Raw genomic sequence first — 144,179 nt, 5'->3', positions numbered from 1 at the left:
TGCTCAGAAACGCGGCGAGCACTCGAGCATCGGAGAAGGAGCGCAGTAGTTTAAACGAGAACGCTATAAAACATCATTTACACTAACATGTCATCTAGAAAGCAGGACCTATAAACCTCAAGCGATCTTGGCGAGTTTGAGATCGGGAGCGAAAACGCCTAGCCCGCACAACAGCGAACGCTTAAAGGGACACTAAAGGTTACCAGAAATTCAAGTTAAAGTGGTAGAGCAATGTTCTAGAACGTCTAAGGCGTCAATATAATCGCGAACAGAGCTTTAGTAACCGAGAAATTGAGGTAAATGCATGACACGATTTGAGACCCCCCAGCGACATTCCGGTACTAGCCCGATGACGAAAGGACTCCTCATAATTTGTGTTACTAATACTCAACTACTCGTATTAAAAATATCATTTCATTCGATTATAAGACGGAAAAAATGCTACTTGTCTACGTCTATTCGATTCTAAGAAAAAATAACATTTTGACGTTACCCTTCAGTAATATGGGTGTTCGAAAGGTTTCGTTTTCGCTCGACTCTGCGCGCTCGACTCTGCGCCGCGCACGCTTTGGAGTTTCAGTAGTTTCGTTATCGCGTCGTGCTGTGAGGGTTCTGCTGGCTCGCGAAACTTTCATTTGGAACAAGCAGCGAGAATGCCACGTCCATGTGGTGTCGTGGGAAGCCCTCGTTGCTTTCCCGCTCCGGAGAACCGGTGTCGAGGCCGCCGTCGTAGTACGCAACGACGCCGGCAGTGCGAGCCCTCAGCAGCAGGTCGCGCTCGTCGGTGCTCAAATCGCTGAAGTTGAGCCCACCATCGCGAGCCAATCTGTCGGTGTCCGGGTCCATTGCGACAAGCGTCGAAGTTAGCGTCATAGAATGAAGTACCAGCTTATGGGCGTCTTGCGCTGGAGATTGAGGTATAGTAGCGGCGCCTGGTGGCGGTGCGGGAAACGACATCTGGGTCGTGCCAGCTTGGGTCGTATTGAGCCCTGGCTGTGGCGAAGCACGTTTCTAGGCCGAGTTTTGCGTCGATTCGCACATTTTAACGCGATAGCGTTAAGGAGCTCGTGTCGCAGAAAAGCCGGTGTCGTCGGCGTCGGTGTCGGTGTCGGCGTCCGCGGCGTTGGCCGTGAGCGATAAATCACTGCTGGCACTTCATAAATAAAAAGCAACTTCCAAGATGGGCTGGGTGGGAATCGAACCAGGGTCTCCGGAGTGTGAGACGGAGACGTTACCACTGAGCCACGAGTTCGATGCTTCAAAGCGGTACAAAAGCGCCTCTAGTGAACGCGGTGTTGCCTTAGAAACGAGCTGTTTCTAAGGCTCAGGCGTGCGTCGCTTGCTCAGGCGCACATTTCGTTGTCGCGCCGAACGCTGCGTTGCTCGACGCTCACCGCGTCCGATGCGGGGCGCGTAGTCGCTGCGCCGTAGCCCATTGTCTTACACCCCTTGGCGGGTCGACGGGAACGCTGTCGCGTTCCACTCTTGAAGGCGAAGCTTAAGCGTCCTCCAATTTTTTATGCCCTGTTGCGAGTGCGAAAAGGCTCGTCGCTTCTCATAGACCACGCCGACCACGCTGCGAGCTCGCCGCAGCCTATAGTTTAACGAAAACGGACTCTCCGTGTGCCGTGGGACGTAATGTGGGACGTAATTCGTTTCTCCTTCCGCTAGCCACCATACTCCCGCTTTCGCTCTGCTGTCGGCTCTGTCTTGGCTCTGTTTCTGGCCGCGCGTTCGCGTTTTGCGCAGAAAAGCCGTAGCGCCGTCTGCGGACGCCGTTCTACTCACCTATGGCGCAACGTCACTATGAGACCATGATGTCAGTCACGGTGTAGGAATAATTTTTCTTACACCGTGATGTCAGTACTCCTCGATCAGAGGGCGGGCGATTTGAACTGCGCTAGAGGTACGCGGACGCTTCAGAACGCATTTTCTCTTAAAATAAGTCTCTCCTTGGCACGAAACAAGCGTTTCGAGGTTTCTGTGATGGTATTTCAACAGTCCACGTTGACTTAATAGTAACCTTTAGTGTCCCTTTAAACATTCGCAAAACACGTCCGTAACCGCGCTGCCTTTTTCTCCCTCCGACGTTCTAGGGCTCGTCCGCTTTCTAAGCATGCAATGGCGCAGCCGAAGTCTCTATGAAATCAGCACAAACAATAGAGGGGTGTTTGTTCTTTATAAGCCTACCCCAATGTCTTCAACGACACGGACATTGGGTTTGTTGTGTGAAGCAAGCAATTATTGCTGCATCATATGATAAAGCACGCAGTTATGATTTGTTTTGTAGAGTAGAGCACATATTTGTTTCATCGCAAGAACAAATTTAGCGGCAAAATATGCTTTTATAGGCTTAACTGTTTCTTATCAGCATTATTGTGATGACTATATGTCAGGAAATGAAAATGCTAGCAGTGCTTGCGATAAACATAGCACTGTACCAATCCTGCTCCAAGAGTTATTGGCAACGGAGCAACAAAAAATACGCGGAAGAAAAGGAAGAAGTCATTTTTTGGCTTGTGTCAGTCACCGAAAGACAAAAAGTATTGTAAAAGAAATCGCTCTAAAGGTTCCCGCCTAGATATTTAGGCAATTGGCCAATAAAGGATAACGTCATCAAATTTTACAGGAACTTGCACTTAATTGCGAGGAATACATCTTTTAAGCATCTCTTTTAAGCTCCATCTTTTAAGCAGAGTTTCAAGGTATTCCAGTTGCTGAGGTACTTATTGCAGGTCTTCTGCAAATATACTCGTAACTGCATGGTTAATGTGTCTCATTAGAAACTTGTTTCTATTAGGTGATATCTAACGTTGTTTATTTTTAAGGGGCTATAAAAGGAAGTCCTCGAAGTGTAGTACGGCCGGTGCGACCTCAGAAGCCACGGCCATGCGTATCGTAAATAAATAAAACGATCGGACACGACGTACATCGGCATTGCGAAAATCTACGACCGTCCCAAATAGTAAGAGATATATCTGCCGCTGGACGCCGAAGTATGCAAACTGAGGCACGCAAACGCGCAGTTATGTCAGCAGCTTTTCTCTTTCGTACTTCGTTGGCTTTTTTTCAGTGCCCGAAAGAAAAAACTATGTAAACGATAACGTCAGACCACGTTTTTCAAAGAACTACGACACACGCCCTAAAACGGATGGTTAAGAAAACCTCGACTAAATGTCTATATAATCGCACTTCAATATATTCTGAGCAACTCAAGACGATTACGGACGATATACCGATGACCTCATTCGTCGAAGGTGTACCGCTCTGTATTTAAAGTTTGCTTCTATAGTTACGTGAAACACGCGGTATGGTACGCGACGACTTATGCTGATAAAATCGCCACTATGCATTTCTTTAGAAAAATTGAGATTTACTTGGGCATTTCCGGCCTACACAAAGACCTGCCTAATTTTCTCACGAGAAGATAAAAATTCGTGCCGTATAAGGGGGTTAATCCTCTGAAGCGCGTACGCAATCCCCAAAAGCACGCAAGGCTGGCTTCTCCGCAATACGACGCTTTGATGGGAGAAGCTTGTTTCTGCAGGCGTTTTGGGGTCACGGGATTTGAGATCATTCTCGTAAAAAATAACCTTAAATTCAAAGTTTCAGGGCGTAGTAGCCTTTGCCACCGACGCAGTGATCAAATAACTTAAAAGAGTGATGACTTCGCAGAGCAGAAATTTAGATTTGTCGCGGAGCCCGCGTCTCAAACTTTTGCCGCCGACTGTACGTACTTTGTGTGTTTGCAATACCTATGAGTCAGTTTAACTGGAAACACGCACTTTTTTTTATATGCGTTTCCTGTTGCAATAAATCATCCGCTCGTGCAGTGGATGTTTTCTCTTAGCGCAATGGTGATTGTCGAATAGATGTTCCAATTAAAAAAGATACTTAGCATATCTTTGCAGCTTTCAATAATTTACAGCGATAAGTCGTCATCACTCGCTCCACTTCACTAACTGCTCGTGCGCTGTGTCGTTCGCGTCGCGTGAGCTTTGGCTTCACCCGACCACCAATTATTCCGTCTCTGGCACTCCGCCATTTAGGATTGCCTCCTGTTGAAAATTTTCACATGTTTAGATTGATTGACTCCCTTTTATTCAAATATTATCTTCTATCTTTTAGACCATACAAACACTCGAGTAGACGAAATGATGGTCATATTAGGTTCCGTGCATCACATACAGCCAAACCCAGATTCTTAGTACTTGCACGCCTGTTGAAGTAAAAGCTCCAGTGCAGCCTCAGCCACAGTTATAGAAGAAAGCCGGCGAGAGCTTGGAAATGTTCCTTCAATAACCACGACGCACCCGTGCGGTGCCGCCGGCCACGTGTACACATCGAGCCTCACACACGCGCACGTTCCGTCGCTTTTTACACAGACAGCTGTCGTACTGTTGTTGTTGTTTTTTTCGGCTAGTGGAACCTACAAACCCTCTCCGGTTGTATACCATAAGCTGCGAGGTGGGGACGGGTACACATGGACGAAGCTTCAAATATGCATGGACACTGTGGCAGGCTGGTGTATGGTCAGTCTCGTGCCGCTCTTGTGACGTGAATCTTTTGCTCCGCAGAATTGACTGGCAATCAAGAGGAAGAGCGACCGCAAAACGCGACAGGTAAGCTGACGCCGAAAAGCATAGCGCGGTAATAATGTGCAGACACACGGCACCGTGCCTCTCCTATACACACTGTCGTCCTCTCTGAGGCAGTAATTAGAGCGATACACTGCAGTAAACAAGAATAAAATGTTTCATTGCGATAGCAATTACATGGACACTCCAAGCGCGTGTTTGCCGTCACCGTGACGTTCCGTGTAAAGTACAAATGCGATAACACCCTCGTCGCGCGCCGTACGCTGTATGTGCGAGTGAAAGCCCGCGAGGGAAGCCGACGATCGCGGCGATCTGGCGCACGCGAAGGAAGCGGGGACCAAACGCGCCGTGTCGCGCGAAAGGCAGTGGGAGAACGGGGGGGGGGGGGGGGGGGGGGGGGGGTACGATGAGCTGTGGAAGCAACATTTCGCGACCGGGCGCGAGAGGAACTGACGATCGCGGCTCAATCTCGCGCGCCATATGTGCAGGAAAGCGGGTAGGCCGCACAGGAGGGAGGGGGGGCCGGCTTCGACTCCGCCGAGTGCGTATACCTTGGACGACCGCGCGCTCCGCATATTGAATCTGCAGGCGGATCATAACTTTGTGCGCGCAGTGGCCGCTCTTGCGTTGAGCGATAGACCGCACGAAGGTCACTTCGCTCGCTGGATGGATGGAAACAACTTTATTTTGAATCCGGCGAATTTGACGACCCGGGCTCAGGTCTCCCATGAGGGGACTTCGAGGCCTTGCCTCGTCGCCGCCTCTCGGGCTTGCTGGACAGCCCACTCTTGTGTCTCGAGGTTGGAGCTGCGCAGAGCGGCGGCCCACTTCGACGCAAGAGCCTCCGGAGCTACTGCCATTGTAGCTGATGTAACCCGACACTCCCACATGTGTGACAGCGTCGCTCTAGTTTCCTGACATAATTTGTAAAGAGCAGTCGGGAATTGCGCGGGGAAAATGTGCTGCAATCGCACCGGACTGGGGAATGTTTGTGTTTGCAATTGTCGCCAGATGACTGCCTGGCGACGTTTCAGCATGGGGTGAGGTGGGGGCAGCAACCGCCTGCCTAGCTGGTAGTGCTTGGTGATGTCATTGTACCTGACCAGGCGTTCTCGCGTGTTTTGAGCCAGGAGTTCCGAACTAGAAGTGGCGGTATCCGATTCTGCGCGGCGGGTCAGTTCTCGCGCAGAGCGGTGTGCTACCTCGTTCAATGAGGCCCTCATCGGTGGGGGTGGCAACGTGCGCTGGAAACCATATGATCGCGGTGTTATCGAAGTGCTGTCGACCAGCTTTCCTTAGAATCTGGAGAGCTTCGGAGGAAATGCGCCGCCGCGCGTAGTTGCGAACTGCGGATTGTGAGTCGCTAAATACTACCTCGCAGAGGGGGTCGGTAAGCGCAAGCGCAACCGCTACCTCTTCTGCTGTTTCGGGGTATTCCGTTGCGACACTACACGCGTGCGTAAGCCGGGAGCTAACGTCTACGACTATATACCGCCGTGAACCGGTGTTCTCGTGTGTATTCTGCGGCGTCTACAAAGCGCGTAGTCCTCTTTCCACCCAAGGAGCGCAGCTGTGTCTTGGCACGGGCCTGGCGTCGGCCCCGATTAAATTCGGGGTGCATGTTTCGAGGTATAGGGGCGACAATCAGCGTGTCGCTGAGGTCAGGTGGAATGACCTGTTTGTGACCGTGTTAGACGTGGTAGTTGATGCCGAGTTTCTGCAGGATGTACCAGCCCGTGGATGTCAGAGACATGCGTTCGAGTTGAGAGGTTCTTTGCGCATCCACGATTTCCTCAAGCGTGTTGTATACCCCCAGCTGTAGCAGACGAGCAGTGCTTGTGGACTCCGGTAGGCCAAGGGCGATCTTGTAAGTCTTGCGTATAAGGGTGTTGATTTTCTCCCTTTCAGTGACATTCCACTTGTGGAAGGCAGCCACATAAGTGATGTGACTGATTGCGAAAGAGTGTATGAGGCGCATGACACTGTCCTCCTTCATGCCCGTGTGCTTGTTTGTAATGCGTTTGATCAGGCGGGTAGCCGCTGTAACCTTGCCTTCGATTTTGCGAATAGGTTCTATGTTTGACCCGTTGGCTGTTATATGCATGCCTAGGATGCGTATCTTCGGGACTCGGGGAATGCAGGAGCCGTCTTGCGTATAGAGGATTATGTCGTCACATTGGCGCGATTCGGCTGTAGGCTTGGGCCGGCGGCGCGAGCGGTAGACGAGCAGCTCCGATTTCAGTGGAGATAGTCGGAGACCTGTGTCTTGGAGGTAGGTTTCGACTGCAGAGACCGCTGCTTGTAAGGTGCATTCTATCTGACCGTCACTGCCCTTGTTGACCCACAGGGTGATGTCATCTGCATACAAGGCGCAATGGAGGCCATCGATCTCGTCGAGGTAGGCCGGGAGACCCAGCATCACGAGGTTGAAAAGGAGCGGGGATATGACCGATCCTTGAGGAGTGCCGGTGCTTCCTAGTGTATGTTCATCGGATGTCATGCTGCCGACCGCGAGGGTGACTGTGCGGCACGACAGGAAGTCTCTGACGAAGTTGTAGCTTCGCTCACCCAAGTTGAGCTTGTTTATGCGGCTCAGGATTGCTGCATGTGCTACATTGTCAAATGCCTTTTCCAGATCTAGGCCGAGGATGGCCCGGTTGCCACTAGTTGGGTCATTGATAATCTGGTGGTGGAGCTGGAGCATGACGTCTTGAGTGGAGAGGCGTGAACGGAAGCCCACCATAGTGGGTGGGTAGGCTCCAGTGTCCTCGAGGTGGTGGTTGATGCGGGAGAGGAACGCGTGCTCCATCACCTTGCCAACGCAGGATGTGAGGGAAATGGGCCGCAAATGATCGAGGCTGGACGGCTTGCCTGGCTTCGGTATAAGGACTGCTTTAGAGCGTTTCCACGCCTCTGGGATGCGACCTGCTCGCCAGCATTTGTTGATGTATGCCGTAAGAGCGGTTATCGAGGCATCATCGAGGTTTCTTAGAGTCTTGTTCGTAACCTTGTCGGGACCAGGTGCTGATTTGCCATTAACGTCGTGGAGAGCTGCGCGGATCTCTGACTCGTGAAATTCTTCATCGAGTGTCACATTTGTCTCTCCAGTGTAATCTCCGTGTTGAACATCGGGCCGTTGTGGGAAGTACTTGGCTAGCAGGCGTGTCACGAGCTGGTGATCACTCGTGGTAGCCTGTTCCTTGTGCAAAAGGCGTTGCAGGTTTGCTTGCTGAGCAGACTTGCTCTGCGTTTCCCCCAAGAGGTGACGAAGGAGACGCCACGTGCTGCCATTGTGGAGCTGCCCATCGACTGCGTTGCAGATGTCATACCACTGTTGGCGGCTTAAGGTCCGGCAATGTTCTTCCAGCTGGCGATTGATATGTGCGATCTTCTTACGAAGCTTTCGGTTGTGCCTTTGCTTTTTCCGTCTTGCGTTTAGTGACGTCTTGGCTTCCCAGAGGTGGGCTAGTCGGCTGTCGATCTTGTCAACCTAGACTTCGGGTGCGAGCGTCTGCGTCGCCTTGTTCATGTCGTCGTTGAGCGTCTCCATCCATGCCTCGATGTCATCGATGTTCTCCTCACCTCTCTGTTCAACTCTCTGCTTTCGGAATTTGTCCCAGTCCGTCCATTTGAATAGCTTAGGAAAAGGGGGTGTACCCGCCTGAGGAATTCGTGTTTATATGATCATGTGGTCACTACCGAGATCTTCAAAGGTATTGCTTGAGGGATGTTGCGGACCGCCGTCAGGTCTGGTGTCGTGTCCCATGCCGTAGAGGTGCCCGTGCGGGTCGGCGCCGTGGGATCTGTAATAAGAGTTAATTCGGCATCATGAAGGTCCTGCCACAGGCGTCGACCTTTGGCGGTAGTGTAGCCATAGCCCCAGGCCTCGTTCGGGGCGTTAAAATCTCCCCCCACCAGAAACGGGTTTGCGCCCGCCAAGGCAAGCGCCCCTCGGAACAGAGAGAGGAAACGAGCCCGTGAGTGAGCCGGATTACTATATACGTTGAGGAGAAATACACTGTGGTTACGTGTTCTATTGGGAAGGAGCTCTACAAGCATGCTTTCCGCATGTGTGGTGCTTACGCTGTGTTCTTGCAGTACTGTCCCTTTCCGAAATAAAATTGCAAGTCCGCGATCAACGGGAATCGGCGAGGCATGCGCAGTGTAACCTGGAAGCTTTGGTACGGTACCTACTGTTTCTTGTATCATTATGATGTCGGGTTTGGGTTGCGCGTGTCGGACGTATTGTTGCAGCAGTGGTTGCTTCTTAGTGAAGCCCCGACAGTTCCACTGCCACACAACGAGCTCGTTAGTGGTGCTCCATGGCCATCGTGGTGCTGTATTTTATTTATTATTTATTTATTTATTTAACAATACTGTTGGCCGAAGGCCGTTACAGGGTGGTTTCAAGACAAACAATGCAAGATAGCAGCACTGCCGCAGTGTAGAGCAAACAAGATAAGGCATACACACAGGCAAATGCACAATGCAAATCAAGAAGCAGCAAAAACAAATTGCAGTAGGGTGGTATTAATTGTAACACTGCGCTGGAATTATTGTGTGTATTACAACCAGGAACATACGACAAAGTACCATTATTAAAGCAGTAGTTATGTACTTCTAACCGAAGTAAAGAATTTTGTTAGTGTGGTTTCAAATTTATTTACATTGTCTAGTGTTAGTAATTCAGGTGGTAGCGCGTTCCATTCCTCTATTGTTCTTGGGAAAAACGAGTACTTATGTGTATCTATTCGTGCTGGAATGGGTTGAATTTGCTCTAGGTTGCTGCTTCGTACTGTTCGAGACAGACGCTGTTTTATGTACTGCTGTGTATTAAGGTTAAACCTGTTATGGCGAATCAGGTAAAGAAATTTCAGTCTAGCTATCCTTCTGCGTTCGAAAAGTGGCGGTAGGTTGAGCTTCCTGAGCATTTCAGTTGCGGAGTCCGTTGAACGATATTTTGACAAGATGAATCTTGCCGCTCTTCTTTGAAGTTTTTCAATTTTATCTACCAGGTTTTTTTTAAACGGATCCCACACGACGCTTGCGTACTCTAATGTAGGACGAACAAGCGTTATATATGCAGCTAGTTTAGTTTGCTGAGGAGCAAGTTTTAACTTTCGCCTCAAGTACCAGAGCTTTTTTTCAGCTGATGAGCATATGTTCTTTATGTGTGCTTTCCAGTTGAGGTCACTGGATATGGTAATTCCGAGGTACTTAATGTGATTTTCGCGGCTTATGACCTTACCATCTATCTCATAATCGAAGGAGTGTATATTTTTTATCTTCTTGGTTACCCTTATATACTTAGTCTTGCTGTAGTTTATTTTCATTTTCCACTTATTACACCAGTCACTAATTCTTTTTAATGCGGAATTTAAGACGGTCTGGTCATTGCGGCTGGATATTGCGGTATACATTAAGCAGTCATCTGCAAAAAGTCGAACTTTGATAACGGGGTTAATCTGGTCTGCAATGTCATTTATATAACTGAGAAAAAGGACAGGGCCCAGCACCGATCCCTGAGGGACTCCTGACGTTACAGGCAACACTCTGGATGTCGCACCATTCACTTCCACAAACTGTGTTCTTACTAAATATGATTGAATCCATTTGACAATGTTTATGTTAACGCCGAGACTAAGCAGTTTATCAAGAAGTTGTGGGTGTGGAACGCGGTCGAACGCTTTTGAAAAATCGAGGCAAACAGCATCTAACTGACCTTTCTCGTTAAGTACGCTTGAAAAATCGTGTATGGTTTCGGTGAGTTGGGTAACCGTTGACAATTTTTGCCTAAAACCATGTTGGTTAGGAAGAAGGATATTAGCATTTTCCAAATATTTGAACAAGCTTTTTGATATTACATGCTCCATGATCTTGCAGCATGTGGAGGTAATTGAAATGGGCCTATAATTTTCGATGCTGTGTCTGTTGCCGGATTTATAGATGGGGACAACTCTAGCTGTCAGCCAGTCAGACGGTAATTTGTGCTGCTCCAGGGACGCCTTAAAAATTATACAGAGATACTTAGATATCCATTCCGCGTATCGTTTTAGAAATTCATTTGGGATACCATCAGGACCGGCTGATTTTTTTGTGTCTATGTTAAGGAGTAGTGCATATATCCCCTCTTCAGAGAAAACGATGTCTGGCATAGGCAACCTACCCTCGGTGCGATTCTCATCAAGGTCAGTGGAAGATGGCTCCGGTGGAGCGAACACAGAATGGAAATATTCATTATATTTTTCAGCAATTTGAGCACAGTTGTTAATTATGTTGCCATCAATGCAGACATATTGTATTTGTTCGTGCGACGGGGCAAGATGACGCCAAAAACGCTGTGGTGAATCTCTCATGAAATTGGGTAGCGTCTGCGAGTAAAAGTGTTCTTTTGCCGTTACGAGCATGTGCTTAAGGGTCTGGGAAAGCTGCGAAATCTCCATTTTGTTCCTCTCTTTATTCCTACTTCTGCGTCTTATTCTTCGTTTAAGCTGTATTATATTGCGGTTAATCCAAGGATTGCGCTTCTTTACTACCTTCATTCGTTTTGGCACGAACTTTTCCAGACAGTAGATCACCGTATTCTTAAACTTATTCCACAAGATGTTGACGTCAGTCGCCCCATCGAACGAGTACAGTGACATTTCAAGACAGTCCAAGATGCTAACATCGTCGGCGTTGCTATAATCTCTTATACAGATAGTTGGCCTCTTTGAATGCTTCGTCGGGACGGCCTCCTTTACACAAAGCAAAACCATTTTATGATCAGAAATTCCGTCTTTGACGGAAACACTACAATCTGGTACATTGCTTGAAATAAGCACAAGATCAAGTAAGGATTCCGAGGTCTGTGTAACCCTAGTACTTTCAGGAACTATTTGCTTGAGGTCGTAACAAAGTCAGGTTTAATAAACCTTCACAATGAGCAACATCGGTAGTACCCACTGCAAGATCAACCCAATCTATTCCCGGTAAATTGAAATCTCCTGCAATAATGACACGTGTGTTAAGAGGAACATTGTTGCACATATAATCTTGAAGGCATTGTAAAAATGAAAGAGGAGCATCCGGAGGTCGATAGACAGCTGCAATAATAAAAGGAACGCCTAGAAACTCTGTTCTGCACCAAATGCTTTCAGTATTAGGGCAGTCATCCAGAACGATCAGCTCAATTTCTTCTTTACAAACAACAGCCACGCCTCCACCACGCGTTCCGCGGTCCTTGCGGATCATGATATAACCCGGAGGGATTAATTCACTGTCTTTTATTTCGGGGCGTAGCCACGTTTCTGTGACAACAACGACATCTGGCTTGTACTGTAAAAGAAGGTGTTCAAATTCGACTGTCTTGTTTGCCAGGCTACGAACGTTGACATTAATCAAGTTCAAATCTCTGGGTTTGCTTTCTCTTTGTCACTTTGTTATACGCGAGCTTGACCCTCCCTTAACCACCTTCTTTCGACACTTTTTTTCTTCGTCCCAGATAAACGTGTCGTTGTCGATCAAGATCTTATCACGCACGAGGCGAACGTTCATTCCTCTGGCCTTTTCAGCTTTTGCACTTTCCCAAAGGTTTTTACGCTTTCGTAGCGTCACCTCGGAAAAATCATCTGCAACTGAGATACTGCTGCCCTTTAGCTTTTTGCAGTTCTGGAATATTTTCGCCTTCTCGTTGTAGTCAAAGAATCTTACAATAACTGGTCGATATTTATTCGTCCGTTGTCTCCCAATTCTGTGAATTCTTTCAACTGTGCTGACTTTCACTCCAAGTTTCTCCTCAAATACATCTTGCAGAACTCGCGTTTTTAATTCATCATTCGTTTCAGTAGTACTCTCCGTTATTCCGAAGACAATTAAATTGTTTCTACGACTTTGATCTTCTAAATCAGCCATTCTTTCTTGGCTGTACTGCAGAGCACTACCTATGTTGTTAATTTCTGTTTGAAGGCGCTCTATTTTTCCTTCATTTTCCTTTACAGCTCTCATGGTCAATTCCATCTCCGATATCTTCTTGTTTATGACTTCTAACTGGTTGGAAAAGGTAGCCTGTGTTGTTCTTACTTGTTTTATATCCTCACTCATTAGTTTTTGCCCTTCCAAAATTTCCGCGAGCATTCCTTCAACTGTTTTGGGACCAGGATTAAGCTCAACATCACCAGACAGTATCAGCAAAATGGAAATACATTCCAGGGCACAAGAAGCACATAGTTCGGGGCATGGCAGAACAATAATAAACCGGTTGTCACTTCTGAAGCACTTCTCAAATTTACTAACCTGTAAAAACAGAATGGCCGGTTCAGTCTTCATGACAGCACTTTCGCCATGCCCACGGGATTGCTGCGTGCCGACTGCACTTATATAGCTGCTGCGCTGGGATGTCACTGTCGTTATCGGTGCTGTTCCGTGCGCATGCTCCAGTCCGGAAGTAGCAAGCTGCCACGATGTTCCTTGGATGCGATGTACCTCGCAGCTGGCGATGGCTGTTTCCTTGCTTGAAGTGTATGCCGAAATGGGTGCATTGCACAGGAAAACCTGTAAAAACAGAATGGCCGGTTCAGTCTTCATGACAGCACTTTCGCCATGCCCACGGGATTGCTGCGTGCCGACTGCACTTATATAGCTGCTGCGCTGGGATGTCACTGTCGTTATCGGTGCTGTTCCGTGCGCATGCTCCAGTCCGGAAGTAGCAAGCTGCCACGATGTTCCTTGGATGCGATGTACCTCGCAGCTGGCGATGGCTGTTTCCTTGCTTGAAGTGTATGCCGAAATGGGTGCATTGCACAGGAAAACCTGTAAAAACAGAATGGCCGGTTCAGTCTTCATGACAGCACTTTCGCCATGCCCACAAGTGCTAAGGCACTTGTGCGTTACCTGAAATAGGGCTAGGGTGAATGACTGTAGGGCCCATGGTGGGCATCATTTCCATGCTTGGGCGAAGGCCTATGTGAGTCTCGATTTTGTCTATATGGGTTTTCAACCCTGTCTGTTCGAGCAGTGAGGTTATTGACCGCAACGCCGATGTTGCGGATCCCGGTTTGAATTTCTGAAAGCAGCTTCCTCATTGCTTCTTGTTCTTTCGGCCAGTCATTTATCGTGACATGTGCTTTGCGCCAATCACTTACTGTTGATTCGAGGTTCTCGAGCTGTTGAGACTCGGAACTGGCCGCCGCGCGTTTCTCTGTGGGCGGCGCCGCACTGTCGTTACCGTTCGTGACGGGAGTCGGGACTAAAGCAGGTTTAGGTATAGATTCTGCGCCATCGACTGTTTAATCTCTCGAATTTCTTGGGTTAATTGTAGCACGACCGTGCGTAATCGTGCGTTTTCGCGCTGCATTTCTTCTAATGCCACATCCCTGGGGTCCCTCTTATTATTGGGTTCTGAGGCAGTAGCTCCCTGAGCCTTGCGTCTCAGCGAGCCCTTAACCGCATCTGCCCAGCTCACCTTGCCAGGTAGGTCCGAATCTTGCTGGCCGGCTTGCTTCGGACGCCGAGAGCTCGAACGGCCACGGCTCGGCCCGGGGGCTTTGCTGCGCGCCCGGCTCCGAGACCTGCTCTGCCGGCGGGATGGAGGCCCCGCAGCCGAGCGAGACCGGGCCCGGCCTCGAGAGCGGGAGCGGGAGGCAGGTGGGAAACGTTCGTCGTAGTTCTGTTGCTGTAGCTCGAGGGCGGCCTCTGCCGCTGCCCTCTATCGGTCTCCGCGTCGTTTCTTAACAAGATAGGGGGTCTTGAATCGAGGCTTGCAGGTCTTGTCTACAGTGGGATGCGCTCCCCCACAAAGGTGACACCTTGGCGTGCATGTGTGATTGGGGTCTGGGTTCGAGGCTCCGCAGCCTCTACACGCACGGTCTTGGGGGTTTGGGCAGACGTCCATGCGATGGCCGACGCGTCCGCACTGGTGGCACACGTCAATCTGCTTTCTGTACAAGGTACATCTGAGCATAGCACCCCCGTAGTACACCTACGTTGGTACTCGGCCACCATCGAAGGCGATGATGACCGACGTGGTCTTGTTGAGTCTTTTGGCCGCTAAGGCATTCGGGTTTCTCTTGTTGGCGATATTGAGGTGAATGTCCTTCGCGTCTTCTTCGAGAGGTATGCCTCGGACGACTCCCTTGACAGTATAGTCGGGCGCAGTTTCATATGCCTGTATCTCGAACTAGTGTCCGTCGACCTCAAAGCTGTCGAGTCGGCGGTACCGTTCTGCATTAGGAGAGTGAGGGGTACTCACAACGATGATGTTTTGCTGAATATTTGGGCAGACAAAATGTCTTCCGTGGCGTCTTGTGGAGATAAGTTTGCTGCCCTATATAGGGCCGAAGCGAGGCGGACGACCCCGACTGTTGCAACGTTCAAGCCGCCCCGTGGCCTGATAACTACTTTGTGGTGATCACGTGGAAGAGTGGGCATCTTCCCTGCCTTCAGAACTTGCTGCTTGTGAGCGCGCGGGCCTCGCTGCGCCTTGTTCGTGCCTCCAACGCCGGTTTGGGAGGCTGATGCAATGTTAGGGTTAGCGCGCTTGCCCCAAGGAGAAAGTCGTTCGCGCGGGCCAATGGTGCACCATGGATCCTCCTTCTTCGGAAATCTCGGTGGGTGAGATATCAGTTCCTGCAACTTGTATTTCCATGGCGGCTTGAAGAAATTTGACGCGCAGCCGTAACTGCGGCTCACGTAGCGGCCGGAGCACTAAGCTTAGCAGTAAGCTTAGCTCGGCGGCGCAGCGGCTCGGCAGAAATGGTCCAATAAAGCGGTGAAAAAGCAGTTCCCACCTTGAAGACGAATATCGGTAGAGTCAGGATAACTTGCGGGAGATGATGGTGCAAAATTAGAGATATTTTGCAAAAACACTGCGAAATCATTTACGAAAGACGGAGCCGGCGCGAAGTGCATCCGCTCCCTTCGGCTTCTTCCTTCGCTCGCTGCTGCTGCCGCGCTTGCTCACACCAGCGTTTTGACAGCGAGTGTCCGCGCTCATCGAGTGTAATGTGTTCGCGTGTGCTTGTGCGCGCTGACACCATGCTTGTTAATTCAGCTATCAAGCGAATGTTCCCGAGTTTATACGGCCGATAAAACTACTACCCTTACTTCGTATAGCTGTCTACAAACTTGCTATCGCAATCGATGCTTCGGCAATTGGGCGAAACTGCGTATTTTTTTAAAGGGAGCACTCGAATATATTCTTTATACTATAATGGAACAATTAAACAGCTGCGCTTAAAAGGGCCCCTCACCAGGCCCCAGAGCAAATTTTGGTTATGCGCTTGTAAGTTGTTACGTGTCCTCTAGGGAGCATTCTGCCGCAAAAATTTTTCAAATCGGCTCCCCCCATTAACAGCCGAGATAGAAATATTTCAGTGACGCGAACCCATGATTTCAGCAGGCGGGCTGCACTGCCAAGCAAGACACTCTCTACTCACCCCGTCTAGCCTTCGCAAGCGAAATTCCTTCCCTGCGTTCTTCCATACCAGACCTCAAGGATCACGTAACGCATACGTTACAGGCCCCGCCTTCACTTTTTTTCTCCTCGCTTTTTTTTTCGGCGCTACGCATTTCCGCTGACGGCGTCGCGCGCAAGCTGTTGTCTCGTTCGCGCAGCACACGATTTTGCGCGCTTTGCGCAAGGGAACGTGACCAGCGGTATAATTCAGTGCTACACGAATACTGAGGCATAACAAGCGGATCGCAGAGCATGATCACGTGCCGGAACACGGTAGAAAATGGAATAGTTTCGGTACCTGCGCACGTGACCACACGACCGTGGGAACAAGCGGACGAAGCGGAAGTATATCTCTCTTGCTTCGGTGCGAAGTAAAACAAAAAAATATGCAGACATTCCGTTTGTGTGTTTTATTATTTCTCTAAACTTCAGTTCAATTCAAGCAACATGTCACACAAATAACAGCTGGTGCCTTGAATAATTCTCGAAGTCACGTGTCACCACGAGCGACGTCACACTGCGGACGACTACGTAGGCGCAGGGGCACGACTACGTCACCGTCCGGCTTGGAGCGCGACGGCCGCGAGAAGGAAAAAGCTGCGTTCGGCTTGAAATTTCAGGCCTTTCTGCGGCGCGTAGCGTTGTAATACTTTGCAGACACGATCATTATCGGTCAACGTATGCTCCGCGCTTGTCAGCTCAAAATGGCCAGACCTGGTGAGGGGCCCTTAACTCCTGCGGTATCACCTCTAGTCAGAACCTATCTTATCACATTTTTTTGCCTCAATTTCCTCTCATGAGCTCTTTATTACATTCTTTTTTTTTCAGTATTTTAAAATTACAATCTTTACTCGAATTGAATAATTCGCTTAATCATGCGAATACCTTTCTAGAAGTGCTCCACTATTTGCTAGCATTGACAATCAAGGCCGATGATTTATGCTCAATTTTTTTTTACGCCTAACCGGAGATTATTTGACGTAAATCGGGTTCTTTTCACATTGTTATTTTTATTGCTTGTTTTTCCACACTACAAAGCCCTCTCTCTTGCGCCCGTTTTCTGAGAAAAGCCTGCCGGATTGACTATACGCATGCTTACAGGCTGCAGTTTTATCCAATCCGTCACTATGTTGTGTACGCAGTGCCTATAGTTAGTAGATCTATGAGCAGGCCGATTTTGCGACCATGCTGGCTCGTGCAAATGCTCCAAATGCGCTCGGCTGTAGTTCCCGGTGGTTAATTGCTTCAGGCTGGCACAGTTCACATACTTAAATAATTATTAGGACGTGATCGAAGTTTCTACGTTGGAAATCATTCTCTGGTGACTTAACTCGACATAACCGGAGGCAAACGGAGCACCCAGTACGACATGTGCACGCATGCTGTGCCCATAGCCTTTAAGCCGGAGCACACGGCGGCTCACAACAGGGCCTTTTTTTAAACCTACACTTAGTGCAGGCTCCTGCAGACGAGTGTAGTGCACTGCACTTGGCTAACTGGGCTGTAGCCAATCAGAGCAAACTGCAAGTCTTCTGCATAAGCAGGTGAAAAGCGGATGACTTCGCACTTGCTGGCCATGCATATGCCCTTGCCTGAAATTAAACAATGTACGAGTTTCCATTCAGCAACAAATCTAGACAAACTGCAGCTAAATACATCGCGAATGCGCAGCGCACAATGCAACTTCTATATGCATATAATGCCGCACGGCGCCTCAAACAGCCTGCACCATCTACGAGTAAGATAATTTTGCCTTCTTTGAGGATTAGCTAACCTTCCTCTGTGACCATCTGTGACACACGATTATGCCAGCACTTCGTTTTTGCGTCCCTGCAGCGAACTTTCGCTATCGTCGGCATATAAAGTCGGACAAAATGGCACCTCATGTTTGCAACGCCCGCTGTTTGTTTGTCGTCTGCTACCTACACTCGTTGAAACTGCAGTGTCGAAAGTGTAGTTTGCATGTTTCACTATTGCTATAAAAAATGTCGTGTATATAGGCGAATATAGGTGCATATAGCTGTATATATATATATATATATATATATATATATATATATATATATATATATATATATATATATATATATATATATATATATATATATATATATATGAAAAAAAAAGGCAACTTTCTACACTACCTACACGTCTAGACAGCGTAGGAAAAAGAAGAAAAGGGCTCCAATCCACACTGTGAAGGTGGTCGGCCAGCAAAGCTGTGGTATCCCCCGATTCGATAAAACAATGTGACGTAACCTTGAACTGGGTCCTGCCGAGCCCGAGCACAACGCCGTTGTGCATATTGACATTGCTGTTCCTTTCGTCGATCATCATATTAGCGCTGCTCTGCAGGCGTCCCAAGTGAGCGTGGCTTGCTTTGGGCAAGAACCGCTGCGTGCTTCCTAGCCAGAGCACGACAGCGTTGTGTATACGATATTGACATTACTGCTCCTGTCGCCGCTTATTATGTTCACGCTGCTCTTCGAGAGTCCGAACTATGCGTCACCTTTCTATAGCGCTATCGCAACACAAATGAAATAAGTTCTAGGCGGGTCCTTTTTTACATATGAAAGTGTAGTGACGTCACTCTCCCTGCTTCGTATGTTAGTTGCCGCTTACCAGAAACTGCAGCTTATGGGAACGTTGCAAGTGCTAGGCGGCGCCCTGTGGATGGATGGATGGATGTTATGAGCGTCCCCTTTGGAACGGGGCGATGGGTTGCGCCACCAAGCTCTTGCTACTATGCTGCCTAATATCCTACCTAGATTAACCAAAAAGAAAAATAAAACACTATGAACTACCACGTCCAAATTTTCTGATCCCCTATTGCGAACTATGCTTTTGTACGTCTCCGTCTTTTGTCGTTTCCCTACTTTTCTTCCACCAATCCTCCAAACGCCTCTTACTAATGTCTATTGCGGACCTGTTTGCTTTACCACTGCTCCCGCTGAACCCAAGGGCTTCAAAGAGGCCAGTGGTGCCTAAATCGACCGCTGGGTAGGCCTCTTCACATCCTAATAAAATATGCTCCGTCGTTTCCCTAGCTTCACCGCGGCAAGCACATGCTTCTTCTTCCTTCTTATATCTCGCTTTATGGGTGCGTGTTCTAAGGCATCCCGATCTCGCTTCGAAAAGTAATGAGCTTCCCTTTGAGTTATCATAAATGGTTTCTTTCCGGATTTCGTTTTTTCCTCTCAAGTAGTTACTCATGGCTGGTTTCTTTTCCATTGTCGCCACCCATGAGATTAATTCAGCCTCTCTGACTTTCCGCTTGACCTTCTTTGTTGCTGTGTTGCCCACCATACAGGCCGCATCCTTGCTGGTAAGCTTCCTAGTTCTTTTCCTTCACTGTGAATCAATGTTTTTCCTGTACAGATACCTGAACACCCTCCCAACCCATTTACTTTCTTCCATATTCCTCAGCCTTTCTTCATACTCAATTTTACTGCGAGCTTCCCTCACTTCAAAACTAGTCCAGCCCATATCACCCTGCACAGCTTCATTTGTAATCTTCCCGTGAGCGCGCAATGCGAGGCGACCCACTGACCTTTGGTTCCCGTCAAGTCCAGATTGTACCCCTGATTTAAAGCAAACAACTGCATTTCCAAAAGCAAGTCCTGGAACCATTACACCTTTCCACATACCTCGGAGGACCTCGTACCTATGGTATCCCCATAGCGCTCTGTGCTACCATTATGGCTGCATTTCTCTTCCCCTTTACTGTTATGGGTTTTTCCTGTGATTCCATATATATATATTGCCTTCGTTTATCTATATATCAAGGTATTTATATTCTGTTACCAGAGGTATTTCTCGGCCCTGTATCTCCACTGTCTGTTCACTGTTTTCATTGAATACCATAACATCTGGTTTTCTAACACTAAATTTCAAACCTAAATTGTTGCCTTCCTGTCCACAGATATTAGCCAGACGTTGCAAATCACTTTGCTTGTTAACGAGCAACACAATGTCGTCCGCATAAAATAAACCTGGGAGTTGCTGCTCTATTACTGTACCTGCCTGTTTGTATGAGAGATTAAACCCGATATTACTTCCTTCTAGCGCCGTCTCCATCCTCACCATGTACATCATAAACAGCAGCGGGGATAAAGGGTATCTGCCTCAGTCCCTTGTTGATATGAATTTTCTCCTCGCTCCTCATCCCTTCCCATTCAACGCAAACGGTATTTTCTAGGTAAATATCTCTCAAACGCTGTAGACAATCGTTACCTAAGCCTTCCCCTTCCAGAATATCCCACAATATGTGGCGGTCTACGTTGTCGTAGGCTCCTGTAATGTCTAAAAAGGCCACATACAACGGTTTGCTTTCTGCCTTTGATATCTCAATACACTGAGTAGGAACAAACCAGTTATCATCCAAACGCCTACCTATTCTGAAGCCATTCTGAAGCTCTCCCAAAATGCCATTATTCTCTGCCCATGCTTGAACTTTAATTTGATTGCCTGCATTGCTACTCGGTATATTACCGATGGAATGGTCAACGGTCTATACGAGTGAATTCTATCTTTCTCCCCCTTACCTTTATGGACGTCAGACTCTGGAGTTTTGTAAGACGCGTAGCGCCACCTGCCGGTGCGAAGAGGCAGTAATTGAGTAGTGCGAAGCCTGACTCCCTTGCTAAGTTGCCTATGCAGCTAGCGACGGCGAAACAACAATTCAACTAGATTTTGGTCCATATTGCGAGCGTTTTGCGCATTTACCACCCAGACAGAGAGCTATGAATTTCTACGCTATTCGGACGCGCCGCCGAACTGCCATAAAGCGCTTGCTGGCTCACTTTTCAGACTGATGGCGGAAACGACGGCAACCGCATTAGCTCCGCGCGCTACGAAGAAACGCCGCAATCGACGCTACTGTTGTGTTGTGAATTGCCATGAACGTGAAGGACGGAATAACAACGTTCAGTTTTACCGATTTCCATCGCGATCGTATGAAGGGGAAAGGCGAGAGCGCTGGATACGGGCCGTTCAACCTGTTAGGTAATCGGATTACTTGCATTCCCCACAACACAGCGGCTCGCATGAGAAAGTGCGACAATTTTGTTCTTCTGTAATTGTGTTTTTTCCACTGCTTTCACCAGAGCTTCCTTACTTTTCGGTCCCAGTTCATTTATCAGCCTAACGGGTACCTCGTCTAGCCCTGTGGCTGTTCGCTTAGGAATTTTCTCTTCCGCTTTCTTCCAGTTGAAATTTGTCAGCACCAGCTCCTCTTCTACTTGGGTCTCTTTCATGCTCTTTTTTTCTCTAAATACAACCTCGTCCTTGCCTTGGAAAGATTCGGCTGTTACTTTTTGGATGTAATTTATTGCCGCTTCTCCTTCCAGTCTGTTTTCATCTTCGTCTAGGATATGTTGTTGTATTGTTCTTGACTTCCTGCCTAATAATTTTATGTGATTCCAAAATATTCTAGGTGCGGCCTTCTTTTTCTCACGTATTTCTGACAACCAACGTTCACTTCCACCTTATAATTTTGCTTGCACCAGTATTTGAACCATAGACTTTTTCTCCCGGTATATTTCCCATTTACTAGTTACTTCATCCTGTGGCAACTGCGCCTTCTTTGCCTGCCTGTGCTCTCGAGATGCTTTCTGTCGTTCGGCGATCGCTTCTCGTATCTCCCTGTTCCACCAGCTTCCAACGAACATGCTGTTTCTTTTTCCATATTTCTGTTGTTATTACATTTAGAAGCTCACTATATTCCCACTCTTTACTTGGCCATTTGCCAAGTTCTTCCTCGACTCTAGTGACTATATTTGCTATTTGTACAGCATTCAAATTTGGACTGGCCATTTTGCGCTCCTTGCTCTGTTTCCCAACTACATATCCCATTTTCAAAATGATGTGTTTATGGTCACTCCCCATGCTGCTATGCCCTTCCTCATCAATGACCATTTCTCTCAACTTATCATGAATTCCTTCTGTCATCAGACAGTAATCAATGGTGCATTTCCGGTTTCCCACTTCCCACGTGATCTGTTCTTCACACGTAGGCCCTGTGTTCACAATAACGAGGTTATGTTGCTCACAAAGGTCTAGCATTGACTTCCCGTTGTTGTCGGTATAGCCATCTAAATCCTGTATGTGGGCATTCATGTTGCCTAATAGGACAATTTCAGCATCATTCCTGAAACCCTTAATATCAGCGCTTATGCATTCCACTAACTCTTTATTCTTCACTGTGCAATTTTTTCCGGTCCACAAATACGTAACTCCCAGCCAAGTTTCTTTCCCACTCATTGTACCTGATAACCAAACTTGCTCTTGACATTGTGAATTTACTCTTTTCCATTTGGCTCCCTGATGGATGAGCATTCCGACTCCCCCTCCCTTTCTTTCCGACTTAGTTCTGTTGCACCCTTCCCATACATAATTCTCAATAACTGGCGGCTCCTCTGAGTCTCTAAGGTGCGTTTCTGTAACCGCATACACTCCTATTTGTTCTCTAGGTAACTGCTCCTCAATCTCTGCCCACTTTTCCTTTCTTCTGCCGCCCTGCATGTTTATGTAGCCTATTGCATGGCGAGCTCTTGTTCTTGCTTTCCTCCTTTTTCTGTTATCGACGGCGATGCTCTTCTGATGTTCCCCAACGGGACCTTCTTCATTACTACCTACTCTGACCTCCTGAGCGCCCGCGGGCCCCCTAAAAAAGCAACAGCGCGACCCCCAAGTCGCCAGCCCACTTCTCGTGCTAGCCTGTAATTGAAGTGGATCCTATCTCGTTTAAAACCACCACAACTTCTCACTTCCCTGTTTACTTCGACAACCTCGAAGCCCTTCTCTCGGCTCATTTTCCATATTTCCTCATTGGCAGCCATTACGGCTCTTTGTATGTGACTGTCACACACAGGCACCTCCGGCAGCGTGCACACCACAATCTGCACCCGAGGGGATAGCTCACGCAAGTCGTCGACCCCCTTCGCCAAGCGCTGGGCTAGTCCTGGCCCTTTCCTGTTTAGGACGTCATTTAGCCCACCTGCTACTACGACAAGGTTGCGCACGTGGGCATTTTCCGTGAGCTTTTCTTTTGCTCGCTCCATGACAGAACTCAGTGTCCGCCCTGGAAATGTCCCTACCGCCACTCTTTTGTCGCCTTTCACCCTCTCAATTGCTTTTGGGCACCCAGCCATGTTTGAGTCGCCAGCGATAATCACCCTTTCACTCTCTCCTACCTCTCCCTGCTTTCCTGTGTCCTTTTCCGCGTGATTCGGACTCGACAAGGGCCATTGTCCCCTGGGCTCCTGCTTTTTCCACTTGGCGGCCTCAAGGTAGGTGCCACTCTTTCCAGCTTCCTGTGGCTGCAGCGTCGCCTCACTCGGGGCTGTTGCGCTGCTTCACTATAGCTACGCCGATTCACCGGCGGCGAGCTGGCGACCGCTTGCTTTGGCTCCCTGCCTCCCACTTCGCCTGTAGGGTCTACCCTACTTTCTGAGTCTTTGCCACCGCTTTGGTGTCCTGACCCGACATTCTCCGCTGCCCGCGTCTCAAGCGCGTCGAGCCGCTTTTTCAGTTCGGCGCTCCTTTCTTTCTCTCCCTCAAGCTCGGCCACGGTCCTAAATGCGCGGCCTGGGCTGCCTCCACCTTGACGAAATTTTCAACTTTCGCCTGCAGTGCTACCCGCTTCTCCTGCTCCTCCCTCAGGTTTGCCTTAAGCTCTTCGAACTTAGACGCCCAATTCCCTTCCAGTTTTTGGACAGCTTCCCTGACGCCCTCGCATGACCTGCACGTGACGCTAGACCCCTCCGCGTCTGCTAAATTCTGGAATTTTGTCTCGTCGAGGAAGCACCATCGCAGGTACTCGTCGCACTGCACTTGCTCCCCGTCCCCCGCGGCCTTCACGTTCTTAGACTTCATCGCTAGGCCTACGTCCTTAGGCCCAACGAGCAAGTTCGCCAAATCACTCACGCAAAGCCGACCTCGACCGCTATCCCAAAAAAAAATTGAATGGGATAGGAATGCGAAGGAGTTCCACGGCTTTACTGCGGTAGTGAGGAAACAAACTACTTTGTTTGCTGCATATCCTGGTACGCACTGCAGGTGTCCCGTTGCTGCCATCATTGCTGTAAAAGCAACGAATTCAGCGTTAACGCACTTGGCATAACGCCGGAACATAAAACAGCTTATGCCGTCGGACGAGCGCGATCCAGTGTTGACGCCGTTCTGCTTCATACGGTCGGCTTGGAAACCTGTAAAAATGTGTTCCTCGTGAGTTGGTGTACGTGCTGTTGCAGCCTACTACGCAACAGCTCGGGTCGCACTTCGGCATTGCTCAGAAAAGGCAACAGCTACGCGCGAAACAGTGCACAGACACGCTTTCCATACGCAAGCGGGCCGGTCGTATCCTGCCGGGTCCGCGCTCGCCGCCGCGAGGGTGCCCTAGTAGGCGCGGGAACAACGTTCGCAACCTGCCTATGCAACTGTAATCTTCACCGGGAAACGCTTGCACCAAACGCAATACGCGAATGCGAGCTTTCTTGTTCTCTTTTCTGTCCCCCGCATGGCCGGCGCCGCCGCGACTGCCATCTGGTGGTGCTGCAAGGAACCCAGCAGCGCAGGCCTTCTGCTGCGATTGGTAGAGTTTTTGGCTAGGGAGACGAAGAAATCCCGGCATTTTAGTTATATACAGCCTTGCTGTAAGAAATTGCCCTGATAACACTCGAAGGAGCATTATGGCGATGCCCGCGGGGAGCTTTCTTTGGAGAGGCTTACCGGATACAGTTGGTGATTTTCCTACTACAAAAGCTACCAGCATATTTGGGCTCTACAGTGGAGAATCTGCTTAACCAACGTCTCTAATTCAGACCTTTTACTATTTCCAGCCGAAGACAGCGAAGAGCCGTATACAGTTATGCGCAATGAATCGACGTCGCAGCCATAGAGGACGCACCAGGTTCGGCAGCAAAGACCCTCACGACGCCGTGGACGACACTGATTTTGGTTGATTTTTGACAATTACAGTTGCACCATTCAGGTATACAGTGCCTGTACGTTCCTGTGTTAAATGAATGCTGACTGACATATCATTTCCGACTTCATTTTCTTCCTGTGAATAGAGGTTCTGGACCTTGAAACCTTAAAAGAAGAACTTCCTGGCATTTCTTAGCTCACCCTAGCTTTTATACGGGCAAGTTTTGCTTTTGTTTCCCAGGATGTGTATGTCTTGTGATAGAGATACAGAAGGTGATCACACAGGAGCAGAACATGGGGACAATGTGGGCTGAACAGCAGTGAGAAACATTGAGTAACGCAATAAGTAGCAGCATAGCAAACCACCGCTACAAAGCAAAAGCGGCTATGGAAAGAGGCCTCTACTGCAGGAGATACAGCTTTTGTAGAGTCTTACGTCAGTCTGGATTTTGTTAGAGCATACCACGTGAAAAACAGGGAACCAAATCAAGAAGCGCGGCATGCTGCAATACCTTGTGTACCCGTGTAGCAATACCGCATGATAATCTACATGGATGAAGTGGCATCGCACACGCCACCTCACTAGTGTAGTATTTGGCCACATCCCTGGGTCAGCTTGCAGCAGGCGGTGCTGCCCGGCATATCATCTATGGCTCAAGAAAAGTGACTGCTGTCACCTCCAAGGTGTAAGGGAAATGACACAGCTCCTTACCATGGTGCCCTGTAGCATATTAGTGTGAAATACACTGTACACATTCGTTTATATGTACCGTGTGACTAGTAAATCAAAGATGCTACACTTAACTGTTACGGTTAGTGTGAAATACAAACAAATAGTTCGCACGGCCACACATCTGCCGAACTCACAGGTGAAATCAGCGTATTATATGTCGTACTGAATTATGCACAGTTATACCTTACAGCAGGAACTGCACACGTAGACCAAGTGCTAGCATAGGTCTGCAAGCACTTGGTTTGCAAGCACTGCCACAATAGTACAGCAGAGGAAGGAAGGGTAATTAAAGGGCAGAGGAAATGATATTAAATAGCCCTTTGTTCCTGACCTTTTACTTTCCTGCAAACAGGAAAGTGAGAATGTTGAATAAACAAGCAAACAAAACAAAATATAAAGACACAGATGGATAGTACAGCAGAGGAAGGAAGGGTAATTAAAGGGCAGAGGAAATGATATTAAATAGCCCTTTGTTCCTGACCTTTTACTTTCCTGCAAACAGGAAAGTGAGAATGTTGAATAAACAAGCAAACAAAACAAAATATAAAGACACAGATGGTGCTGTCAAATGGGCACTAAATATAAAGGCAATATCAGTTAGAACTGACAAAGCGTTCTTTTAAAACTTCACAACAATAGTTTCACAGTAATAGGTTAATTTTTAGAAGACAAAATGAAGATGAAAGCTTCATTTTTGAATTTAAAGCCAAAGCCCTGGTGCCAGTATGTCAGTGTATGTCACAGAATACAAAGCATTTTCTTGTAATATCCGACTTAGTGAAAGTTCTTGAAACTTCCCAAGTCCAGTCCTTGGCACATTTAGAACACAATGTAGTCCATTTTCTTCTATAAACGCTTACCCGACATGCGCAGACAGTGTCAAAATTCGTGACATCACAGTAAGCTGGTGCAGGAACTTCCAAGGCGGCGGCACCTGTCTCTTGTCTTTGCATGTTTTCTGGCTCAGCAGGTTTCATTACATGCTAAGAGTGCCCTTTTGGTATTCTAGAAGTGCAATTTTGCCAATGCAGCTCAAATAATTTTGCTCGTTAGTGTACCTTTAAGCACTTATGCATAAAACATGCTTTCATTCCTGTTGACATTTCAATTAGGTAGATTGCACATAGTAGTGAACTTCTAAACAAACCCAGCAGTCATTCCGAACACTAAGGTGCAAGATTGATGTGGGGCTAAGACTTTCACTTTATTCTCCAGTAAGATTCACAGGACAAAATGGATACTCTTGTTTTATGCACAGATGTAGCCAAATTCTAGAATTTTGGTCTTTTGTATTCTGGTGTGGCACTGTAAAAATAAAGAAAACAGCAGTTACAACGAGCAGTGGGGACAGTCATGAGAACAAATTAATGACCAAATGGGCCAGCAACAGAATTTGCATCTAATACAAAAAGATGCAGGATGTATGCTTCGTCATTTTACAATCAAGAAACCAGCAGTACTCACTTTTATTTAAAAAATTCAATCTGTCTACACCTTACCAGGTTACAAGAAATGTGTGTTCTGTGACATAGTAGCAACCCACAGTCCTGTGGCAACTGCAGTCAGTGCCCTGTTCCAGAGTGTGCCACAATTGTGCATACAGGAACAGATAAGGAAGAGTGCGTAATGAGCTATAGTACATCAAATATGAGACTGTTGTTTGATATCGCCATGCTCACACAGTAATTTTGTCAATTTGGAGCTTCAGGCACATGATTACTGGAGTGTACCTTAGAGGGGACGCTCGACTTGCATGCACCCCCCGATATTGCTTTCCCCACGTGGCTTGCATCTCCTGTAAACCGGCTTCACCACGTGACTTTGCGCTGCCGGCGTCAGTGTGATTGCAGACTAGCACGAGAGATGACGCACATGTTGCACTGCTAATGCCACCTAACGGCAAGGTTACTCGGGTAGCCTGTTCCTTTTTGCTGTGTCGGCTAGCTGCGCGGACTTGTTGCACGCTCGCCAGCCATTCGCGGGACCGTCCTGCGAAAGGCTTAGGAGCAGGACACCGGAATGGATAAACACACTCATATGAACACGCCACCGTTTGCGTGACCGTACACATGAACGATTAGGCATTGGTGTCCAGCATGGGGGCCAACATATTCGCTTGCTATTCCGTCGCGGTGAGTTGGAGTTCATCGATTTGTCGTGCACCCATCGGCATGTTCGATTGGCAGTAATTTGGCTGACTAGATTGGTCTAAAAAAGAACAATAAATGCCCTTGTGATTGTCTACACTACCGTGTTGTCGTTCCTCAGTCCCGAGAGCACATTTGAGACTTTACAACCTATGTACACTCGGCATAACCTCTCGGGCATGCCTACTTAAAGCAAGTAGACGAAAGATTTTATTTATAATACATAAAATCTATGTGAAGATACCTAGGGCGTTGTTGCACAACAAAAACCGTTGGCCAACACTGTCAAGTCACATCCACATGGATTGTGAGGAAACATATCCTGATACCCAAGTGACATGCATTGATGGCAAGGGCACTGGCAGCCTTACTGCTGCGAATTGTTTTATCGCTGCTAGTGGCACTTTTATGAGGCCTAAACTCACCCTTACATTTCTGCTAACAAGAGGCCACAAAAGTGCACCTAACGACCGCTAGTGGCTTAAGTTACATAGTGGGTAAAATACTACCTTAACAAATCAAAAACACTAAGAAAATATTCTGCAAGTGCACTTTCCCTTGAAATTCCCAATTTTTCACATAGCTCAAAACAAAATTTAAGAGGCTGGCTACACCACAGCCACATAAGTGAACTCGAGTGAAAAGCATTGAGTCAAGCTAATGCAATTGATGAAGTGCCTCCGTACTGTTAAAAAACAAGGCAGGATGAGAACATAAAACCAGCCCCCAGTGATGCCTACCTTATTTACAGTACACTTGAAAAATGGCAGTCGACCGCTGTGAATAGAAAGCTAATTGCACTGCATGTGGATATGAGACAAGATGCAGACTGGACAACTTTATTCAATCTTCTTACAGATGCCATCTCCTAGTACGGCCCATGTGACCCTACCCTGGACAAGGGCACATGGCTGAGCAGAACTGCCAAGCCAGAGCAATGCATGCACTGCACAAAAGATCCATCAATTGATCTCAGCTACCTCGATCAGATTTTTCATGTCCTGTGTTATCTACAAGAAGTGTGTCTTCTTGAATAGCAATTTTCTCAGCAATCAGAATGTATCTCAGTGCAGAACAAATGCTCGAAGATTTTGATAAGTACACGCTATCACTATAGCTAGACTCAATGCTTTTAAACACAGTGTAACAGCAACAGATTCAATCGGATTTCATTTTTAACTTACTTGGTACATAATTAGGAACACAGACAAAAAAGTACTTTGCGTCATTCATGACAACTATAAACAATAAATAGCTCATTTCATTTTGTACAACTTTTCCTCAAACCATGGGTCAGTTTATGTACAATATCCAGGGATGATGATGTACGGAGTTTTGTCACGCAAGGGCTAATGATGACCAAAGAGCACCAAGAAATTGTGCGATGTAGTCAATCATGCAATCAATCATAAACAGTATTTGTGACATGGGTGTATAGTAGCCTAAAATTTTCACTGTAAATAAGGTAAAATATGCTATATCTGTAAAAAATATGCCAACATATGAAGTGCAGCTATGAAAGGTGATAACAGTAGAGTGTTCTGTTTTGTTGTACATTCCTCTAAAATTTGATGGTCATTCCATCAAATTTTTCTGCTTATGAGTGGTAAAAAAATGCAAGCATGCACTTCATATGGAATTTAACTGTGCATTCTTCTTTCAGTAATGCCTAAGGGTGAAGAACAGGAGCCTTTAGCACCTCAACCTCGGCTTGACTTAAGCCTTGCACAAACAACAAAATCCAGTAGAAAACTGAGGTACATACAGGCCCACAAAGCTGTCTCCTTCAGCCTTTCGACGAGCAATAATCTGCAAAAAAAAAATAAAAATAAAAGCCATTTATTATACCAAGTAATTAAGAGCACCATCTGCGGTATGAAGCAAGGGTAGTGCTAGAAATTTCTGATGGGAGGAGAGGGAGGCACCCCTCTTTAGATCTCCAATTCGGGTATGAAGAATACAACCAACTAAATTATAGGTTTTAATGTACTGAAGTTGCACAGTCAGCTATGAGGGATCCCTTAGTGGAAGGCTTCAACCAACTGGGGTTCTTTAACTTGTACCAGAAGCACAACACACAAGTTTTTGTATCCTACACCCATTAAACTGTGGCTGCTGCGGCCAAGAATTAAACCTGCAATGTTGTGCTGTTATGTATTTGGCAGCAGAACGTTTGCCGGCTGTTGAGAAACGGATGACCAGCACTGAGGCTGGGAAGACAATCCTACTTTATTCTTGTGGACCATGGTTTTTGTGCAGTTTTTGACAAGCCACAGATGGGCAAAAATTTTTGAAGAGAGGCAAGTCCTGGCGAGCGTGGCAATCTTGTCTGAAGGAACCATAAACAGAAAGCAAGTACCGCAGATGGATAAGCGCACAGCAGCAGAATGCCACAGCCACCGAGATGAACAACATGAACACACCTGATTAATCTTCTGCAGCTCTCGGTCGAGCTTGGCCTTGTCATCCTTTTTACCAGCAGCACGACGCGTCTTACGGCCATCTGCCATCTTGACACCATACTGAAAGGCCGCCCTAAAGAAAAAAACCCAGTGCCAGCATGTATGCTTCAAGAGTAAACAGTATGATGGTGTGCCCCGCATCAGCAGCTTCACTGGACCGTTACATAAAATTTGGTTATCATGTTTACCAATTTCTTTAGTCACAGTGTCCGCTGGTGGAGCACACAGTTGAGAGCAGGCAAAAAATCAATGTTAGGCTGTATTGTGAGCAACGCTGCCATGTGGAGGGGCCTAATTCAGTGCTCTGGTATCATTCTTTAATGTGAAAACGGACGTCTTTGCAGCACAGAAATGATCAAAGTATTCAGATTGTTCTGTTATACATGAATTGGTTCAGTCGTTATACATTGGTGCAAGTGTCCTCCACATACTGGATGGTAGGTCTAAACAAACATGTCCATTCAAGTTCTGTTCACACGTGGTGTTTAAGAGATCCACCATTCAGTGGATGTTTGGACCACCACCTGTTTCAGCCTCTGCTGAATGCATTCTGTGGCAGAACCTTCAACAATAATCAGGAGCTTTGGAACTGCTTTGTTGTCTTTTTTCGAATAAATACAGCAAATATTTTTTCAAGCGCAGTATCAAATACCTTGCCAAATTTTAAGTGCACACTCTGAAGAATTTGGCAGAATACACAGGTAAACATATTCATGGGTATTTCTCATGGAATAAATATTTCTGCCACAAGAAAGAAAACGGCATGTACTTATGCACCAACTCAATACATTGCAGAGAGCACGTCAGTTTCAGTCCACAGGCAGCGCGCTACCGTACTGATTATGCTGAGCCATTCTTATGGCACCAGCCAGCTGGGTCGTTTCAGAGCCCTCCAGTGTGTAACATAGACACTAAGCTGTACTGTAAATGTACTTCAAAAGTGAAAGTGAAGGCACAATATCACTATGGACTACAATTATATTTCACAAAATAAAGCTTGAGTTCTGTGTTACGCTATTTCTGCAGTGTTCCAAGAGCCCTGAAACAACCCACTGAAGATGTTATTAAAAGAACTATCTTGCTTTCTTTTTTATGCATTAGTGCCACATACCACACAGGGTTCGATGATGAATTAATCTACCTAGATGTTTTTCCACAGTACATTTACCGCTTCTTGAAAAGCAAGCACATTTTACAGCCCTTCTGTAGCAGCACGAGGCAGTGCTCACTTGGGCAAGGCCTCCTTGTGGCTCATGTACTCGCTGTACTCCTCCTGTGTGTCGAAGTCCCATCGCCCAATGGGACCCTTCTTGTTACCCTGCACAATGTACGCACCCACACGGTCAGTGGCCAGTTGCTCAACTTATGCCCATTTCACCAATAAAGCATGCCAAGAGCAAAAGTGAACGCCCGAATGTCAAAGCTATTTATTAGTATTGTCACGCTGTAGTGACGATGAAAAAAACAGTAATAAAACTGTGAATGACCAAACTGACTTTCTATTGGGCGAACCTGTGCCCACAAAAGCAAGTTACACTCAGAGCACAAGAATAATGGAGAACACAGTCGGCCATCGCCGAAATCTGATCTGCAAGTCAAGCGCATTGGCTTTTATACACGAGTCATTGATGGTTCCAGAATAGTCACTGCTGCCAGCGTGTCTTCCAGAAAGTACTACACAATTTGCACCGTGCATACAACCAGATTACATGAGGTTCGATAACAATAGACAATGGATCAATAACATTCGAGAAACTTCCAATACATGCAGGTGCATCCTGTGCCGAGCAATAATGTTTAAATTTTGTTAGCTGGTGATAAAGTGGTCACCCGAGAAAGGTAAACAACTACACGTGTCAGTATGAACAATTGCTCACACCTTGGCAACCACTTGTCTGTCTGCTGGGCTCATTTTATTTGATGCTTCAGGGACAAATTATGCATGGATTACACAGGGTGTTGCCACTATTTTAGCACTTTAGCCACTCTTCTTTCCAAAGTTCAGCAGTTAGAAGCTGCTAAATACAAGAACGCACATGCTTCAGAGGAGTATGTCCGTTTGTTCTGCCTACATAAAGCAGGGCTCTACACTCTGTGACATATGCATTCAGCACAGCATGTAGAACCTTTACCGATTTTTGCAATAAGTGTTTTACCAAGCATGACTACTACTGCTATTTAGAAGTTTTGTCTCTGCTTATCATTTCTTTTCCCCATTCATGTCCTATGCCCGTTCGCCACTACTTTAACTACAGACAAAAATGAGGTATCTATACTCAATAGTGCAATTAGCTGGTGTGCAATTCCAAATAAATATTCTCCTGAATCCTGTAGCACACACATTGATACCATCTAGTCCTTGTAAGCTCTTCTAGACCACAGCGTCTTCAAACTAGAGCAAGCACATACGAAGAACACGCAATCAATCAACCAACTCACAAGGTCCATTTTTGTGTAGTCCACTTCATCATCACTGTCTGCGACAGCATCTTCATTTTCAGGGGCACTGTGCAGGGAAAAAGGATGCACAAGTTATACAGAGCAAGGTGAAGGGGGTGACAGGCCGCACAACCTTCGAGAAAACATCATCATAAGCCTGCGAAGTAAACGAGTGGATGTTTGCTATTATGCCTAAGGGCAACGTTCCAAATACTAAAAAAAAGTAGATGTTTCCATTTTACGCTACTGGCAAATAATCTACAAGTAGCTGCATGCCTCTGAGAGTAAAATAACAATGTGAAATTTGAGTGCAGAAACTTGGAAGCAGCATAAAAAGTAGAAGACAATGGGTACCCCCAGAAGCACAGAGCATTCAAAGAATTTCCGCTAGAAAGCAAGCTCAAGCTAAAAAAAAAAAAAATACATTCACCAGCGATCACAATACCCCTAATATGAAATCTGAGGGCAGCACTATACATTTTTCATTTAGCAATATATTGGCTGGCATAGACGATCTGTCTCGTGCGGCACGTTGCAAACGGAGTGAAGTGTGGCACAACTGTCCACTAGTCTGGAGACTGTGATGGGCAGCGCGTGGGTAACGCATGAGTGCGATTCACAGCAGCCGCCACAGACAGACCTCCGCTCATGCAGCACTTTGTTTCCATATATGGTATCAGTGGATGAGCTCGCCGCGTGCCTTATCAATGGCATCATCGGTGAACAGACGAAATGTGCTACTCGGGCGCCACTACGCTTTTCTTCTCATGCTTTTGCTGTACCCTCCTCCTCCGCTTTCCTCCTTACGCCCTCTTCGCTATCACCGTCTTTCATCCGCCACTGCGCTACACATTCCCTGCTTCATCCTTCGTTGTGCTTGTTCACTCAGTTACGCTGAAGGACACCAATGTTCGCCAATGCTCAATGCAGGATCAGATGCCCCAGAGCTGCGCCCTAAAGATGTTGCCCAAGTCACAGAACTAATGCCCCCTTCAGCCCTGTAGTGGTGGTGCAGTTAATGTGCTACCAGCACAATGAACAAAGAAACAGTCTGCACTTTTATATAAGTGCACGAACAATGAAGGTAATATGTATCAAGAAGAGAAATACAGTTAGAAATCATGACTCTCCCCTTCACAGAAAGAAAAAAATGGTGGAGAGGTAGGACAAAGACTAAGGTAAGACAACAACTAGAACATAACATTCAATTGCACATGAGATACATTAAAGGGCCTCTCACCAAGTCTGGCCATTTTGAGCTGACAAGCACAGTGCATACAATGCTGACTAACGATCGCATCTGCTAAGTAGTACATTGCTTCGCGTCGCAGAAAGAGCTGAAATTTCAAACCAAATGCTGTTTGCCCTTCTCCTCGCGGGCACCTTACCCCCAGCCGAATAGGTGACGTATATGCACAAGTTCGCCTACAAACATTTTGGGGATGCGCGACTCACGCGCGTCCCCAGATATCTTGTTTTCCCCCCATCTCCTGCAATCTCGCTTCGCCGCGTGGCCTGCGTGACGCCCGCGGCGGTCGATGTGGTTGGGGTGCAGTGCGAGAGGTGGCGCGAGTGTTTCGCTGCTAACGCCGCCTCACGGCAGGGTTACTTGGGGGCGCAGGGGAGAACAGGCTGTCTCTTTCCCGGCGGGTCGGCGAACAGCGTGGACGACCCGCGCACCGCCGACCCATGCTACTGCGAGATCGCCTCGCGTGGCCGCCTTGGAACGCGCCACCGTCCGCGTGACCGTACACGCGAATGACCAGGCGTTGGGATCCAGCATGGGGCGAACATATTCGCTCGCTATCCGGTCACGGTGAGTCGGACTTCTAGATTTGTCGCGCGCCCATCGGCATGTTTTGTGGATGGCAACTCAGCTAGCAGGCATTGATCTATGAAAGGTGCAATAAATGCCCTTGTGATTGTTTGCACTACTGTGTTGTCGTTCCTTTGTCCCAAGAGCACGGAGGAGAACCCCACATCTGGCTGCCCAACGTGGGACTCTTGGGGCATCGGACGATAGTTTTAACAGTTTTGCTTCGTTCGAGACCTCTGTTTGAAGCGAAGCGTAGGGCTAGCGCGGATTTTGATAGCTAGCGTTGGCCGCGTGCTTTCTTGAGCGAGGCGACGGCGGCTGTAGTGTGTATGAACATGTCAACATGCTAAGCCTTTTCACAAGTGTTTTTTTAATGACATTCGTCGGTACGAGAGCCACATGGTCTGCATCCTGGGTGAGCGAGGCATAGCACCCGCGGAGCATATTGGCAAGCCTGAAGCGAGTGAGTACGGAAGCCTCGTGGGTGGTCCGAATTCCTTATGTAAATAGCTTCTTCTATCTCTTTGACTCTGATGAAGTCGCGGCTCTGGGAGCCAGGTGGCCGCGGGCCAATAGTGTCACTACGCATTGATTGGTATTGCGGCCTGGCACCGGGCGCTCCGACACCGTCTAGGACGGTGGGCGCCGTCAACTCGGATGCTGTGTGCACCGAGCGGAGTAGGATCACCTCACAGAGCTGACGCCTCCTCGCGGCTGCCTGTTTTGCGCTCATTTTGGGTGTTGTTTTTGGATGCTGGTTGTTGTCAGGGTAGCGACGCTTTAGGCCTAAAGCTTTACGAAGCTGCCTGTCGCACGTGGAGGGACACAACCTGGTCGACCGTGGTGTTGAGGTGTTGCAATTTGCTTCCCTCATTCTATTTAGCCTCGCACGAATTGAAATTACTCGTTCGACTCAAGGAAGCGAGCTTCGTTCACATGAACTTAGCATCTGAGTAGCTGCCCGATATTTTGCTAGCCGAGTTGAACATCGTACCACATGGGCGATGCGCATGCATAATTCCTCTCCCTTGCACTACTTTAGTGTTTGCCGAGTGTGTTGAATGTCCGCAGCGTGATTGGAGTCACCCCTGGCTTGCTGTCACCTGCACATCGTCTGCGATGCTGCCCCGGACTACGATCGAGCCACCCCGGGCGATGGTGATGCTGTGGCCAGTTCGGCGCAGCGACTTCGGCGGCCTCCTGTATCCAGCTCACAACTCTCGGCGGCAGACAAAAGAGCCGGCGGTCACCGACAGCTACTGCGGCTCTCGCCAGCAGGGCGCGTCGGCGCGAGCAACGCTTGCTCATTCCGACTACTGCGTCGTCGTTTCCGGAGTCCTGGCCTGGAATCGTGCCGCCGAGTCTGCAAAGCTGTCGGTGTGACCGGCGGACGCCAGCAGTGCACCCAAGGACAATGTCGGCTCGCATGCTATGGACAGCGTGGACATTTCCTCGGCGCGGCCACTGTTTAATGTTCTACCTTGTTCGCGAAGCACAGTTTGATGTTAGACCGTGTCACATGTCTCGCCGGAATATGTAGTGATTTAAGGTTGGGGGGATGTGGGGATGCGCGACTCACGCGCGTCCCCAGATATCTTGTTTTCCCCCCCATCTCCTGCAATCCCGCTTCGCCACGTGGCCTGCGTGACGCCCGCGGCGGTCGATGTGGTTGGGGCACAGTGCGAGAGATGGCGCGAGTGTTGCACTGCTAACGCCGCCTCACGGCAGGGTTACTTGGGGGCACAGGGGAGAACAGGCTGTCTCTTTCCCGGCGGGTCGGCGAACAGCGTGGACGACCCGCGTGCCGCCGACCCATGCTTCTGCGAGACCGCCTCGCGTGGCCGCCTTGGAATGCGCCACCGTCCTCGTGACCGTACATGCGAACGACCAGGCGTTGGGATCCAGCATGGGGCGAACATATTTGCTCGCTATCCGGTCGCGGTGAGTCGGACTTCTAGATTTGTCGGGCGCCCATCGGCATGTTTTGTGGATAGGAACTCGGCTAGCAGGCATTGATCTATGAAAGGTGCAATAAATTCCCTTGTGATTGTTTGCACTACTGTGTTGTCGTTCCTTCATCCCAAGAGCACGGAGGAGAACCCCACAACATGTACATATATGCTGTGATGTTGCTCATAGTGACGTGTGACTTAGAAAATTATTCAAGGCAACATCTGTTACCTGTGTAATCTGTTGCTTCAATAGATGAATTAAAGCTAAAGAAAGGTGGTGGTCCCGGTTTCGAGTCCCGGACCAGGACGAATTTTTCTTCAACTGCGAGGCTTTTCTTTTGAGAAACCCGTACGGGTTTCCTTCGCAGCAATTGATATGATTGGGAGGATGTCTCATTTACTCTTAATTAATTACTTTTCTCCACCTTGCGGGTTTCCGCAGAACTATTACATGCGACAAGAGTGTACGACGAACATAAATGATAGGTCATGTTAGCAATGTCGTGACATGCGTCAAGTAGGTCTTGAAACAGCTATCAACATCTTGATACTCTCATGGTTATTTCGTTAACTTTGTATGTACCAAAACTGGCATAGTATGACAAGAATGTATGACGAACATAACTGACAGGTGGTGACATGAATGTCATGATATCTGTGTCAAGTAGGTCATGAAACAGCCGCCGACATCTTGGTGCTCTCATGGCCGTTTCGTTAATTTGTTAGGCTCCCCGTATACTGTTTTGCATAACATTCGTTCGATTTCCACAGGGCGTGGGATCTGCTGGCTTTCTTATATGTTGGTTCCTTCACACATTACAGTGGATTATGAGATGGGAAAACGTTCACCGCAATGCATTAAGATTAATTTTCAGCTAGTCATCACGATTTACCCACAGAACTCATGAACAGTGGTATATCAACTGTCAACACAAGAGCAAAGTTCCTACAGGAGTTTTAAGTTTATATTTATTATAATCAATAATTATTTACTTATTGACTCATTAACGTGTCTCACACTTTCGACATTTAGAAACACAAAAACCAAACACAACAAGCATCTTACAGAATATAGACTTCATAGTACGTAATCTTTTCCCATCTTAATTTTTTCCTAGAGGTGTAGGGAGTGGAATTTACCAACAATTGTCCTTGTTAATACTAGTGCCTTTTAAATTGTTTCTTTTGGGTCTTGTGAATTCCATTTCTATTAATCACAACATTGCTTCGCGATGTTGTGTGTTTTTTTTATTTGTATGGCAATTTACTATTGTAAGTGGCTGAGCATATTCGCAACACAATTTCAACATATGAAATCCCTGTAATATCTATATAATATGCCTCACATTATTCCTTGTAATATGTTCAAGCCATATTTCTTTCATTCTATTCTTCTTTGCAATTTATTATCAAACCTCTACACTACTTTGTCACTATGTATTATGTGCATCTCATTTTTGTTTCTTTCATGTAATAGTAACCTGAATTTTAAGTGTTGTTGAACCCTGCAAGCAGAAATTATGCATGTGACCTCATACAATGTCTCTATTCCTGCCACAGCGACCCCTGGCAGCCTAGCCCCGGGCACCAACAGCAATACCCGTTGGACAAATAAAGTTTGTTCCTATCCTATCCTACATAAAAGCTAGAGCAGTATGTTTAAATAATAATAATAATAATAATAATAATAATAATAATAATAATAATAATAATAATAATGTGTGTGTAAGGACGCTTACACACACACTGTGAGGACCAGGGATCCTTACAGTTAAACACTCATTTTAATAAAAATATGATGCTAGCTACACAATATCTGCTTGAACAGGCGGTTTATGCACATTGGCAGGCGGTTTATGCACATTGGCAGACTATTTTTGTGAATAATTTTGACCATAGCATAATTAACAAAAACTTCAATTTTTTTTTTTCGTAACACAATTATGATTGACAATTTTATTTATAGACAACCTCATTTTGTTCGATTCCTGTTGGAGTGCTTCTGTTCCGAGATATTGCTAATCAAATTTGACGCTCACTCAGCTAATTTTTCATTCAGGAGCATGGATCTCGACACATTGTCAAGCAGTGAGGAAACGTTAACATTAGGAGAAGGGAGAAAGTCAGTCACTGCTTGTTTTCACCAGCCAAAAGCATGAGCACAGTTGCTATCAGCTTCACCCAGCTTGCAAACATGTGCCACACATAGTAAGCTATGTCCCAATAAGGGCTCGACATGGACATAACAGAAGGCCATTCTGAATACAATTTATTTGTTCCAAGGTACTACAGTAAGCAGCACGAAATGTGTTTTTTCTTCAGGTTGCCAATGTGGCCAGCTCACCACCCCTCACGTGTTTGCCGTGAGCCACTGATGCATGCTGAAATGTTTCAAGCACTTACAGCTAGGACACAATGCACGTGCACTCCACTTATTCAAAAAGTGAATGAACAGCTCACAGATATCCATTTCAACATGTTACTACCTTATGAAAAGCACTTTGAGATTACACATGCAAAACCAGTTCACGCCACCTGCTACCTCTGGGTGAAATTTGTGGGCTTGTTACAAGACAGCGAAACAATGTTTCTACCAAATGCTAACCATGCTCAGCATTTGGTGAGCAGCTCCTGCAATCAGAGCTGCCAACTATTCTCCTTTCGTTTTTCAATTTCCCTCCTTCCATACTGCACACTGGCGATGTGTTAGACAGCAACAGTGCAGTCAGCAAGCTGTTTGCTTTCTTCTCAATGACTTTCTCCAGAATTGTTCTCTTCAGTGAGAAGCAGTGTGTTTATTGCATCTTTCCTCGCTCTATCTCTTCTGGAGTAAACAGTCTTGCAATGGGAAACATGTAAAACAGTTACTATTGCAGAGAGGACGACTTCAATTTAGGCATCTGAATGGATGCAGGCACATGAGTTTTTTGTAGTGTTCAGCATCACTGGAAACTCCATGTGCAGAGCGCTGTTTCCAAGTCAAGAGATGGAGACATGCTGATGTGTTCTAGTAGGACTATGAATGCTATCAGGAGCCTGCTTTCTTAAGTGTGCCGTTTTGATTTAGCAACGAAATGCTCCGAAATCGATAGTCTCTAACTTCCATTCTTAATTTTATATTTTTAACAATTATGACTAGTGCAAAACATGGTCAACACTCACCCAGGGTAGCACTCTGCATAGCTCTCAGGCAAGTCTCGTTCCAGCTTGCTGGTCAACTTAGCCTTGAGGCGGCCACTGTCCTCGCGCTGCTGAGCTACTGCAGCTGCATCAGAAGCACTGGACCAACGTGTGTCGTGACTGCGATGTCCGCTGCCGCTACCTCCACTGCTGCGTGTCGCAGCCCGCTCATCCTCCAGGCTGGGCTTCTCAAAGTAGGATGACCGCTTGCGGTCTCGGTCACGCTCACCCTCCCGTCTGCTGCCATGCTTGCCCTCTGTGCTGGCCTCAGGGACATAATCACCTGCATCCTCAAAGATGCTGCAGTACAAAGACAGTGTAGTCATCTATGCAAGAGATCCCTCAACAGAAGAGACTTTTTCATCATGCCCAAGTAGTGGTGGTTTTAGATTTCTCTGTGCCTTCTAGCACACTTTAAGGCTCCCTGACATAGTTTTTGTCGTACACCTAGACAGAGAGAGCGATTCTCAAGTAATGCTTACTCACACGAATTTCGTGTCGGCACATGATAATAACACGTATAATACGTAACTATAGTAACGCAGGTACGAGTGGTTAAACATTAACTTCCCCTCAAGCCACGGCATTCCCCTCAACTTCTATGCTGTGCGGCCATCGCTATGTCTGGCCTCCTTCAACTGGTGATGCAAGTGTTGTCTACTTCCGGTTGATGTGAACCGAGCGGGTGCCCATGTCCCTTCCCTAAGCAGTTTTTATCGTTAGGCGTGGGCAAAATTTAAAAAGAAAGTGCGCACAGTAGATGCTGCTGACGCAGCGGCACTACAAACAATGCTCACTGGCTCTTTTTTATTATTTATTCCTACATGAAGCGAAAAGAGACGAATGCCGCCGCGGGCATTCACCACATTGCTATGAACGATATGCGATGTACAAACTACAAAATAGTTAATAATCACCTGATAACATGAAAATATCTAATACATTTACGGTTGTTCCTATATTACACTCATAAGATATCTTTGTGGTTGTGAGCAGAAAAGAAAGTGCTGCCGCTCACTTGTGAATGTGGTGAAATGGGCTATTTATAACATCTTCGCCACTGTATAATCTAAAAAAGGAATTACACAGAAAAAGAATGTGCATCCATTGGAAATCGAATCCATACTTTCCGAGCGGGAGATGGAGACAGAACTACTACGCCAAAGTCCAACTCAAGATTGCGGCTTCCTGACGGACGTCATGACACGTTATGAAGCACATCCATTTTCCTTCGAAGTGCTTTTTTTCCAGATCTCGGCTTGTCAGGATATTTCTCTGCTACCATTCTGGGCAAATGTACAAAACTTAGCTCGCTGATAAACGCGGAATCTGCAGTTACTGCTGAAAGCGCCGTTCTTTTCAAAACTGCAGGTGACCGCTGTGTTAACCAAGGAGGCTGCTGACACTGACACTGACGCAGTGTTGACAGCGACGTGCAGCACTCGCATCTTCTACAGTGTGTAGTCACTGCAGTTAACTCCCAGCACAGACATTCAGTGCAAGACGAGTTTAATACAGTGCTGGTACTAGTGATGTTCCTGCCACCAAAGAAGACATCGATGTTCCTATTTTCATGTGAGAACCCCTCTGGCTCCGACTGCCTGACCCACTGCCAGAGCTGAAGCAGATAATCAACATTCTTCCTTTCTGTTGTGCCAACCCGCTGCGCTATATTTCAAGATGGTTCTTATTTCTAAGGGTACACAAATTACTATGCATGCATATGCTATTAAAAATATGATTAATGCAGCGGCATGTTTCCAGCATTCCCGATGACGCAATGTGGGTAGCCAATCAGATAGCTCGCCTGACTGATGTCACACGTGCCTGCTACATAGCAGGGAACAGGGGTGGGGTGCTGAAAACCCAGGGGTGCAGCACCGCTGCAATCAGTAGCAATGCACATTTTTAAAACCTTACAATAAATTACACACTCTACGCAGAACACTTTAATGTACCACTTAATGATCAGAAAGACCTATCCTAATGACTCAGCATGTTTGTACAAAATCAACAATATAGTTTCAGGATTTCTTCAAGATAACTTCAATTCACATAAAGAATGCCAAAATGGTTTTAAATGCGCAATAAGCATCACATCACCACGAAAACTGGACCAGTCAGCTCCTTGTAACGGCAGTGATCATGTTAGCAGGCATGTGCTGGAATGCAGGCCCTAGCAGAGATATCTCAGGGCATCGCGTTGAACAACAACATATTCTGAACATCCCTGTGCCACACAGCTCATCTTGGAGAAAAAACTTCATTGCTTTATGAAGGTTATATCGCTGCCTAAATCTTTAAGTTAGTCGAACGTAAGCTGAACACAGTCGCTCATGGCAATAAAAGTACTACATATGTTTAAAGACAGCTATGCAAGATCTCAGCAAATGTGCTGCTAGCAGCTCCTGTGTTGGCATCAAGCACAAGGTGAACAGTAGAAATAATCTCTTTGAGGGCACAGATAATGAGTGTGCACCCTGATGTGTGGAAAAACTGTACAACTCTCCGTTCTGCCATTTGGCACATATAACCAAAGTGCCCAGGAGAGTGTACAATGCAAATTTTGTTGAGCTCCATAAACCTTTAATGATTTATGGAGTTGCCTTTTAAACCTTTCAGTGTCACTGACACACCAATACGTTTTCCTGTTTCTGTCCTGTCATGTCACTGACGTACCTGTACGTTGTGATGCACGCCGCAACACAAAGTTGGCAAGCTTTGAGGTGGCTCTGCTATCTATTGCTTCGTAGTGCAAGGCTACCACTCTTACATGTTTCCTTCATTTGTCATACGTTTGTAGAAGGCTATTTTTGACATTGACAAGGTGGCTCTATCGCAGAAGCGTGCGCACCAGAACAAAACTAGGCAGTAGATACAAAACGAAGAGAGGAATGTGGGGACCACGCTAAAAGTGCCATTTGCCATTATCCATGTCATTTTTTTGCCTTCTGCATAATCGAAATAAACAATTTATTCATTTTACGGTATAATAAAAGCAAGGAACTGACTCTGGAAGTGCATCACGTCTCAAACAACCTGAAACTGAAAGGGTTAAGTGGAGTGATTGCATTCCCTTCACAGAACAGTTTTAACAGCCAAGATTTGTCGCCGCATGCATGACACATCCTCAGGTTTCCCAAAAAAAGACAGTTATCAAAAGTCATTGGTATGTAGCCAGCATAGAACCAGTACTATTACATATGCTGAAATACAAACAAGTATAAAAATAAATCGAGCTGCGCCTTTCTATTCCCACACAACCAGTGCATGAGATAGTCATTATTCAGCCTCACATACTGAATTTGCTTAGTACTGCCAGCTACAAACTAATGCTACACCCTGCTAATAATGTAATTGGGGACATTGATGGCATTTAATGTCCCAAAGCTACATAAGGGCTGTGAGTTGAGTGCGTAATGGAGGGCTCTTGATTAGTTTTAAAAGCGAGGGTTTTCTTTACCAAAAGCACTCTCGCATTCCACCCCGACAGGGAACAAAACCCATGACCTGTCCTAGCCACTGTGACAGGCGGTTCCAAAGCAGGCCTTGACACCTACTCTCTGTCCCTAGTCAAAGGCACGCCACCGACTGTGCTGCAATGCAGGCCCTTACGCATCGTCCGGTGCCACCTTGCTGGGACCTGTTGGCTTGTCAGTCACCTTGCCCTTCTTTTTGCCTTTGCGATTGTGCATTCCTTGGCGGAGGTATGACAGGATCTGAGTAAGCTTGTTGATCACAATGTCATTGGTCGTAAGGGTGGTGTGGCTCTGCAGGGTACAAAGGCACAAGCACCAACTTCAGACCATATTCAATCCACTCAGTTGAACAAGCTCAAGGAGGTAAAAATAATCCTTAGAGTGCCGATGTCCTTAAATTAACAAAAGAATCTTGCAAAGGAGACCAAGAGCTGAGTTGCAATGACCTAAACAGCACTGATTTCATGCCTGTTACAGTGTCACACAATGCCACACGAGGTGGAGATGACGCTATACACTATTACTCTGAATGTGATGGCTTTGCATGCAGAGTTGCCAACTGTTACGATTTTACCGTAATGCCCAATATTTAGAGTTTGTTTACGATTGCCATATAGACACCAATGATTTTTACTATTTTTAATTTGCATCAAGTTTATGGCAGAACCTAATAGTGTTTCAAAAATTAAAAAATATTGCCGGATATTTTAGACCCCCTCGATTATTTGCACGCACGCCCACAGCACCGCTGCCCACTCCACTGAACCAGTGTATGACGGATACCAGATTTTTAGCCACTGTTATAAGAAATTTTCACAAATAAATTTCATAAATATTTCTAATTGTGATACAGATTGTTCTAACTGTGACTATAGGGAAGAGTGCCTGTTCATGGGATCCCTTCTGTACAAAGTCTCTTAATTATTTTTATAACTAATTATTTTAATAACTAGTTATCTTGAGTAATAAAACAAATTTTAGTATATCCAACAAAAATTTTGTATTTTGGAGCTTCGAATGAAGCATTTTTCGAACAGTAAAGTTGGCAGGTATGTGCACACATTCCTGGGCAAGAATTTGTGCACACGCATACATGCCTTAAGTGCCAGAAAGGCTGTAAGTAATGTAAACAAAGAACAATGACATTCTTTCTTGCACTCTAGTTACAATCAATTGAAACCTCAACACATTTCAAGTAAAGTCATATTTTAGGATTTTCCTGCCCAGTGCTTGACCACAGCTTTGGATAAATGAAGCCGTTTCTTTTTTCCTACACAAGTTGTATGCATAGTCTGCTGCAACCACAAGAAAATTATGGTTTTCCACTCCTTCAGACAATTATGGACTGCCATTTCCTCAGACAAATAGTCAAGCATAAATGATAGTGTGGGAAGTTGCTGGGCCAAAAAATTTAATTCAACATGACTGCCACCTTTGCATTCATTCAATTAGCCTAACTGACTATCCATCTAATTACAACAACGTGCAATAACTTTTCCATTCCCCTGCTATCTGGCTGACATTACTGACATGCTGTGATGTCCTTGTACAACTTTGATTTAAGTAGTAACTACACAACTGTATTCCCATGAACAAACACAATCTGCAATGTCGCAAATGCTTGAATAACTAGAACAGATCACCTTTTAGAGCAGCAGGTACTGCAGAGCAACTCAACTGAAAATAGATGTAAATTATTGTGTTTAATGTACCAAAACTGCAGAGTGGGTTATGAGGGACTTTACAGTGATGAGCTTTGGGCTAATCTTGACCACCTTTTGATCTTTTAATTTGCCCCCATTGAAACCACAGCTGGGAGTCGAACCTGTGACCCTGCGTGCTCAGCAGCGGAGAAGCATAGTGACTGTGGCAGCATGCATTCGAACGTCCAGAGATATGCACAGTGAGGGGGCAACATGTGGTAGAAATAGGGGACCAAGACGTGGTTGGGGGTGAACAGCTGAAACAGGACATGGAGCAATTTTGGGAGCAGGAAAATCCAAATTTGGAGCAGGTTATGGAAAAAAAAGTTCCATCTTGTAGCATCAAATTCCAAATTTGGAACAATTTAACAGAGAAGAAAGCTTAGTTTTGGTACAGAAAACAAATAGATGTGAACTTTTACAGCAACTACACTTGTATTAATCACAGCAATGTGAAAGACCTACAGTCCATTCAACTTCATCACAATCATGCTTTAGCTTCAGTGGACAAGGACCTGCAAAAGTGACCAATGAATTCTATGGTAACATGCAAGGTATGCTGAATTCGAGGTGATGCAAATGCTTAGAATATTTATAGGACCAAGCAAAGAAACATAAAATTTAGAAGAAGGTTGGTATAAAAACCGTAAATTTTGTTTTAATTTGTACTCAAAAGTGCTCTTACACATGAGTAGCATCTGCGTAGTGTGGAACATGACTAACCCAAACTTATATACTACCAAGCAGCTCTCCTACCTGAGCAGCATATGACTACACTAGATACTTAAAGAAAACTTGGTAATTCAGAAAATCAGATAATTCGGACTCCTCCTCTGATTCTGGCATGCATTAGCATTAGTTAGTGGCATCAAACTCCCATTAATTCGGGTTTATTTGGACAAACGGAGTACGCCGACTGTTGAGCACTGCAAATTTGCGCCACAAAGGAGCAATAGCAGCGGAGTTGACTTTGCCATAATGATCAGCGAGAACCGTGCGGGCATGCATGCATAACCACAATCAATGATCACACGGTTTCGTCCAAAGCGGTTGCAGCAAACAATAGTTTTGTTTTGACTTGGTGCACGTTAACCGCATGTCTTTAGAATTGCACAGCCGACATACATGGTCGCGTCAGTAGTGACCACGGTTTCATCCAAAGTGGCTGCAGCGAAGAGTAGTTTCATTCTGACTAACTGAAATGTGTGTACAATGTCGCAGACATGACGGATGCTGTTGTGGGTGAAGAGCGATTCAACCGCAGCCAACCCACTGGCTACATCACGATAGATGCATGATCTGTTGCCGACAAGCTCACTAGCAAAAATGTAATCGAGGTGTGCACACAGTAGTGAAAATCGTGTTTCAGATGAGTGTGCAGGTCTTGCGCTGCGGCCACATTAGGAAGGAAGTCGCGAGGCCTTGGCCACTGTGAGTGCTAATCAGTCATGACATGACAAGAATTGCTGCTTCCACACTGCTTTCGTGCAAAATAGAAACAAGATTTGCAGATTCATTCCGTAAATAAAAGCATGTTGATGTAGTAAACATTTCTTTATCATTTGGACATTTCTTTTTTATCCTGGGAAATCCAAATTAACAAGGTTTTGCAGACAAGACCAAACTGCTCTTGCATATGATCACAGCAAAATATTGTTACCGTAGCCGCACACACCCAACTTGGCAGCTCAAGATATGAAAAAAAAAAAAAAACGAAAACTCGGTGCCCTTCCACTCTGTGAAGAAGGATGGCCAGCGAAGCTTTGTATACGGCCCCCTTAATAGCGAACTGCACCTCCGCCGCGTGTCGGCCTGTCATTGCACTATCTTCAGGATCGGCCCAAGTCCAAATTAGTGAGGTTTTAGTGTATGACCTAAGTGGCAGCTTATACCTGGCTAGTGCAGACGTCATTGACATGACATCAATGGCGATTTCAACATTTTCTTTTTGAGTTCCTCCAAGTTTTTGAAGTGTCTGCTCAAGGCTTTAATTCCATTTTGTTGAAAGCCCATTGCCGCTTTCTACTTTGTTTTTGTCTTTTTGCTTCACACCTCAGTTGATAATTTTCTCATCACTAGTAACCAATGCCTCACGAGTAACCAATGCCTTACTACACTGCCTTATTTCAAGAATGAGCTGCTCTGTGGCAGCCTGCGCCTTTTCGTTGCTTTTCGTTACTAAGCATGGCCACGACTTTCCATTGCTGCGTCTCCGCGACTGGATTGGATTGTCAGCATCTAACACACACATGAGGATGATGGCAAAACTGCAGGGTGCCAACGCGGCTTTTATTTTCTGCTAAAATAAGCATGACTGAGAACTTGTGCAGTCAGTCGGGGCAGTATGGCGCAGTGTGGTGTTTTGGTGCAGTGGGTGCTATTTCAACAAATTTTGCACTTTCGGCGCAGAAATACGCAATTGTGATATGGCGCAATTAGCACAGCTGTGGCACCCCTGCATGGTGGAAACTTGCATCATTTACCATGCATACGCACTTTGAGCAGACCAATAGCAACTGGAAAACTCGGGCAATAACACGACAAGCAAATATGTTTGGTAGCTTCGGGTATCATTACTCAATTCAATAGGCAGAGGCTACATTCCATACCACAAGTTGACAATGAAAGTTAGTACTGTAGTGGGCGTTCGTTCCTGTTCCCGCATGGGCACTATCTCCATATACTGAAGTAGCATGTCTAGCTGAGGACATACGCAGAATAGCACAAAATTTGGTAACTATGCTGCCTTTGGCTCTGGATTACTACCGTATTTACTCGCATAATGATTGAATTTTTTTTGTCAAAAAAAATTTACGCAAATTCAGGGGTGCAATCATTACGCGGATTAAACTTCCCACGAAAATAAAAAAAAAATTTCATCCTGCATTTGCTGCGGGATGACAACAGGTCAACAAACAAGTGGCTGCCACTGTAACAATGCGGGACACCAAAACAAAAATGGCAGCTGGCGGGGCAAGCTGAACGCACCGAACAAAACTTTTTTTTCTTCTCGTGAGTACATTATGTGCATTGAAACAGTTTCTTCCGTATCAGTAATGAATAACATTGTTAATATCGGCAAGTTTGCGGCAATAACGCAGCCATGTTCACTATGATGGGACAGAAATGGAGATGGGCGCACTTAGCTGCCAGTGACATAGAAACACATGGCGGGCATGCTGCGGAAACTGCGCCATTTGTCTTCACTACTATCCTAATACGGCACGTTTTCGCTAAGGGTGGGCGAATATGTTAGCTGTGTTACAAGTGTCGGCGTATGAATAAGGTACACGTCTAACGTATCAGTGTAAATGTAGCTACTATCATTGCTGCTCACAATTTGATGCATGCCCACGAGTGCAGACGAGAAGAATCGAAAGGCGCCTTTTTTTGTTGTTGTTGTTGACCACAACCATTATAAAGCCTACAAATAATAAAGTCAAGGCAAGTTTGGTTGTAGCTTTTCTTTTTCATGGAAGTGCAGAAAGTGATGAAAGCAATGAAATGGGGCATCTGTTTAAGAATGTTGGTGCGTGCAGACTGCTTGGTATGTCTTGAAGAGTCGCTCACGTAGCATTTGACAGCATTCGACAGATGGTAAGCGCAATCATCATTAGCTAGACTTGGCACACGACATATCGCTGCAGCAAGTTCGGGGTGCGATCATTACGCAAATGCGATCAATATGCAGGTAAATACGGTAATCTGTACATAGGGTGCCCCAACTTGTTTAGGAAACAAACCAAAACCAACACTGTGGACAACTAACAAAGCAGCACTTGCCTCCAGGTTTGGGCAGTCCTTCTTGCTGCGTATGAGCGTTGTGGGAATGTCACTGTCAGCATACTCGTCATCCAATTCAATGACATAGGCCATCCGGTTGGGCAAGAACAGGTCGTTGCGTTCCACTGCTCGTGGTCGGAAAACCTGTCGATAGATGTTGCGTCCTGGACACAAAACAAAGGCCTTCTTTATGGAAAAATCTCTTAGAACAGTGGTATTCTGCTGATGACTTCTGCCAGCTGATCAACTCCAAAAAGCCTTCACCACCTTTAGATAAGCAGCAACACTAGACTTTGTAGCAGGAATACATGCCTTCAAACATTTTCAATGAAATTATGTGAGGCTTGGATTTCTTCTGTGTGCAATTAAACGCAAGACAGAAATTTTGCTCAGCACAGTCTTCATTTATTGTTGAAGTGACTTGAATAAAGGCATAACAAAAAAGAAAACATAAAGGAAGAGACAGTAAGCAGTTGGTATAACAGTTCTGCCTTACTGATAAATATAAGATGAAATAAAAAAAGAAGCTATTTAAACAATGTCTACAAACACAGACACAAAAATATGTTCTACTGTAGTTGTTGTATTTCCCTGCTACAGCGCCATGACCTTGTCAGGATAAGCGGGACTGATATATCCCACTTTCAACCAAGGGGTACATACTAGATGTATCAAGCGAAATGGAATGAATGACAATGAATGTAGAAAGGAAGGTATCAGGCAAGGATGAGTGCCGACCACAACTGAGTCATTTTTGCATTTAATGGAGGAAGGGTGCTTGATTACCAAACTTGCAAACGTCACCCTTTGTCCGCAACATGGGCTAATGTGGACGTGAGAACAAACACCTCCAGAGGCCTCACTCTATAAATGTAGACTGCTGAAGGTGCCACTGACTGATATTACAGAAACTAATATCATTCGTTACCCACATTAGGAAGAAGCATGAGAGCAACGCAAGGGCTCTCATTTGGCATTCTCACCCATCACAGTCTTGAACTCCATTTCCTCCTCCTGCGGTTCATCCTTGCTGCAAAGTAAGCGCATAGCTCATGGACCAGTCTCTGTCGCTAGTGTCTAGAATAGTAAAACTGAATGTCTTACCTGTGTCGTGTTAGGGTCTGCTCCAATTCCTCATCCTCTTTCTCCTTGTTGGAGATTTCACTGCGCACCTGGAGGTTGTCATTGTGATTGCCACTTCAACAACACAGATAACTGGAAATTCTCATTAATTCATGCATGCTTTTACATGGATGCTCAGAGCATAAGGCACTGAGTGTCCCTACGAGTTGTTCTTGCCTTTTGTAGAAGAGCATAGTCGAGACCTTTCACCAAGTGAGTGTGCTCCATGTCACCACCCAAGAACTTGGATTCCTGAATCATCTGACGACGACGCTCAGCAGCATCCAAGCCCCTGTTGACAAAAACAAGCCATCTGCCCTCAGGATGACCATGCAATGCTTCAACAATTCTTTCCTGGACAGCACCATGTGTTGCGGTGCAATGAACGTTACATAACGAATACGCCGACTTTAATAAGGTCCATTAACTTCTAGTTCGAGGGAAGAAAAAAACACGGGTCCGTTACAGATAGCAAGCAAGGCATCAATGAAATGGGCTCTTTAATCCGACATTGCGCAGTCACTGTTAACACTACAGGAGAGGATAAAGAAGAAAATACACAGTTTATGCTGCCTCTATTTTGTAGCAACTCCCATAATTCTTATTTTAATTATATTAAATTCTGGAGTTTTAAGTGCCAAAACCAGGATATGATTATGAGGCACACTGTAGTGGGGAACTTCAGATTAATTTTGACCCATGGGGTTATTTAATGTGCATCCAATGCAGTGTACATGGGCGCTTTTACATTTCGCTCCCATCAAAATGCAGCCACCATAGCCAGGATTTGATCCAGTCCCCTTGGGCTTATCAGCGTAATGCCAAAGTCACTATGCATCCATGGTGGGTAATTCTTATTTCAGTGGCTCTGTAAGCATGAGCAACCAACAAATGCAATGTAGAACATACGATTTTGCATCAGGGGCAACAGCTCTGTAGCCTGCAGTTGATGAAATGGGGTCTTCATTTTGGTAGTCTGGGTTGACACCTTCTCTTCTCTCCCGAGCCTGAATATTTCAACACAAACACACACACACCTTCATTAGCATTCATATAATAATAATAATAATAATAATAATAATAATAATAATAATAATAATAATAATAATAATAATAATAATAATCAGCCTATTATACGTCTGCTGCGAAACGAAGGCCTCTCCCTGTGATCTCCAATTACCCCTGTCCTGTGCTAACTGATTCAAGCTAGTACATGCAAATTTTCTAATTTCATCGCACCACCTAATCTTCTACCTTCCTTTACTGCACTTCCGTTCTCTTGGTACCAATTCTGTAGCCCTAATGGTCCAACGGTTATCTAACCTGCGCATTACATGACCTGCCTAGCGCTATTTTTTTCTCTTAATGTCAATTAGAACATCTGCTATACCTGTTTGCTCTCTGATCCAAACCGCTCTCTTTCTGTCTCTCAAGGTTATGCCTAGCCTTCTTCGTTCCATTATATTACATAACAGTTTCAAAAGTTACTCATTTTCTTGAAGACTAGTGAAGCTTTTATTCATAGTCCTCAAATATTTTTTACAATACGTAACATAAAAATTGTGCAGATCCCAAGCACTGTGGGAATCTAGGTCATGTGAAGCACTGTGAAGGCCCCTGCCTATCCAGTATTGTTTTCGGATCTGCAAAGTGATACCTGGTGGAACAACGTGTTCCTGGAAATCGAGAAGTGTGTATGGGTCGTGATGTGTGTGACGACACCAACACGACCACAACCACGTCCTAGACGGTATGGCGACAATGGCATGATTTCTATGCTGCCCATTCGATGCGAGCATACAACATGATGATTGTTGGGTTCTACATATGTAGTCAACAAGTGTAAGGAAGAGAAATACGGATCGTTAATCATCAGACTACATTTTATACAATCATATGTACAGATGAGTATTTCATGCGGTGCATGTTAAAATGACAATGGCATTTGTACTTCGGCAAAGAAATGTTAGAACTTGATTAACTTGGGCAATCGTGAAGTCTATACAACGTCGCACAGTTTCTACATAGCATAAGCTGTTATGAGAAAAGTACTGGGCCAGGTGGGCCGGTCCCGGAGATAGTGCAGTCTAAAACGGCGCGTCAAAGCATGAGCTGCCACAAGGAAAGAAGATGACAAAATGGCACAGGGTGCACGTGCCGAGTGTTTCAACAGAGCTGGCTGGCTTTGGAAGTGAGAGGCACGCAATCGTGGCCCAATCGTTAAGAGCACCCGGCTGCTGTGCTCGACGGCAGAGCACAGCAGCCCACATCGGTCACACATTTCATTTTTCTTAAATCTAGGCAAGTCAGGAACCTACCACAAAATGCCAAGAATGAGACAAAGACTGCTTCACATCTAAAGCTTTATCATGCACAGCACAGAATAATTCTAATTCAGCTGTTTCACAAGGTTCCTGCGTATAATGGACAAAGAGGTTTGGCAAGATTTCCACATTTCCCCTTTTATGAATTTCATAAGCTTAAGAGGCCAGGCAACCTTATTAGGCATACTATTCGTAAAAGGCCAACAGAAGTATATTTGCACCTGTAGGGCTCATGGTCACTGTTATTGCTTTCTTTTTTTTTTTCTTTTTACAAAGTGCTCTGTTTGCTATCTCGACAACTTCCATTACATCCCTTTAACAACAAGGTGCCACACTTACTCTGTCTCTGTATTTTTCTGCGAGCTCAGCCAACTTGTCCTCTTCCTGTTTCTTGAGCGATGCATAAAACCTAGAAGACAAGGAAACTCAGGCAGCGCCCACACATTGACATCAAGCATGCAAGTCAAACAGTGAGTGCTTCTCACATCTTCTTCTTGCGCCTTTGGTCACCTTTGTCATCATCTTCAGCTGTGGGTTTTCTGGAAAAGAAGGACGAGTGTCACAATATTCAACACTGTTCAGTGCAGTAAACTTGTGACAGCTCATAAAACAAAATAAAAAATCGCCACACCAACACACTAGTGCGTGGCAATAGAAGGCATGTGATGAAGCTGTGTAAGCAGGCTTTCTGGTGCATCTAGGCTGTCTTAATACCGCTGACCACTTGTCTGCAACACTGCCAAAGCTTGCACGGAGCAAGGTACGCAGATTGGCAGGGACGGTAGTGCAGGTCCATCCACTGACACATTATTTCCAATTCTAGACTGAAGCCTGTAATGTTTGTTAGGCTAATGAGATGCATGAAAAAGAAATCTTGCAGAATTTCACTGAAGCAAAATCCCTGAGAAAGTCCATTTCTTCTGTCATCAACTTTCTCTTCCAATACCTGAAACTGAGGGGCAAGCTCAGTAACACTGTAAATGAATGCTAGCTTTGGCCAGCTGGTACATGTTGAATTTAAATCAAGTAACAGCACAAGAGATATAGGACAGACAGAAGGAAACAGACGAAGTGCTTCGTTTGTTTCCTTCTGTCTATCCTGTCTCTTGTACTGTCACTGGGAGCTGTGCTCAACTATCAAGGCAACCTTCCTGTCCTTTACAATGACTATTAATTTTATGTGTTGAATCTTTCTTCATAATGTCTGCCTTGGCACACAAATGTAATCTGAAATTTCTATATGCTAGTGGCATCAATAACACAGGCAGCTGCTGCTACCTTATCAGTGAGAACTTGGAAGAACTAAAACTGAAAAAGAAAATTTTATTATACACAACTTACTACAATGTTTCAGTTATGAATAATTGGTTATTTCATTAATTGAGGGAAAATCTAGGGACAACTGACATGATGCTTCTTGCCACATTTATTTCAAATATCACATTAAGAAAAAGTTATGCACAATTAATTACCATGCACTAGGTTGCACGTAATTTTGGGAAGTTTTATTTCTCAAATCTCGCTGAAAGTGAAACTTTCTGAAGCATCCTGACATTGTCTACGTCAACAAAACACACAAACATTATTGCTGGATCTGGCCAGGGCATTCCTAATGAAAGAAGTTAACTGTTTATGCAATGTGCAGTGCAAATGTGGTGCTACTAATGTGGCATCAGCAGTGCAATGTTATCTCCTCTGTTGTCTTGCATGCGACATTTGCACTACACATAACGCAATTTAACAACAAATAGCCCATCAGTCTGTCCTGGTTAAGGAGAGGCTACTGGCAACAAAATAAAGAAACCTATCCACAGGATCGTGACATCATAAAAGCACTTGTCAGCAATTAATTTTTTCCTACGCTCTTTTTATGTCTTGAAAGTATTAGGAAGGTTCGGTTTAATAATAACCAAGTCCTTCATCCTCTGAAATTCAGCTTACCGCATATGCACATCACATTATCCCTTGCCCCTGTCATGTTTCTAATACACTCGCTGGCCAAGCTGACGCTTAGATGTCCAGGTGATTTCGGAAAAAGCTCCCTACCTTTGGATAGAACTTTCCAGACCAGTTACTAGTTACGCACCAGGAGGAGGCTAAAGCTGATCACGTGCGAACACTTACAGTGATGCACTAGCTAATGAAATCCATTAAATGCTGCAGGAGCCGTCCTAGTTAAATTCAAGCTTGGTAAAACATAGTTCAGCGAAGATGAATTGACACCACAGAACAAGGACAAACTGCGCTCAAACAAACTTCACCATACTATCCCGGTGACCATTAAAACGGAATATCGACACCTGGAAAAGTGTGCCTAACGTCTTACCTATATGTTTCTTCTTTCGCAGGAGTCGGTGTCGCCTGAGGTGCGGCTCGAGGTGTCATAATAAGTTTCCGGAAGTCATCGTTCGTCATCGGATGATGGCTAGAGCAAGAAACCGAAGCGTAAATTTGTATTTGCCTCCTGCTGAGTTGATCCAACATATCATTCGGTCTAACGCAATATCATCTATTTACCTTTCATTTGAGGGCACGTTTAAGCCCGGTGGGGCTATCGGGTTCGAGTACGACTCGCCACCTGCAAAAGCAAACAACTATACAATCACGTCCCAAACGGTAAATTCATCAAATAATATGACGGCAGTTCACACTGTGGATACATAAAAGGGAACATGGTCTACGTAGGAACGTGGAATCGCAGTACGCAAAGTAGAAGTACATGATTTAGCTTAAGCGAACACTTATATAGTCATGCCACAAACGGTACTTCGATCTAACAGTACAATCCTTTGAGTTCCCTGAAGTAATATGACTGCAGTCCACATTGCAAAGACATGAACACGGTCTACAGTACCAATGTGGAATTGCAGCATGGAAAGTGAAAGTGCGTTTTAGGCTGTATGTGAAGATCATCGTCTAGGACGATATAAATAACGAAAACCACAAGAAATGGTAAGACACATACCTTCCCCTCGTTCAGGCATTATGTCTCTCCAGCAGCTAGTCCAACGTACAAAGACACAAACTCCGCGGCTCTAAACGCGGCACACACACAGTTAACGCTGTCACACAGAAAACGCAGACGGAAGCTAGACACAGCCAGCTACAACTACTACAACACAAGCAACAATCCAGCTATGGCTATGACTGCCAACGAGGCTTCGGCTATATACAGCCCAACAGTCAGCTATATGCTTCTTCTAGCACACTCTACTTCCCGTACATGGAGGAAGGAAAAAAAAAAGCGTTTTTTCCTTTCTCCATGGTCCCGTACATCGTGGTCCCGTACACCGCGGTCCTGTATGTCCGTTTTCCAAAATTTCCAGAACATATTGGGCGCGAGCTCCACCACTAAAAAAGCTGGCGCCTCCGTCGGCGTGACGTGTTATGATGGATCATATGTGGACACAGCGGCCGTGTCGGCTGCTTCGGAAGCGCCAAAGCGAGCTGAAAACGAAAATTAAAATTATAAGTCCTACCTGCGCGGCGGTTCAGTAAGCGGGGAGGTTTTGCCGAAAACATTGTAACTGTCGCTTTTCTTATGTCATAAATAACACCATTGTCCCTCCGACATCGTCCTATAGATACCTTGGCGTCGAACTTACAACAAATCTTACCTGGAGTACACACGTGCCAATAACAGCTACCTGTGCGAAAACTTCTAAAACCTTGGGTTATCTCTGACGGAACTTGCATAAATCCCCTGCTACAGTTCGTAAATTGGCATATCAAAGTTCTGTTCGCCCACAATCAAAATTATTTAGTTTGCTTGCTAGAAGTAATTCAAGAATGGAGCAGCGCGCTTCATCATAACTACGACAGAACTTGTAGCATAACGCAGATTAAAGCAGGTATTTCCAGTCACTTGAAATTAATCGCACAATAAGTCTTCCTTGCCTTTTTCATATACGTTCATGGTAATCGATTTCATGTGTTGCCTCTTGAGGCATCAGCGCGCATGTCCCGTCGCCTTAACAATAGTCATATAGTTTTACGCGCGCCTTTGGCAATACACTGTCATTTAAAGCATCGGCACTGCCATGTGTCATAACAGTATGGAATGTTCTTCCTGATAACATTGCGTGCTTATAACAAATCGTGATGCCTTTCATGAAAAATTGCAAAGCTGCATGTAGTAACATTGTATAAGGATTTTTTTTTTTTACTTGCTTTCCTTTCCTGTTATTTGTACTTGTGTTATTCTAATTTTAGTGTGTATAAATACATTATTGTGATTACGCTGTCTAACACTTACCCTGGACAGACATAATTGAACGTTGTTTTTCGTATCCTGTGACTGCTTACATGTATTCATACTTATATTCATAGTTGCTCCTCCAGAAACACTTACCTTGTATCCCCCCTTACTCAATGTCCTTAAATGGGCCTATGAGGTATTTTAAATAAATAAATAAGCAATTAAATAAATAAACTTGAGAAGAGCTTGCTGTTAGGCTATAGTTTGTACATGCTGTTAAGAGTGAAAACGGCAAGAACGGGACAAGAAAGAAAGACCTACAGAGTGCTGGGCCAGGAAACTAAGAAACCGCTACAGCAAACAGGTGGAAGAGCAGGTAGGTGAATGGCTTCGAAGTCCATGAAGAAACAGAAATATGGGAATGTTAGGGGCCGATATGCCGTTCAACAACATGGTGAATGTTGAGTGCAACAGTAACTAATGGAAAATAATTTTAAGGATGGAAGTAGGGGGCAATGGACACGAGAAGGCCGGGGGCGGGCGGGAGATGTGCATAAAAGGCATCAAGAACGAAGTTGGCAGATAAGTATGGACGCAGGGAGAGCGTCGTGTTGCTGCCCAATCGCTCAACTCCAAACGGCCGTGGCCAGCTGCTTAGCTGAGGCTCACCTACCCCATCGCAAAATGTGCTGCTTGCTGCGGAGAGTCCATCCTAATTGAATGTCTTAGTAATTTTCAGAACGAACTGGTGTCAGGAGACACGACACTATCAAATCTCTCGGAGCTACTGGCCCTGACCTTACTGTGAACTACGGATGCCGTAATTTTCACAAAGGCTTCTAAACAGGAAGCAGCCCTGCTTCAGACTGTCTGCCTCATATCAGTTCCCGAGTCATGATCAAATAACAATATGCGTAGCGTGATGACTACAATACCATGATCGCAAGTTACTTCCAAGCATCTCTTCAGATAAGTCAGACAGCAGGTTACCGAAAGTGAGTGAAACTGGCATCATGTGGTACTATCGAACTTCTAGCGGAAAGCTTCATTGCTGCATTTTTAAATCTAGAATAATATAGTATGCCCAGAACGCAGAAAGTGCAATTGAGTGATAGGCGACTTTCAAAATAGTGCCTGCCCTCTTCCATAGGTAGCCATGGCCTGGCTGAAGACCTGGCTGAAAAGAAATGGTTATCTCCAATGTTACCTGGGCTGCAACAAGTCTGGCCAGCAAACCAGAAGACACGCGATATAGTGCACTGTCTTGTTTTTCCAAGTCATCTACCAGCTAGGTCACTGACATATATCATATAAATGCATCAATTCGTAAACGAAAAATTTTTTTTAATATCATAATTTTTAAGAGTAACATAAGGATGACAGCATAATTTGATGCCAAGCGGCTGAACGCCTCAGCAATGAAAAACTTTTGTCAGAAGTTATGTAAGGCTTTGTTCCGGCAACACATAAACGTGCACCCTTAGTGTTAAAAAGCATTCTTGTCCGGGGAATGCTAGGAGTTTGTCTTTGTGTGGTGTACAACCTCCATATATATATATATATATATATATATATATATATATATATATATATATCATGAGAAGCCAACAAACACTGACACCAAGGACAGTATAGGGGAAATTATTTGTGTTTAATAAGTGGAATGAAGAAACGATAAATTAAAGGAAATTGAAGTGGATGAAAAAACAACTTGCCGCAGGTGGGAACCGAACCCACAACCTTCGCATTTCGCATTCCACTTATTAAACACAAGTAATTTCCCCTATGTTGTCCTTGGTGTCAGTGTTTGTTGGCTTCTCATGATACGTCTAATAAAATTCGGGCCCCTCGATTAACCGGAATCACAGCGACCAGTCTGGAATCGTTCGTGCTGCAGAGTCTGTGCTGCGCCCGTCAGAAGACGATCACGGACTATTTCAAATAAATGTGCCTTGTCTGTCGATCACATGTGCATTGTGTGAGAAACGAGTTCAAGGAGGTACCGTTTCAAAGGTAGGACGTTTACGTTACTGAAATGCTATTATTATGGCCAATTTTTGGGCTTTCAGTATAACGATCTTTCAGAATAACGAACATTTTCCCGCGGTCCCCTGAAGTTCGTTATACCGAGATTTCACTGTACAGTAGACCTCCGTTCGTTTGATTCCAGTTATTTCCGTTAATATGATCCAGAACGAAGGTCCAGGCCGGCGCCCATGCGTGCATTTCTATGGTCAAAAACTTTCATTATTTTGATCCTAAAATTGGCCTTCGCTGTATAATTTGAACTTGAGCAGTCAGCACGCATGCGCCTTACCTCTGTCCCCAACAGCGAAAAAATTCAGCCGAAGATTGTTTGCGTGGTGCAGTTGGACACAAAACTAAAACCTGCTCTGCGGCATTCATAAGCTTCCCACAACATCAATGTATTACGGCAAAGCTGACTTTAAGAACCGTGCAGCAAACCTGACAGAAATCGGCTAAGATTGTGCAACACATATTAGACCCTTACCCATTTTCCTTGCTAAAAAATTGGGTGCGCGTTTGATTTCTACTTTATTTAGGAGCTATGTTGTCGTTTCTGTTGGTTTTTACTTTGGACACATGGAAAGTGGGGGCGCGTTTGATTCGGTGGCGTATTGAAATAGGGAATATACTGCCAAATGAATATGACAAATGTGTTTCGGCATTATTTCTGCACTTGTTTAGTTTGACCCGCTGGATAATTAGATCAAGCTCTTCGGTCTCGTAAGGGTCGAGTTAACGGAAGTCGACTGTATACACAGCTGCCACATGTTAGTTTATTTCATGGAGTTCTCTAAAGTTTAAAAAAATATATGAGCCCACAGACTAGGTAGGAGCACAAGCTCTAAGTTCTGCTTCACTGGGTATTAGGGCTTCCACACTACAGTAAAATACCGTTATTTTGATTTTTCAATTATTCAAACCCTGGCCGGTGCCATGCATTCATATATGGGGCCCAAATTTTTGCCATTTTGATCCTAAAATTAACGTTCACAAAATAATTAGGACTTGACCAGTCATCATGCACGTGCCTCATCCCTATGGTGACGGTAATAGCGACCCCTTTAGTGGCAGCGTCTGTCTCGGCGGAGCTTAGGAGCGTTAATGCCACTGCCCAAGTCCCATTGTCAACTGCACTGAACACATGTAATCTCTCACCGAAAACGCCTATTTTCAGTACTGCCCCAACAAAATTCTGAAGTAATTAACCGCCATTCACAATCATCTCATTACGGTATTTACCTGACTCTAACATGTCCTTCTTTAAAATGGGGCGACAATTGCCTGCTCGGCGTTGACGGATACAAATCCAAAACCACCTTTGCAACATTTGTATGTTTCATCGCATAACACGGTTGCATTGCAACAAAGCTGACAAAAAAAAAATGTGTGCCAATGCTGACTTTAGGTAACCAGCCGCCATTAAGCAACAATGTATTTTTTTTCTTGTTAAGAAATCTGCTGCGCGTTTGATTTCTACTTCGTTTAAGAGCTTTAATGTCATTTCTATGTTAGGCACATAGAAAGTGGGCACACATTTGATTTGGAAGAGTGTTGGAATCGGGCAAATGCTGCCAAATGAATCGGCAGTGTTTTGCAGTTTCTTTCTGCATATTGTTTAATTCGACCTACTGGATAATTTGATTAATTTTTTCAGTTCTGTCAGAGCTGAATGAACGCAAGTTGACTGTACTGTCAGCTTTTTCTAGCATATGGCTGAATACACCAACATCCAGAGGTTACACAGTGCAGCAACATTTTATTACAGCCTCAGATAGTGTGTTTGCATGCCACCAAAGGATTTTAACTGAGATGATGATGAAACAACGATGAGATCTGGTGAACATCAGAACCGCCTTCGTTTTGTGATGTCTGGTTTCCAGTTGATTGGGTGGGTCTCCTCAGTCTGCAATGTAAAACATATAAACCCTTTAATGACATCATACAGAAACACGCACAAAAAAAAGTTTATATGTGCAAAACGCATAGAGAATAAGCAGAATCAAAGAAAAGCAAGGATATTTTACAAGAACGTTTTCGGCTATCGGGAGAGAACCCCAGGCAGAAAAATGTAAGTGAGCTTCACTCCAAGCCACCCAAGGCTTTGTTTGCAATTTGTATCGACAGCTCTCATCGCATATGAACCATAGGTGCAGTACATTTCGTTTGCTTTACATCCAATGTGTGACACCCCTGCAGCTGGATATTGTGCATTCGTCTGTCTCTTCTGACTGTGCTTTCAAAGGAAAGCGAGTCACCTGCCAAACTTCTTCCTTGTCCTATATTCCTATTCTAGACCAACAAATGATGCTTGCTAGCTGTCATTCAGTGTTGGCCGAAAACATATACCCAGAAACTTCGTACTCAATGCTGAAAGTCAGCAAGAAAAAAAAGAATGCTCTAAATTTAGAATTAAATTATGGGGTTTTATGCCCCAAAACCATGATATGATTATGAGGCATGCCATAGTGCGGGACTTCAGATAAATTTTGACCATCTGGGGTTCTTTAGTGCGCACTCAAATCTAAGTACACAGGTGTTCTTGCATTTTGCTCCTATCAAAATGTGGCCACTGTGGCAGGGATTTGATGCCGCGATCTCACACTTAGCAGTTCAACACCATAGCCACTAAGCACCCATAGTGGGCAAAAAAAAGCTTTTCTGGTATGTTGCCTATAGGCAAAACTTGTCAATAAAGGGTTAATGTATAATGACAAATGTTTGTTCAATATTGTAGCAAATGTGCACATGCAATGCTGATGCAAGAACTCATGTAGAGGAAAAGCAATCTTGAGTTGTGCCACATTACTACACCGAAAAACATAAAAACACAACTGTTGCAGTCCTCCATCCTGCAGTCGCAAGAAACCGTGATACCCATCTACATTTCTCAAATCTGCTTTAGCAGCTGACTTCATTAATCTGACTCTTGCCCGGCAAGTGCTTGTACAGCATGTCCCACCATGCACACAAACTTAAGGGGGGGGGGGATCAGGACATCTGGAAATCTCCCCCCCCCTTGGATCCACGCATGCACGTGATGTATAGTGCATGAACACAGCGTGCAGCTACGCATCTTATGCAAGGATGTGCAACTCCAAATTTCACTGTCACAGTGCTAATGGCATTTTCTCTCCTGTGGCATTTTTACAATTTTTTAAAGATAGTATTCTGGTGAACCAAAGCTGGCACTGCTCCCTTTTGGCACAGGTTTGGATCAATAGCCGAAAATATGCAACCCACAGCAGGACTTGCCTGATGACACAGAGTGGCTTCCACTACAGTTAACAAGCTATGACAATACTGTTCAGTGAAATAAAAGAAAAGGCAAGCAAGAAGCAACACGTACAGCAGTATCGTCTTCACGGAATATTTTCACAGTTTTGTCAGCCTCAGCGGTGATCAGGCGGCTGCCACTCTGGTCAAATCCACAGGCGAATATCCCTGCCTCGCTGTCAATGGAGCCAGGCTGAACTGGTGCTTGGAGTCGCTGGAAGTTGTACCCGGTGCGCCAATCCCAGAAGAACAGTGTTCCATTATCCCCTGGACATCAAGACATCATCCGCTCTATTGGTCAGGGTAGCTATGGCTGGAAAGACTTAACAACTAGGAGTCGGCAAATATTCAAAATCAAACCAAACAGTTGCTCGATAGTGACCTGCATTTTTGTTCGTACAACATCAAAAAAATATCTTCCACCTTTTACTGTCTTGCTTTCACCCAAAATTTGCAAACATCGCAGAGTATTGTTTGTGTAAAACACTTGGAATTGCTGTTTACCTGGTGTACCCCAACATTTAGTAGCAACAGGCTGCAGGACCAGCCTGCATCACTGAAACAACTCTGTTTACCAATGGCATGATGTGCATGGGTGACAGTCGTTTTTCACCTTTTTCATAAAAGCAAGCCAAGCAAACATGTCAATAATGTATTACTAAATGATATGGTAAAAAAAATAGGCCTGCTTCTAAGAGAAGACATAACATCAAAGAAAATAAAGACATCGCAGTCGTCAATCTAGATGTTTTAATGATCTTGTCAGTGTTCTGGATGTTGGCAACGCTAAGCTTCAGCACAAACATCAACAGCTATGCACCAACTAGGCCAGCATCATACTTTCCCGTTAATATGTTTGCACTTGAAAACCCTATTAGTGATAGAGTGTGAGCAGACAGCCATAGTAGCAAAGTACCAATCCACAGGGGGTCTTCTCTGTATCTGCGAAGTCTCTTGGCGATGATGGCTTGGTTTGGTCAGACTGCAGCAGGCAAACCAATGCGTTCATTCTGTGTGTATGTTATTTATTGTTACCGTGCCTTGTATCAGCATGGCAAGGTGCTGACAGGTCACCAAAATATGCAGGAGATCCTTTGCTGGCGACACCCCACCTCCGTTTCTTTTCGTAGACCTAATCGTGATTTTTTTTTCCACCGATGTCTAGGTGTATGCTTATAATGATCTATATAAATTTAATGAAGGTATTTTTGAGCCCGATGCAACTTCGTTATAAGGTTTGACTGCATGTATCTCTTCAGCCAAACAGAATTCCTTCACATCTTAGCTGTCATGGTGCAGCGTTGATGAAATGCCTGATGAATAGAACAGTTCTGTGTGTTTAAGTGTGTCTGTCAGTGACTCTAGAGAGGAAAGTCAGGACCACAATTTAGAATTTACATTGCAGTTAGCGCAAGTTTACTGTCGGACTGTGTCCCCTACTTACCACCAGACACAAGGACGCCATCGTCATTCATGCCAAGACAGTTGACAATCGCATTGTGGCCCGAGAGATTCTGGATGAATTTCCCATCGGGGCACTTCCACTGTTTGATGTTGTCAGGACCACCAGATGCAAAGGTGTACCTGCACACAGAGACAACAGCACTGCTGTGATTACATACTCATTACTTAACACTTTACTGTCTGCGCCTATGCCCACAGGTAGCCCACTATCAATGGTTTCAACTTCAAATTTTGCCACGCTCGGAGTGCTTTTGGACAGCTAGCCCAATCTAGCACATAAAAGAGGAACCACTTTTCCAGTTTCACTTTCATGTTCCTTTTTTTCACCATGGGTGAATTTTTAAAGCCACTTTTAACTGGAAGTGATGATCACTTGGCGTTGACGTCGCGCACAGTTGCCCTTTGGCAATGGCAAATTTCGACAGATTCTGATGACTGGGTCAGAATTTTTTTATTGTGGTAGCAGCACAGATTTGGAAGATGACTGATTCATCGGACTTTAGCATGAACAGTGAAGGTGCATCAAATAGCCCTGGAACATCAGCAGGTGTACTGGTACGTTTTGTTTTCCACTCTCAACCGGTTCGTCACTGCGGTGCTGAAAGATATCCAGTGTGTCCCAAAGGTCACAGTTCTTATCTGCAGGGTGTCAACGTCATTTGGCCAGGTGTCACTTGCCAGTGGCGGTGCAAAGGGTGGAGCTTTGCGCGAGAAGGTGGCCGGGAGTGGACTGCGGCACTGCGCTACTATTGGGCTCTGCAGTGCCGCGCAGCGGCTCGAGCACGATAGCCACTAGGGCTAACATTTTACTTTGTATATAAAGAATTTATACAGATAGAAAGCTTATATTTGCAGGTATCTTGTATATGGCCTTTTATTGTGACAGCAATTATATGTACACTCCAGGCTCATTTCTGCCGTCGCCGTTGTTGTGAAGTTCCATATAAAGTCCAAGGGCGACAAAATCTTCGCCACGTGCCATATGCTGTGTGTGCGAGTGAAAGCGTGCGAGGGTGTGCCGACGATTGTCGCTCAATCTAGTGCATTCGAAGGAAGAAAGCGAACTGCAAACCCGCCGTATTCTGTTGTGCAAAATGCCGCGGGGGGATGGGAGGGAAGGGGGCAGCGTTGTGCTCCGGCAGCAAGTGCGTATTTTGCGACCGGGCACAAGGAAAATTGATGATCGCGGCTTGATCTTACATGTCATGTACCGAGGAAAGCAGGAAGGCAGCGCGGGAGGGGGGCGGCTTGGACTCCTCCAACAAGTGCATAGTTTGCATGGCTACGCATGGTTTTGCATGCCGTATCTTGAAAGGGAACTGCAGAAGGCTCATACCTTTGTGTGCAATGTGGTCTTGCCGCTCTTGTGTTGAAGCGATAGACCGCATGAAGGTCACTTTGCTTGTTGCTGCTGCCATGCTTGCTGGCGCCAGCGTTTTGACAGCGAGTGTCCGCGCTCATTAAGTTTGATGTGTTCATGCTTGCTTGTGCGCGCTGACACCGTGCTTGTTAATTCAATTAGTAAATGAATGCTTCCAAGTTTATACAGCCGACAATACTATTATCCTTACTTCGTATAGCTGTCTACTAATTTGCTATCACAACCGATACTTCGCCTTTCGGGTGAAACTGGGGCTTTTTGTTCAAAATTTATATTTTGAAATTTTTTATGTTGTCTTGGTGCAAAGCAGCATCGATGTTATTACGGAGATTTTTCGTTTTCGTTACAAGTTTTCTCGTTAAATATTTTTTTCAAATAATTGTTAATAAATGTCTGCTTGAATATAATACAGTAAAACCTCGTTGATTCGACCCTCATTAATTTGTAAGATCCCCGGCAGGCATATGCAATGTTTAATGCAATGAAACTCTCATTAATTCAGACAAATTTCGCCGCACATCGGTTAATTCGGACAACTCGTGGAGCTCGGCAAGTGCGGAGCAGCGCAAATGTGCGACGCAAAAGAGCAGGAACAGCGTTAGCGTTCACCAAAACGAAGCAGCGGAGTTCGCATCGCAGTAGTCATCAGTGGAAATCGTATGTGAATGACGTCGACGCCAGAATGCGTCGTGCCTATTTGTCCCTTTAGAGCCTTTCTTCTTGCATTTGCCACCGCGCTAAGCACCTTATTGGCCGCTTGCCTTCACGACTGCATAGTTGCCATACATGATCGCATCGATAGCAACCACAGTTTTGTCCACAGTGGTTGCGGCAAACAGTAGTTTCATCTTTACTCAGTGCGAAGCTGTTGAGGATGAAGAGCACCATCTACATCGCAATGGAGGCGACGTAGCGACACTGGCGAAAAAATAATTGGGATGTGCGCGCGGTAGTGAAAAGTGTCTCAGATGAAGACACGTGCCGCGGCTGCGCTGCGAAGGAAGTCACGAGACCTTCACTGCTGCGAGCGCTAATCCGTCACTAATGAGGATTGTACCTCCTGCACTGCTTTGTGCAAAATATAAACAGGATTTGCTGATTAATTCAGTAAATGAAAGCGCGGTAGTTGTCGCTATGTTGCAAGTCCCAGCATGCTGCCACTGGGAGTTTTCAGTGCACTGTGGTACTAAGCGGTAATCACGGCAATCTTTTTCAATTTCGGTGTCAGAAATGGCTAGTCTTGCAGGCTTCTTGGGATCGTTCCACTTCCGTTTCAAACATCAAATTTTACACGGAAGCACCTCTCTACCTAAACTATCTTAAACTGGGCTATTTACATTATCCACAATTTGTTTCAGTTGGCCTTCAATTTAACAGAAAGAGAAAAGCACGCACAGCCTGGGGTGAACAACGAGTGCCCGCACACTCTTCTTGTGGTGAGTGAGAGTGACCCGCGAGCGGCCAGCCACCAGGTCCCAGAGGCGGATGGTGCAGTCATGGCTGCCCGTCAGCACCTGTGGCTCGGATGACTGTGTCTGCACACTGGCCACTGTGTTGGTGTGGCCCACCAGCGAGTGGATGTTCGCCTTGGTCCGCATGTCCCACACCTGCAAGCAGTCCCTCGCTCATTCAAGAGATGCACACATTCTCTAACTACCAAACATTAACCATAAACCATAACCCTAACCAGACACAGGATAGCCTCATGTGGAATGAATGAAACCATGTTTATTCCACATTACAAGGCGCCGACGGTACTCCGGTGGAAAGGGGGGGGGGGGTATTTGTTACATAGTTACGACACATGTGGCGTGTCTTACCGTGTATGACAGCATGCAGTTCGAAGGTTGGAACATGAATGTTTATTGCTTCCATCTCGGAGCATATATATACGAAAGGGAGAGGTTAAAGAGAAAGGGAGAACAAGGGAAAGATATCAAACGATAAATGCACGTGCCGTCAGCGCTTGCAAGGCAGTCTGATTGCGGCTGGCATCACTTTGCAACATCTCTTCTTCCTTAATACTGAAGTGGCTGTACTGGTTTTCTTTGATGTGTAGAGCGCGGCAAGGTTTGGGGTGATCTGACGGGTTCACCGTTGCTCCCTGCGAGTTCCGGCTGAACTTCGTGCTCAGGTTCTGTTATGCCCCCTTGTTCGGCTGACATTCTCGGCGACAGTGGGTAGTCACTAGGAGTACCTGTTCTTGTCTCGATTTGCCGCTTCTTGGTCTGTACCAAGTGGTGGCATCGCATCTTCCCGGTTACACACCTGGACGACATATCGTCTTACTAATGCGGCCGGTGTTCGAATGCTCACCATTCGAGAGCCTGTTGTAGACTCTACAATTCCTGGAGACCATTTCTCACCCGTTTCCGAAGTTGCGGGCGTACACGGTAGCTTCAGGCAATGGCAGTGGCCACATGTCTGCTTCATTGGCTGGCCTACGTGTAAAGGAGGGAAACATGTACCTAAACGGGATCGAATTATATATCCGAAGAGCAGCTCTGACAGTGATTTTCCAGAGCTGTTAGGTGTCCTTCTGTAATTGAAAAGCAGCCTGTTTATCTTATCTTCCAACCGCCCCTTACCAATCTTCTTGAGGCCGTCCTTAAAGGGACACTAAAGGTTACCAGAAACTCAAGTTAAAGTGGTAGATCAATGTTCTAGAACGTCTAAGGCGTCAATATAATCGCGAACAGAGCTTTAGTAACCGAGAAATTGAGGTAAATGCATGACACGATTTGAGACCCCCCAGCGACATTCCGGTACTAGCCCGATGACGAAAGGACTCCTCATAATTTGTGTTACTAATACTCAACTACTCGTATTAAAAATATCATTTCATTCGATTATAAGACGGAAAAAAATGCTACTTGTCTACGTCTATTCGATTCTAAGAAAAAAAAACATTTTGACGTTACCCTTCAGTAATATGGGTGTTCGAAAGGTTTCGTTTTCGCTCGACTCTGCGCCGCGCACGCTTTGGAGTTTCAGCAGTTTCGTTATCGCGTCGTGCTGTGAGGGTTCTGCTGGCTCGCGAAACTTTCATTTGGAACAAGCAGCGAGAATGCCACGTCCATGTGATGTCGTGGGAAGCCCTCGTTGCTTTCCCGCTCCGGAGAGCCGGTGTCGAGGCCGCCGTCGTAGTACGCAACGACGCCGGCAGTGCGAGCCCTCAGCAGCAGGTCGCGCTCGTCGGTGCTCAAATCGCTGAAGTTGAGCCCACCATCGCGAGCCAATCTGTCGGTGTCAGGGTCTATTGCGACGAGCGTCGAAGTTAGCGTCATAGAATGAAGTACCAGCTTATGGGCGTCTTGCGCTGGAGTTTGAGGTATAGTAGCGGCGCCTGGTGGCGGTGCGGGAAACGACATCTGGGTCGTGCCAGCTTGGGTCGTATTGAGCCCTGGCTGTGTCGAAGCACGTTTCTAGGCCGAGTTTTGCGTCGATTCGCACATTTTTATGCCCTGTTGCGAGTGCGAAAAGGCTCGTCGCTTCTCATAGACCACGCCGACCACGCTGCGAGCTCGCCGCAGCCTATAGTTTAACGAAAACGGACTCTCCGTGTGCCATGGGACGTAATGTGGGAAGTAATTCGTTTCTCCTTCCGCTAGCCACCATACTCCCGCTTTCGCTCTGCTGTCGGCTCTGTCTTGGCTCTGTTTCTGACCGCGCATTCGCGTTTTGCACAGAAAAGCCGTAGCGCCGTCTGCGGACGCCGTTCTACTCACCGATGGCGCAACGTCACTATGAGACCATGATGTCAGTACTCCTCGATCGGAGGGCGGGCGATTTGAACTGCGCTAGAGGTACGCGGACGCTTCAGAACGCATTTTCTCTTAAAATAAGTCTCTCCTTGGCACGAAACAAGCGTTTCGAGGTTTCTGTGATGGTATTTCAACAGTCCACGTTGACTTAATAGTAACCTTTAGTGTCCCTTTAATTGTCCTGACAGCCCTTTCTGCTAGACCGTTCGATTGAGGGTGATATACAGCTGTCGCAGATGCATTATGTTGTTCCTGTTGAAAACAGTAGCAAACTCGTCAGCAGTAAACTGTGCTCCATTATCAGATACGATGGTTCGTGGCACACCAAATCTGCAGAAGATACGGCGCAGGCAGTTGATTGTGCATGAAGCGTTTACTTGTCGGAGTGGCACAGCTTCAATCCACTTACTGTGTGCATCTACAACCACGAGTATCATGTTCCCTGCAATAGGACTCGCAAAATCGATATGCACCCTTGCTCATTTTTCAACAGTAGCAGGCCAGCTTTTTCGTGTTGCTGTAGCTGGCATGGGCAGGTTTTGAACACAACTCTGACATGACACTGTCACTGCCTCTATTTCCTGATCTAACCCTGGCCACCAGAATGACGATCTAGCAAACGCCTTCATAGCGGACAATCCTTGATGCATCTCATGCAAAAGGTATAAGATGCGATGTCGCCCCTCCATCGGAACGACTACTCGCCGGCCCCAGTATAACAACCCGTGGGCCAAAGAAAGCTCCAATTTCTTGTCAAAAAAAAGGTGTGACACTCGTGTTCGAGCCTTTCGCGCAGGACGGCCAACTGTTCTTAGTGAATCGTATAACTTGACTCAGAGTAGGGTCACCAGCAGTTAACTGCCTTAGCTTCTCAACTGACACAGTTCCCTCACCAAACACAGTCAAAGCCAGCAGATAGTCTGGTGGGTCCACTTCTGGTGGCTTCGGCTCAGACGTCCGTTGTGGCAGTCAACTAAGGGCATCAGCCTTGAACAGTTGTTTACCAGGAGAGTATTGAAGCTGATAGCGGAATCCACCTAAGTACAGCGCCCAGCGCTGTATTCTGGCGGCTGCCAATGCTGGAGCTGGTCGATCCGTCTTCAGCAGGCCCACGAGTGGCTGGTGGTCAGTGACCAATACGAATTCTCGGCCGACGAGGTAATCATGGAATTTGGACACTCCAAACACAAGAGCAAGGGCTTCCCTCTCAAGCTGGGAATAATTCTTCTCAGCCCTTGTTAGCTTTCTAGAACACCACCAGACAGGTTTGTATATCTTTCCGAATGTATGGAAAAGCACGGCACCTATTCCTTCCTGTGAAGCATCACACTCTAGCTTGAGGGTTCTCTCGGGATCATAGTGAGCCAGCACAGCTGCTTCCCGAAGGCATTTTTTTGTTTCACGAAAAGCTGCTTCTTTGAACAAAATGTAATCATGCCCAGAAACGATCGCAACTGCTGAACATTTTGTGAGTTGGGGGCTCGCGCGATTGCTTCAACATGCTTCTCTATTGGATGCAGACCTTCACGATCAATTTTGTGACCCAGATACGTCAATGCCTCTTGGTGAAAGCTGCATTTCTCAAGTCTGAGCTTCACTCCATGCTCACGAAAACGCTGCAGTACTTGTCGTAACCTGTCGGTGCTACCAACTTTTTCTGATACTAAAACGTCATCAAGGTAAGCCTAAACACCTGTCAGGCCCTGCAAAACTGTCTCTATTTTCTGCTGGAAGATGGGAGGCGCGGAAGCTATGCCGAACGGTAGTCGGTTGTAGCAAAACAAACCACGGTGCGTATTGATTACGCACATCTTCCTTGAGTCCTCATCCATTGAGGGGAACTTGGCTATACGAGTCTCTTAAATCCAGTGTGGTGAAGCAGTCTCCACCATTCAGGCATGCGAAAATGTCATCAATGGCTGGCAACGGGTACTGCTCCAGTTCACAGACGGGGTTCAAGGTCACCTTAAAATCAACACAGATTCTAACCGCGCCGTTTTTCTTCATTACAGGCACATTGGGAGTAGCCCACTCGGCGAGCGTTACATGCGACAGTACTCCCAAGTGTTACGAGCCTATCAATCTCTTTCGAAACGTCGCATAAAGCAAATGGAAGAGAACGGGCCTTACGAAATTTCGGCATGGCGTCTTCCTTGAGCTTCGGATGGACAGGGTGTCCGCCGATTAGACGCATCTCGAGGATGAAGACGTCTTTGAACTCTGACAGGACAGCATGCATGGCGGGGATACGGCTGCTTCCTGGACTAGAGCCTTGTTGCACTGATACGTTCAACACCGAGGATCCTGCGTCATTGAACTTGGAAATCAACTCTCGTCCGCAGAGGCTCGGACCTGAACAGTTCAGGACCATCAAGGAACTCGTGACCTCCTTGTCGTTGTAGGACACTGACATCTTCAATTTCCCTAATATACTAGAAGTTCTCCAAGATAACAGGACAGTTTAATGCATGCGGGTTTTAATTGCGGCCACTGTTCACGGTTTTTCTCAAAAATCTCTTTGGACACAACACAGACGGGTGAGCCGGTGTCCACAATCATAGGTACGTCAATGCCACACCATTTGAAAGTACGAAGAACAGGTGGTGGTAGCCGACCATTGGGGGGTGCGGTTAGTGTCCAAATGTGCGCATCGTCTCCATTTGCCTCAGTGACATCCGCTGTTACTGCAAACGCTTCTCCTTGCCTGCATTGTGAACATGCTTTTGGGCGCACTTTCCGCACGTCACTTTGGCACATCTTCGCCATATGGCCGTATCCACCACAGTGGTCCAACGCCTCCTTTTCGCCCAGCCGCAGGCGTTTCTGTTGTGTTTCTTACTTCCGCAACGCCCACATACTGACACCGGTTCATCAGCTTGTCGTGCACTGACCTTGAGCACGGGCTCAAGGTAAGAAGACATCTTCTTTGTATCTTTTTCCGCTGCTTCTGCTGATATGGCAATTGCTTCAGCCTCCCTTAACATCAAATCTGTTTTCGCTAATAGCTGCTTCTGAACAGTGCTTGACCTCACTCCACAGACGATCCTGTCATGAAGCATCCGGTCTAGCATGCCACCGAAATTACAGCCATCCGCAATCCGGCGAATTTCAACGATGAACTGTTGAATGGGCTCACCTTCCAACTGGCAGCGATTGAAGAACCAGTAGCTCTCTGTTATTTCATGACGCTTGGGGTCGAAGTAGTCATCCAAAACTGACTGCTTCCTCGTATGTCAGCGAGTTAGGCTTCCTTGGTGCAACCTGTCCTGAGAGCACTTGCATGGTGCGCGTACTTAATGCTGCTACTAGCAACGCCTTCTTCTTTCCTGAGTCGCCGACGCCAGTTGCCTCAAAATAAGCTTCTGCCTTCGTGGTGTAAGCCTTCCAGTTGTTGGACTGGTCATTGTATTCCGGTAGTTGATGATGAGCCATGGTCAGTATTCCCGCGGCCGCTGTTTCCCGCTTAACTGCCTGGCTTAATTCATTTTTCACCTCGAGGGTTCTGTCTGGCCTCGTCGCCGCTGTTATATAGTTATGACACACGTGGCGTGTCTTACTGTATACGACAGCACGCAGTTCGAAGGTTGGAACATGAATATTTATTGCTTACGTCTCGGAGCGTATATATATATATACGAAACGGAGAGGGGGAAGGGAAAAGGGAGAACAAAGGAAAGATATCAAACGATAAACGCATTCGCCGTCAACGCTTGCAAGGCAGTCTGATTGCGGCTGACGTCACTTTACAACAGTATTATTGCAAAAAGAGAAGGGTGTGAACAAACTGTAGAAATACAATGTACGTGCTCAAGCTGGTGGAAAGCAAATGAGCCTGAAGTGGCAGTGTACCTATCCTTCTCAACTATCTAAAGTGCTGACAATGACCATGCCTGACCCTGAATGATGCCCTGGGAAGAAGATATTTTTCTGCGACTGCAAAGTAGTGCTGCAATGAATCCATGTGACATCATCTGTCATTATCACCCCAAAGTGCCACATCTAGGGAAAAAAAAACATTTGCTGTGGCGAAACAGCTGAAGTGGCACACCGGGCACACATTTTATGAGCAGTATTTTCGTACTGCACCATTACTGAGTGAATTGACAGGATCGGCAGAAAAGTGCCACACCAACAAATTCTTATCACAGTAGAAATGCGTCACATGGGATATCATGTTGTACAAAAGTGATGTAGAAAAATGTAGAGATAATGTCATAAGCTCAGCCTATGAATCTCACTACATTTCTTGCATCGACATTTTCACACTATGGAAGCCTTCCTGCTTTCAAGGAAACTACAAGGACAACCAAAAGAAGACATGCACAAATCTTTTTATCGTATAGCAACAATAGATGAATATGAAAATTTCATAAATGTACAAAGTCCTGTTAATTTTATGATAATTCATTACACAACGAAGGCTTACAATTGTTCAGCAGAGCATGTGGGAATGTACCAATTATTGCATGATGTCTATTTGGAAAGAAAACAAGAAACCTAATTCTTTGGCAAGGTCTGAGCAGCAATATCAAGTAAAAGCTCGTCCATTTGAAATTTTTGATAATTCGAAGCAGCTGCCGCAGTCCTTGCAACAAGGTATTGAAAGCAATATATAATGCATCCGGCTAATTCACTTTGAAATTAGATGTGTGCGCTGTGTCGGTTTTGACCAGCAGCGGCACGGTGGTCGTTTCCAGTCGGCGGCGGCGGTGCGCGGCCACTTTACATTGGCAGCAGCGGCGGCGTGGAAACCGAAAGCACAATTTTAACCCTTTGAGGGTCAATGACGTAAATATACGGCGCCACGAATAAAGTCCGAAATGGTCGATGCCGTATATTTGCGGCACTGTCTGTATGCTTAAAAAGCGAGACTTCACGATTCCACGACTCTGCCCTATGCACATGGTGTGCTAGGAGGTTACATGGCTCGGTGCTCTCGCAGGTGGTTGCTAGGCAACGCGAGGCGGCGCACAGCTGGGCTCAGTTTTCTGGTAACGCTCCATGGCTGAACAAAGGCTTAAACAGTTCCGCTGTTCAAAATGAGAAATTCTAGCTGCCGAACGATGGCCCTGACAGCCGCCGCGCACTCATTTTCCAGACTTCTATACGCGCCTCTCTCCCGTCACCCTTCCACCCCTCCGAACAGGAATGGGCTGTGCCCATAGCTCTACGCTGCGCAACCCTACAAAACCCGAATGGACTGCGCCAAGTGCACTACTCCCAGATTGCTCGCTGGTTTCTCATTCAGCGCGGTTCTGTAAACAGCTTAATTGCTCGCATTTGTTTTTGTTGGTTACGTTGAAACTGTTCCTGGCCACGTGGTTTCCCAGCCTCGTTTTGACATGAGACTCGTTTGACTAGCCGCCGAAACAGAAGATGGCTGATTCGCCCACTGTTCATCGCCAATGCACAACGTTGCCGGTGAAGAGAAGGCACGCGGCTATAGATTTGGAAACTAGTGCTTCTAATCTAGTGCTTCTAACCAGCAAGGTGGTCATTGCGAACATGCTTGCATCGGATAGCAACGGCGACGATGGCAGCGATGACGTGGTATGAGGCTGCCTCACAGGAGTCCCAGCAGATGATTTAGTCGCTTCGGTGCTTCGTTTTCACAAGGAAGCCTCCGCTCACTACGTGAAGCACGGAGGCTCACTACGTGAAGCACCTGGATGCCTTGGAGAAGATGTCGGCAAGCTTCGCATAAAGCATGCAAGGCTGACAGACATAGGGTTTCTCGTGCAAGCCAGTGAGAAGCACATTGCAAGATGCTTGTGGCGATCTCGCCTCAGCGTTTCTTCTGGATTTCTCAAGCTGACAGGCTGCTGTGGCAACTTTCTCGCACTTTTTGAAAGTCCCCTTTTGGGGCCACCAATGCGATGCCTCGGCGGAGCTCGCATATTGCTTGCCACCTGAGACCCCTTTCTGCAGTTGTTAGATCAGTGCCCTTTGTTCCTTAATGCTGACAGCCGCGGCTTGTTACACATGATCGGAGTACTCGGGAAGTAGCTAAACGAGTAAACACAATCAGCAGTTGGATAGAGGAATGTGGCGGGGAGAGGCACTGGCCTTTCTGCCATTCGTTTTGTAACAGCTCCGCCATCCCCCTATTTTAATTTTTTCATGCTTGCCGGTTATAACAATGGAATTTTCGTGGATCTTGAATATTGTTATAGGTGGGTTCCACTGTATTATGTTTCACACCATATTGATTCACTAGCGCAGCAGAACCTAGTTGATACAATCCCCGCTTTGTACGATTTCCCAGCACCAACATTCACGATTGAGAACATAATGAAATGAACCAATACAGTTACATCTTTCTTTCTTTCTTTTCCCCGGTTAATACATTCTTTCTTTCTGCGCCAATGTTCAGTACATTGCCAAATTGCCTGTGGTTGCACGATACATTTTTCTGGCCACGAGATGCCCAGTAAAGAAGAAAAGGCATGAGCATTACCATAATAGAAGTTCGCACAACTATAGCACAATCAACTGCCTGAATTCTAATGACGCCAACGTCTGGTGCTGTCTTTCTGAGCAGACTTCCACTTGTGTAAAATACTGAAGGATGAAAAAGAGATGAGAATGCTTACCCTTGTTGTTGCATCCCGACCGCCAGTGACCAGGATGTCTATGGTAGGATGCAGAGAGAGAGCGTAGACACCACTCAAGTGGCCGTGGTAGTGTCGTATAACCTGCGCACAAGGTCAGCATAGAAGCAGTTACAGTGCTGCTTCTATATTGCAAACACTACGATTCCCTGTGCACCAAAAATTAGCCGGTTAAAGAGGCCTTTCAATTACTATGATTTCTTTATTTGGGGAGCGGGCATTGCGTGGTGCTTGCAATTCATCTGGCCACTAGATCACCTCTACCGTTAAACCCAACAGAGTTGCTTGAATACTGTAACACTGGCACGCCTTGCAAAGCCTCTACGGTAAAGGCTTGTCAATTTCGCACGGCCAGAATAAATTCACAAGCTACTGGCATGTCAAATTATAAATATGCCAGGAAACAGATCAATAGATCAACATGTCATTATTTAGCAAAAAGAAATCTGTTACCCTTGTTTGCACTTTACATGAAACCTGTGCAGAAACTCCAATTTTTGTTGTCTCGTGCAAATGATACATGCTCACAGCCTTTCAGGAGACCCGGTGCAAAATTTCTACAGCATTTGTGTAATATTCAGATCTTTATCCTAAAGGACACTCTTTTCCTTATTATGCATGTCTCTCAACTGTTACATCACCAGTGAACCAGGTGGCAACAATTGGCAACAAGGTGGCACTGTAGCCTCTCAACTTTGAAGGTAGCATGTGGGAACAGTCATCCTTTTTGCCATTAACTTCCACCATGCTTTTCACATCGCAAGCCTACATATGAAACAACTGCTTGCTGCAACCTCTGTCTCCACCAAAGGAGAGGAAGCATTCTCATGAGTTACTTTAAGCGTGATGATGATGCACACTAAGCTATTAGAGTTTGGCCGGATGTTAGCAACACTTTTGCATTGCACATTCACAGTGCATGACCAAATACCTCTCAAACAAAATGGCAAGATTGAATTAAGGTAGAGTTTCACTAATTTGACTGATTAATTTCATCCTTAACTAAGGTACTGGTCAGCCCTCATACATTTTTTATGAGCCAAGATGTTCATTCTTTCTATCCTGAAATTTGCTGTGACCATCCATTCGAACTTGACTGGTTAGCAAACACATGGTTGACTCCGATGGCGAAATCCATGATATCAAGTGTCAGCAGAGCTAGCAGACAGTGAATGTGTCGAAGACACGCTATCTCCCACTGAAAACCCATTTTTGCACAGCCCTAAGCAAATTTTCAATTGAAGATGGCCGCTTACAATGAATGACATACTTTTGATGGCCACTGTCACCATAGTAAGCCAGTGTTTACAGCAGCAGCTGCAAGCCTTACTGGAAAAGTCTGCAGACTTTTCCAGTGAAAGCTTCCTAGGTGTCGCCATAATGCAAAACCTATATGGCTCAAAAGCACTAGAGACAGGAGCAACACACTTGGAACCCATGCATAAGAAACTGGTGTTCTTGTTCCCAGGTTGAATTTCCTTCAGAAATTCCAATACAGGAACTAGAGGGAGACTATGCACACCTTTTCTTGACAGTGCAGCTTCCTTGTGTGGCTTCTTTCCTTGTGTTGCCAGATTTAGGTAGACTTAGGTCAACTGACTGGACTCTTGGCCTTTTTGTTTTATTAGGACTTGCTTTTATGTCTTGTCTGTTCCAATACAGTTGAAACTCGATTTAACAAGTGATGACCACACTTGAATTAATTTGTTAAATCAGGCAGTTCGTAAAACTGAGAAGAAAATTTCGCGGTCCTTCAACATCTAAAATTGCAACGTAGCGACACGCAAAGGCTACCGTGGCATTATATTTGCCATTAATCCCGCCATCTGTCACTTAAACCATGTAATAACGAAAGCAACCACCACCGCCCCTACCGAGGCAGTGTTGAGTGGGCTGTTCTGTGCCTAGGCGTGGTGTGCAGTCTCATCTAAATAAAGCAAGGCATGTGACCATGGCACCTAGATGTTTCAATGCGATAGCTTTAGAGCGCACGCTCGAAGAGCCCATCTGTGTCAAAATTACAAAGAAATTGCCACTTTCTTTACTCATTCATTTCAAGAAATACCGGTACTTCGTTAAATCTAGTTTGGCCAAGTTTGTTTCGTTAATTCGGGTTGATGATAACACTGAACCATATGGGTACCTGCCGGTGAATGGAAATTTATTCATTCATATTTAAAACAGCGCCAAAAAAACACGGACAAGGAAGGACACAGGACGAGCGCTGTCCTGTGTCCTTCCTTGTCCGCGTTTTTTTGGCGCTGTTTTAAATATGAATGATCCGTACCAACTAGCTCGCACCCAAGCCCTTCTGAGAAATTTATTCGTTATGTCGGGAACTTCGTAAAATCTGGTTTCGTAAAATCGAGTTTTAACTGTACTTATTTTTGCTCTATTGTTCAGCAGTATCTCCGGTTAGGACAGGATGGAGTCCAAGTATTAACGCCATGGCTTTGCTGTTTGTCACTGTATGGTATCTGTTTGCAATTTGCCTCACTTAGCTTTTCTGGTTTTCATAATATTTAGTTTTTGGAGAGCTTTCTAAATATGAATGGTTGGCTTTCTTCAACAAGTTGGCAAGTTTCACTCATATGTGTTTATTTTTCTGTCCACTTTGCATAACTTAATGCACAAACATTGCTGGGGAGCACCTGCCTTGTTGTACTCGAGGTCCCAGCACTTGACCTGCTTGTCCTCACCGCAGGAGAAGAGGTACGGCTGGCGTGGGCTGACAGCTAGGCCTCGTACGCCACTGATGTGTCCAGTCAGGGACAGCTTCAGCCTCCCTGTAGCTAGGTCCCAAATCTGCACACACGACAAGGATGGGTCCTCATGAGGAACACCAAACAATGGGCTGAACAACATTGGGGGAAGCTTTAGCTCAGGCACAACTTCAATTTCCTTATGCAAATACAGGTAAAATGCAGAAGTGTCCTCATCAGACAACCTCCCTTTGAGGTGTGTTTACCGCTGCATGCTTAAACCTGTCTGTGCTTGGTGCAATTTGGAGCAATTGAAGCCAACTGGTTTTTAGAGTGCCACACCACCATTATAATTGCAGATGGCAATGTCCACAGTATAGTGTACACGCAATTTGTGTGGGGAATAATAGAAGGAAACCTGAAGCAAACAATGGAGGTGTCCAAATTTCCCATAACAATTTTAAAACGGCTCTGTTGGTCTCATGGCCGTGCCCTAAAGGATTCCAAATACAATCATGCCCAAGAACAGAGTCAACGATTGTACATAGTGAGAAGCAATGCAACAGCCTGACCATTCTTTCTTATATAGAGCTCCAATTTTCACAAATTCTAGTATTAGTATTATGCTTGAGTCATCATCTGTGCTCTCACCTTAATAATCCTGTCATTTGATCCTGTGCAGAACCACTGGTTTCCAGGCTCCACTGCAAGGCAGCGAACCCAGCCAGTGTGCCCACTGATCACCTGCAAGAAATCATGCAGGACAACAGAAGGCATGAACGCTTAGGTCAAGACTGTGTATCTTGCCCCGAGTACAACTGACAGCCTACTTGAGCCAAGCAGTAAGAAAAAAACTAAATCGGCAGAACGACTATACAGACACAGCACCATGTAATCTTCTCTGTTCTTTCTGTCGTGTTATATTTCTCGTGCTGCCTGCCTGAAGAATGGAATACCAACCTGCCCAGCAAATCATCCTTCTGGCGTCCCAAAACCACACAGTGGGCTATAAAAGACACAGTAGTGGGGTGCTCTTGACCACTTGTACTTTCTTAACGGGCACCCCAAGCATGTTACAAGAGCGTTTTTGCATTCTGCCACCATCATCACGTGGCTGCCATGACCAGGATCAAACCCACAATCCTGTGATCAGCAGTAGAATGCCATAGCCAATGTGCTACCGATCATATTCACTAAAAGTTTGATAGTGCAAGGAGCCAACTACAAAAAACAATAGCATTATGCGTACGACTAGGGACAAAAAAAGAAACGAAAGAAAACAATGAAAAAGGTAATGTACATCACTATGGCAGATACGAACACCTAAGGCAAGAGGCATTGCATAAAGACGAATAGTGGCTCAACATTAACATAAAGCATGACATGAAGCAAACAAATTACAACAGCATTGCACCTATAACTTTGAACAAGCTAATTTATATGAATTTACAAAAGATAAAGATACATGTACAGACTAAACTTTATCCAAGGAATAAGGATAAAATCAAATACAACTTCCGCACGGTACGTGTAGCTTTGTACTGTTCACAACAGACATCATAACATCCACTGCCGACTTTCCTTTGATGAAAGAAGGTCAGAAGGGTGAAAAGTACAACCATAAAATGCATAGCTATTTCAAAGTTGCTATAATATCAGAAAAGCCCTTCGACAGTGCAGGAGTGCTGGAAAAGGTGAGACAGATACACTAATTACTGAGAACACGACATATTTATTGTTGACAGCTTCAATAAAGATGCAGGTTTCTACAGAAATCTGCATGGAAGTTTGCGAGAAGGTTCCTCATGTAAAAGCTGAGCTACTGCAGCCTTGGTGCCTTGGCTAGCACCGTAAAAAAGTATCGGTATGAAAATACTCGAATACAACAGATTCAAACTGAATAGCGAACGTTGGGATAATTCGATTCGCGAATCGAATATCTACTATTCGATTTTTCGATATGGCGATTGACGCGCAGTGCCACATGTCGCAGGCGGTGCGGAGCCTCCCGCGCTCAATGCTGCGCAAGTGAACGTTTTACTTCGTTTTCAGCGCAAATGGAGCGCTCATGCCGGACTGTTTCTGCGAACTCTCTCCAACGTCGGCCCAATGCAGGATCGCACACACCGCGCCCAAACACCGCAATTCGCACACGGGCATCCCGTCGGCCAGGTCCGCCTCTGTCAGTACAAGGCTCGTTCGGGTCGACAGGACCGACCGAAATGATAATGCGATGCAAACAGAGGGAACGGCAGTAAAGCAGTGCGTATACCGTTAAGTATGAAGGCAGGTGCAAAAATGGGCCGATTAGGCACGCAGATCGTGTTGAACACATGGTGAAAAACTTCACACCGCTGCTTCAAAAGCCATCAATCTGACCCGCACGAACATTTTAGTGGCAGTCCTTCCGCGACGGCTTGCGGCCCGTTACCACATCGGCCAGAGGCGAACAGTGCCTAGGTCATTACAGGCGTAATGACCTAGGCACTGTTCGCCATCGGCATTGCTTCATCGAGTGTCCGTGACTAAAGTTACGGTTTGATGCCGAATCAACGCAGCTGTGTTCGCAGCAGTCAGGCAACACTCGGAAAGCCGACAAAATGCCTAGCAAACGAAAGCAAGACTACGCAAGTTGTTCACGGGCGCCACGTTTGCGAAACACCGTACGGCAGCGTCCTCTCGTTCCCAACGCTGTTCGCAGACGGACATCGGTGTCTTGTTTTGGTTTCGAGCAACCCATCACAAGTGTATCTTTGGATTTACACGGTGGGCGCGAAAGTGTCACAACCCGATTGCATGCGGTTAACGAGGGGAGGGAGGGTCATGGCGCCCACTTGCCCCGACACTTTGGATTTCAGAATCATTAATAAGTGGCAAATCACGTGCCGAACCTAACAACGAAACTGTGTGGATGGCACCTGCTCTTTAGTATCAGCGCTTGCTACACGTGGAAAGGTGATTGAGTCACGTGATGCGCGGTCCCTTTGTCTGTCGCGCAGATCGGCCTTACGATAACCCTACCTGCCGTAAAGTTGGGCCAGCCTTTCTGTATATTTGAGAAGGGCTACAAAGCAAAACATTTTATGCGATTAAACAAGGCCACAAAACACAGGTCCACTATTAAACTGAGAACCTCACTGGTATTCAATACAACAGAACATCACTAATTCATTAGTTTCAAAGGAAAAAAGGCACTTTATACTGTTCAACAAAAATTCTATTGATTAAAGAAATATTTTCCTGACCTTTATACACTAGAACTGAGCTGTAATCAATGCTGGCATACTAATTTGGTATTCCCTTTAATAAGAGTAGCTTGTACTGTATTTCTTGATTTCTATGTACCTATGTTACTGATAGCTTACTACATTCTTGTTACACAATACTAAGAGACTCCTGAGCACATGCAGCACCGTGTTTTCTTGGCCGAAATTTGTAAGCATTACATTTTGAGAAAAATTTTGCGATATTCAATTCAATATTTCGCTTTTCCTTTTCTTGATTAAAAATCTATTTGGTATTCACACACCCACAGTACAAAGAGCTTTGTTGACATCCACCACTCACCTTAAACACAAGTTTTTTATTGGCTCAGCCACATTCTAAGAACCCAAGAAATTTCTACTGGTGTGTCAATTACAGTTCCGGCTGAAGCTACTTGCTTGCCAAAGCATAAAAAAAAAAGAGAAATAGCTGCATGCTAGCACACACTGCCCATCTGTCCTACAATTGTGTTGCAACTTCAAAGCAAGCTTCTGTTAAATTATTAGGTGCACTCATTATGAATTGTGTAAAACGAGTAAACTCCACATGGAACCACAAAAACTTCAACTAGCAGAGTCAATAATGGAAACGAACTAAATGTTTTACCATTGCTTGGGTCTGTTTTCCTCCACGGGTACATTGTGTTATTACAAGTAACATTTTATCTAATGAACACACCTTTTCACAATGGCTGCATACAGGGTCCATTATGAAAGTAATGCTCATTTTCTGGGAAAAATAGCTTTGCTGACTGGACCTGTACAAATGGTTAAAATTCTTCAAAATACTCTCCCCCTGCATCCCTGCACTTGCGGAGACATGTCTGCCACGTCTGAAAGGCACCATGAAAGTCCTCAACAGGAATGTCTCTCAGGAATGCTGTAACATGCTTTTATATGTTTTCCTAGGTCTCCCAATGCTTTCCTTTCAGCGCTCTCTTCAGTTGGGAAAAAAAAAAAAAAAGTCGCATGGAATTACAGTCATCCCCATCCCCCCCCCTACAGTGAGGACTGTAAGGGGGATGAGGGACCACCGGGGTGTTGCTCCGGACCAGGAAGTTGGTAACAATGAAGGACATGTGGCTGGGGGCATTGTCATGGTGGAGCTTGACCGTGTCTTTGACGTTAGCCCTCAAGCGCACGACCCAGCATTTCAATCTCTTGAGCACCTCCAGGTAAAAGGCTGAGTTGACTGCTTCACCCTGCGGTACAAACTCAAAATGGACAATTCCTCGGGAGTCACAAACAATGAGCATCGCTTTAATGTGAGACTTGCTCATTGGTGCTTTCTTGGGGTGGGGGGATGATATTGTGTGCCGCTCGCTGCTCTGCCTTTTTGATTCTGGGTCGTACTCTAATATCCAGGATTCGTCTCCGGTTACGACAGAGTTCAGAAAGTCCGGCTCATTTTGAATCAAATCCAACAATTCTCAACAGCGCAAAACTCAAAGTTCTTTCTGATCTTCTATCAACACTTTTGGCACAAGCTTCGTGCAGACCTTGCGCATTGGATAGTGACCTTGCGATCCTCGGTCACCATCCCATGTACCACAAATGTGGACATGTGTAGGGTGTCGGCAATTTGCTGGATGCTCACTTGACGATCGGAATGCAAAACTTCGCACACACGATCCACGTTTTCGTTGGTTCTGGTCGTCGTTGGGCGTCCAAAACTGCGTTCGTCGGCGACCTCCACCTGGCCCCCCTTGAACACCTTGTGCCACCTCCCGGACTGCAACCTTGATATGCACTCGTCCTTGAAGGCCTCTTGAAGCATCTGGAATGTTTCGGTTGCCTTCTTTCCAAGCTTCACGCAAAACTTGATAGCCTATCACTGTTCAAGCAAACGCTCCATCGCGCCGTGTTACCTGCTCACACTGCTCGCAGTAAACTGGCAACCGGCTGCGTTGGCCGGGCAGAACCTTTGCCGCATTTCCCGATCGCTTTTATCGTGCTGCCATGAATAGTCGCGTCATAAAATCATGTGCATTACTTTCACAATGGACTCTGTATAATAGATAATGTGTGTAGTGTACTGAAAGCACTGGGCAGTGGGCATGGTGCTGGCGAAAAAGAAGACGACGAGAAGTGCTTTCTTACCCGTTTCGCTGTAGCACCGGCTTGTTTCGGCCTACTGCTGCAAACCTAGAACTAGTGCTGCTAGGTGAACACTCCCATTGTAATTGTTGGAGGCACTGGGTTTCTCTTCGACATCCTGGAACTCCGCAGTCGGACGCTACCACAAGCTACTGAAATGGATGATCCGGGAACGCCCCAGGCTGCTGTTCTCGTGCCCTCCCCCCCCCCCCCCCAATTGAGGCTGTCTCCTGTTAACTGTATCTCGAGGGTCAAGATACAATTACCAAGACATGCGCTCAATCGAAACAAAGGAACGCTCCCCTTTGTCTTACACGCGGAGCTTGCACCACATGCTGAAACCTATTTAAGTAGGCATTTCAACCTTTTTGCCCCATTGTGAACAAGGCTTCCGTATGGAAGCCAAAACATCCTGTTTACGAAGTTGTAACTTGGTCGGTGTACATCTTTCTTCGCTATGTTTCATCCCTACCAGACGGGCTTCTGTCGAACTCTCGATTACACTATTATGGTGCTCAAGTTTTACTTCACTACTATATATTTTCACTGCAAGCACCAGTTTTTTTGTTTTTTTTTTTAGGCTACTGAACTCGTTACTAGGCATAGAATGACATCCTTACAACTCCTCTCAACTGCTGGTCGTACCTGAATAAAATGCACACGCTTTCGCGTTTCCACACTCGCCCTCGTGCCTCTTGGAGTGCTCGGCAATAGGCCAACCAAAAAGAACTGCTTCACAAACTCCAGTACTAAAACACAGGGTGCATTTGCAGTGCACTCCTCACAAAAATTTCGCTACAGTGCTCAAACAAGGGATCGTGAACAGTAACACAATATGCCTATTTTTGAGACTTTCACAAAAATGAAAAGCATGTACGCTACCCTGTATAGCTTCCATGGTGGATGCCACTGAGGCTTTGGCACAGTCACTGGTTTTCGTTGAACTTGTGATAATTGTTGTTGTCCTGCGAGCACAAGAGCCTAAAAGGACGAGGGAGAAGCATAAATAAAAAGACTAGGAAATCCCACTAGCAATTGTCAACACATCACATTGAAGCAAAATGACGACATTCTTCACTACGAGGTAACCCATCCTCGTCATATATTCCCAAATTAACAAAAGTCCATCAAAATAACCACTTATAGCAAAGCTGCCAGCCACCAAAGTTTATATATACTTATAAGCGACACTTCCTTTAAAAATTTTTGCTACTTTAACAGAGCACAATACCAAATTATTACACATTGGCTCAGCCCTATGGCTATCTATACAAGTGTTGGTGAAACCAAGCAACTGAAAGAAACTAATACAAAACCAAATCGTGAAATCTGCTACTTAAGCTTGTAACTTGTGCACAATGAATCAGTCTGCACTGGATGCAAATTAAAAGCTGCCTTACAGCCTACAGAATGAACCCAGTGCTGCCAGTTATCATGAGCAGTGTTAATTTTTCAACATATTGAACTTCTACATTGCTAATTTTCTTCAGTGACTACTTTTCACAAGCCTAACCACTGTTATGTTATCACATGGCACAAAATGTGCCTTCATGTATCTAAACTTTCTTGAATGCTGCCGTTGATGCTAGAATAAATGAACCTTGTCTTATCTAATTGCATGCGCAAAGTAAATAGTGGTTTACATTCTAGAATGTGTGGGAGCACCAGTGATCATGCTGGAATTTACAGTGAGTCATGTATAAATAGCCAACACTTTTGCTGTAGATTATATATTGATGACCGCCAACTGTGCTTGCTGCTATTGTTGTGCTTTGAGTGTTACTTGTTTTTTGGGCACAAATTCTCCCAACAAAGAGCTAGATTTGCAACTCACAGTTGGGCGCTGTGATTTTTCACCTACAACATGACAATGTAATTTATTCCATGCATGAATGAAGCTCACTGCTGCCTCAGGCCCCAAGTGAAGATATCAGAAGCATACCTGTGATGTTGGTGGTGGTGCAGCTTTCATCACTGCATAGTCATCAACACCTGGTGGTGGGGCATCATCATCGTACACAGGCAATGGCATTATGTCCATGCCCGAATACGTCAACTCTTGCAGCTTCATTTCTTTACCTAAAGGACAGAAACATGACATTTTCATTACAGACATTTAGTCAGCAAGTGCTGCTACTCGTGTAGTGTGGTAGCATCACAAATTAGTAGAAGAATGTGTATACCATTGGTGCCAGAGCTTATGGAACACAGGATGAGTAAATAAGCTGAAATTTCCATGACAGCCACTCATACCACATAGAATAGGGGGTATATAAAATCCTTTGAACAGGCTTTGTCACACATTTCAGTTACTTGGATCAAGATGGCTGGCCCCACTGCAGAAGCTAAGAAACACATTCTAAAAACTGGGATAAAGCAAGGAATGCAGGGTGCCAGCTATGTGCATTCTTAATGCACATAGAAGACCAAGGTCCAATATCTCTGCTAGGTCATATCAGAGCTGTGGTGAAGTGCACTTGCTGAAGTTGGCATATCCATCATTCAGAGCTGCAGTCTGCACTAGTGCATGCTGACAAGAGAGAATTCACGCATGACATGGCCAAGTTGCAGAGACATCAAATGTTCTCATTAAATAGAGGGCCCACAAGTTAGAAAATATATAAAATGCTGAGCTTTTGCAAGGTATCTGCAGAAAGCAAGTATGTCAACCAACAGGATGCATACTATTAAAAATCATGAGGCAGAAAGATCACTGACAAGGAAATAAACATAAATATGCTGTTTTCCAATTCCTGGCGATCCCTTAAGTGTTACACATATCTTCCAAGATGAGACAAAATGTATGCAAATTTATTTAATCTTAGGATACCACATGACACTGCCGCAGTAAACTCTCGTATTTCTGAATTATGTGGCACGATCATTCAGTAGCGCACACTAATGCAGCACTGACATCAAATTCAAACACCTGTGTCATTCAGACCATCTGTACGACATGGGTATTGTCAATCAAACACCAAACATTAGCGTTAAAAAAAAAAAGACAGAAGGCTAGCACATATTTCAATTGGATTCTAACCGGCATTGACGTGTTTGACTTAGACTGCAGCACCTTTTGAAATAGACACCAAAGTGACGTGAAGGCATCCCGCGGTGTAGGCAATGCCTACAGGAGAATGACAGACTAAGGAAATCAGGCCAGCTGCCGCCATTATCCCTCATTTAATCTGTTAGTCAGATCCGCACTGCTGTTTAAAAAGGATAAAAGCAGTGTAGCGCATAACGTGAAATGCGCACCAGTACGTAAATTGAACAGAAGCCTTTAGCTCCAAATCATGCACAACGTTTTATGTAGCGAAAATTGAAGAACTCACTTTTTGACACTTCGTCATGGTAAGATGCTCCTGTGCGGTGCCCTTCTGCGTTATGTCTGTACGTTTGTGGGTTTGACTTTACAAGGTGCATCACAAGGCCATATTCGTCTTTCGTCTTGACAGTCATTTTGAGTTTCTCACTGAAATAAATAGGGCAAAATTCATTTGCGCCAACTTCTTGTTGGCCGACATGAGGTACGTGCGCAATTTCACAAATACTACGTCACAACATAAGACCAGACAGAGCCTTGCGTGAGTGTTTCAGTATGACCACTCGCCATGTATCATCTTGCGGTGGAGGGTTCGCTTGGTCAGACAGGAACATGTCATGCGTGCGTTTCAGAGACCGGAACACGAGAGTGTGGACAGAGTGCTTTTGAACGTCCTGCAAGAGCAAAGGAAAAAGACATGCACAGCAGAGAGCGCCTACAAACAACTGTGCACACTTCTATGAAAAAGCCATGCGAAAACAGTCTCGAACATTGTGAACTAAAAGGACGCAAGATAAGCCGCAATACGAGGACATTGCCCGTGCGCTTCTTACCTCCATGCTTAAGAACACTTATCGCAACGATATGCGTTCACCGCTGACGTTTGTGTATTAAACCATTCAAATGGTTTAATACACCTACGATACTGCGACGGTCCTACGCTCCTTTTCATAAAATGCTATTGCATTGTGGCTATGTCATAGGATTGTACTGGATTAGGTTGCAGCATAGTTGCCAGATGCCATTAGTTCGGCGCACCGTTCACTGACAATACGTGGTGTCCAACATATAGAGTTTCATTGCAGTGGAGTAAAATATATTCTAGTTCACTATAGTTTCATACATGGTTTCATATGATGCTTACTAGAGGGGACTCTGGCGCTGCGATCGTTAGAAGAATGTGAAGATATCTGCTCAGTGCATAGAGTTTCTCACTACATTACCTAGAGGGAAATCTGGCGCTCAAGCTAAAACACGCAGAAAAATTGTAAAGTACGACTTACACACAACCTACAGACATGATACCGTCGGATTGTAGTTTGATTATACGAGAAAACAATTCTGATATGAAAAAAACTCAAAGGAGCCCCTTCAGTCATAGAGTTTCTCACTACATTACGTTATAGTGAGAAACTCTATGGCTCAGTGATAGATCTGGGGAACCAGCGCTGGATAGGCGGTGCGTCGATGGATGGATGGATGGATGGATGGATGGCGCTTTTATCGGTCATGCGGTTTTTGTGCATGCTTTGAGCTTGCTTCTGTTTTTATTTGCTGGTTTTTTTGCATTTAAATAGTAATTGGGCGTGCGGACGCTCCTGTGTCGAGGCTTCAGCGACTTCGTTCGTAGCTAAGTACTCTTTTTTCTTCTTATTAGCTGATGTTTTTGAAGTGTTTTATTTTGCATGGAGCAGGAGCGCAAATTTTGAAATCGTGGTAAGCGTGGTACACGTACCGGCTTTGTCTAGGTCTGGCGGTTTCCCTCGTTAGGCCTAGGTGCTAGGCGGGACCTATTTGATAGGCCTATTTAACTATCTCAGCTAGCTCTTCGAAGTGATTTGGCGGACGTGCTCGTTGAGCCTAAGGACGTAGGCCTAGCGATGAAACCAAAGAAAGGGAAGGCCGCGGGGGACGCGGAGCAAGTGCAGTGCGACGAGTGCCTGCGCTGCAGTGCTCCCTCGACGAGACCAGTTTCCAGAGCTTAGCAGACGCGGAGGAGTCTAGCTTTACGTGCAGGCTGTGCGAAGGGGTCAGGGAAGCAGTCCAAAAACTGGAAGGAAATTGGACAGCCAAGTTCGAGGAGCTGAAAGCAGACCTGAGGGAGGAGCGGGAGAGGCGGTTAGCTTTGCAGGCGAAAGTCGCCGAGTTGGTCAAGGTGGAAGCGGTGCAGGCCGCGCAATTAGTAAGAACCGTGGCCGAGCTTGGAGAAGAGAGGGAAAAGAGAGCAGAACTACATAGGCGTCTCGATGCGCTTGAGACGAGCGCAGCGGAGAATGATGGATCGGGACACCAAGCCGGTGGCAAAAGCACAGAAAATAGGGTAGACCCTACATGCGAAGTCGGGGGCAGGGTGGCAGAGCAAGCGGTAGTCAGCTCGCCGCCGGTGAATCGGCGTAGTTATAGCGAAGCAGCGCAACACGCCCCGCGGGAGGCGACGCTGCAGCCACAGGGGTGCCAGCGAGCGCGAGGAGAGGAGGGGAACAAGCTAACCCCAAGAAATGAGCTCATAGTCAATGATAAGCACAACCTGGAAGTTAGGAGGGAGGGAAAGAATGCCCTAGTACTTATCGGTGGTGATTCAAATATGAGGAGGTGCAAAAGAGCTATAATGGAGCGTGCAAAGGGTGATAAGCGGGTAGCAGTCGGGACGTTCCCAGGCAGGACAATGGACGCAGTACTGAGAGAAACAAAAAGCGAGCTTTCTGAGAATGTTGCAGAGCGCAATTTGGTAGTGGTAGCGGCGGGGCTAAATGATGTGTTGAATGGTGAAGCTGCAAAAGTAGTGGAAAGATTAGCGGAGGGAGTTGACAATTTAAGGGCGATAGCACAGCAAGTCCAGATCGTGGTATGCACAGTGCCGGAGGTGCAAGGAAGGAACGGAGCAATTGCCAAGGACGTTGTGGCTGTAAATTGTGAAATAAGCAAGCTAAGCCAGGAGAAAGGATTTTAAGTGGCAGACATAAACAGAGAAGTGCATAGAGCAGGCTTTGGCGGAGGCTTTACACGAGATGGCATCCACTTTAATGGAAGGCTAGGAGCCGAGATCGGCTGGCGCCTGGCAGGTCGGGCAGTAGCTTTTTTAGGGGGTCCACTGCGCCTCAGGGCGTAGGGGTAGGTAGAAACAGTGTAGAAAGTGCCACAATAGAGGCTGACGCCAATAAAATGGCCACTAGGAGGTCCAGGAAGAAAACTACAAATAAATTTAACACCAGGATCAGGTACATAAACATGCAAGGCGGTAGAAAGAGAGCGAGGTGGTTAGAAATAGAACAGCAGTTAAAGGACGAAGAAGTAGGTGTATACGCGCTATGCGAAACACACCTCAGGGATCTAGAAGACCCACCGCTTATTGAAGGCTACGTCTGGGAAGGGAACAATAGAACAACAACGGAGAGGAAGGGAGGAGGAGTAGGTATGCTCATACACCAAGGAACAAATTGGCAAAGAATAAAGTTAACTTGCAAAGAACATGTCTGGGTATTAGGTACAATTGCCGGTAAAAAGGCATGGCTAGCAGTAGTTTATTTAGGGACAGGGGACAAATACAGGCAAGAGAACAAAGATCTAGTGAAGTGTCTCGATGACGATATAAAGCAGTTTGGAGAAGGTGCCGATATTTGTCTGCTGGGTGACATGAATGGCCACATCGAGGATCTGGATGGATACACAGATTGTAATGGGAAGTTGATGCTAGACTTCTGTGAACGACACAACCTAGTTGTAGTAAATAGAGAAACTAAGTGTGAGGGACAAATCACGTGGGAGTCCCGTAACAGACAAACGACCATTGACTACTGCTTAATGTCGCAGGGATTGTATAGCAAGCTAGCAATAATGGAAATAGACGAAGAGGGGAAGTACAGCCTCGGAAGTGATCATAAGCGTATTAGTCTACAGTTGGGAGCCCTACTCAAAAGAGAAATGCAGGGAAGCCAAAAAGAGTACGCAAAATTAAATGACGCGCAAATAGCGCAAATAGCGGCTGGCATAGAGGAAGCAATAAAGAAACATCCCATGGAAAGGTGGGATTATAATCAGTTAGAACTACTCATTAGTACAAAAATAAAAGAGGTAAAAGGAGTAAACTGCTGGAGAGGAAAGGGGAAGCCACGAAGTTGGTGGAATAAGGAAATTAGAGAGGCCATCGAACAACGACGGTGGGCATCTCGGGAACACAGAGAAGCAAAGAGGGCGCAGTTATCTGAAGAGGAAATAGGCCAAAAATGGGAATATTATCGACAAAAGAAACAACAAGTGCAGGTCCTCGTCCAGGCTAAAATAAAGCAGTCCTCTGATCGCTGGCTGGCTGAAGTTCGCGACGCAACTAAAGGGGGGTCAAGAAAATTCTGGAACCATATAAGCTGGCTGGGTAAAGCTAATCACAGAAAAGAGGAACAGATTCACGATGCCGAAGGAAATTGTTTAGAGGGAGATGACGCTGTGAACTACATCGGTTCAGTTATAGCAGAGTCATTTAGGAAAGACGATAGGGTAATCGCCTCAAGTGAGGGAGCAACACAGAATAGCATAATAGAAAACAGCTTAGAATTGACCAATCTTAACTGGAAAAAGGCGGAAGCAAATGTTCCAAAATGCACGTCCGCGGGGATAGACGAAATTCCAATCAAGTTAATTAATGAACTTGGCCCAAGAAGCAAGGAAACGCTGATAAAAACATTGGAGGCAGTCATAACAAATAAGCAAATTCCGCACAGCTGGAAACAGAGTAAAATGAATTTGATTTATAAAGGGAAAGGTGATAAGAAGAACATAAAATCTTTCCGACCAATTACGATAACATCAGTTATATATAGGCTGGCGATGCAGGCGGTGAAATTAAAAATGCAGTCATGGGTAGAAAGTAATAGAATACTTGGAGAACTTCAGAACGGGTTCAGAAGTGGTAGGCGCTTAGATGATAGCCTGTTCGTGCTTACCCAGTACATAGAAATACCTAAGGCGGAAAATAGACCTCTGTATTTAGCCTTCCTGGACATAAGTGGTGCATACGACAATGTGAACAGGGAACTCCTGTGGAACATATTAAAAGCTGAAGGTATCGGTAATGAGGTAATTGATTTTCTAAAGGAACTATATCGAGAAAATAATGTTGAAATAACATGGGAAGGAATCAAGAGTACGACAACTGTCGAGGTTCACAAAGGATTAAGGCAAGGTTGTCCTCTATCACCGCTGCTGTTCATGCTTTATATGATAAGCATGGAAAGAAGGTTACAACGAAGCAATCTAGGGTATAATCTGTCGTACAGATTAGGCGAAAAGGTTGTTGAGCAACGACTACCGGGTTTAATGTATGCGGACGATATTGTACTGTTAGCAGATAGCCAGGAAGATTTGCAAACTCTGGTTCATTACTGTGGGGACGAAGGAGACAGTTTAGGTTTCAGTTTTAGTGCAGCTAAGTCCGGTGGGATGTTTTGCAACGATACAACTGATCAGGAGCTTACAATACAAGGCCACGAAATACCCCGAGTGGCCGAATACAAGTATCTCGGGGTATGGATAAACAAAGGGCAGATGTACACGGAAAAGCACGAACAGTCTCTAATAGCAAAAGGGCGAAGAGATGCCGGGATAATGAAACATAAGGCATTGTGAGGTTACAACAGGTATGAGGTACTGAGAGGCATTTGGAAGGGAGTAATGGTGCCGGGGCTTACTTTCGGGAATGCGGTCCTGTGTTTAAGGGCAGAGGTTCAGTCGAGACTAGAGGTAAATCAGAGAGCTGTGGGAAGGTTAGCACTAGGTGCCCACGGGAAAACCACAAACGAAGCAGTACAGGGAGATATGGGCTGGGCATCATTCGAAGCACGGGAAGCTCAGAGTAAAATACTATACGAAAAACGTCTGAGGAAATTGGATGATAACAGGTGGGCAGCTAAGGTGTTTAAATACCTATACAGAAAGAGCGTTGACTCACAATGGCGGAAAAGAACTAGGAAGCTAACCAGTAAGTATGCCAGACACGAGGACGAAAAAGGACAGAGCATTAAACGACAGGTTAAAAATGCGGAAAGTAAAAATTGGATAAATTCAATGGAAAAGAAGCACAGTGTAGAACTATATCTATACTGGAAACAGCAGATCAGGAAGGAAGCGTTTTATGATAACTCAAGAGGCAGTGCCCTACTCTTTGAAGCTAGATCAGGATGTCTTAGAACGCGGAGCTATAAAAAGAAATTTAACGAAGAAGAAGACACATGTACTGTGTGTGGTAAATATGTAGAAACGATGGAACACCTCATACTAGAATGTGATGGTATCAATCACGATGTCGATGCGGCCACAGTCACCCTTCCTGAGACCCTAGGGTTCAGAGATGATAGTCATGTAAATAAATATGCGGTGGAAATTAGCAAAAGGCGATAGGAGGATTGGTGGCTCAAAAGCAGAGAGCTGACATAAGGTTAAAAGGGTAGGAAGACGTATTTAAAGAAAATCGAGAAATTCAATAACACACAACACAGATAAAAATAAAAGGCAAAATAAAAATCTGAGCATGGTGGCAACTGCCATCGCCCCGTTTCAAAGGGGACGCTCCTACCTTCCATCCACCCACCCGGATGGATGGATGTTATGAGCGTCCCCTTTGGAACGGGGCGGTGGGTTGCGCCACCAAGCTCTTGCTACTATGCTGCCTAATATCCTACCTAGGTTAACCTATGAAAAAAGAAAAGAAAAAAAAAACACTATGAACTACCACGTCCAAATTTTCTGATCCCCTATTGCGAACTGTGTTTTTGTACTTCTCCGTCTTTTGTCGTTTCTCTACTTTTCTTCCACCAATCCTCCACTCGCCTATTGCGGACCTGTTTGCTTTACCACTGCTCCCGCTGAACCCAAGGGCTTCAAGGAGGCCAGTGATGCCTAAATCGACCGCTGGGTAGACGTCTTCACATTCTAATAAAATATGCTCCGTCGTATCCCTAGCTTTACCGCACACTCTAAGAACAGTTTACACCCTTTGGCTTGCCCCTTCTGCCACACAAAAATAATCGTCATCTGCCTTGATGTGTTTCCTTTCTTTATCGCTGCAAGCCCGGAACTTTCCAGTGACGAACTGCACGCGCGTTATCAAAAGGGGCACTCCAAAGGGTGTAAACTGTTCTATGCTGATAACGCGCGTGCCATTCGTTATTGGAAAGTTCTGGGCTCGCAGCGATAAAGAAAGGAAACGCATCAAGGCAGATGACGATTATTTTTGTGTGGCAGAAGGGGCAAGTCAAAGGGTGTAAACTGTTCTTAGAGTGCAGCAAGCACATGCTTGTTCTTCCTTCTTATATCTCGCTTTATAGGTGCGTGTTATAAGGCATCCCTATCTCGCTTCGAAAAGTAATGAGCTTCCCTTTGAGTTATCATAAATAGTTTCTTTCCTCATTTCGTTTTTTCCTCCTAAATAGTTACTCATGGCAGGTTTCTTTTCCATTGCCGCCACCCATGAGATTATTTCAGCCTCTCTGACTTTCCGCTTGACCTTCTTTGTTGCTGTGTTGCCCACCCTACAGGCCGCATACCTGCTGGTAAGCTTCCTAGTTCTTTTCCTCCGCTGTGAATCAATGTTTTACCTTTACAGATACCTGAACACTCTCCCAGCCCATTTACTTTCTTCCATATTCCTCAGCCGTTCTTCATACTCAATTTTACTGCGAGCTTCCCTCACTTCAAAACTAGTCCAGCCCATATCCCCCTGCACAGCTTCATTTGTAGTCTTGTAGTCGAAAAGAGTGCGTTGCACTCTGCCCTGGCGACGAGACGCGGCATATTCCAGCCTCCCGACCAGACGAGACACACGCGCGCGGCGGTATTATATAGTTCGTATGTTTCCGTTCTCGCGCCGCTTCAAGTGAACTGTTTTCGTAAAGAAGCTAGCGCCATCAAGTGAGGAAATGACGAAAGAAGCTTTTTAAGCTTTATATATTTTTCACAGTGTGTCGCGGCGAGCACGTGTGTTTTGTGTGTTTCTTTAATGGTTGCGCCTAGCTGCCTCGCAAATCTAGCAGCTACGGCTCCGGTCGTGCTGCGCTATGGTTTCGGAAGTATTAGTTGGCCTGAAGACATTCCATATTTCTCTGGCTAGACATAAAAAATTCTAATGTTACTTCGCCACAGCAGTCAATGGACAAGAAAGCTTTATCGCATCAGCTGACTCGCGCAAGCAAAGGTTTGAGTGCTCCGCTGCTGGATCCGTAACAACGCTGGCTACATTTAGCATTAATTACATAAATTTAACGGATGCATCTAAGCGCCGAGTCCTCATCCGCATGCGCATTTTTAAAAACACATAGGCAGCTTAGTCGCGTGTGCGCCGGCAGTACGCGCACACAACTCGTATTACAAGGCAGCTTCCCTCCCACATAATTCTTGGCAATGAATGGATAATATTTACCTTTCGTATCTTTCGCTTGGTGCGGTGACGTTGGAAGGGGCTTGGCGGTGGTATTACGAAGGAAAAATGGTTGGTACGTATGCCGGATGGTGCATGCTATTGCTCATTTTGTTTCCGACGAAATGCCGACTGCAGATTCTGCTGTTTGGTACTGTCTGCCACGGCTTGCCGTCTTAACTATCGAATAAACTAAGCACACACGCGAAATTCGATTTAGAAACCAGCCCGACACCGCTGGACCGGGCCACAAGACGGGAACTTACTCCGCTCGCCTGACTGCTTGGATCCAACGCCACCTCTATTCTTGTTCGTAGGGTTTAGATGGAAGGACGCAGAAGGATACATCCTCCCTCATCCCGACGTAGTTGTGGCACTTGTATAGGCAACAGAATCGTCGGCGTCCTTTTGTTTTCCTTCGACTTTCAGGGCACGCAACGCCACTACCAGTAGCAATTTTCGTCCGCGGGAGCGGCTGCATTGTGCACGTTCTGACCGCCAGGGCGGCGCTGCAGGCGTCGTGAAAACTCCAGCGCTGGTTCCCCATAGCACAAAGTTTCCCATAGAGTTTCCTAGGAAACTGTATGGTGTTTCCAACGTTGCCTCTGGACATGGAGGAAGGACCTCTGGACGTGCCTCTGGATGGATTGTACTACTGTATATACTAGACAATGGTCGAGTGCATTTTTCCTCCATGGTCGAGTGGGATCATGGAGGAGTGGGACCAACGTTTTTAGCCCTTTGAGGGTCGATTTTTTTCGCCATATGCGACCACCCAGGGTCGATTTTTTTATTGCACATTTAAATTCTTCAGAGGGACCTATTTCGAAAAAAATTTGCCGTAATTTTTATAGGGTGACCGTAAAGTGAGAAAAAAATGTTTTGCATTGGCATATATGTACTGTTTATTCATGAAAAACAATAAAAAATAGCAAATAGTGTTATAAGAATTTTTAAAAAATTGGCGCATTGTTATACACAATGTCCACAGGAGAAAAATACACAAGAAGCATGCGCAGACGAAAATTTTTCGCAAGTCTCAAATGTTCCTCTTGCACTAATATTTTTTCAGCGTGTGGTAGCCCTTGAAGCATGGCTCCACACAGAGCGGTTTGTTGCACTCAGCGCACATGTACCTTGTGCCCTTGCGACGTTTTTGCTGCCGAGTGGTGTTGGCGCAGACGTGGCACCTACTCTGGGTACTGCTTCCCTGAGCAGCCGTGGGAGGCAACTTCTGAATAAAGTGCCAAAAAAGGAAACGCATGCACGGCGGCATCCTTCGTATGCGGACCCCTGGGAGCAACAAACGAGCAACAGGCGGCCACCCTTTGAGTGATAAGAACGAGATAGCCATCAGTTTTGCGAGCGAAAGAAGCCGAAAGCGCGTGCGAAACGAAACCAAAACTAACCGCCGCGCGCCCGCGAGGGTGCCAATGCGCGAGCGGTAGCAGACGCGCCGGAGGAAAAAAAAAACTATACAACGAAAACCGAAAGAGAGAGACGCGAGAAAAAAAATCCATGTATTCTCACATAGTGGCAGCACATGGCAGGCAAGAAAAAGTTAGGAAATTAGCACGCGTTTTAAACGTACAGACGGCGCTGTAAATATACGGCATCGACCATTTTCGGACCTATTCGCGGCGCCGTATACTTACGGCATCGACCCTCAAAGGGTTAGATCTTCTAATAACGTTGAGTGGGACGAACGGCGCTGCGAGCGCCCTAGCAAAAAGTAGCGATACTCTCCTCCACTCTCGCGCTTTCCTAGTCGATATCCTCTCCCAGCCGGCTGTGCGCTCTGCGCACGGCACGCTGAGAAGGCCACCGTGCGGGCGCCGGCCCTATCGTTGGCTGGCGCCTTCGAGCGCGCCTATCTTTTTTTTTTTTTTTACATTCTACTATAAAATAAAAACGCTAAAAAGTGGTGGGACATGCTTGACCCTCCCATGAGCCTCTTTAATAATCTTCTCCTTTGCGTAATGAAAGCGTTAAGTGTGAATGCTTGCGGCATGAACAATAGAGAGTTTTATAATAGGGGCCCCAAAGAGCTTTGCGGGTGTTAGCGTTGGGGCACGCAGGAGTGAAAAGTTTCAGAATAGGGCATAGGGCTTTGCGCATAGAGTGGATGGATGAATGAATGAGGCTCAACACTTTGAATCGGGCGGCGGCGGCGCGCTCCACCTAGCCTTGAATGGTACTATATGCATGCATACCTATGTATTTACTCCTTTACTTTTGCGTTCGTATTATCCACCAATCAGATAGCCTCCGTTTAGCTATTTCTACCTGTTCAAAGTCTATTTTACTTTCACTGTCTTTAAAACTGTTATCGAAGGTAGAGTATTAACATGCCCAACATACCATCATTCATAGAACGAGTAACGTTGCAAGATCAGCGTTTTAAATTCAAAGGACGTCACTTTATGGTGTATGGATTTAAACACCACCTTAAGCTAGAATAATAAAAAATAATAATTTCAAAAGCAATGCAAGGTCATGTTTTTATGTACTGCAGGCCCGCTGGCGCCGAAAATGATAGATGGTGTCAAAACTTAGTCAAAACCACAACTTCCAGCAATGATTCCCTCGGAGTAACAATAGCCAATAGCGAAGGCCATGCTTTTGAGTACTGCAGGAGCCAGAAACGGTTCATAATAATAATAATAATAATAATAATAATAATAATAATAATAATAATAATAATAATAATAATAATAATAAATCACCACCCAAGCACTCTGAACAGATGGCTAACCAGCGAAGCTGAAACGTGCGGCCCAGTGTTTATCACTTAGCGAATCCCGACGGTTCATTAAACGACGGCTTGGTAGGCTGCCGGATCCCCGGTACGCAGCTGCTGCTTGCGCTCGGCTGCACGAGCCTGTTCTTTTGCCCGGGCCGCAGCATCAGCACATCGTAGACGAGCTCGTTCCCAGTTCTGCTCGCAGCGTTGCTGATCGAAATCTGCCTGCTCCTCAGGAGTACGTATGACGCGTGACCTACCCATTTCGGAGCCGGAGAGAAACTGCTGCGCCCCCGCTCGACTGCGACGGAGAGCAACGACGCCACTACTGGCGCAGCCAATCGCGTGCCTCTCTTTCGCTTTCTTTTTCGTGCATTCGCATGGAGTTGCGCCGGAAGAGTTTTTGGCGTAAAGACGACAGACGGATGGACGAATCGGCTAGCCATATACAGCTTCGCTGTGATAATTGATTTTATTGCCAAAAAATACATATACAAAGACATAACCATCCCACAAAAGTCAGAGGAATATGCGTGGTACTGGACAGTCCCCGTGGTAGATTTTCAAGTTACAAGCAATAATTGATTAATTTAACCCCTTTATCGCAATAAGGATGGCTCAATGGCCTGGTTACTTGAAAGGAAGAGGGCATCTTTACAGTATCTGTCCCCTGTGCCCGCTGTGTCTATGCTCCGACGAGTCATGAAAGTGAGCTTCAGTATAACCTCGAAGTGGATATTTTACATTGAACGAAAGAACGCGTCATTATTCAATGGTCTGCGGCCGCTAAAGCGGCACCTGCCCAACCTCCCCGCTTTCCACCTTCCCTCTCTGCGCTTGGTCGCTCCACTCATCTTGGCAGGAACCCTCTGTACGCGTCGGGCGTTTTGGTAAAATAAACTAAAAAAATGACATGCACTGTAGAAGTCAAAGAAAAAAAAACGATATACAGGTTTACAGTCGTGCAGCTTCTTTGTCGGCGTGGGGTCGGCGCCGAGAGAGCAGCAGCTGGCACGATCAGGCGCGAGCTGCATTTCTAGGTAAAATCCAATCCTTCCCGTATCTGATATCCGGTGTTTCCAAAAAAAAAAAAGTGGATGCGGAGTAGTTGCAAGCTGACACAATCCCGCAATAGGTGACGAATAGTCGGGCAGGCTCTACAGTTGCATGCCGAGCATATCGGTGCATAGTGATATCTCGATGATCTCGCAGGAAACATATTGATACTGCATTTCTTAACCTATCATCAAACAATATTCTTATTCATCAAGTACCTTCTTTCAAATACTGAGGGGTCATATTTAATGAGAACTTGCACTGGTATGAGCAAGTGCAGAATGTATGCGCAAAGGTAGCCTATGGATGCTATACTCTAATAAAAGCTCGCCAATATTTTCCACAGGGTATACTTCGTACACTGTACTTTTCACCATGTCACTGCCACATCAGTTACTGCCTGAATTCATGGGGTCTCACGTACACTAGTTATCTAAAACCTCTAGAACGACTCCAAAAGCGAATGTTGAGAGTCATAAACCACGATCAACCTACACGTAACATTTTTCAATCGCAACGCGTTCTTTCAGTTCCGATGTTGCGCGACTGCAAGAATGCTGTTTCAATTAATAATATAACTAATAGAGACTCGCCTCTTCCTGTTGATCTTTTTCCCGTTCCTATACGCAATACGCGTCATGCTTCAAACGGTAACTTCCACATCTTGTATGATGCCAGGGTTAGCGCAGAGTATGACGTCTATTTCATTTCTAGTCTCGCCGTTCGCGCTCCTCCACGTCCACTTTCAGCTATCCCGCTTGCGGAAGAAGGTATTCATTATCCGCATATTATTCTGTTCCGCAAGCGCTACTAATAAACTCTCCCCTGCTATTCCTAGTGCCTGTGCCGTATTCCCCCACTGCCTTGTCTCCAGCCTGCTTCTTGCCTACTTTGGCATTGAAGTTGCCCATCAGTATAGTGTATTTTGTTTTCACTCTACCCATAGCCGATTCCACGTCTTCATAAAAGCTTTCGACTTCCTGGTCATCATGACTGGATGTAGGGGCGTAGACCTGTACAGCCTTCATTTTGTACCTCTTAAGTTTCACAACAAGACCTGCCACCCTCTCGTAAATGGTATAGAATTCCTGTATGTTACCAGCTATATTCTTATTAATCAGGAATCCGCCTCCTAGTTCTCGTCTCTCCGCTAAGCCCCGGTAGCACAGGACGTGCCCGCTTTTTAGCACTGTATATATGCTTCGTTTGGACTCCTAACTTCACTGAGCCCTATTATATCCCATTTACTGCCCTCTAATTCCTCCAATAGCACTGCTAGACTCGCCTCTCTAGATAACGTTCTAGCGTTAAGCGTTGCCAGGTTCATATTCCAATGGCGGCCTGTCCTGAGCCAGGGATTCTTAGCACCCTCGGCTGCGTCGCAGGTCTGACCGCCGCCGTGGTCAGTTGCTTCGCAGCTGCTGGGGACTGAGGGCCGGGGTTTGATTGTTGTGTTCATATAGGAGGTTGTGGCCAAGTACTGCACCAGGGCGGCCAATCCTGCTCTGGTGGGGGAGTGCGTTACCGGTTCTGGTCACCGGGATCAGGCCACACTCCCGGCCTGTTTATGCAATTTTATCAACACGCATATTTTTTTTTAATCCGGTGGAAAATTGCGTGGCACCGGGATTCGAACCACGGACCTCTTGCACGCGAGGCGGGTGTTCTACCTCTACGCCACCGCTGCTTTGTATGTATGTATGTATGTATGTATGTATGTATGTATGTATGTATGTATGTATGTATGTATGTATGTATGTATGTATGTATGTATGTATGTATGTATGTATGCACATGAGCGTATATGTTCCTTAGTATTTTTTTGAATGCTTCTTTATCCTCTAGCTGACCTGTGCATACTTGTATATTGCACTGGACCAACACTAGATATCTTAAGCTATCGGTCCAAATATTCTTTGTACTGTCAACAGCAAAAGTTTACGGGATGTGGTTTCTCTTTCAAATGTGAGCTCCTGTACTGTTAAGGCATGACACTTCGTAGTTAATGAGTCACTGTGTAGGTGGCAAAGGCTACTACATGCTGGAACATTTAATTCGAGGCTGTGTGACCACGCTTCGCGAGAATTCAGCTTCGTGGCAGATCCTGCGTCCCGTAAACTTTTGCGGTTGACTGTACATATATTTTCTGATGTTCTTGAAAAATAAAGTTTCAATTTCCATAAGAGATTCTCAAACAAAGCCTAAATTAAAGGGCCCCTCATCAGGTCTGGCCATCTTGAGCTGATAAGCGCAGATCATTCATTGCGCGATAACGATCGTGTGTGCAAAGTATTACATCGCTACGCGCCGCGGAAAGATGTGAAATTTCAAACCGGACGCCGTTTTTCCTTCTCCTCGCGGCCGCCGCGCTCCAAGCCGGAGGATGACGTACTCGTGTGCCTGCGCCTACGTAATGGTGCCCGCAGTGAGACGTCGCTCGTGGTGACACGTGACTTCGAGAATTATTCAAGACCACTTCTGTTATCTGTGCGATCTGTTGCTTGAATTGATGAATTGAAGTTTAGAGAAATAATAAAACACAAAAACGAAATGTCTGCGTTTTGTTTGTTTCACTTCGCACCGAAGCAAGAGAGATGTACTTCCGCTTCGTCCGCTTGTTCCCACGGTCGTGCGGTCACGTGCGCAGGTACTGTTTGGATCGCACCGCTGGTGCGATCGGTTGTTGGGAACTCGGCGCTGACGCCCGTGGTTGTATCTGGGTCGCAAGCCCCAAGGGTAGCGTTGGCCTGGCGGCCTGGGGTACAACTGGAAGCATCCGAAGGTCCCGGCAAAGCATGAGTCGACTGGTAACAACAAAACAACTTGTTTATTTTAACATCGCAAAGAGTTGGCGGTCAGGTTGACCGAAGTAGAGAGACGGGAGAGCACTTTACTCAACAGAAGAAATCGGAGCCCTCCTTTTTGGCGTCCGGGGGCAGCTGTTTTTATACTCTCGCAGTTGAGGGCAAGAAGGAACCCTTCAATAGACGAGCACGTGAGTGTACAATGGGCTAAGGTGACGCACACTGCCGCCGGTCGGGCACAAAGACTGGAAGGAGAGGGTGACCCCTTGCTTTCGCATCGCCTGGTTCAGGCACAATGACTGGAAGGGGAGGATGACCCCTGCTGTCGCATCGCCTGGTTCAGGCACAATGACTGGAAGGGGAGGATGACCCCTGCTGTCGCATCGCCTGGTTCAGGCACAATGACTGGAAGGAGAGGGTGACCCCTGCTTTCGCATCGCCTGGTTCGGGCACAATGGCACATACACTCACACACGCACATGAAGACACGTGGCATCGGAACATGCCTGGAAACGCCTGGCGGGGAGCGTTGCGGCGACGCCGCACGGGCCAAAATGTCTGCCGCCCCGCCGCAGTCGCGCCGGCAAAACCGCGTGTCGCAGGCGAAACGCAACAGACCGCCCCGCCGGGGGAAGGAGATCCCGATGGACAGGGGACTGCATCCGCTGTCCGGAGGGATGTCGCTCGATGATGCTCATAACCGAAGTCGGGCGTCCCTCGACGTTTCTTGAGCGCAGCGCACAGAGAAGGCCTCGTTCTCTCGTTCAGGTTCGCACGGGACACTGCAAAGTGACTTCGGGAGAGTTCACATTTTTGTTCTCGTTCCCGGCAAGCGTTAGAACTACGCTGAAACTCAACCGCTCAGTCAGCAAGCACGGCACAACCCTCACTAAGCCCTGCCAGGCTCTTTCCCCTTTTTATACCACTGCCTAGTTCCTTACAGTAGTCTAGCATCACTCAGAACGCGTCCATAAATTGAAAAATTGCACTAGAAAGCATATCATCACTTTGAAACACTAAACAAAAGCAATATGTTAAAAAAAATCCTGCCTCAGGAAGAAAAACATCAGTAACCAACAATTTTGAGGCTGATTCTTACGTTAGGGGCTTCGACTTAAGCTATCGGCGTTACCGTTGAGACTCCCCTTTTTGTAACGCACCTCAAAGGAATATTGTTGTAAAGCGAGGCTCCAGCGCAGGAGGCGGCCATTTTTGGGAGAGATGGTCTGCAGCCATTGGAGAGGGCAGTGATCCGTCTCAATGATAAACCTCGAGCCGGCTAGATAGCATGACAATTTCTGAACGGCCCACACGAGACATGCACACTCTTTCTCGGTGGCGCTATACGCCTGCTCACGACTGGTCAGCTTACGACTAGCATACAGGACGGGGTGTTCTACTTCTCCCTTTTCCCGTTGGCACAGTACAACGCCCATGCCTCGCTCACTAGCATCGCACTGAACAATGAACCCTTTTGTATAGTCTGGCGATCGTAGCACAGGCTGGCTTGTTAGGGCACTCTTTAGGGCGCTAAAAGCTCTTTCCTTTGTCTCGTCCCAGACGACTGTTTGAGGCTCTGACTTTCTTAGAGCATCCGTCAGGGGAGCCGCGATATCAGAGTACCTGGGGATGTACCTCTGATAGTAGCCGGCGACACCTAAGAACGACCGAATATCGGTCTTCGTGCGCGGTTGCGGAAAGTCTCGCACAGCGGCCACTTTTATTTCAGAGGGGCGGCGACGACCCTGACCAATCACGTGACCGAGGTAGACAACCTCGGCCTGTGCTAACTGGCACTTAGGAGCCTTTACTGTCAAGCCCGCTTCGCGCAGGCGGGTTAGCACTGCCCGCAAGTGTGTCATATGCTCAGACCAGGATGCGGAGAATATCGCTACGTCGTCTAGATACGGTAAAGCGAATTCTTGCTGTCCCCGCAACACTTTATCCATGAGGCTTGAAAAACAGTATGGCGCGTTCTTCAAACCAAAACTCAACACTTTAGGACGGAATGTTCCCATTGGTGAAATGAACGCCGCATACCTACTAGCCTCTTCTGTAAGTGGAACCTGCCAATAACCCCTGACAAGATCTAGGGTGGAAATAAACTGAGCGCTACTAACTTTCTCAAGGCGCTCCTCGATGTTAGGGATCGGATAAATTTGATCCTTAGTGATGGAATTAAGCCTGCGGTAGTCGACGCAAGGACGAGGTTCCTTGCCCGGTACCTCAACTAAAATCAAAGGGGAGGTATAATCACTCTCACCTGCCTCAATAACACCGAGCTGTAGCATTTTCTTTACCTCAGCCTCCATAATATCGCTCTGGCGGGGTGACACCCGATACGCCTTGGATCGTACTGGCTCTGGGGAGGTAAGTTCTATATCATGAGTAAGTACAGAAGTCCTACCAGGCCTCTCAGAGAACAGACCTTGAAACTCTTGTAATAGCTGGTGTAGTTCGGTTTTCTGCTCGGGCGACAGCGGTGCTTTACTGATAAGGTCACTAATGACTTGACCGGTGTCTTCCCTGTTCGTCACTGAGCCTAGTCCCGGAAGCTCGACCGGAAGCTCTTCAGGAACGTTTACCATCATGCACACCACTGCTTCCCTTTGTCTATAAGGTTTGAGCAGATTACAGTGGTAAACTTGCTGTGCTTTCCGCTTTCCTGGCAGACTTACCACGTAGTTAACGTCCGACAGTTTCTGAACAATTCGTGCTGGGCCCTCCCACTGCACGTCTAGTTTGTTGTTTAGCGATGTGCGCAATATCATGACCTCATCGCCCACCTCAAAACGACGGGCCCTGGCTGTCCGATCATAATAAACCTTGGCCCTCTGCTGGGCCTTTGTCATTGCTTCACCTGACAACTCCTGTGCCCTTCTTAAGCGTTCGAGGAGCTTAAGTACGTACTCCACCACGACTGGGTCGTCGCCCCTACCTTCCCACGATTCTCGAAGCATGCGAAGCGGAGACCGAAGCGAGCGACCGTACACCAGTTCAGCTGGCGAAAACCCCGTAGCTGCATGCGGCGCGGTCCTTAATGCAAACATCACCCCAGGCAGACACAGCTCCCAGTCAGTTCGATGTTCAAAACACAATGCTCTCAACACGCGCTTCATGACGGAGTGGAGCTTCTCAACGGAATTCGACTGTGGGTGGTACACTGAGCTGTGTAACAGCTTTACCCCACACCTTTCGAGAAAAGTTGTCGTCAAAGCGCTAGTAAACACTGTGCCCTGATCTGATTGGATTTCCGCAGGGAAACCAACTCGCGCAAATATGGACAGTAGTGCATTAACTATCTCAACTGAGCTGAGTTCTTTAAGCGGCACTGCTTCAGGGAACTTTGTCGCTGGGCAGATCACAGTCAAAATGTGTCTGTACCCCGTGGCTGTTACCGGCAGAGGTCCCACTGTATCAATAACGAGCCGTCTAAAAGGCTCCGTAATCATAGGTACCAATTTCAACGGCGCCCTCGATTTGTCCCCTGGTTTGCCCACCCGCTGACAGGTGTCACATGACCTCACGAAGTGGTCTGCGTCCCGAAAACACCCTGGCCAATAGTACTCTTGCAAGAGACGGTCCTTAGTTTTCTTAACTCCTAGGTGTCCGGACCACGAACCCCCGTGTGACAAGCGCAACAGATCCTGACGATAGCATTGAGGCACGATCAGCTGATCGAACTCCACTCCTCTTCGGTCTAGATACTTCCGGTACAGGACTCCACCTCTTTCCACAAAACGCGCATTTTTCCTGGCGATACCTTCCTTGACATTGCAGCGTATGTTTTCTAGGCTACCATCCTTCTTTTGCTCGGCTATCAAAGCCGACCGGCTGACTTTTAGCAACCTATCAAGTACGTCTGACGTAGGCGCGATGAGCAAATCAGTAGATAGCTCTTCTAACTTTCCCGTGTCGGGCGTTTCCTCTCCAGTATCTGGCGCCTTTAACGTTACAGACTCAAGTTTATTCAGTTCGGGCGTGCTCTGAATATCAGCTTGCTGCGCCTCTGACCCTTTTTCGTTGTTTGATAACGTCGGCCCCGCAACTACCGCCTTTGCAGCGAGCTCCCGAACCTTCGATCTGGTTAAGGCCTGAACACTAGCTTCACCAAACAAAAGCCCCTTCTCGCGCAGGAGGTGATCGGACCTGTTTGAAAATAGGTACGGGTACTGGGGTGGCAGCATAGATGACACTGCCGCCTCTGTCTCAAGCGCTCCGAAAGGTCCTTCAATAAGCACCTTTGCTACTGGCAGACACACGCTATGAGCTTCCACGGCTTGCTTGATCCACGCGCACTCGCCCGTGAACATATGGGGTTCTACATAAGACAGGTGAACTACATCCATCGTAGCTGCGGAATCGCGAAGCACTCGGCACTCTTTCCCGTTCACGAGGAGGTCTCGCATGTAAGACTCGAGAAGCTTCATGTTCTCGTCAGTGCTGCCTAATGAAAAAAACACAACTTTTGGTGTTGTTTCCGGACACTGCGCCGAAAAGTGACCCGGCTTCTGGCACGTATAACAAACGCGCGCTCGCCTCATCTCGAACCGCTTTCTGCGTTTGGCTGCCGCCGTCTCTTTACGTTTGGTCGGACTGCTTTCACTCGCATCCTCACTACGCGTGTCCCCCTTTAATCTCATGGGCGTGAACCTCGGCCTCTCAAACTTCGAGCCAAATTCACCCTTTTGACCGTCCTTAGCTCCGCGAGCCCGACGCGTCACAAACTCCTCGGCTAGCTCAGCGGCTTTAGCCACCGTACAAACGTCTGGCCTATCCAAGACCCAGTATCGCACGTTCTCCGGTAACCGACTATAAAACTGTTCTAGCCCGAAGCACTGCAGAACTTTATCGTGGTCACCAAACGCTCTCTCTTCTTTGAGCCACTCCTGCATGTTTGACATAAGCCTATACGCAAACTCTGTATATGACTCACTTTTGCCTTTCTCATTTTCCCGAAACTTCCGACGGAACGCTTCCGCAGACAGCCGGTACTTTTTTAGCAGACTCGATTTTACTTTGTCGAAATCCTCTGCCTCCTCTCTATCCAAGCGAGCGACTACGTCGGCCGCCTCGCTGGGTAACAAAGTGAGCAAGCGCTGTGGCCACGTTTCCCGAGAGAACCCCTGCTTCTCGCACGTTCGCTCAAAGTTAACCAGGAACAAACCAATGTCCTCTCCAAGCTTAAACGGCCGCATCAGGTCAGTCATTTTGAATAATACGCGTTCTCCTGCACCGTGTGCCTGACTTCCATTACGAGCGCGTTCCATCTCTACCTCAAGACGCTTCATTTCCAAAGCGTGTTGACGGTCACGCTCTTGTTGCTCTCGCTCTTTCTGTTCTTTACGTTCACGCTCTTCTTTTTCTTTTGCAGTCTCCCTCTCTTCAATGGTCTCAAGGCATTCCGACAGCTCGTCATCCTCAGCCTCTAACTCAAGAATAGCCTTTAGCAGTTCAGGTTTTCTTAGTTTGTCTGAGACATCCAGACCCAACTCTCTTGCAAGCTCCAACAATTTCGGTTTGCGCAACGACTTCAAATCCATGGCTGCTCTGAATGCTGCTTTCTCTACTGCTTACTATTGTCTTGCCGCAAACTAACCCGGCAGCAACGACAACCACAATTACCAGCTCTGTTTCTGACACTAACAAAAGCCTGGCAAAGCTCAGAAGAAGAAAGTCCCGCACTCACCAAACCTCGCAGGCAGGAATTCCGCGCAGTCGTTCCGCTGCAGGCAACCAGTCGTCACACAGGGCTCGTTGCACTGCTCCCGGATCGTCGTTGAGCTGCTCAGCATACAGTCAACTGCATCTCTTCGCTGCTGGCCTCTGTTGTCGCGATCTCACCGCTGGCAGACAGTTGTTTGAAGTCGGAGGCGATCTCACCGCTGCCAACCAGATGTTTGGATCGCACCGCTGGTACGAGTTTGTTGGGAACTCGGCGCTGACGCCCGTGGTTGTATCTGGGTCGCAAGCCCCAAGGGTAGCGTTGGCCTGGCGGCCTGGGGTACAACTGGAAGCATCCGAAGGTCCCGGCAAAGCATGAGTCGACTGGTAACAACAAAACAACTTGTTTATTTTAACATCGCAAAGAGTTGGCGGTCAGGTTGACCGAAGTAGAGAGACGGGAGAGCACTTTACTCAACAGAAGAAATCGGAGCCCTCCTTTTTGGCGTCCGGGGGCAGCTGTTTTTATACTCTCGCAGTTGAGGGCAAGAAGGAACCCTTCAATAGACGAGCACGTGAGTGTACAATGGGCTAAGGTGACGCACACTGCCGCCGGTCGGGCACAAAGACTGGAAGGAGAGGGTGACCCCTTGCTTTCGCATCGCCTGGTTCAGGCACAATGACTGGAAGGGGAGGATGACCCCTGCTGTCGCATCGCCTGGTTCAGGCACAATGACTGGAAGGGGAGGATGACCCCTGCTGTCGCATCGCCTGGTTCAGGCACAATGACTGGAAGGAGAGGGTGACCCCTGCTTTCGCATCGCCTGGTTCGGGCACAATGGCACATACACTCACACACGCACATGAAGACACGTGGCATCGGAACATGCCTGGAAACGCCTGGCGGGGAGCGTTGCGGCGACGCCGCACGGGCCAAAATGTCTGCCGCCCCGCCGCAGTCGCGCCGGCAAAACCGCGTGTCGCAGGCGAAACGCAACAGACCCGAAAATGTCATTTTCTACAGTGTTCCAACGCGTGAGCATGCTCTGCGATCCGCTTGTTCTGCCTCAGTATTCGTGTAGCACTGAAATATATCGCTAGTTATGTTTCCTTCTGCACAGCACGCAAAATCGTGCGCTGCGCGAACGAGACAACAGCTCGCGCGCGACGCCGTCAGCGAAAGGGCGTAGCGCCGAAAAAGAAGCGAGGAGAAAAAAAAAATTAAGGCGGGGCCTGTGACGTATGCGTCACGCGATCCTCGAGGTCCGGTATGGGAGAACGCAGGGAATGAATTTCGCTTGCGGAGGCTAGACAGGGCGAGTGGTGAAAAGAGAGTCTTGCTGGGCAGTGGAGCCCGCCTGCTGATATCTTGGGTTCGCGGCACTATAATATTTCGATCTCGGCTATTAATGAGCCGATTTGAAAAAAAATTTGCGGCAGAGCGCTCCCTAGAGGGCACGTAACAACTTCCAGCGTACAACCGAAATTTGCTCTGGGGCCTGGTGAAGGGCCTTTTAAAAAGAGAGACCATAAGATAAAAAGAAGATATGTTAGCACAGAAACAGCGCATTTATTACAATATACACATGTGATCCTGGAGAAAACAGTAAGTGCACGTACTAGCAAAATTTAAATTTGTTATAAATGTTGCACCTCGGTAACCCACGATTTTAGAAAAATATTGGCTTCAGAAAAATCCACGATATCATTAGGCGGCTTAATTTTATTAAAATACCATAGAACAAAATTTGCGTGTTCTTTTTTTCGATAGTAGTAAACAGACGGAGTACTATGAATATTTCTGTTTGTCGCAGTGACCGCTGTTTTACATTCCTCTTCGTGATTGGGTTATAAAAAACATGTTGCACACGATATTCAAAATTAACTGCGTTTTTGGGCACATGATGTCAGATTGCATCATGACTGCCTGAATGTCACCTCCATGATACTGTGTTGCGCATGTTATCGAATGAACAAATCCTGTGCGAAACACTGGTGAAAGCATCGAACTTGCGACGAGAAGCAGTAGTAACAAATGGTCAATCCCACGTATTCGCATAATCCTTTATGCACCCTTTCTTTATGAACGTATCGCAAACAGATCGCAGTGCAAAAATGTGCGCAATCTACTCGGAGAAGCTTTGCAGCCTCTTCAATACGAGCACTGCAGGAAAGGGAACCATCAAAATTGAAGCCTATAAGTACTTCACATTATGTAAGAATTCCACTATAATTCAAGAACAGTTTGAGCAACTCGTGTCACCCAGGAACACTGTTTGGTGTGCAGGGATTCTTTTTTTATATGGGCAATGAAAGTACAGCACGTTAGTTGTTTATTTGTTTACATAGCTGTAGTTATCCTTAAGAATGTTGAACTTCTGGCATATATTTATATGGGTACCTTCATCATATGTTGCACAAGGTAGAACAAGAGCTGCATCATATGTACATTTGAACGAAGAGGGAGTAGATAAAGGCTGTTGATGTAAATATTGAACAGCAGCGTACCCTGTACTGACCCTTGCGGCACACAAGAATGTATATTGAGTACCTTGTTGAAAGAGTTTGGTTTCGACCGGAGAAATAATTTAGTAAAAAAGTTGGAAATGGATCCCTAATACCAGAATTTGTTATCTTTTGAATGAGCAACGTATAATCGGTCTTGTTGAACGCTTTCCGAAAATCTAAAAAGACCCCAATATCAATAATATTTGTATCAGTTTCAGTGCAAATGAGCTCGTTGAAATCTTCCAGCAACCTTATCATACTGAATCTGCAACGAAAACCCTACTGTTATTGATTTAGGAGGTTATGCGTATTGCAGAATGTAGTAATGGACTTTTGTAAGATTTTCTCAATGATGCTGTAACGTAGAAGTCCGAGTAACAAAACCCTGTACAGCTGCAACATAGAATGGACTGGTGTACCCCAGTTTTTCCCGCATAGAAATTTGAAGACCTGAGCAATGGCGACTAGCTTCTTCTTCAGATAGACGCAGTGAGGGCTCCACGAGAGGTTGCGGTCAATGATGACGCCCAGAAAGCGATGCGTCTTAACATAGAATACAGCTTGACCATTGATGGTAACAGGATACGATGACATTTGTTTCCGCGTAAAACCAAGTAATGCGCACTTTCCAGTAGACACACTGAGGCCTTGTTCTCGGAGATAAGAAGCCGTCATGGTTGCCGCCCGCTGAAGCCTGGCTCTTAGCTGAGGGCGAGTCACCGCAGAGGCCCAGATGCAAATGTCGTCGGCGTATATTGAGACATGTACTGTCTGCGGTAGGTAATCCGCTAGTCCTACCAGGACGAGGTTGAACAAAATAGGGCTCAACACTCCACCCTGCGGCACACCACGGCAGATGTAATGGTCTGAAGTTGGGCCGTCTTCGGTCTGTAAGCAAAAACGCCTCTCAGTCAAATAGTCCCGAATCCATTGATACATCCGGCCACCAACTCCAACAGCCTCAAGTGAGTTTAGTATGGCCTCATGGGCGACGTTGTCGTATGCTCCTTTTATATCCAGAAAAAGTGCCGCAGATAGGCGCTTGAGGCTTTTTTGATTTTGGACCCATGTGACGATGTCAATGATGTTGTCGATGGACGTGCGACCTCGACGAAAGCCTGTCATGGCGTCCGGATAGATGTTGAATCGTTCTAGGTACCATTCCAATCGAACAAGAATCATTCTTTCCATCACTTTGCCGACGCAGCTCGAAAGCACAATCGGACGATATGATGAGATCTCAAGCGGAGACTTTCCAGGTTTCAGAATGGGGATCAAGCGGCTCGATTTACATTGTTTAGGAACGGCGCCGTTCTGCCAAGACTCATTGTAGTAGTTGAGCAGCTCATCACGTGCGTCATGTCCAAGGTGGCATAGGGCAGCATACGTGATGCCATCTGGTCCTGGTGACGAAGAACGCCTGCAGGTCGCCAACGCAGCATCGAGGTCTTCGAGTGAAAATAGCACGTTCATTTCTGGTACACGTGCCACAGGGATGTCATTCAATGCTGCGTCAGTAATGATGGCCACGGACCCAGCAACCCGCGCACAGAACTCTTCAGCCACTTGAAGTTCCGAGCGGAGTTGGTAGAGGGCCAGAGCAGCGAAAGGCTTCCTTTGATGCGGAGATGAGCGAAGACCCCTAACCGTTCTCCATATGTGCGAGAGCGATTTTCGGGGATCAAGCGACTGACAGAATGTTTTCCATCGCTTATCTTCTAATTTATCCATGCGACGCTGTACTTTCTTTTGTATGCGTCGTGAAGCCCTCAGATCCAAGACGAACTTCGTGCGCCGATACCTCCTCTCCGCCTGTCGGCGTTCCGCACGCAGCCTCTCCAGTTCCATGTCCAAGTCTGTTCGTCTTGTTGACCTTGTAAGCGAGCAGATGGATGTTTTCAATGTTTCTGCGATTGCTTCTTCGATAGTGCGTGAGAGGCCTTCCCGACATGTGTCATCCATATCCTTAAATTTTGACCAATCAACTGTACGCAAGACAGTAGAGGAGCGTTGCTTAACTCCTCTAATCTTTATGTATGTTGGAATATGGTCGCTTCCATATGTTTCTATGTCTGTAAACCATTGGACGCCCGAGGCAAAGCGCCGTGACACCAAAGTTAAGTCCAAGAAGCTACTGTAGGTCGTGCCTCGCAGAAATGTAGGGCTGCCGCCATTCACACAGCACAAATCATGGTCGGCAGCGAAGGAGGCAAGGCTCCTGCCTTTGGAGTCAATTTTAGTGCTTCCCCATAGCTGGTGATGCGCGTTGAAGTCACCTGTGATAACCCAGGGGCCATTGTTCATTAGTAATATTTTCTTAAGTCGTTCGCCGTCAAAGTGACCCGCTGGGGATATGTAGGCTCCAATTAGTGTAAATGACACATTCTTCTTTTGGACATTTAAGCAGACATATTGGTTGTCGTCATGAGGCTCTATCGCGTTAGCGACATATGTTAAGTCCGTGCGGATGTAGATGCTCACTTTCGTGCTCGCACTGCATGTGGACGAGACGAAAGATTCATAACCGGACAGTCTGAATGGAGTTGATGTATTTGGTTCGCAAATGACCAGTATGGGGAAGCGATTTGTGAAAATGAATTGGCGAAAGTCTGATATACGGGTCCTTAGACCCCTGGCATTCCATTGAAAGATCGACGCACTTTTAAGTTCTGTGCGGTAGGGGACTATTGGTCGAGCCATGATACTTAAACGATGCTAGCAAGCACTGGATTTAGTGCATCCAGTATTTGCAGAGCGCTTCGAGCTGCTGGTGTTTGCAGCTTGTTCAGTATAATGCGCATTATATTAATGAGCGATTGCAGCATATCAGCCACCTGCCTGTCTTGGTCGCACAAATCGCCGACAGTAGACGTCAGGGGTTGTCCAGCGAAAGTTTGCTGTGATTCTGTTGGTGAATGTTGTCGTTTCGGTAGAGCCGGCCAAGATGCGGCAGATGTGGTCTTCTCAGTGGACTTGCTCTTCGCGTTCCTTTCCACATTGTCTGGCGTAGGCGGTGGAGGAGGAAGTGGTGTTGTAGGAAGTGGCATGCGCCTTCCTTGAGGAGCGCCGGCGACGTGAACGTCGCTTCCTGATTTTTTCGGCGGCTTCGCGATGAGATGAATGATCTCTCGCCATCTCTTTCAAGATGGCCATTTCCTTCTTAATATGTGGGCATTTCTTCGATGAAGCTTCATGTGATCCTCCGCAGTTTGAACACTTCACTACAGTCGCGCCACATTTATCTGCAGCGTGGGGCTCTCCGCAGCGGGGGCATGCTGCCTGATTTTCGCAGACGCTGCTCACGTGTCCTAGTTTCATGCATTTGCGGCACTAAAGAGGTTTCGCAATGAAAGGCCGCACTGCATGTCTGAAGTGTCCCACCTTAACATGCGAGGGTATATATTTACCCTTGAATGCTATTTTCACGCAGCGTGAACTGCCTAGCCGCTTAACATCAACGATGACCCCATCATTGGCTGGCTTGATAAGAATCGGCAAGTCGTTATTAAGGATGGCGACGTCTACGTCGTAGATAACGTCGGTGATTACGTCAGATTCCAGAGGGATGTAAGAGCGCACCTGAATGCCATCGAGGTCCGTTACGCTGCGTAGAGTGGTCAAAGCAGCCGCATGCTGGACATCAACCACCAGAAGATTTTTTCGGGTGTTCACTCGAATGTCCCACATTTCATTTGGCACCTATCAGTGTTGTCAAATGCATGCAAGACGAACTTTGGCGCCTTGGAGAGCATACAAGGTCAAGCCCTACGCACGTGTTTAGGGCTGCCTCGGTGCACCTCAACAGCAGCAACAATCGTCATCGCAGGAGACCATACACTCCAGACACATGTAGCTGTCGACTCTCTCAAAGCGCACATTCGCCATCTGTCAAGTATCCCCGACCATCATTTGACCTCCCTACCAGCCGAGAGACCTCAAGCGACCTTTTCACGAGTGATTAGCGCTCATCAAGAGTACATACCGGCATCTTTTACACCGGCGGCGGAGCCTTCCTCTCCCCTGTGGTGCCTGCGACAGTCTCAAGTGAATTTTGCTATTCCTGGAATTACAAAAAAGTCCAATCATCCATCGCCGGCTCTGAAGCAACTTACGCTCCTATTACTGCACCAGACGTATCATGACCGCATATATATATATACCGATGGTTCGACCTCACCTACCAGCTCAACTGCCGCATTCGTCGTTCCAGCCAAGAACGTTACAGTTAAATTCAAATTGTCGCGCACGACTACATCTACATCGGCAGAACTTCCAGCTCTCCATGCCGCTATGATGTACATCACCGAAGAGCCAACAGAGAAATGGGTCGTATTTTGTGACTCTAAGGCAGCCCTTCACAGCATCAAGTCCGCATTACGTCACAGAACTTACGAGCAAATGACATCTGAAATCAGGGAACTGCACCACCATGCTCTGGAAAGAGAACACCGCATTATATTTCAGTGGATTCCTGCTCACTGTGGCATCGTCGGCAACAACCTAGCTGACAAGGCTGCCCAGTGTGCCCTCGAAGATACCAAGACGCGTCCAACACCTTTGGCGAGGTCGGACGCTGCCAGAGAACTTCGCCTACTTGCGCGCAAGAAGTCCCAAGTTCCCTGGATTTCAAGTGTCTTCAATTGCAGATTACGTAAACTGGACCCCACGCTACGGCTACAACTGCCATCTAGCCTTCCCCGCGGCGAAGCAACCTTGTTGTGTCGCTTGTGGCTGGGAATGGCGTTTACGAACGCATATTCCTACCGTATGGGAATGGCCGAGAGCCCGATGCGCGACTCCTGTGGGTGCGAGGAGACCATCGAGCACCTATTGTGTACCTGCCCTCGCTACGATGTCCAACGCCTCTCTCTGCGGGCAACTTTACGCAGACTGGACTCGAGACCGTTCACCGAGTCAAAGATACTCGGACCGCGGCCACACCCGTCACTGGCTCGAAAAGCGATTCGTGCACTAGTGCGGTACTTGAAGTGCACGGGCTTAACAGACCGTTTATAGTGTCCTTGTGTACGGTGTCCCTCCCACACGTACTCAGTAGTTGCTCTCTCCCTTTCTTCCTCTTTCTATTCCCCTTTCCCCCACCCCCAGTGTAGGGTAGCAAACCGGATGCTGTTCTGGTTGACCTCCCTGCCTTTCCTACCCTTGTTTTCTCTCTCTCTTCTCAATGATGCAGGCTATGCAGGAGAGCTATGCAGGAGGCCTGTAGTTATTGTAGTCTTTTTTTCAATCCTTATTTATAGAGTGGTCTGACAACACTAACCTTCAAGTCAGGTATCATTCCACTGCTCTGTGTTTCACTTACAATGTGAAGTAACAATTAAGCTTTGCAGACTATTGAAATCTTAAAATACGTCCCTAATGATAATGCCATCATGTAATTGGAATAGCAAGTATTACCTGCCGTAATTCGTTTTCCGTCATACATTGCATGGACGCAGAATGCACGAACGAAGAAGCATTGGGCGACGAGTTCGGCAGTACTTCGTTTCAAAGTTCACGGAATGACTCCACAAAACATTAATTAAAATGGTTAGCTGGACCCGCAGTAGCTTCAGATGGAAAGGACGCTTTTAATAATTTGTCTACTTTACATTTCGATGGTATACCAGATATAGCGCTTATTAGTTTCCATGTTTTTCCTACGTTTTTTTTTCCGACAAGCAGAAAACTGGCTCATCTGACAACGCTTTCTTGCGAGCATTATTTCAGCTGATATTTTATTATGTGACTGGCAAAATTCCTCTCTTAGTAGCGAATCCCTCCCATTATCGCGGCAATTTTTAGAAGTTTATTTCCCTTAGAGAAAAGTTCTATAACTTCTATAGGGCCTTTCATATTAAGCCAATCTCGAAAGCCATGGTTTTGAGTACTGCAATCACCAGAAACGGATCATTTGGGCAAAAACATTTGAATATTTTACTGCAGAGTCGATGGGACTCTCGCACAGGCTTTTTTGTAAAGTATTCCAATGTCCTGGGTTGCAGTGCATGCTTTATCCCATGAAACACAAGAAATACAAAACTCCTATAGACCTTCTTGAAATGACTTGAAAGGCCTGTAGACACCTTCATGTATTACGAAACGTTGAATAAACACTTGTGCCTGGAAGCTTTTTAAAACATTTTGAAAACACCCTCCTCAAAGAGCAAATTAAGACGCTTTTTTTTTTTTTTACCGTGAACTGCTTCCTTGTACATTGCATTTTTAAGATTCTAAAATTTGTGAATAAGGTTTAGCAAATTTAATTTTGTTTCTAAATGGTTAATTGCATTGGGAATGAGCTTGATTATCCACACAGAGTGATCGTGCTTAGCGAAGTAGAATGAATTGCATGAATATGGCTTCCTCACTGATCAGTGGCACCTAAGAGGTGATAAAAAAACAAAAAACAAAAGAAAAACAAAGACATACATGTGGTATCCGTAACTTCTGGTTTCGGTTTTGGGTCTTTACATCAGGGCGCCACTCAGCGCCAAACGCTGTAAGTGCCTCCTGTAAATTGCCTCCTCAGAAATAAACGTTCATTCTTTGTCTGGTCCCCGACTGGAGCAGTCCGGCTCTTTTCTTGCGGCGCTGCGCGCCCCGGCCGTTTAGGCCTCATGCCGTAACCCTTTCGTCCGGCCGCCCCGTCGAAGCTACAACAAAGTGGCGACGGGGTAAACCATTGCTCTGCTTCCTACGTGCCCTTGCCGTACTTCTGCTCCTCCTCCTGCTTTCGGCATGCAAGACGCCGCAGCTACGCCTCCTCCGTCAACTGCAACTCCCCCGCCTTTGTCTCCGTGCCCAGCATGGCGTTCGCACCACCCATGCCGACTTTCCTTGCATTACCCGGTACTCCTTCGGTACCGTGGCTCGCATGGAAACGTTCTTTTTGCACGTTTCTTCAGGCGACCGGATGCGAAGCATTACAAGACGAGAGGAAGAAGGCCATTTTACTGAGCAACTTAGGCTTCGAGGGGCAGCGTCTCTATTATGACCTCGCGTCGCAAACGGACCAGACGGCCGCTACGTTCGAAGACATTCTTCGCATCTTCGACCAGCACTACGAAGAAAGCTCAAATCCCCTGGTGCACCGCATTATCTTCCGGGACAGGAAGCAACTACCTGGGGAAACCTTCCAGGACTTCGTCACCGCGCTACAAAGGCTAGCGCCTGCTTGTGCGTTCGGCGCTTGGCACGACGAGTCTCTTCGCGACCAAATTCTCCAAGGCGTCGCATCAAAAAGAGTTCGAGAACGGCTACTGTACGAAGGATCGTCCCTCACGCTCAAGAAAGCCGAGGAAATCGGACGAAGCGTGGAGCAAGTTGACAAGGAACTTGAAGTCTTCAGCAACTCGTCTATTCAGCGCGTCTCGACGCAACGCCAAGATGGCATCGCCAGCCATCTCCTTCCTCGCCCGGGCGCGCAAGATGGCGGTCACCGCCCCCCTTCTCCCTCGACCCGGCGCCTTCAAGATGGCGATCAACGGCGTGGCGGGCAGTCGCATCGAGCGGCCGGCCAACGTGACGTCCGGCCCGAACTCTGCGAAGCCACTGGAGAACTCGCACCCCATTGTTACCGATGTGGTTCACCTCGCCACATCGCATCCGATCCAGCCACGCCGGCAAAGCACGTTACCTGCCGTGCGTGCGGAAAAGTGGGACATTACGCTTCGGTTTGCCGTTCGAGGAACCGAACGCAGCGACAGCCTCCTGCTCGAACGCAGCTTGTTTCCGTTACCGCTGATACAGAATCAGCCTCTACAGTCCCGTTTGTGCCTACAATTCAAGCACCGAATTTCCGTTCGGCAACAATTCGCGCCGAAGTCCTCATTGCGAATACTACACTCAAGTTGCTCGTGGACACAGGAGCTACAGTGTCGCTGATGAACAGCTCCCTATACGAAGAACATTTCAAGGTTTTTCCATTATCTCCTTCGAGTCTTCGACTCAAGAATTATTCGCAGCAAGAAATTCTGAATTCAGGACGTTTCTCCGTGCTCGTCAAGTATCGCAACAACGCTGCAGTAGTGACATTTCACGTCGCGAACCAAGGCACTTCTCTTCTGGGCTTAGATGCCATTCAAGCTTTGGGCATTGACATTCAAGGGTCTTCGCTCACATGTCAAGTATCAGGACTTCCAGCTGACCCAAGCGTTCAGCCTCCGTCTCTTCCGCACAACGCCCCAACAGAGTTCGCCCATCTGTTCTCAGGGCAATTGGGACTTGTAAAGGGCTTCCTCCACGACGTTCGTCTCAGACCTTCAGTGCAACCAGTCTCGGCGAAACTGCGTCCTCTACCTCTGGTTCTCCGGGAGCAAGTCTCCGCCGAGCTGCAACACCTGGAATCGGCTGTCATCGAACGAGTCACTGCGTCCGAGTGGATTTCTCCGCTCGTCGTCGTTCGAAAGGACAATTCCATTCGACTTTGCGTCGATCTTCGAGACCCCAACAAGGCTATCATCATTGACGCCTTTCCACTGCCGAGAGCTGACGAACTGTTGCATCGACTCGCTGGTGCTACTGTCTTTAGTAAGTTGGACTTGCAGTCCGCTTATCATCAGGTTTTATTATTCGAGAAAAGCCGTGAGCTGACTACTTTTATAACTCATGACGGTCTTTCCCGCTTCAAGCGTGTGTTTCGGTTTGGCATCTGCGCCATCTGCTTTCCAGCAGATGTCATCTGTTCTGAAAGACTGTCCAGGCACCTTGTGCTACCTTGACGATGTGCTTGTATGGGGTCACACTCAACGTGACCACGACAGAAATTTGCAAACAGTCCTGTCTAGGATAAGTAATGCAGGCATGTAGCTCAACCACAAGTGCGTATTCAGTGTCCCAGAATTAACTTTCCTAGGACATAAAATTTCCGCAAACGGCATTTCGCCGATGGATAGTAAAATTAAGGCAATCGTGGAGGCACCACAGCCGAAGGACAAAAAGGCTCTACAGTCATTTCTGGGCCTCACGGGATATTATGCTAAATTGGTCCCGCAGTATGCTGACGTAGTGGAACCACTAAGGAAACTTCTAAGGCAAGGACAAGCCTTTGTCTGGGATCGGCATACTGAATGCAGCTTTCAGGCTATTAAAGACGTACTTGCATCACGCCCGGTGGTACGCATGTTCCAACCGCATCTGCCTATTGTTGTGACGGTTGATGCTTCTGACGTTGGCATAGGAGCTGTCCTACAGCAAAAATGCGGAAATGAGCTCTTTACAGTAGCTTTTGCTTCTCGTACGTTATCTTCCGCAGAGCGACGGTACTCCGTAGGCGAACGGGAAGCATTGGCATGTCTGTTTGCGTGTGAACATTGGCATGTTTACTTGTGGGGTCGACAGTTCACTCTACGAACTGATCACCAAGCTCTAGTCGCATTGCTATCTTCAAAGGGTCCTGGACAGCGACCGTTAAGAATTTCAAGGTGGTACGCAAGATTGCTGTATTACACTTTCTCCATTCAGTACTGTAAAGGTGACCAAAATGTCATTGCGGACGCATTGTCACGCCTACCTGTCCCTCCCGAATGTGGACCAGCACTAGATGAGGAAATAGTGTCTTTAGTTTCATCTTGTATTACAAAGGAGGAATTCCAAGAAGCCACACAGGCAGATCCAGTGTGCCAAGCATTAAAAGACAAAATAGTAAAAGGATGGAGAACTGCGGCGGACCTTCCGCCAGAGTTACAGGCGTATGCTGCTGTACAGTCCGAATTGTCCTACATGGATAATCTGCTTCTCCGAGGTGAACGTATGGTTCCTCCTGCTCCCTTGCGTCAGACACTCCTTTATTGCTCATGAAGGTCACTTTAGGCATTACTAAAACCAAGCTCAGATTGAGAGGCATCTACTGGTGGCCTCACATGGATAGGCAAGTTGAACTTGTGGGAAACTGCTTTGTGTGCCAACAAGCAGATAAATCTGCCAAACCATCTTTTGCGCCATTACAACCTGTCGAATGGCCATTAAGACCATGGGAAAAGTTAGCCACAGACATAATAGGCCCTCTTGATCGTGCGCTACAGTATGCTAGTTTTGCTTTGGTCATGGTGGACTATCATTCCAAATGGCCCGAAGTTGCTTTTATGCCTTCCGTCACATCGGAAGCCATCATGCAGTCTCATGTCCATATAAAGTAGGGAAGGATTTCCTGATGCTATAGTGTCCGATAATGGACCACAGTTTGTTTCTACACAGTTTGAAAACTTCCTGAAGGAAAGAGGCATTAAGCATTTCTTATCCTCTCTTTGCTACCCACAGGCCAATGGCTAGGTAGAAAGATTTAACCGTGTCCTTAAAGAATTCACACAGATTGCTATTTTGGAACAGCGAGACCTCAGACTTGCGGTCTTAGAATACTTGGCAATTTACAGGTTTACTCCCCATATGACTACCGGTGTCTCCAGCTATGCTGCTCCATAGTCGACAACCACGAACTCGGCTGGACGTTGCAAACATGCCTCCAATTCATCCTGAATTTGCTTCTCCAAAGTTGCGCCAGGAAGTGCAGAGTAGAGTACGTGAAAAACAGGAAAATACTAAAGAGTATGCGGATCGTCGTCGCGCAACTAAATGTCCTCAGTTTCAGCCAGGCGATCTGGTTAGGGTACGTACTTCACGGAAATCTGGTCCTAAATACTCCGGTCCGTTCAAGATTTACCGCAAAGTATGTCGAAGTACTTTCCAGCTTGAAAATGGCAAGCGTTGGAACGCGTCTAAACTGGTGAAGTACTCGGTACGTCAGGGGGAAACAAATGAAAGGAGTCATTTCAATGATGGAACATCCTTTGACGATGGTTTTCCACCTTTTCTTCCAGTTCCTACTGGTACTCATTTTCCTGCTGCAACCCCTTCTTTGCAACCACCTGTCTCACCACTACCACCACCTCCGGGTCCACCCCGGGCAGAACAGTCTCCTGAACGTCCGTGCGACACTCCTCCCCAAGACACTGCCCCTGAAGGCACTCAGGTCTCTGACACACCTTCTAGCCCCAGTACGAGTAACACTTCTGCTTTTCCTCCTCTACAACTTGAACCAGTCCTCCGTAGGTCTACACGCCATAGACAACCTCCGGAACGATTTGAGGATTGTTTCCAGGTAGCTTGTTGCCTTAGGTTACTGTCTACAGAGGTTTCAACCCTCCCATGCGAATTCGGCTCTTAACGCCAAAGGTATTTCCTTACATGTTTGTTAGCTGAATAAGACTTAAGCAGTATCCTTCAAATGGGGGGGGATTTCTGGCAGCATAAACGGTGCTATACGCACGCTGTACTTACTGCTATACTGCAGATTTATCAGTGGATCCTAGCTGTAGGAACACTTTTCATTTCTTAGCATCTCCGCAGAAGGGATACCATACATTTCTTGTATGTTACATTTCTTGCAGCATAAACATGTATGCATTTCCACTACGGTAGTCGCCGCCATACTAATTTGTCTTTCATGCCAAAAAAGTTTTAACATTGAAAGTCGTTAGCATTCTTAAGTGGGGGAGGGCACTATGGAGTGTAAAGTGCTTTTACGCACAATGCCAATCCACGACAGCCACAGACTGTCTCGAGTCAGGCTCAGGGCGAATGAGCCACTTATCAGTGCTGTCCCAGGGGGCACACAGATGGTTGTTACTGTATACTTATGTACTTTGTGAATTTTCTATGTGTTATCTGTGTGTGCAAGACTGCATCTCATCGTCCTCCCAAGACTGGTACTGGAACTGCAGATCTGGAGTGCAATAACTCATATTCAGTGTTAATGTGCGTTTTTTTAAATAGGGAAGCCAGAGATATCATTTTCTATTGTGTAAAGATGTATCACTAATCATGTGTGTTACAGTACTAACATGTGTTCTTTGACTCGTGACTTTTGTTGCGAGGAGAGCGAGTAGATCATGTTTCCTTTCAAGGGAAAGGTGATGTGGTATCCGTAACTTCTGGTTTCCGTTTTGGATGGATGGATGGAAGGTAGGAGCGTCCCCTTTGAAACGGGGCGATGGCAGTTGCCACCATGCTCAGATGGGTCTTTACATCAGGGCGCCACTCAGCGCCAAACGCTGTAAGTGCCTCCTGTAAATTGCCTCCTCAGAAATATTCATTCTTTGTCTGGTCCCCGACTGGAGCAGTCCGGCTCTTTTCTTGCGGCGCTGCGCGCCCCGGGCGTTTAGGCCTCATGCCGTAACCCTTTCGTACGGCCGCCCCGTCGAAACTACAATACACAAATGCACGAAAAAAATTAACGACTTGTAGTTACGGCAGGCAAAGAAAAATCTAAACTTCCTATGATAGGTGCGTCTTACACATAGCAGGGCTCTTATGCTATTCTCTATGTAGGTATCCGTAGATACTCTTCTGTTGACCCTCCTTGCACATATACAATGTTCTTTTTTAGACCATACAGCATTTTTAAATATCCTCTGTGACAGATAACATAATTCTCGTCATTGAGCTGGATTACTCAAGGATGCGGAAATTACACAACAAATTGAAAGTCATAATTGACTAATTAACAAAAACAACGAATAAACTTCACAATTACAAAATCATTCGCGATTCAAAGGTAAATGCGAGAGAAATGCGTTAGCATTCGATTATTTAAACCGTGTTCACCCCATTGCAAAGTTGTTCACACACACACACACATACACGCACACAGCAGCAGCGCAGTTGCGATGGTGGCATCCAACCCTTTCGTGTTCGTCGCGCAGGTGAGACGACATGGTTTATGCTTTCGGTCCAGCGACCCGTTTCTGCTAGTGCTGCCGTGCCCACGCACTCGTTTTTCCGTTGATTTTATTGGTCGTCTATCAATTTGCATCGATGTCGCATTGTATTTGAGAGAACTGCTATTGTTGTGGGATGATGTAGAATCTAACCCGGGACGTGTTTATGCAGCGCCACGTTCGTACCAACAAAGTGATGCTCTATCATGGGGGATTTCAGGCTACCAGACCTGAATTGGATTACCATGCACCACAGTTCAGCCACATCTGCTGCACTTACGTATCTAATGCTGAATCTTAGCCTTCACCAGATAGTCGGCCAGCCAACGCATTCACAGGCCTCTACGAATAGCATACGTGATCTAAGTGACCAAGCATTTGAGATGGCTATTGTCGGTGGTATATCGGACCCCGACATACCCAAATGTAAGCTCTCTCTAGAAGGCAACATAACGAAACTAAACCTGGAGAGTGCTGTCCTTGATTTTGACAAAGCAGATGACAGCATTCTTACTTACGTAGCGCACGACTTTGATGTTTTTTTCCAAGCAGCTTCGGAAACGTGTTGTGACGTCAACACTTTGTGGCCATCAACTTAAGTCAATCTCTACTACACTGCACAACAAACTTTATCCAAATGAAACGTTGCAAATCGCTAAAGAAAAACCCTGCAAAGCGTAAAGTAAAAAGACTAAGAAACAAGGCTCGAATCCATCTCTAAAAGATGAACTGACCTCCGCTCTCAGTCACTTCAGAGCAAAGTTAAACTATCCAAAGCATCCCTACTTCAGCACAACTTTCTCGGACTTTATTACCAATAATCCACACAGGTTTTCGAGATACATTCGCCCGTATTCAGGTGTGCCACCTGAACGGTCTCTAGAAGAAGAAAAAAAACGACTCGAGCGAATGCATCCAACTTTTTTATTTTACACTACAGATAATGGCCTTCTTCCCACTCTACCTTGTCCTACTAAATTTATCGACTCATTAAACATAACTTATGCCGGCATTCTTAATATATTGCTTAATCTCGACATCAAGATAGCTAATGGACCAGATAATGTCCCGAATCAATTTTTAAAAGCTTATGCAGAATAGTGTAACCAATACCTTACCATTACATACCGCACATTACTCACGTCCGCAGAACTACCCGACGACTGCAAAAAAACGAAGGTGATTCCTATACATAAATCTGGTGACATCAAGGAACTTTCTAATTATAGGCCAATCTCACTTAGACATATCTTCCAACACATCACCATATTTCTCGAGCATGAACATATCTTAATACCTCAACAACACTGCTTTAAAAGTGGGCTCTCAACAGTCGCACAACTAAGCGAAGTGGTGCATGACCTTAGGCTGAACCTAAACAATCGAAGCCAGACAGATATGATCCTACTCGACTTCAGTAAAGCATTGATTGTGTAAGCCATGTTGAATTAGCTGCAAAACTAGAGGCTACGACCGGGTATGGTCAGATAACTGCATGGATCAGAAACTTTTTATCGCATCGCACACAGTATGTCATAGCTGACAGCACTCCTTCCAGGTCTGTAGCTGTTATCTCCGGAGTTCCTCAAGGGTCAGCGTTGGGCCCATTGCTATCGTTAATCATTATTAACGACATTACTAACATTGAATGTGACATTAAGCTCTTCACGGATTAATGTTATTTATAAAGAAATTGTGAGTTATGCAGACCACGTATTATTAACCAGAACCCACGACTTGGTGTCCAATTGGCGCAACGAATGGCAAATGTCAATTAACACTACTAAATATGTATGCATGTCCTTTAGAACAAAAAAGAAGCCCTCGGTATATTGCCCTCGGTGAAACTTGCCTGAATAAAGGAAATCACCACAAATATCTAGGTCTGACATTCACTTCTGACCTTTCATGGAACTTACACATTGATTATATTACCTCAGTCGCATTACGCAAACTTTTTTTTCCTACACGATGTTTACGCCTTGCACCGAAGCACACCAGACTACTAACCTATACAACTTTTGATCGCTCCGTCTTAGAATACGCTAACATCATCTGGTTTCCACAAACATCAACTGAAATATCACAATTAGAAAATCTGCAAAGGAAAGCTGTGCGGTTCATCCTTAATACGTACAGGCCCAATGACTCCCCTACAAACCTCTTGGCTGATGCAGGCCTTAAAAGATTCTCTGTTAGAGCCAGACAAGCCCGAATAAAATTCATCTACCAACTAATGTATGAGGGCGTTAAGACTGGCCGAGCTAAGTACGTCACTTTTTTAAATCTCGTCTATCACGAAAAGAACACCCATTTACACTAAACCGGTACAGTGTTCACATTGGCACGTTCAAGTTATCACTTTTCTCACGTGCGGTCAAAGAATGAAATCTTCTCAACTCAGAGATATTTCATCGTTCATCAACCTATCAGAGACATCAAACACACAAGACGTCACTTAATTAACAGACCCGCATACCTTCACTGTAATACTTCCTCCGCACAAAATTTCCGCATTTCAAGCCCCAAACTGTGGCCACTTTTGCGCTGTTATCGGTATAACTGCTATAAGTTTACATGGGTCATTTATTCGCTATTTTGATATAAATTCTAGTAATACTATATTTGTTATTGACTAGCGTTATACCAACCAAAAGTACTGTATTTCACATCGTCATTGGTGATTTTCCCATTATTTAAATTGGCTTTTCTTCTTGTTTTTTTGTTTTGACTGTAGCATATAGCACGAGCTGTTTGTTTCCTCTGTAAAACTACACAAAATAAATAAATTAAGCGGTTTTACTTGCGAAAATCACGATCTGATTATGAGGCACGCCGTAGTGAGAGATTCCGGAAATTTGGACCACCTGAGGTTTTTTAACGTACACCTAAATTCACATTTCGCCCCCATCGAGATGCGGCAGCCGTGGCCGCACTGAGACTGGCAGCATCGCAAATAAATTATATAGTTTAGTTATATAGAGTTATACAGTTATAAAATATGATAACAGAGGGTTCTTGAAAGAAAGCCGCGTCTTTCAGCTTTCTTTCAAGAACCCTCTATTATTCTTTTTTTCGCTGTTGCGTCAATTCTGTGTCACATAATGCCCGTAGTCTGCATACGACACTATATTCCACCGTACGCATGCCAACGAAAGCCCTGGCCATTCATCCTGCTCGCTACGACGACGACTGAGCAGTGCGATTCACCTGCGCCCCGAATGTTGTACACTCGCGCGGTGCCTTATGATCTCCGTGTTTCTTTTTATTGTATTATTTTTTATTTATTGTTGATTTCAAGTGGTTTGCATTGTAATATTGAGTAAACGAACGATTCATTTCTGCACTGTGCGCCACGTGTGTGGTATGGCTATCGCCGGTGGTATCACTAATTATGTTGTTTTTCTTGTTGTTATTATTGCGCACAATTTTATCTGATGTATCGCGAGTTTATAAGGAAGACCAACGGCATGTACATGTTACTTTGACAAAGACTGGTCGACCAGCCGATATGTCGTACTCTTCTTTTCTTCATTATATATATATATATATATATATATATATATATATATATATATATATATATATATATATATATATATATATATATATATATATATATATAGCAGCTCAATTAACTAAATTGCATAATTAACTTTTTGTTCACTGCAATAACGGGGTATGTTTGTATTGAAAAGTTAGAGGCAGTCTTATTTCTTCACAGTATCAGTTGGAAGGATTCTTCTAGGGTGTTTGTGCTCCGAGACGTCAGAGTCCAATTTTTTAATTGTTGTTCGCATGATTACGCATTCAAGAGAGTGAGGATCAATCCCTAATAATCCCTAACTGTTGCGCGCGGCGTTTAGTCTGGCAACAGAGTGGAGCCACAGGCAAAGATGATAACTGTTCTCAGTGGTCACTATTACTTGTTGCTACCTTTTGCGGTTTTGCTGTTAACCTCCTTTAAAAAGGCCGTGTTCTGCTGCATTTCATTTTTTTTTTGCCAGTGAAAGATAGCGTGCACACTCCGTCTTAGTGGTGGCAATTTGTCTACGTCTTGCGCATTCAGGTGGCGCATGCGATTAGGTTGCCTATGTAAAGGCTTTCTGTCATTTCATGAAAATAAATTTGGTAGTCTGCGCTCTGCACTGTCATCGTTTTTACTTTTTTTCTGCATCTTGCGCAGCACGTTTGCAATACAGAAAGTTTGTTTACGGGCTCTTGCCTCGCTGCTGTGCTTCACTCCATTTAAAATTTCGTGATGGTTTGTGTCGCGTAAGCGTTCCGCGTTCCCCCGTCGTGCGCCGTCGCGATCCTGCGAAGTGAGACTGCCTAACGACGGCAGTTCATGCGGTGCTGGGCAAATTCCGCTCGATGCCTTCCGTCAACGCACGAGCCCTGCCGCTGTGTAAGCGCTTTCTCGCCCCTCAGTTCAGCCACCTCGCGTGATCTCGGCTCCGATCACCGATTAACTTCCAGCGAAGGTTTCAGCGCCGCGCCTCGGCCGGCCTAACCTGCTCCAAATTTCACCTCGAGGTTCACGGCAGCGGTCATTTCGCCTCAGCGTGTGGTCTCACGGCAGCGCTGGCCGCGCTTTCGTGGAATGAGTTGGTGTTATTGGAGGTCCGGTTTATGCGCGTAGGCGGGTTGTACGCGAAGAAATACGCATATTCGATGATCTCGAACGCTTCGAAAACTTACAGTACTGAAATTCGAGCCGAAGCGAATACAGAATATATGTTCGATCGAATATTCGTAAATACAGTCGAACCTTGATATAACGAAGTTATACTTGCAGCGAGAAACTTGTTTATATCGCGAATTTCGTTAATTCGAGGTTTTAAAGTTTAAGCACTAAAAACAACTTGACAAACTTTCAGAGCATTCCGGGTGGCTGATATATGGTTGGTAAGCACATATAACGAAATCGCAAGAAGGTCGGGCCATAATAGGGCGGCTATGAGCGCGCGCGGTGCAGTTCGCGCGGACAGCAATGCATCCACGTGGCCCACGGCGTTCGAGATTTGCGGGGGCGCGCGGCACCGCGTATATTGGATGCTGTAGCTGGTCGCGCTTAGTGCACGCAGCCGGCGCCCACAAATTAAAAACAAAAGTGTGAAAAAATGCGGATATCAGTCCTGTGCAAAGAAAGTCAGTTTCGCCAGAAAGTTAAGAGACTATACACGAAGTAAGGTTCGTAGTTTTATCGGTGTCACGTGCGCCCAGGCGAACGTTGCCAAATCTCACTCGATGACCACGAACTCGCAGTCGCACCGCGAGCGAGTCTCGGAAACTTGAGATTATGCGACCGCCAACACTAGACGCGCGCGAAAAACAAAATGCGCCTGAAGGCACCGTCCGTTTCGGCACGGAGAAATTACTTCCACGGTCGATACGGCGCATGGCCCGCGCACGAGGAAGACAGACAGGCACGCGTTCCTCCCCCTCGCCCCCAGCACGTGCTTGATCCCGTTACCGCGCGTTCAATATCTCCCCATCTTTCTTGCGCAAAAGGAACGGTCAGCTCTCGTGTTTCTCCGAGTTGTTCGCCAACGTGACAAATGTCGCAGCCTGCCTACCACGTCCCGGCGTGCGCGCGCGCCTTGACAACGGTTCTGCCGCTCAACCTTCTCATGCAGAAGGACGCTTGAAATGGTGGATGGTGGAAAAACTTTATTAATTATTGAGAGGGAAGAGGGGAGTAAGGAAAAGGGTAGGGTGGGTCCCTATTCCAGGACACCAGTGATCCTGGCTACTCTCACCGCCTGGTCCAAGAGGCCCCTTTGGGCCCCCAGCCCTGGCCGGACGAGGAGGATCTCCCACGGCTCCCCATTGTAGGCAAGCATCTCAGGCGAGTTCGCTTCTCGTGGTCTTTTTGTACATTCCCACGTCACATGTGGCAGCGACGGCCACCCACCGCACCATGGACAAGCGCTGGCATCTAGTGTGGGATGCATGTGGTGTGCTCTTCCCAAGTGGGGATAGGTGTGTGTCTGTATTCTGTATGCGCGGGATTCTTGTACCCCCAGTTGCCGATGCGGGGGGGGGAGGGGCAAGGCGCTCTCTCGTGTGACGTGTGACGTTGGTGTTCGAGGATGTCTCGGGCTGTAAGTGGACTATCTTGGAAAGGGCTGTGGTTCCCCGCTCAGTTTGTGAGTTCTCGAGCTAAGGAGTGTGCCCTCTCATTGCCTGGGATGCCCTCGTGTCCTGGACACCATATGATTGCATGTTCTTCTTGGAGCGCGTCGCCTAAGATTCTCAGCGCGATTCGTGGCAATCTGCCTTGCACGTACATTCTGCATGCTGCTTGAGAGTCGGAGATAACCAGTGCCGAGTGCCCGGCGCTGTCGCTGTGTTTGATTGCCATCGCGATTGCTGAAGCTTCAGCAGTGGCTGTGCATGTTGTGTTTATTGAGGCCGTTATTTCGGCTCTTTTCCGCTGCGTGTTGCGAACTGCTACAATGACGTGTCCTCTAGCAGTCCGAGCGGCGTCCGTGTATTGCACTTCTTGATTATTCCCAAAGCTTTTGATAAGTTGCTTGGCTCGGGCTTGTCTTCGGCCTTTGTGGTAACCGGGATTCATGTTCTTTGGTATCGGCGTGGCTTGTATTTGCTTCCTGATGTGGCCTGGTATCTGGTGGATTTGGTCACTGCAATATTGCGGTTTCACCGAATATCTTAGTTCAGTCAATAGTTGTCCGGCTTGTGTGAGACACAGGCGCTCTGTCTGAACCGCTGCCTTGAGCTCTTTAAAGGTGTTGTAAACTCCTGTGTCGTGTAGTCTTTCATTTCCGGTGTTGACCGGTAATCCTAGCGCCACCTTGTACGCGCACCGTATGATCTGGTCCACCATCTTGATTTCTGTGCGATTTAAGTTTTGATAGGGAAGAGCATATGTTATCCGGCTGATGACAAAAGCTTGAACGAGTCGTATCGTTTCGCTTTCGTATAGGCATCTCCCTTTCTTTGTGATTCTTCCTATTAGTCTTGCTATTTGCTTCGTTGTCGCTTTCAGGGTCGCGATAGTGTGATCCGCTCGCCTGTTGCTTTGGATCCAGAGGCCCAAGACACGAACCTTGGTCTTTTCTGGAAGCATTCGGTTCTCTAGTTGGAGGTGCAGGTTTGGCCTGTTACGGTAGTTTCGTCCATGGACTCTGACCCATTCCGACTTTTCTGGTACACAGGCCATGCCGTGTTCTGCCACGAAGTGTTCAACGGTGTTGATGGCTTCTTGTAGGGCGCTTTCTTTGTGACCTAACGATTCTTTGTGCATCCATAAGGTGATATCATCCGCATAGAGCGCGAATTTTAGATCTTGGATTTGATGCAACCTTCTTGCCAAATTGTTCATGCCAATGTTAAACAATAATGGTGAGAGTATAGGTCCCTGTGGAGTTCCATTGTTGGGGAGATTGAGCTTGAGTGATCGCATATCTTCTAAACCTATCGTGGCAGTCCTACCAGTTAAGAAGGATTTGACGTAGTCAAAAATTCTCTTTCCGCATCCCATTTCTTCTAGTTCCTCCATGATGAGCTTATGGGACATAGTGTCGAATGCGCCCTTTAGGTCCAACGCCACCGCTATGTTTTCTTCACCAGTCGCCACGTTGTTTATTACTTCGTCTCTTAGCCTAAGGAATACATCCTGTGTTGAAAGATGTTTGCGGAAACCATAAATGTCCACCGATAGGAGGTTGTGACTTTCGATATAATCGGTTAATCTGGTGAGTATCACTTTTTCACACAGCTTCCCTAGACATGACGTTAGTAAGATTGGTCTCAAGTTCTGAATAGTTGTCTGTTTTCCCGTTTTATGGATTAGGACTATGGTGGCTTCCTTCCACTTCTGTGGAATGATACCAGTTTCCCATATGCCCTTGTTCAAGTAGTCGACTAGTCGTCCGAGTTGCTCATTGCTGAGGTTGCGCAGCATTGCATTGGTGATGCCGTCCGCTCTGGGTGCTGTGTTTCGTCTGATGTCCTGCACCGCTGCATACAATTCGGCAACCGTAACGGGCTCATCTAGAGGTTTTTTTGTTGGCCCTTTGTAGCTGAGAGATTCGACACTATCGCCCCCTGTTTTAATGTATTTATCCATGAGCGCTTGGATCAGTTTATCGGTGTCACCTTTGTATACTCACCTACGCGGGTGCGTATCGTTCTCGCTGTTGCCGTCTTTGTAGAGCCCGGGTCTATCATGCTACGTAGGATAGCCCATGTCTTAGCGGTGGATAGCGTCCCTCTCAGTGAATCGCAAAATTGGAGCCAATTTTCCGCTTGCAGCTCTCTGGCATACTCATTTGCTTGTTCTGTTAGCGTTGCCATTCTTGCCCTAAGTTTTCTGTTCAGTCTTTTTCCAGCGCTTGGTTAAGTAGCGCCGGCCCTTCCACAGGTGCAGCAGATGTGGATCGACTGCAGGTGTTTTCGCGTTAATGGATATGGTTCGTGTTGTGGCTTCGTGCGCGACTTTGAGTTCCTTTGCCCAGTCCTCAGCTGTGTTGGGGGGTGTTGTGGACATTGGATATTTCCTGTACGCCGTCCAGTTTGTGATTCTGGCCTGCTTTGGTGGAAGTTTGAGCCGGGGCGTGGTCATTGAATAGCTAATAGGGAGTTTTAGAATAGGGGCCCCTATAGTTTGGGGCCCCAAAGAGCTTTGCGGGTGTTAGCGTTGGGGCACGTAGGAGTGAAGAGTTTTAGAATAGGGTTTGACGTTTGCGGATAGTGTCTTGCGCTGACAGCGCCACTACGGCGTCAAAGAAAAACTATTAGAAATAATTAAATAAAATATACCATTTTATGATAGGAATAATAACTTTTACTTGCGTGTATTCGCGTTTAAGTACAATTTAGAGGTTATTCTCTGTAAGCAGCAAACAATTAGTTGCGCTTAGTTTTGAGCAAACCAACTTTACTAGCCTTCACCAGCCAAGATTAGCCGTGTTAGGCCTACGAGCCATAAAATCCACAATCGAATTCAAAATCAGCGGCGTCTAATGAGTCAATCTTCATAACACACGCTAGTTGAGAGAAAGCGATAACCGCACTCACTTCTCCTAGCTTGCGAACTTCACGCGTTACCGCGAATCGAACCCAGTTTTGTGCTAGGTTAGAGCCGTCGCTTCGATGGGTGCCACCATGTTTGCCGACGCAAAGCTTTTGGGGCCGCTATTTGGGCTCCCGATAAATCGGTGAAATAGCGTTCCCAACGCAAAACCCAAACGGAGTTTGCGTCTTGCGCATGCGCAGTGGCTTCGACGCTATTTCTTTGGGGCCCCAAAACGTTTGGGGCCCCTATTCTAAAACTCTCTAATGATATAGTGGTCACTTCCCAGATTTTCGTCTAAATTTCTCCATTGCCCATCCGCTATGTTTAGCGTGAAGGTTAGGTCGGGGTAGGTGTCCCCGCACACGCTATTTCCTAATCTAGTGGGTGTTAGTGGGAGAGTTACTAGTTCTAGATCATATTTGTCTGTAATTTCTACTAGGCTTCTGCCTTTGGGTGTATCTCGTCGGTATCCAATGGGTGTGGGGAGCGTTGAAGTCACCTAGGAGTACAAATTTGTCTTTTCCTCCCAGGTGGCCTAATGCGTATTTTATAATTGCCGCAAAGTCCGGTCGACATTTTTTGGGAGAGCTGTATACGTTGCAAATAAAGGTCTTTGCTCTCCCTTTCTTCGATGTGTGTATTTCAATGATTTGGTGCTCGGTTGCGCATTGAGCGACATCGTGTGAGCTCGCCGCTATTCCTTTATGCGCTAATGTAGCAACCCGCGGATACTGCTGATTCGTAACTGTGCAGTAATCCCTTGGCTTGACTGTACCCTTTCCTACTTCTTGGAGGCATATAATATCAGGTTTGCTGATGGCCGAATAGATGTAAGTCTGTAGCGCTGCCACTCTTCTTTGGAAAGAGCGGCAGTTCCAATGCCATATCTCAGCGGTGTCTACGATTCTGGGCGTTTCACTCGCCATTGTTGATCACGCTTTCGACGTCCGTCGAGTCCGAGATTATGCCATTCTTGGCTTTTCTAGCCGACGGTGCGCTGGGGTTGCTATTCGTTCTTTTACGCAGTGGTCTTTGTCGGGCTAGCGTTTCTTCTACGTATCCTTTAAGTCCCCGTAAATCAGCGTATAGTTGTTCTTGGAAGTTTTGCATCTGTTGCACTAGGAGTTGCAGTGTTTTGTCCGTAGTGGGTGTCGCTTTCGTGTGTTCTTGTTGTGCCACATGTGTGGGTTTTTCTTGTTCCGCTTTAGCTGTGAGTTGGCTTTTAAGTGCGGCGATCTCCAGCCTTTCTTCTAAGCTTCGCTTGAGTTGCCTATTTTCTAATACAATTTTTTGGTATTCTGGGTTCTATGTAATGGGAGCCGTGGTACGAACCATCCCCGCCCAGCTCACCTTGTTGTCGGTGGGTTCCTTCTTCCTTGTTGGAATGAGATATCTTTACCTGGACCCTGTAAGAATGGGCTGGCGGTGGGAAGTGGGGTGGTCTGAAGAGTCAGAGTCCTTATGTCACCTTCGTCGTTCTATTGATCGGTATCGCTGTCGTCGTGGCGACACCGCTGGTAGGTCTTCTTGTCGCTTTAATGGTGGCCATCCGTCGTCGTCCGTTTCATCCGTGTCGTACCACCGTGGCCTTGGTACAGACTCCTTGATCGGAGTTTTGAGTATTCTGGAGGAAGACTTCCTATGCGTTTTGTTGTTCTGCCGTGGCTGTTTGTACCGTTTCTTGCAGTCCTTCGAACCGGCAAGATGCTCCTCTCCACAAGTGGAGCAGGTGGGTTTACATTCGTGCTCTGGCTCCTTAGTGCCACATTTGCTGCATACTGAGGTATGAGGTTGAGGGCACACGTCCGTCCTGTAGCCTGTTTGCATGCAGGCGTTGCAGAATTGTACGGTGTTCTTGAATGGGTAACAGGGCATTTCTCCTCCCATGTAGTAGACAAAGCGTGGTATCATGGGGCCATAGAAAGTAATGACCGCTGTCTTTGTTTCCCCAAGCATGCGCGCTCGTAGTATCTTCACTCCTTGCGTTCTGATGCGCAGGTTGGCTTGGAGTGTTTCCGGACTCGTGTGCGGTGCCAATCCGTGCACTACACCTTTCTTTGTGTCTTCTCCGGCCGTCACGTAAGCGTTCACTGCGTGTTGTTTGCCGTTGATAACGAGCGTCGTTTTTTTCCTGACTATATCTGCTACCTCTTGTTTGGGGGTAGATATGATAAAGATGTTTGATCCTGGCTTTAGCCGTAAAAGGAAGTGTTCCCCTCTCACCTTCCTTTGTGTGGCCATGATGACCACTTCGGAAATCTGCGGAGCCGTCAAGTCTTTAATTGGTAGCCCTTGATGTGGTCGGACAATTGTTTTGAAGTCTTCCTTTGGTAACGGAGGTAGTCTGTTGACTCGTGGCTTTTTCTTCATCGGCGGTTTCTTGGTTGGTCCGAGGTGCTGGCCCGACGAGTCGTGGGCACCCCCTGCTTCCATGGTGTTTCTTCCAACTCTAGCGAGAGCCTTCTTCTGGCGAACAGATAACACCGTTTGCCAGTCTCCTTTGTCCTCCTCCTGTCCGACGCGTGTGACGGGCATATCGGTGTCTTGTAGGATGATACTATCCCCTTCGTCGGTGTCTTGGTACTCCATTTGTTCCCGGTCCAGGTCCGAGAGCATCGCTCGTACTTTTAGTGGTTCGTGCGAGCTTCGCTAGAAATAACTTTGACCTCGGCCGACATAGTTTCTTGCTAGGTTTTCTAGCGATACAGGCTCCAAGGATGGATAGATGGTTGGATAAACGTTTATTGAACTCAAGAAATATCATGAGAAAATATCAAGGGTGAGTTCTCCCTTCCAGGACTCAAGGTACATGATTGAAATGGCTGAAAACTTCGTTAAAGCGAAACTGTGTCACGCAGTTACTTCGTTAAATCGCGAAATTTGTTAAATATAGGTTCGTTATATCGGAGTTTGATTTATGAAATATTCCCTCAAGCCTATACTATATAGATATAAGCATGATATAAGCTATACTATATGACATGCATGTCCGGAAACTAGTGAGACTTATTTTCTTCGGCTAAGCAGTAGGGTTGGAGGGCAAAGTCTGCCGGCAGATTTGTGGAATGCGTTAGGCTAATCACGGACTAAGAAGCCGAGTTTTCTCTGAGCCACTAGCGAAGTGGTTTGTTTGTCGCTTCACCAGTCTAACTACGCTGTTTGGTCGAAATGCAGCACTTCAGCTCTGCGCGATGCACTTTCTGGCGACACAAAGGGCGACCACGCTGCCTCAACTTCACCAAGGCATGCGCACTTACCCTGATCGACAAAGAACCACTTGGGGACGACGCCTGTCTGGCGTGTGCCAAATGTTCTGAAAACCATGAAGCATCCAAGGTACAACTACAACGACCGATAGAATCATTGGAAACGTATTTATTTGAACCTCAAGGGTCCCTGGCGGGACATTACATGAAGGGTGGGCGCAAGAACGGCGGTTAACAATGAATGTTACATGAGAATCATGATGAGGACGTGGCTTCCTCGGTGGCAGTCTTGAAATGGGCAGGATCAGGGATTAGTGCTAAGTCGCAGGGAAGGTCATTCCAGTCGCGAGCTGTGTGGACAAAAAATAATTTCTGAAATGTAGTTGTTCGGGAACGATGCGGGATGGCGCTGTTTGGATGGCCTGTTCGACGTAATGGTAGGATGAGCTTGCTGTCACGGGGCGAATGAAAAAACCTGTGATAAAGGCAGAGACATGAAATTCGGCGACGGGAAGCGAGAGAAGGAAGTTTAAGTTGCAACTTCAGGGCGGATATGCTAGAGTATCGCGAGTAGTTTGAAAGAATAAAGCGAGTGGCACGATTCTGAACAGATTCAAGGGCTTACATAAGGTTAGACTGATGGGGGTCAAATATTGCGCAAGCGTATTCAAGTTTAGGTCGCATAAATGTTTTATAAGCTAGTAATTTTAAGGAAGAAGGTGTCATGCGCAGGTTACGACGGAGATACCCAACTGCTCGATTAGATGAATTTATTATGTGGTTAATGTGGCAAGACCATGATAAGTCACTAGCAAGGTTAATGCCAAGATACTTAAAAGAGTTAGTGGAAATAATGGCAGTATCGTTAATTTTATAAGTAGGCGGAGTATAATTTCGGCGGCCGTGAAAAGAAATTTGTACGGTCTTTGTGGTATTTAGGGACATTAGCCACCTAGTGCACCACTGCTGTTTGTTATCCAGGTCATTTTGGAGGATGTAAGCATCCTCGGCGTTAGTTATGGGGCGGTAGAGTACGCAATCATTTGCGAAAAGGCGGATACTAGATGTTACTGTGGAAGGCAAGTCGTTAATGAATATTAGAAAGAGCAAAGGGCCAAGAGCTGTGCCTTGAGGTACTCCTGAAAGAACGTGTGAGTAGGATGATGAGAAGCCATTAGCGGAAACAAATTGCATGCGGTCAGCTAAAAAGCTTCGAATCCAGTTCAAGACACTAGGATGAATGTTTAACAGAGACATTTTAAGTAAAAGGCGGGAATGGGGCACTTTATCGAAAGCTTTCTCGAAATCTAGAAATAGCGCATCAGTTGGGATATTGCGGTCAAAATAGGAATGAATGTCATACAGGAACAAAGCTAATTGGGTTTCGCATGAGTGGTCCTTCCGGAATCCGTGTTGGTTTGGATGAAAGAAGTTGACCGATGTTAGAAATGTGGCAACATTAGAGTAAATGACATGTTCCATGATCTTAGAGCATACACTGGTTAGCGAAATGGGTCGGTAATTACCTGGGGATGATCTGTCACCTTTCTTGAAAACTGGAATGACCTTCCCAATTCGCCAGTCATGTGCAACTGAGCCTGTATCAAGCGACTGTTGAAAAATGAGGGAAAGAATAAGACTGCAAACATGTTTAGTATTCTTTAAGACTTTGGAATTAATTCCATCGATACCGCAGGAAGATGGAAATTTTAGCGAGTCGATAATATTAACAATACCATGTGCGTTGAAGGTGATGCCGTCCAATGGTAGATGCGGCAAAGACGCAGGATCAGTGAAATCACGAGTTGTTTCATTAGTAAAAACTGAAGAGAATGCATGGTTCAAGACATGGGGTACGTCAGATACGCCTACTGGTGAGCCAGTGCTGTCAATGAGAGAAATAGTAGTGTCAACATCAGGAATGATTGTTTTCCAGAAGCGCTTAGGGTTTCTTTGTAGAATTTCATGGAGGTAGTGGAATAAAACCGGAGCTTAGTTTGGGTAGCGAGATCGGAATATTGCTTGGTAGTGGTGTGGTATTTATTCCAGGCACATTTGGTGTTAGATAACTTGGTAGAACGGAAAAGGCGCTTTTTCTTATTATTTAAACGCTTTAGTGTAACATTAAACCACGGAGAACGTTTTTGCTCTGTTATGCTCATGGTAGGGATGTAAAGTCGAATCAAACGCAGTATTTCTGATTTGAAGAGAGACCAGTTTGACTCGGCAGAACGTAAGTGGTAGGTAGAAGCAAAATGGTTACGGAAAACAAGAAGGTCACGATTCATGCTAATGTAGTCTCCTTTGTCGTACAGCGTTAGTACTTTTTCGGATTTAGAACTTTTGGTAACGCTGGTAGAAAAGGTAGTGTGAAGTACAACGTGGTCACTAAGGCCTGTAATGTACGAAGGAGCACAGAATTCGTCAGGGTGAGTGGTCAAAATAATGTCAAGAATGTTTGATGTATGGTCAGTCGTGCACAATTTGAGACAGGCCGATAGTTAAGCATGTGTTTAGGAATTCACTAGATGCCTGACTTTTTGTTAGGGTGCGGGACATATCATTCCAATCTATGGACGGAAAGTTGAAATCGCCGAAAAGCAAAATGGGGGTGCGTGGTGTTTGGATCGCACCGCTGGTACGATCTGTTGGGAACTCGGCGCTGACGCCCGTGGTTGTACCTGGGTCGCAAGCCCCAAGGGTAGCGTTGGCCTGGCGGCCTGGGGTACAACTGGAAGCATCCGAAGGTCCCGGCAAAGCATGAGTCGACTGGTAACAACAAAACAACTTGTTTATTTTAACATCGCAAAGAGTTGGCGGTCAGGTTTGACCGAAGTAGAGAGACGGGAGAGCACTTTACTCAACAGAAGAAATCGGAGCCCCTCTTTTTGGCGTCCGGGGGCAGCTGTTTTTATACTCTCGCAGTTGAGGGCAAGAAGGAACCCCTCAATAGACGAGCACGTGAATGTACAATGTCGTAGCGCTGTCGTAGCACAATGTCGTAGCACAATGTCGTAGCACACTGTCGTAGCGCTGCCGGTCGGGCACAATGACTGGAATGAGAGGGTGATCCCTGCTTTCGCATCGCCTGGTTCAGGCACAATGGCTGGAAGGAGAGGGTGATCCTTTGCGGTCGCATCGCCGCAGTCGCGCCTGGAAACACCTGGCGGGGAGCGTTGCGGCGACGACGATCGGGCCAAAATGTCTGCCGCCCCGCCGCAGTCGCGCCGGCAAAACCACGTGTCGCAGGCGAAACGCAACAGACCGCCCCGCCGGGGAAAGGAGATCCCGATGGACAGGGGACTGCATCCGCTGTCCGGAGGGATGTCGCTCGATGATGCTCATAACCGAAGTCGGGCGTCCCTCGACGTTTCTTGAGCGCAGCGCACAGAGAAGGCCTCGTTCTCTCGTTCAGGTTCGCACGGGACACTGCAAAGTGACTTCGGGAGAGTTCACATTTTTGTTCTCGTTCCCGGCAAGCGTTAGAACTACGCTGAAACTCAACCGCTCAGTCAGCAAGCACGGCACAACCCTCACTAAGCCCTGCCAGGCTCTTTCCCCTTTTTATACCACTGCCTAGTTCCTTACAGTAGTCTAGCATCACTCAGAACGCGTCCACAAATTGGAAAATTGCACTAGAAAGCATATCATCACTTTGAAACACTAAACAAAAGCAATATGTTCAAAAAAATCCTGCCTCAGGAAAAAAAACATCCGTAACCAACAATTTTGAGGCTGATTCCCACGTTAGGGGCTTCGACTTAAGCCATCGGCGTTACCGTTGAGACTCCCCTTTTTGTAACGCACCTCAAAGGAATATTGTTGTAAAGCGAGGCTCCAGCGCAGGAGGCGGCCATTTTTGGGAGAGATGGTCTGCAGCCATTGGAGAGGGCAGTGATCCGTCTCAATGATAAACCTCGAGCCGGCTAGATAGCATGACAATTTCTGAACGGCCCACACGAGACATGCACACTCTTTCTCGGTGGCGCTATACGCCTGCTCACGACTGGTCAGCTTACGACTAGCATACAGGACGGAGTGTTCTACTTCTCCCTTTTCCCGTTGGCACAGTACAACGCCCATGCCTCGCTCACTAGCATCGCACTGAACAATGAACCCTTTTGTATAGTCTGGCGATCGTAGCACAGGCTGGCTTGTTAGGGCACTCTTTAGGGCGCTAAAAGCTCTTTCCTTTGTCTCGTCCCAGACGACTGTTTGAGGCTCTGTTTTTCTTAGAGCATCCGTCAGGGGAGCCGCGATATCAGAGTACCTGGGAATGTACCTCTGATAGTAGCCGGCGACACCTAAGAACGACCGAATATCGGTCTTCGTGCGCGGTTGCGGAAAGTCTCGCACAGCGGCCACTTTTATTTCAGAGGGGCGGCGACGACCCTGACCAATCACGTGACCGAGGTAGACAACCTCGGCCTGTGCTAACTGGCACTTAGGAGCCTTTACTGTCAAGCCCGCTTCGCGCAGGCGGGTTAGCACTGCCCGCAAGTGTGCCATATGCTCAGACCAGGATGCGGAGAATATCGCTACGTCGTCTAGATACGGTAAAGCGAATTCTTGCTGTCCCCGCAACACTTTATCCATGAGGCTTGAAAAACAGTATGGCGCGTTCTTCAAACCAAAACTCAACACTTTAGGACGGAATGTTCCCATTGGTGAAATGAACGCCGCATACCTACTAGCCTCTTCTGTGAGTGGAACCTGCCAATAACCCCTGACAAGATCTAGGGTGGAAATAAACTGAGCGCTACTAACTTTCTCAAGGCGCTCCTCGATGTTAGGGATCGGATAAATTTGATCCTTAGTGATGGAATTAAGCCTGCGGTAGTCGACGCAAGGACGAGGTTCCTTGCCCGGTACCTCGACTAAAATCAAAGGGGAGGTATAATCACTCTCACCTGCCTCAATAACACCGAGCTGTAGCATTTTCTTTACCTCAGCCTCCATAATATCGCTCTGGCGGGGTGACACCCGATACGCCTTGGATCGTACTGGCTCTGGGGAGGTAAGTTCTATATCATGAGTAAGTACAGAAGTCCTACCAGGCCTCTCAGAGAACAGACCTTGAAACTCTTGTAATAGCTGGTGTAGTTCGGTTTTCTGCTCAGGCGACAGCGGTGCTTTACTGATAAGGTCACTAATGACTTGACCGGTGTCTTCCCTGTTCGTCACTGAGCCTAGTCCCGGAAGCTCGACCGGAAGCTCTTCAGGAACGTTTACCATCATGCACACCACTGCTTCCCTTTGTCTATAAGGTTTGAGCAGATTACAGTGGTAAACTTGCTGTGCTTTCCGCTTTCCTGGCAGACTTACCACGTAGTTAACGTCCGACAGTTTCTGAACAATTCGTGCTGGGCCCTCCCACTGCACGTCTAGTTTGTTGTTTAGCGATGTGCGCAATATCATGACCTCATCGCCCACCTCAAAACGACGGGCCCTGGCTGTCCGATCATAATAAACCTTGGCCCTCTGCTGGGCCTTTGTCATTGCTTCACCTGACAACTCCTGTGCCCTTCTTAAGCTCTCGAGGAGCTTAAGTACGTACTCCACCACGACTGGGTCGTCGCCCCTGCCTTCCCATGATTCTCGAAGCATGCGAAGCGGAGACCGAAGCGAGCGACCGTACACCAGTTCAGCTGGCGAAAACCCCGTAGCTGCATGCGGCGCGGTCCTTAAAGCAAACATCACCCCAGGCAGACACAGCTCCCAGTCAGTTCGATGTTCAAAACACAATGCTCTCAACACGCGCTTCATGACGGATTGGAGCTTCTCAACGGAATTCGACTGTGGGTGGTACACTGAGCTGTGTAACAGCTTTACCCCACACCTTTCGAGAAAAGTTGTCGTCAAAGCGCTAGTAAACACTGTGCCCTGATCTGATTGGATTTCCGCAGGGAAACCAACTCGCGCAAATATGGACAGTAGTGCATTAACTATCTCAACTGAGCTGAGTTCTTTAAGCGGCACTGCTTCAGGGAACTTTGTCGCTGGGCAGATCACAGTCAAAATGTGTCTGTACCCCGTGGCTGTTACCGGCAGAGGTCCCACTGTATCAATAACGAGCCGTCTAAAAGGCTCCGTAATGATAGGTACCAATTTCAACGGCGCCCTCGATTTGTCCCCTGGTTTGCCCACCCGCTGACAGGTGTCACATGACCTTACGAAATGGTCTGCGTCCCGAAAACACCCTGGCCAATAGTACTCTTGCAAGAGACGGTCCTTAGTTTTCTTAACTCCTAGGTGTCCGGACCAGGAACCCCCATGCGTCAAGCGCAACAGATCCTGACGATAGCATTGAGGCACGATCAGCTGATCGAACTCCACTCCTCTGCGGTCTAGATACTTCCGGTACAGGACTCCACCTCTTTCCACAAAACGCGCATTTTTCCTGGCGATACCTTCCTTGACATTGCAGCGTATGTTTTCTAGGCTACCATCCTTCTTTTGCTCGGCTATCAAAGCCGACCGGCTGACTTTTAGCAACCTATTAAGTCCGTCTGACGTAGGCGCGATGAGCAAATCAGTAGATAGCTCTTCTAACTTTCCCGTGTCGGGCGTTTCCTCTCCAGTAGCTGGCGCCTTTAACGTTACAGACTCAAGTTTATTCAGTTCGGGCGTGCTCTGAATATCAGCTTGCTGCGCCTCTGACCCTTTTTCGTTGTTTGATAACGTCGGCCCCGCAACTACCGCCTTTGCAGCGAGCTCCCGAACCTTCGGTCTGGTTAAGGCCTGAACACTAGCTTCACCAAACAAAAGCCCCTTCTCGCGCAGGAGGTGATCGGACCTGTTTGAAAATAGGTACGGGTACTGGGGTGGCAGCATAGATGACACTGCCGCCTCTGTCTCAAGCGCTCCGAAAGGTCCTTCAATAAGCACCTTTGCTACTGGCAGACACACGCTATGAGCTTCCACGGCTTGCTTGATCCACGCGCACTCGCCCGTGAACATATGGGGTTCTACATAAGACGGGTGAACTACATCCATCGTAGCTGCGGAATCGCGAAGCACTCGGCACTCTTTCCCGTTCACGAGGAGGTCTCGCATGTAAGGCTCGAGAAGCTTCATGTTCTCGTCAGTGCTGCCTATTGAAAAAAACACAACTTTTGGTGTTGTTTCCGGACACTGCGCCGAAAAGTGACCCGGCTTCTGGCACGTATAACAAACGCGCGCTTGCCTCATCTCGAACCGCTTTCTGCGTTCGGCTTCGGCTGCCGCCGTCTCCTTAGGTTCGGTCGCACTGCTTCCACTCGCATCCGCACTACGCGTGTTCCCCTTTGCTCTCATGGGTGTGAACTTCGGCCTCTCAAACTTCGAGCCAAATTCACCCTTTTGACCGTCCTTAGCTCCGCGAGCCCGACGCGTCACAAACTCCTCGGCTAGCTCAGCGGCTTTAGCCACCGTACAAACGTCTGGCCTATCCAAGACCCAGTATCGCACGTTCTCCGGTAACCGACTATAAAACTGTTCTAGCCCGAAGCACTGCAGAACTTTATCGTGGTCACCAAACGCTTTCTCTTCTTTGAGCCACTCCTGCATGTTTGACATAAGCCTATACGCAAACTCTGTATATGACTCACTTTTGCCTTTCTCATTTTCCCGAAACTTCCGACGGAACGCCTCCGCAGACAGCCGGTACTTTTTTAGAAGACTCGATTTCACTGTGTCGAAATCCTCTGCCTCCTCTCTATCCAAGCGAGCGACTACGTCGGCCGCCTCGCCGGGTAACAAAGTGAGCAAGCGCTGTGGCCACGTTTCCCGAGAGAACCCCTGCTTCTCGCACGTTCGCTCGAAGTTAACCAGGAACAAACCAATGTCCTCTCCAAGCTTAAACGGCCGCATCAGGTCAGTCATTTTGAACAATACGCGTTCTCCTGCACCGTGTGCCTGACTTCCATTACGAGCGCGTTCTATCTCTATCTCGAGACGCTTCATTTCCAAAGCGTGTTGACGGTCACGCTCTTCTTTTTCTTTCTCTTTTTGTTCTTTAAGTTCGCGCTCCTGTCTTTTTGCAGTCTCCCTCTCTTCAATGGTCTCAAGGCATTCCGACAGCTCGTCGTCCTCAGCCTCTAACTCAAGAATAGCCTTTAGCAGTTCAGGTTTTCTTAGTTTGTCTGAGACATCCAGACCCAACTCTCTTGGAAGCTCCAACAATTTCGGTTTGCGCAACGACTTCAAATCCATGGCTGCTCTGAATGCTGCTTTCTCTACTGCTTACTATTGTCTTGCCGCAAACTAACCCGGCAGCAACGACAACCACAATTACCAGCTCTGTTTCTGACACTAACAAAAGCCTGGCAAAGCTCAGAAGAAGAAAGTCCCGCACTCACCAAACCTCGCAGCCAAGAGTCCAGCGCAGTCGTTCCGCTGCAGGCAACCAGTCATCACACAGGGCTCGTTGCACTGCTCCCGGATCGTCGATGAGCTGCTCAGCATACAGTCAACTGCATCTCTTCGCTGCTGGCCTCCGTTGTCGCGATCTCACCGCTGGCAGACAGTTGTTTGAAGTCGGAGGCGATCTCACCGCTGCCAACCAGATGTTTGGATCGCACCGCTGGTACGATCTGTTGGGAACTCGGCGCTGACGCCCGTGGTTGTACCTGGGTCGCAAGCCCCAAGGGTAGCGTTGGCCTGGCGGCCTGGGGTACAACTGGAAGCATCCGAAGGTCCCGGCAAAGCATGAGTCGACTGGTAACAACAAAACAACTTGTTTATTTTAACATCGCAAAGAGTTGGCGGTCAGGTTTGACCGAAGTAGAGAGACGGGAGAGCACTTTACTCAACAGAAGAAATCGGAGCCCCTCTTTTTGGCGTCCGGGGGCAGCTGTTTTTATACTCTCGCAGTTGAGGGCAAGAAGGAACCCCTCAATAGACGAGCACGTGAATGTACAATGTCGTAGCGCTGTCGTAGCACAATGTCGTAGCACAATGTCGTAGCACACTGTCGTAGCGCTGCCGGTCGGGCACAATGACTGGAATGAGAGGGTGATCCCTGCTTTCGCATCGCCTGGTTCAGGCACAATGGCTGGAAGGAGAGGGTGATCCTTTGCGGTCGCATCGCCGCAGTCGCGCCTGGAAACACCTGGCGGGGAGCGTTGCGGCGACGACGATCGGGCCAAAATGTCTGCCGCCCCGCCGCAGTCGCGCCGGCAAAACCACGTGTCGCAGGCGAAACGCAACAGTGGGTAAGATGAGATTAGCGAATCGAGCGTGTCACGAAAGAGCGTTACGAAGGAACTGTCCGTATCAGGCGGTCGATAGCATATACCGATGAGTACGCGAGGGGATGAAGCATGACAGCACACCCAAATCATTTCCAACGAGGTTGCTACGTTAACAACTGAACAATTTAGAAGGCGCTTGGCAGCGATAAGAACACCGCCGCCACGGCAGCCGTCAGGTCTATCTTTTCGGAATATATCGAAGTCGGGAAGTTCGGGCAGGATTTCGGAATCTAAGATTGATGAATTTAGCCATGTTTCAGTCAGCAGAACGACGTTACTGGATGATGAGCTGATAAGACTACATAAGGAATCAAGCTTCGGTATTATACTGCGAATGTTAGTGTAAAAAAGGGACAGATGATCGTTTTTGGACCGTACGTTACTGCTGGGGGGAATTGGTGGCTGCTATGATTTACGTTCGAGCACTTCCTCAGCGGTGTGATCAAAGATGTACGTTTTACCATTAGAGATTAGCCTGTTGTGACGGAGCTTGTAGGGGATGTGGTTAGTTTTCGCAAATTCAATGAGGCGTTTACGGGCGAGTCGGGTGTTAGGGGAGAAGTCTTCGCTGATTGCGTAATCAGTCGATTTAAGCTTGTAAGCTGATGATAAAACGCGTTCTTTGTCCTTGAACTGCAGAAATTTAACTATGATTGGGCGGTGCTTTTCTCTTTTGAATGTGCCTAGACGATGCGCTCGCTCGATGTTATTGCTTTCGGTGGCTATATTCAGGTTCTCCTGGCAGTGATCAATTATAAGTTTTTCAGAATCACTCCAGCTTTCGTTTTCCACATCTTTGAGCCCATAGAACACCAAATTGCTTCGGCGAGACATGTTGTCAAGGTCATCCATTCGGGCAGTCAAAGTAGATACTT

At 46.6% G+C, this 144,179-nt stretch overlaps 2 protein-coding genes and 1 pseudogene across 2 annotated transcripts; all 3 read right to left on the bottom strand.

The window, feature by feature from the left end:
• Window positions 1-26,876: 26,876 nt before the first annotated feature.
• beag (IC cytokine homolog beag) lies at window positions 26,877-55,244 on the bottom strand. The gene is made up of 17 exons (XM_075688086.1): window positions 55,066-55,244; window positions 54,618-54,678; window positions 54,427-54,525; window positions 52,586-52,639; window positions 52,440-52,509; window positions 50,686-50,783; window positions 49,954-50,068; window positions 49,759-49,826; window positions 49,638-49,684; window positions 48,655-48,818; window positions 43,305-43,459; window positions 39,672-39,989; window positions 32,742-32,808; window positions 31,532-31,620; window positions 30,264-30,375; window positions 29,606-29,649; window positions 26,877-26,998 (listed from the first exon to the last, which is right to left on the bottom strand). Exons 1-17 carry the CDS (start codon window positions 55,082-55,084, stop codon window positions 26,965-26,967), a joined length of 1,614 nt encoding a protein of 537 aa, XP_075544201.1. The 5' UTR covers window positions 55,085-55,244; the 3' UTR covers window positions 26,877-26,964.
• A 4,818-nt stretch (window positions 55,245-60,062) lies between these two features.
• Window positions 60,063-86,918, bottom strand: Tango4 (transport and golgi organization 4). Its single transcript, XM_075688085.1, has 12 exons — window positions 86,761-86,918; window positions 86,495-86,601; window positions 86,217-86,356; window positions 84,824-84,960; window positions 83,764-83,862; window positions 78,173-78,265; window positions 77,475-77,624; window positions 74,802-74,903; window positions 65,840-66,051; window positions 63,044-63,183; window positions 61,673-61,866; window positions 60,063-60,229 (listed from the first exon to the last, which is right to left on the bottom strand). The coding sequence occupies exons 1-12, from the start codon at window positions 86,764-86,766 to the stop codon at window positions 60,170-60,172; spliced, it is 1,440 nt and encodes a 479-aa protein (XP_075544200.1). The 5' UTR covers window positions 86,767-86,918; the 3' UTR covers window positions 60,063-60,169.
• Window positions 66,069-72,189, bottom strand: LOC142578648 (uncharacterized; annotated as a pseudogene).
• Window positions 86,919-144,179: the final 57,261 nt, after the last annotated feature.

Source organism: Dermacentor variabilis, chromosome 4, assembly GCF_050947875.1.
Source record: "Dermacentor variabilis isolate Ectoservices chromosome 4, ASM5094787v1, whole genome shotgun sequence".
Taxonomy (NCBI): domain Eukaryota; kingdom Metazoa; phylum Arthropoda; class Arachnida; order Ixodida; family Ixodidae; genus Dermacentor; species Dermacentor variabilis.
This window is presented reverse-complemented; position numbering and strand designations above follow the sequence as displayed.

Bases quoted from the DNA above. Each gene is read 5' to 3' on its own strand.
- beag (XM_075688086.1), bottom strand. The intron at 49,827-49,953 runs GCAAGAACAACT...GACAACCTCCAG, and splicing joins ACTATGCTCTTCTACAAAAG to GTGCGCAGTGAAATCTCCAA. The intron at 48,819-49,637 runs GTGAGAATGCCA...TTTTGTGTCCAG, and splicing joins GGAGTTCAAGACTGTGATGG to GACGCAACATCTATCGACAG.
- Tango4 (XM_075688085.1), bottom strand. The intron at 66,052-74,801 runs GTAAGCATTCTC...GACTGCTTGCAG, and splicing joins GTCGGGATGCAACAACAAGG to GTGTGGGACATGCGGACCAA. The intron at 60,230-61,672 runs GTACGTGTTGCT...TTTACATTGCAG, and splicing joins TCCGTGAAGACGATACTGCT to ACTGAGGAGACCCACCCAAT.